This window comes from Oculina patagonica, chromosome 2 (genome assembly GCF_052425735.1).
Source record: "Oculina patagonica isolate OP01 chromosome 2, crgOcupat, whole genome shotgun sequence".
NCBI lineage: Eukaryota > Metazoa > Cnidaria > Anthozoa > Scleractinia > Oculinidae > Oculina > Oculina patagonica.
The window spans coordinates 34,181,911-34,323,194 of record NC_135759.1 but is presented as its reverse complement, the minus strand read 5'-3'; the positions used below and the strand labels follow the sequence as shown (position 1 = coordinate 34,323,194).

Sequence of the window (141,284 nt, the reverse complement as noted above, 5' to 3'; positions counted from 1 at the left end):
TATAAAACTAAGATAACCATTAAGTCTGTATCACAGTTTCCATATCTTGAAGTGCCTTATCTTAACTTGTCTGAAGTGCCAGCTGTCTTCTTGTCCAACCCCCCCCCCCCTCCCCCCAGGGTTCGGACGAGAAGATGACTGACACTTCAGACTATATCTTATCTAGTTCCCTTTAGATATGGGATGCTTCAATCACAGGTTCCCCTCATCTCTGGATTTTGTTAGGCCACCCTAGCTAACCGGTTGTTGGTGTCCATTATTTTACTCCTGGGTGGAGGGTACTAGGGAGGCCTTCCAAGTGGTAAAAGCGACAAGCAGCATGATCCTTAATTCTGGCGACACGGGAACATTTTAACAGCGACATGCGACATCATTATTGCACTGAAATGCGACAGCAATACAATAGCAGGAAAATGACAGCGACATTTACAGCTGTTGGCTAGGCGACATCAGTTCCCAAAAACATGCTTCATTGCGACATCACTGGCCAGTGCTTAATCTCACTCATAATCAAGACTGCTTTATTGATCCAGAGTGCAACTTGTGCTGACCATTGGGTCACATCACTTCCCACTGTGCATTTTCAAGAGGAAAAATTTTTTTTAAAACCTGACACTTTTATCATCTTTCTTTTCCTCAGTTGCCATTTCTTCCGAGAAACAAGACAATGTACCGGATCGACAGGAAAAGTTGAAACAGCAAATGTTCCTCCTGGAAGACAAAGAAAATGAGTGATCTACTTGGTTGATCGATTTACTTAAAGAAACGTCAGGAGTGGATAACTTATTTGTAAAAATCTGGAAATTAGTTTTTTTCTTTATGTGATTAGTGTAAAGATAAAAGTCCAAATGTGTAAAATTTTGTATATTTTTGATTTGAGAAGTCCAGCAAGTACTGTAATTATTTTCTAGATTTACTTGATATACCATGTATCCGAATGGCAGATTTAAATCACTTTGAGAACCATGCCAAGCTTATTCTTTATGTTATGCGACCAGAATTCCATTTAATTCTGTAGAATTTTTTCTGACAATTTGTTTCATTTTTGCACATGAATTAAATGTTCACCATCTCTAAAGCATCTGCTGTTTTACAATATATTGTCAAGGAAGAAATTAATCCAGCAAATTAATCATCCAGTGCAGTTCCAGAAAATATTCATACCCACCCCACCACAGAAAATATCCATACCCACCCCATGGTCGTTGGAAATTCCAATGGGGTGGGAAGTCTCAAAAGCCAGATTTTTTTTTTTTGCTTTCAAATAGCATTTACTGCTGGCGACTATATGTTGGCTAATGATGAAGTACTACCCACAAAAATGTGGATGAAAAGTTATGAGGAAATACGCACTCACAAATCCAGTAAAATCCTGTTCTATTTGCCCAGGGGGGGTACTCAAAGTATACATGACGTATACATGACAAACCCCCAAAAATACACAAGCCTGAAATTTTAGATCCAAAAATATACCTGGCATTTTAAATTTCTAATGCACATCGCTGAAAAAAGGTTCGAATTAATATTTTTCTGATCCACTGATCGCAACGAAAACCGACGGCTACTGAAAGGGGCGGGAGAAAAAAATACGGAAAGCAGAAAGTCTTCATCTATGCATCAAAATAAAATCTGAGTCTCTTATTGATGCAAGTTGCACTGAAGCTATATCAACGTCGAATATACTAGTGTTTTTTTTCTTTAATTCCCTCACAATAACTGAACATTCACTGAAGATTTGTTATTGTCTAGCAGTGTCTGTTATTGTTCCTTTGTCAATAAATAAACATTAAAATTTTGTTTTGCACATTTGGTTATTTCGCGAAAAAGGAATAGGTGCCCTGTCCCAAAATAAGCGCCCTGTCTTGAATGAGCACCCTCCCTTGAGGTACCAAGAGTAACTTCGACACTTTCTCTAAACTCAAATGCGCATGTCCAAATCTAATAACTTTTCAGTTTTTTCTGACACCCTTAATCTTGAAGATTCATTAGCCATTTTGCAGTCAAACCTTCTGTAAGCAACCATCCCTGGGACCAGAAAGTGTCTGTTAAGGGATGGACCATTGGGAGAGGGGTCCATCCCTCTTTAACCTTAGAGACAAGGCAAATAAGTTAGCTCTAATCCCCGTACTGATTTTTTAAAACGAAGTTTCTGTTACAGTCGGGCAAAGTTGTGGAATAGCCTTCCCCACGATGCCAGGGCTGCTAGTTTCTTTAGCCAATTTAAAAGACTTATCAATTGCCTGATGTCTCCCTCGTGCTCCCACACGGCAAACATAAATCAGTTTGTGTGTGTGTGTGTGTTTTAATCCTTGTTTACAAGTGATGTTTTTATGGTGTATAAATAAAGTATATGTATGTATGTATGTCCCTAAACAGGAAAAGGTGTCCACTTATGGGAGGTTGAGAAATTAATGTAATGTGACTGAGGCCATGATGTTGTGTCTACTTACAAGTGGTGTCTGCCTTATATGCCAGGATCCCAATGGCTTTTAATTCGAATTTGGCATTTATTCAGGGCCCAGTGTTTACATGTAATCAAGAAATTATGGAAGTATCGAGAGGGAGAATGCTTGTATTTGAATGCACCCACATCATTGAGCACTACTGTAAGATTTGTTTTGGGTTTTGCATAAATTTCAGGCAAGTTGCAGAGGGTTGCGGGTGATGATCCACCTTTCTTTGCCCTCAACCCTTTTGAAGATTTGGTTGCTGCACGCTAGATTTGCATGAGATGTACAAAGGTGTGATGCCCACAATGAGGAACTGTTTACACAGACACAGTTTCGTGTGAAACAGAATTGCTTTCAATGTAGTTACACCTGTTACACCGCATCTTTTGTTACTGCAGTGCTTTCGATGTGGTTTACATGACACTGATCAAGATTGATATTGAAACCGCATCATTTTGAAAACGCTGTCAAAAGTGGAGCGTTTCTAGAATGAAATGGTTTCCTTGGACAACTAAATGTGTTACGGTGAAACCACATCCATTTGAAAACAGCTACGTGCGCAAAATTGGCTGAAAAAATGGTGAACCTTGCACTGAGTGCAGAGCTTGCTTATACAATCACATTCAAAAACGTTTGGAAAACAGTTAGATAGGTTCCATGTTAACACTTCAAAACCGTGTCATTTTCATTTGCAGTTTCAAGGTCGTGAAACTGTGTCAATTGGAAACTACATCGATGTAAACGATACCCGAGACTGCTTGTAGGCTTACTTCATGAGGACAAACATCAAACTTACTTCCGACTTCTTTTACATCACTTTTGTAAAAGATATTTTTTTATTTACAAACTTCAGTTTTATTTAATTATCTACTTACAGAGTTTACTAAGGCAACCTTTTTTAGACTGACCTTTTTCTCTTTTTTGACAAGTATACAACAGTGGTGAGCGAAAAAAAATTCGAAGAACACTTTTAAATGAATTGTATGAGATAGCGGTATATAAATACCAATGCTACCTTGAAAATAATTTTATTTATCTGTTTGTAAAGTACGTCTTGAGTCGTCGGGAAAAAACTTGTGACTTGCTCCTAATTATCCTAACAAAACTATTAACCATAACAGTAATACCACCTAAAATCTAACATGCATATCTGTGAAACAATGATGCATAAAATTAGCCTATTCTGAACAAAACTCGTGGTCAATGACTGAGGCAGACTTCAAACTACCTTTATTGGCTAGTTTGTGTCATAGGTGTAAATTATAATAAAATGTCCTGATTGATTTAATCCTGTGATTTTTGACAGTTGTATTTTAGCAATAGTTATATTTCCTTTTGCTTTCTATATTACATAAATTTGACTATTTCAAATATCTACAGTATTTACATTTTATTTCCAGTCCTGAAATTTTTTTAATATTATATACAACAAATAATCTTCATTCCTTTAGTCCACTGGCCGGTCTTGATAGGAATGGTATTACTTGACTGTGCGATAATTCTCTGGATCTATAAAAGAAATATAAATAAAAACTTTATTACAACTGTAAAATATATTAACATAAATCAGAGATTCCATAGTTTTTAAAATGCATTATAATAAAGTCGTTATTCAGTATATTAGTTGAAATAGTTATTCCATCAAATCTCAAAAGTGCCAAAGCCTATTTTTTCTGGAGCAATACAAAGCAAATTCTTCTTAACATTTAAGTTAAGAAAGTACGGGACGTGAAACATGTTTTCAGGGGGGCTTAACTGAAAAGGTCATCAAATGTTTCGGCTTTTAAACTCAACAGGAGTTCGCTGCAGTTCCCTTGAAATTTTCACCCAAGCCGATGTAACGAGTAAAAGAAATCTTTTCACTTTACACGTACGAGTTCAATATAATTTGCAACTATTATTACAACTGCTGGCACGCGCCTTTCATTAACTAAGTTGAAATCGTTAGGTAAACAGTCATTTTGCAACGAGGTCGGTGATCACTAATCCGCTGGTTTTGTTTGACATAAGACAAACAAATGAGCTCAGAGACAAATCGTTCATTATGAAAGACGTCCTTGGGGAATAATCGAGTCGTAAGGGTCATGAAAACAGCGCTATTTACCTTAATTTTACTAAGGAGCTAGGCCAGTTTTAACCGGTTTCTCACGAAAAGTGTTCTACGAACTTCCACGCTTAGCAAACTTCTATCTACACATGACCTTGTAATAAGCTTTCAAGACACTGACCTTTTGAAAAGTTGAAGCTAATGTTTGCGGACGAACAAGTCCATACTTGTTTGTTTCGGTTGCGTTTTTCTTCTGCTTCGTCGTGATCTTTTCCCGCAAGTTCTTTGTTTCGTCGATCGTAGAAAATCTGAGTGGAGAGATTATAAAGGATTAGTGGGAACCAATGCAAACCAATGACAGGGCTGTCGCTCTCGATCGTTCATTGTATTTGACCCGGTTGACAAAAAGCTATTATCGTTACTACATCTGAAAACCTCGCCTACGCAAATTAATCTCTCGCGAGCGACATTTCAGAGTGCAAATTCTCGGCTGAATCAAGAAAAAGTAAATTGAAGCAAATGCTACGCTCTGTTGAAACTTGATCTTTCTCGTGAGTAAAACGACACGCTTTTTACATCAAGCCTGCGAAATGAGCAAAACAACTCAATCGGGCTGCAGAATTTCGAACGTATAATCAGGAATGAGGCATGTAAATTATGAAAACAAAAACAATATCTCGACCTACCTGTGATTTTTCCACTAGATTTTGCCTTCCTGAGGTGTTTGAGGGGCCTTTCTGTTTCGACGGACTCGTTTTCCGCCTGATTAGAACATGAGTCATTCGATACTGGACGCTTGGCTGTGCCTGAACTTGTCGTAGTAGAAGTCGTAGTAAGTTCACTTGAAGGAACACTGAGGCAAGCCAAGCGTTCACTTGTTCCCGTTTCAGTGACACAGTCAGGAAAACTTGAACTTGGTTTTTCCCTTGTTAAATTGCAGCAAAGTCTTTCCCAGACGTATCTTCCAACCAAAGGAACGCCGTTCTCGAAATCGAAGTTCCACGTTTGAGTGTTTTCGTCATTCATCTTCCTTCTCTCGCGAAGCAAATCTGCCCTCAGTTGCTCGTGGTTTACCGGCCCAAAGAGCTGCCTGCAAACCGAACGGCTAGGATTTATGTTCGGCCTCACTCGCCGAGGACAAGACGGAGGATAACTTATCTGAGTCGCAGTCATTTCTGGTTGTAAAAGGTTCGACCTTCCGAAGATCAGTAGTTCGATATCTCACGTCGTAACAAGTACGTACGTAACTGGAATAAATAGCCGTGAGTGAAGTTACTACCGTCACCTCATTGGTCGAAAGTTCATTTCCATGGCAACAAGACAACGTCCCACCGTTTTGGCGCGAGAAATTCTTTCACAAGTAAATCAAGGAAACAATAGATATTTAAATGATCTCGCGAACAACTTCCTTTGTTTTCGTTGTCCTTCTCGAAAATGAAAAAAAAAACTACGAAAAGTCTTTTTACGTTATATCAAATCTTAGCCGAATTTTTCGTAAATGATTGTATTGTTTTGGTTTCGCAGCGAAGCATCTTTACAAAGATTTTTGATAAAGTTCGGTCGATAAAGCGAGTTCGGCCTTGTTTTTTTGAGCGCTCAATTTAACACCTCTATGCTTTGAGTCATTTCCTCAGCCACAATAGACGTGCAAAGATGTAAATTTATAGTTAAAGAGCGCAGATGTTATCAATCATAACGACACGTGTATATTAACATTTGAATAGTCTTTACAGGGTCTTGCCACGCTTCGCAATGGTATCACAACTTGCTCCCAGACTTGCCTAACCACGAAAACTACAGGAAATTCGCCAGAACTATGCTTGGAAAAAGACATCTTTTTTGCCTAAAAGTATTCATTTCCTATGGTTCTTAGGCCCATAATGGCTCGCTCTGGCGTAGATTAAAACGGTTTGTTTGTTTTCTCAAATAAATTGCTTTATTTCATTGTAAACTTTCTATCATTAAATCCCTTTGTTTCAAACTAGGCGCACGTGGCGTGGGGGTTTAAAGAAAACAATTACACGGGTCTCACAGTATCTCTGGACTAACTTCAGTATCAAGAACGATCAATCAAACGCCGTACAATTAATAATGAGAAAACGAGCCTATTGAACCTATAAGGCTTGATTACAATGTCTGCATGAGTGAATGACAGTTGGCAATTTAAATTTCACTAATGATATGTTTTGTGTACGTTGGATGGAATTGAAATGTCTCTTTAGGACTGTCTAAGTAAGCTCGCATTTTATTTACAGAGCTTAACCACCTTTCCGCCGGAAACACGGGTTGTCTTTTATCAAAACACTTTTTTATAGGCTGTTTGTTCAGAGAAAGGGCACAAAACACCACCTTATTTCATTGAAACGTCGTTTGAATGCAACAAAAAAAAAACCTGTCTATAATTCCTCAAGAATGAGAGACCTGAAAAAATGTCCCAGGAGGAAAGAGCGTTTTAAACCCCTTTGACATGTTTAGTTCTTGTTTCAAGTGGTTCCCAGGTGCGCCTAGCTTTCTCTGCACAATTAAAACAGTAACTTTTTGAATAATTGCACCTTGGAGAGGGATAACTTTTAGCTTTGTTATTCAAATGAGCTTAGCGTGTTTCCTGGTGTCGGCCTTATACACTTGCATAGCTACCAGCCTTTCACCTCTTGAAAAAAAAATCGCACAAATTTCAGTGCGCGCGCGATTGAGTCAAGCGCGCGGAGAAAAACTTTCATGAGCTTGAGATGATCAGAGATCAGTTTAAGAAATTAAAACTTTAATGAGCTTGAAAAATCAATTAAGAAAATAAAATAAAGGGCTAACAATAAAGACACGTGCAGACTTAATTATGTGGTCCGAGTGGTCAATTGTTTGCTTTGCACTGTTTACCGACCACACTGTTGTCGCGCGCTAACCATGCGTTGTATTATGTCATTTAATGAAAGAGAAGATGCCTTAACTGTAAAATATACCACAGCAAACGCACTATTGACAGAATTTTATTGCACATTTTATTGACAGTTTTACACGCAGTCGCCGTAAAGTAAATGGGAAGCCGGAAAAATAAATATGAGAAAAGTGAGTCAGTGTACCTGCGAGTAAGCGCGCATACGTGAGTATGAGTTGGCGAATACTTTTTGCCACGTGCCATCATTTTAAAGAAAAAACTTTCAGATTTTAGCCAGATCTTGTCTTAAAGAATCGGTTCAGTTAAACTGCAAACCACTTTTTCCTTTTCCTTACAAAGCTACGTTATTTTTCCACAGTGTGATGAAACTGGCCCAAAGGAGCAGCTGACACGAGCGCGCTTATTGTTTCTGTTACAACTGAGCGAAATGCCAATACAGAACAATAAATAAAGTGATTTTTTCTAAAGAAGCATTCTAAATTTCTCTACTAACAATAGTTTTACTGGTCTCCACATAGAATTATATATTAAAAAGCTCCTTGCAGGTTGCTAGGTGGTGAAAGAAGAGTTTTATTTTTAATACAATATCTTAATAACAGTTTTGAACATAGCTACTGGTTTCAGAAAATCAAAGTTTAGCTCTGCACATGAAGGAAAGTTAGGTTGTCTTTCTCATAGATTAGATACTATTGTTCAAAAAGACCGCATTCACAAACATTAGGGCGCTCAAAAACATCCATTACAATGCTTTTGCGGTCAGGCCAAAGTATCTAGCAGACAAAGCATGTTTTCTCCAAGTTATTCATTCAACGTGCTCCGCCACACTAGTATTACACCAACCACAACAACCCACATGTTATTTGTTTGGCCAGGCTAGTCAGCTGCACACAGTTGCGTAACTTTCCCGCGCTGACCACCGGTTCGTGTGCAGTAGAACCCCGGTAACTCGAACTGTTTTTCGTTTCCCTTCGGATTTCGAGTTACCCGGGGGCTCTACTGTGTTTTAATCGATTTCGAATCCCAATGAACTAACCACAAATGCCTGTTAGCGAGAGTCTCTTACGAGTATTTAAGTCCTTATAGCTTAAGCTACACACAAGAGAATACAGTGCGAGATGCTGTTTCTTATGAAAAAGTAGTTTAATACATACTATAAATGATTTTGTTTAAACCACCAAGTGAGTCTCTCTGAAGAAATACTTGTATTGCACGATACATTGTTATTTTTATTTATTTAATTTTTCGTTTTTCTTTCTCTCTCTCGGAAAATTACTTTCTCGTGTAGCAGGGGAGTCAATAAAGGTAATAAATCATCTTAATGCATTCAGATGGTTTAATTTAAATAAAGGTGATGTATGTATTTATAGAAGACATAGCCTAGCCTGCTCGAAGGCTGTAAAAGACATGAATGTCGTTAACCTTTTCACAGATTTCTGCCTTTCCGAGTTGCGCCACGTTTTTGTGTTACAATGGCGGAGAAAAACCGCTGAACATTCGGCTTTAGTACGGCACTACAGTGCTCTGGCTTTCAGTTGCCAAACTGGTTTCTGTTTAATACAAGCCGAATGAAGGAAAAAGTAGATCAAAAGTAGACTCGAGAATGGGGCTACCGGACCGGATTTCCCGGACATCCGGGCCACGTGGAGATGTCCTAGCTTGAACGGCTGGCCCTGTTTAGGGCGCTCTTTCAGGTACCTCCACGACTAACGTTGCTAAATCGCCATTTTGTATACATGGTATAACTTGACTCAGTTGTTCTCTTTCCATTAGGCTTCGAACAATTGTATCACAAGCCTTTTAAGGCTGCTTAAAATAGAGACTCAGTATAATGACAGAAACTACTGGAATTTGAGAAGAATAAAAGAGAAGTCAGTTGCTAGTTAAACCAAATAACAATAAAAAAGTGATTTTGATAGAAAAAGACAAACAGCAACTGAAAAATGATATATTGACAATGACCAAAAAGACACCTCAAAAAGTCCACCATTGGCAAAGAACTCGAGGTTACCTTCTTTATTCCACAGAATTTCTGTAGACCCAACTGTTCAACTGTACTCGTTAAATGATCAGAATTTCAAATGAGTAAAAAAAAATCTTTCAAGCAGAATACTAGCCTGCGAGCGCAGACGTATTTCCTGTGTTACGCGCGCAAAATTTATGCAACCCTATTTCCCCACTCCCATTAAACTTTCGCTCATTTGGAAGGGCAAAGATCCAAAGATATTTGGCATACATTTCCTTAAGTACTGGATTTGATTTAACTGTGCTGCGTTTCCGTGAGAATATTAATAATAATTTTTTTTTATTCACCAGGCTTTTTTTAAAAGTCATTCGGTTATTCATCCGATGTCGTTTAACAAATCCATGTATTCACCATGTCGTGTCTCTGAAAGTTAAATAATTGTTTAGCTCTTTAGCTATCTTTTTCTCGTTTCAATTAAGACCTGTTAATAGGAACTTGTTTAAAAGCATACCCGCTATTGTTACAATAAGACACAACTCACACACGCGCGCAGGTTTCAGACAAAGAGACAAAATTAAAAGAAAGAAAAAATTAAACACGTGTGGTCCCTTATTTTGCCTCGTTACCTAAGCAATGAAGCGTGATGCCTCCCAATCTTAAAACATCACCATACAAACGGCTTATTTAGTTACATTTTTGGTGAATAGTTCTATGCCGTTTTTTTTGTGATGGACTTTCTTGACTGATTCAAGACAATAGAAAACTAGTTCCTCTATGTTTTGCCTTATGTTGAGATAGCCTGGCCTCGAAGACTGCCAGAACAGTTTATCAATAGCCTGCGTAGCAGGCGCCGTTAGTTTCTAGCGCGAGTATGGATTTTTCCTCGCGCGGCCTTCTCGCGATCGCGCACTCTTTTAAACGCGCTAAAAACTACACAACGCTCTAAAAACTACACAGACGCCTGCTACGTAGGCTAGTTTATCAATTGCTAAACAAGCAAAAGACGACTGATTTTTTAAAATGTACCACATGGACCACAATTTTGCGAAATACCGTTACAGTTCTAAATCTGGCCTGTACCGTATTCCGGGGACCGTGTTCAGTTAACACCATAGTGACGAGCTATTCTTTCAACGGAAGTTTGCCCCCGTCAAAACTGAAACGACACCTGTCGCCCAGCTTCATCAGTTCTATAAATACGCAAATGATGGAGCCATAATTCAAATATAATCAAGGAACAAGTTTCATTTTGACGAGATTTGACTAAAAATTTAATGAGATTTCACGAGGATAAATTGTGAGAATGGAGAGAGAACCACACCAGTCAGCCGAAAAGATCCAGATAATGACGGAAAGGATTTTTAAAATTTTGCATTGTAAGTGAGGAGGTAAAAACATTTCTCCAACATCGGCTTTCTAATCATTCATTGTGCTTTTCACTATTCGGTTATATTAAAAAAAAAGTCTTTTGTAAAGTGTATCGAAGTTTTGATTAAGGAGATTGACTTGAAAAGCTAAAATCAGTTATTTCGTGGGAGACCGATGGATTTATAGCAGCATGCATCAAGCCCACCCCTAACAAACCTTTAATTTTCTTTATTGACTAGCTGCCAGCAGTTTCTTTTGCTCGCTTGCTTGCTCGCTATTTTCGCGTTCGTCTTCACGGACTTTAAAAGCTTCAGTGCTCTGGTCCAGCCGCAAGAAAATAACCTGCTTTGATTCGTCTCGAACTGAGCAGGTCTGAAGGAGATATTTTTTCCGGTTCTGCTTTTCGGTAGACCAGAGGACCCAGAGGATTGGCATCCCTGCACCGGTTCACATGGGAAAGTGCGGATGCGTAGACTAAGAAATCATATAATAAGCTATTATACTTGTTTGTACGAGGTTGGACATAATTTCTTTCCAAGACGTTTTAGTACAACGCAGTCAGAAGGTCTCTTCAAATTTAGCTTTGAATTTAACTTTGGAAGCTTAAGACTGTAACCTTTCCAGTTATTAACTCCAAGGAAGTTGTCAAATACACAATGGAAATTCCTTGGCCATAGAGTGAACTGAACACTGAAGTTTTAAGACTAAACTAAGATTTCACAAGAAATAAAACTAGAAACGAGGGCAATGAAAATTATGCCGCCTGTTTCATTGTTAGCCCGGCGCCATATTGGCTCGTAAACTGACTACCAAATGAACACCTGACCTATTAATAGTAAGTGTAAATTTTTGCCATATTGAAAATGACTGGTGCCACTTTCTCGAAAAGCAATTAGATGCGAACTCTTTTCTTTTAATTTTGTTTCTTTTAGTTGTGCAAATGAACAAAGGCAACGTTATTATTTTGTTTTTCTTTTAAAACTCAGGCCCAGCCAGTCCAGCCTAAATACTCCCATACTCCTTTAGTACTGTTCACTTAGTAGACTCCCTGCAAGTCGTCCATGTTAGGGAACCGTTACTACGGTTCTTTTTATTATCTAACTATTTGCTGACCGTTTTCTGAGTATTAAATGACTGGACAAGCGAAAAGCTTAAATTCAACTCAACAAAGGAATCACGCAGTCAGTGCCATTGCAGTGCGGCAAAAAGTCGAGAAAATCAAATCACGATTTCATTTGGTCTAGATACTGAATGGTGGAGGGCAACATAGGTATTTTTGCTAGCGGGTCAGATTTCACGGGTTTATATTTTTAACGCTAAATATTATGAAATCTGTTAAGGACAAAAGGCTCTTGGATTACTTGGAGAACCCACACGAAGCCCCTTCTCACAATCTCTCCGTGCCTCGATCGGCTTGTCATTTGTTTGACAGCCTGGTCATTTGATGGCTTCAGATTATAGGGGCAAAGTCAGGACTGACCTGCGGTCTTATTGATATTTTAAAGGGACTATGTCACGGGGATTTCGCAGATTTTCGGTCTAAACTGTTCTGAAATAAGTAGTAGGCAACTTTACCCATAACAAACATTATCTTTGAACATTGAATTGAAGGTATAGTACCTTTATCTGGGGATAGAAATCAAACGTCGCCTATAAACATAGATTTTTTGGAAAACATTAGTCATCGGCTATCGTTTTTAAATTGCAATCCATTTCCATTCGAGCCATCCGCAGCCAAACGCGCTTTTAAACAGTTTTAGTGCTCTAAAATAGCAATTTTCAATCAAAATGGATCATAAGTTTTAAGTTTCCTACTGACAGAAATATAAATGTTGGCTGTTCAAAAATCTGTTAAAATTCGTGACATAGTCCCTGTAACCAGACTGAACAACTTAGTTCGTTTCGGCGGTAAACAGAAGGAGAGAAGCAAAAAGAGAAGCGATCTTCTGTCTCAAAGGGCAGAAATGATGCGGGCTTTTATAATTAGCTTTTACTGTGAGAACCACATGGTGGTCTGGTTAGAGGCTTACGCCCAGATTTCGGACTGCCCTCATAAAACAGCAGTTACTTTATTTAATTATCTTTCATGGGACATGCAGGCTTTAACATTCAATTGCAAAAAAACGTGATGCAATTTTTAAGGTATTTCGTCAAAGGGATTAATAATACTCCCATGGAACAATTACAAACTACAGACTGATTATTGAGGCACACGCAATTAGTTTGTCTGGTATAAAGAGACAAAAAAAGAGATTTATTTTGAGAAAGCAATCCGTGAGGGATAAACGGTTGAATGAACAAACCCCTATGCTGACCATATGTAGAGAACATGTGATAGAGTAAAGAGAACATGCGATTAAAAAACCCTAAATGACTTACAACATGAACACCAGGCGAGATTAACAGCTAAACAAGGTCAAATGTCTTGAATTGTGCACTATCGTGTAAAAATAACCCATATTACGTGCACTAGCTCATGTACAGCGAGTAACGGATTAAAACTGTCAAAGTACAAGAAAGAATTAATCATTCTTAAAAGTCCTCCAATATAAGTCAGCGTCCAGGGGGCAGGCCATTCATGAAAAAGTCACTAATCCTTCGCTAGTTGTTTTCTAACTGACACGCAAATTGTTTGTGCTGCCCATAAAGTACATCTGCATGGGGTATGGCGTTGTTTTATTCAAAAAAGTTGGGCGATGTACGTTTAGTATTCCAGCAAGATCAGTACTGACATTACCTCAAGTGCTAACTCGCTTGCGTGGATTTATAGGACTGGGCCTTATAAAATCAACAAATCAGCTGGGGCACATAAAAACAAATGTGACAAACTGTTAATATCCATTTCTGTTTTTAAGACATCGCCTAGCACCTCCACAAAGAGGTAATTGTAATGTAGTCGAACCTCTTTAATAAGGGTGGCAAAGGGTTTTATATGCGTGGCACGCGTGATAAGGGGAAAAATTAGACCGTGACGCGTGAAAATGGCTAAAAAAGACACGTGATTCGTGAATTTTGGTGTTTCAAGTACACGTGACACGTGAATTTGGTTAGAATTTGTGTGTGAAACGGGATTACAGTACCCCCTTTGCTACCCTCTTTAATACGGAAACCAAAGGGGCAGGAAAGAGTGTCCGTATTATGGTGGTGTCTGCATTACAGAGGTAGAGTTTAAATGATTTTTCATCTCTTTCGGAACAGTCCGTATTATATAGGTGTCCGTAAGGGGAAGTTTGATTGTAGTAGAAAGGAAACGTTGTTGGTAAATTATACTCTAAAAACATACATGCAGCCTAAAAGGTAACACCCCAACACAACGTGCACTCATAGAAAATTTTCTTTAATTTTTAACGACATCGCCAGGCCTGATCACTGCTAACTGGTTAGCCTGCTGGCTAACTCCGAGAAACTGTACCTGGAACAGTTTTCTTCGTATGAAGTACCAAATTATCTTGCTGTCCTTGCTGGGTGACTGGGACAGATTGTATAAACTGATCACAAAGCTACAGAGGTACTAACCGCGCCGCCTCATCTCGCAAAGCTACACGAGCCGCTCCTGGTAAGAATTACGTGAGAGGTCTGGTATCAAGTGTTTGCTGCCGCCATATTGGAAATACAGGAAGAGTTTGGCGGATTTGATCAGGTTTAGTTCTGCTTCAGAGTTCTGGTTCTGCTTAGTCACTGCTTGAGAAGATAAGGTACGTATCATAAACTTTTTACCTTTTATTAGCAGGATATCGGGTCGAAAAATTCCCATATTTCGTGAAAATATTCAAGCTTTAAACTGACCGTCGTTTGATGAACTGAAATATAAGCTTATTTCAGACCCTATCTGTGCGGAAAACTATCAGCCTCTAAACCAATCAGACCTAGCGGTAAAGCCTTGCAACTATTGAGAGTTGTGGCAAAAGTCACTTACCCAATGGTTTGGTTTTTACAAGTGATTGCAAGAGAAAACAAAATGTTCTTAACTTTATGCATGTTCAATACTAAAGGTCGGCACAAATGAGGTTACTAGTCTCCATGACTAGTCCCTTGACTAGTCCCAGAGACCATATCCCTTTGTGTAAACTACCCATTTTCCCACGAATTCAAAGTGGTTTGAAATTCTGGGACTAGTTGCATGAAAGTTTGCTTGTTCTCTGATGTGCACTGTTTGTGGGACTAGTCCCTCTGACCAAAATAAAAAATCAACTAATCAAAAACCAAAGCGGTTGGTCCCTGCGACTAGTCCCTTTGTGTACACACTACAGGGGACTTGACCCTGCGACAAGTCGCACTCTGATAGACTTCACAGGTCCCTTTAGTGTGTACTGTGTGTGTTTAGGGATACATTACTTGCAAAAAATTTTGGATGTTAAAATTTCAGATGTTTTAATTTGGATGTTTAACTTTTGGATACTTTTTATCTCATTTCAGACAAATTTCAGACAAAAATTTCGAACACTTTGCTGAAACATAACTAAAGTAAATTTACACCTTCTAAACAAAAATTTGACTGAAACAACATCTGTGAAAATGATAATTTTACTGCACCCTCAATGTTTAACAGATGCACCGACAAGAAAATAATGAAAATTCTATCAAGCCGTTATGATCTCAAGCTGGGCCTCAACTAGAGTTCCTTCGATTAAGAAAACTAAAAGCTTTGAAGTGCAAGGTGGCTGAATTATCTGCGACAAGATCTTCAAAAGAATCTTCTTGGGTTTAATTTCTTAGTGACAGCCTCCACTGTCTATTCCTTCCACCTCAAAACCATTGAGTCTTCCTTGCCACATCTGGTTTGTTTTGGAGGCGGTTGTACATGTACAAACCAGCAAGCCAGTGGGCATGAATTGGCATTTATCTGCATTTTGTTTTTTATTAAAACAGCAAAAAATTTCCTTTCCAGCGATAAAAAGAAGGAATAAAGCCTAATCCGAGTTCTAGCTGTATCATGTACATCGTCCTTGAATACATGTGTTCCTGTCGCCCAAGAAAGTATGTACTTAAAAGGTTTATACTACATGTACTGTAAAATATTCGGATGGTTAAAATTTTGGACGCTTAAAAATTTTGAAGGGTTTTATTTTCGGACACTTTTGATGTTCAAAATTAATATTGTCCGAAATTTTCTTGCAAGTACCGTATTTACCCGTGTATTAGTCGACCCCGTGTATAAGTCGACCCCCTATTTTTGAGGCCAGAAACTAAGTTTTTTACATTTCTGGGTAAGAATTTTCTTGGCAAATTAACCTTGTGTTTCTTAGAATTTCCTTTCAGGTAGAGATACTTGATGAAAAAATCACAGCAAGTTTCGATGTTAAGCTTATGTTTATTATCGTACTGACTCGAGCGTTTTACATTTTGTAACAACACGTGCAGGCATTTTGTCCATAATTTTTGAAACAGGCTTATAAAATCAAACACACTTATTTCAAACGAACCTTTCTAATTGTTGAGAGATAGCAGCGGCTTTAGAAGACAAGCAAAACACCAAGAAACATCAAAAATCTTTCGAATCGACTTGATAAACACCCGGCATAGCAAATCGAACCCAATCGAACTCAATCGAACTCAATCGAACTCAATTCATGGATTGAGTTCGATTGAGTTGGCAATCGAACCAAATCGAACTCACCGAAAAGAAAAAATATTCAATCGAACTCGATCGAACGTTCGATTTTCGAACTCTTGATTTTTGTAAAACCGGCGTTGAAAATCTATAACCAGATCTTGGAAGCTCGAGTTACTTCAGCCCGGAGTTTAGCACGTGGTCGCAGAAATGGCTTCAGATGCTCTGTGGGTTGTAAGCTTCAAATGCGTAGTAGAAGGCTACCAGGAATACCGCTTTGACGTCAAGGATGGCGAAGTTTTCGATGTGTTAAAGAAAATCGGAGAGAAAGGCCGTGCATTCCGAATTGCAAACGAGCGCGGATAATTAGGTCACCTTCAACCCGATTCAACGTGAACTAGTTTCTTCCCTGTGGCCTGTAAATGCTTCGATAACTCGACAGAAGATGTTTATGTGAGATTCAAGAGAACCGGGAACAGATGCCAACGAAATAAACCGAGGTACCAGGGAATTCAATCCGCTCCCTTTTTTGCCACAAAAGACAAGCAGTACAATCATAAGAGCGCGTAGCCTGCGTGGCCGGCGTTCAAAGGGGAAGGAGAAGGGGAGTTCACGCTCTCTCCTCGCACCTCGCGCTTCGCGCTCAAACTCCTGTTCTCCTTCCCCTTTGAACGCCGGCCACGCAGGCTAAAGAGCGCCGCGGGACAAGATAACCCTTGACACCCAAGAAATCAATCTACACAAACATCTGATCATTTACTTTAATTTTTACCTGAGGAAAAAAATAATTTTACTGTTGCATTTACTATTTATCCTTTCTATCACAACAGTAAGATGTAATTTTTACCTGAGGAAAAAAATAATTTTACTGTTGCATTTACTATTTATTCTTTCTATCACGACAGTAAGATGTGAATAAACCTTAAAAAAACGCAAGAAAAACCTGCTTTCGACGGGCTTGCTTTGTATGTATAGGTTTACCAGAGCCAATCGAGCGCAATCCATTTAATTGTGTTCGAATTAGTTCGGTTACCGAACTCAATCGAACCCAATCTGATTGATTGGGTTCGATTGGGTTCGATTTGTTCGAGTGAGTTCGATTTGTTCGGAAATCGAACTCACTGAAAGTCTGGTGTTCGATTTCGTTCGATTGCCGAACTCAATCGAACTCAATCCATGGATTGAGTTTGATTGAGTTCGATTTTCGAACGTTCGATTAGCTATGCCGGGTAAACAAAGTGCTTGCTTGGGGAGCTTGGTAACCAAGCTTCCTCGGTGAGGTACTGGTAACTGATAACTACACGTGCTTGCATCATGCCAGGTTACTAAGTAGCGAAGTTCGCAGCAAGAAAGATTATGCATGAAGATGTTTTTCTCGAGTGGATTTAGCAGCTTTATTGGTGAAATATGACAGCTCTTTATTCAAATCCATTGCCAATGAGTCTCTACAACATTCAGGTTTATATTAAGCGATAAATCGTAGGGAATTTCAACTTGAACTGCCAATTTAATAACACAGATAGCAAAGCGAAAGGACATCGTAACCTGTACTGTTGTTTATTAGAAGTTTGTGAACATATTAAAACAATTGTTATGTTAATTATGCAGAATTTATTAAACTGGTGCTTGGGTCAAAAATTTTGACCCGTGTATAAGTCGAGGGCGATTTTTTGGGCCGATTTTTAGGTAAAAAAAAGGTCGACTTATACACGGGTAAATACGGTAGTGTAGTCCCTGAGACTCGTACCCTTTTGTGTCCCGACCTTAAGTCAGTATATAATAATAATAATAATAATTTGCTAATTTATATAGCGCATATTTTCATGTTCTGATCAATAGCGCTTTACATCTTATGAAAATAAAAATAAAGTTATAGATTATAAAAATACTTCTTAAAAAGATAAGTTTTAAGTTGAGATTTGAAACAGTCAAGTGATGTCGCTTGACGAAGCTCCACAGGTAGAACATTCCAAAGTTTCGGAGCTGCCACTGAAAATGATCTAGCTCCCAATGTTGACAGCATCTTTCCCTTGGGATGGTCCAATAAGGGCATTTAAATCTAAAGAATGATGAAGAATGATTTTAAATCTAAAGAATGATGGCTAAAAAAATAATAATTTAATGCAACACCAAATGAACAGAAGTCATGTTGTGAGGGAGAAACAAGGACACAAACCCTCTAAATAGTCATAGATAGAGAAAGGGGTTTGGTTACCACTAGAAATGCAAGATTTTATTCACTTTACAAAAAATATATGATAATTTTTTTTCTCTTTTTCAAAGCAAATAGACTGCCAAACTGTCCAATGCATTTTAACATGAGTACACTAGGAAAAATATGGCAGTTTTTGTCTTTATTAAAAATTCTCACTTTTAATTAAGACATTTTTCTTCATCTAAATTCTAGCAATGGGTGCAATATCGCATTTGCCCAGACCAAGGAGAATCCATGTGATATTGTCCAAGTTTTTTGGTGGAACAATGGTGTTTTGGATGCTGTGGAGAGCAAAACATGACTGGCCTGACTTACTGGTAAGTGGTAATAAGTGAAGATTGTTGTAGATTAATACACAATTGTACATTAATAAACAATTTTGAGCTCATCAACTGTAACTGTAAAGATAACTATCAATGGTGCAAGTAACTGACTTTGCCTGCCTTGTTAAAGTGTTAATCAAAACTATAACAAAATTCTTGAAAAGATTAGTTATCAGCAGCCCGATTTGAGCACTACTGAGTAATAGGACAGTGTACGCATCATGCTTGTAATTGGACAGTTTACGTGTCATGCCTGTGTAATTGGACAGTACGTCATTTTGTGTGCACTGTTGTTGTGCATTTGTTGAGTAGACTGTTATGTTTTCAGTATTCAACCGAAGGTTAGTTTCTTCCTCAAATTTTGTAGTTATAGTTTTGATTAATTGGTAACAGGACTTCGTGATGTCCAATTCTGTCTGTAATCTCACTTGTGATTAAACAAATCGGACTCCCGCTTCGTGTTCATCCGATTTTGTTAATCACTCGTATGATTACAGACCGAATTGGACTCCACTCAGTCCTATTACCACCATAAATCTGTAACATTTCACTGTACCTGACAGTGATAAACTCAACAAAGTTTGAATACCCATAAGAAACAAATGTTTTCCTATAAAGTATTTGTTGTCTATTTAACAATTCAATGAGCGCATGTTGGATATGAGTCTATTGAGAGTAAAACTACCCACCAAATTCGTCAGGCTTCATGGATGAACCCAAATGGTAGTATTATTGTTAAGTTGAAATTAATGCCAGTGGAAGTATTAGACCTGTGATGACTCTTAATATTTGTCACACATCATTATGGAAGTGTAAACCAATTCAGCTAAATGTTAATTCAAATTGTATTATTTACAATCTGTTCACAGGGGCACAAGCTTCTTTTTGAGTTGGAAGATGCTGAAAAAGCAGAAGGGAAAGGAAAAGGCCATCACTGACAATTGTTCATCCTATGTTTCTATTTTGTGTGTTGTCTACAGTGACAAGGTACCCTACTTAAAATGGAGAAATGGAGGCTGATGCAACTGTAATTGGAAATGAACAGTGTTCTAATGTAATGATGGTTTGGATATGGTGAATTTGCTTTTGATGTATCAACAGATGGGATGTTTTTGTAAATATATCATTTTATACTGTGAAATTTGTCTTGATTTATTCCCTTGTATATTCTCTTCATGATGCCCTATTCATTCAAACTATTTCAGGAATTTATTCTTAACTTCGTCTTGTACAAAATACTTTGTTTGCCTCAAATTAAAACACAGCACCCTATTATTAATACTTCTGAGTGTCCTTAGGGTAGCGTTAAAGGTGGTCAAAATTGGAATTTAACTTTATAAGAGGTGTTAAAGTAATGTTATCCAGGGGGAGGGGGAGGGGTAAATGTGTTAAAACTTTATCTTTTTTTAGTCCCACCAAACATCTCTTAACAGCATTTATGTTTATCTCATACAACTGTCCAAAAGACATGTTTGAAGGCAACTCATCAAGCTCTTCTCCCTGGGACAATATTACAGTCAAAATAAACAGCGCGTGCCGCCTTTTATTCCAGAATAGTTTTGATTAACGGCGAACGGATTGCATTATTCAAATGCAAACATTCAAATTCGAATTCGATTTGAATATTGTGAATCATCCAACCGTAAACATGTTGAAACGCTCAAAAATTAATCACATTAAGCTATTTAACTTGTGTTCACCTCAAAATTATTTTTATTATATAAACTACATACTATTTTACAAAGATTTCCAACATTGGGAAAAAGCAAAGTTAAACACAAGTTTATTTCAGATAAATTACCAGTAAGTAGCCTTGTGTTTTACTTATAGGGGGTTTAGGTTTTCATACTTACAGTGAAACGAACTCAACCGGGGTCACCGCTGAATCCTTTCAGTCTTCAAAAATATTCGCGGTCGTAATTCGGTAAACGTATTTATGTTGATTCCGTCCAGTGTTCCAAATTACCACAGACTTTCGCCTTAACCGTAAACGAAATAAACAAAATTATATTTTTTGCTGTAAAAACAACACTTAAGCGTGCCTTCGCATCGTATTCAGTCAAGCGAAGAGTTAAAATTGCCCTTCACTGTGATTGGTCCCCTGACCAAGGAACTCCAATTCTTTTGTTTAAAACTTGTCTTGTGATTGGCTAAAAAACGTTGGGTGGCCCCGGTTGAGTTCGTTTCACTGTAACTATTCATGGTTCCCGAAAGATAAAATTTTCTTCATGTGCTACTCTTATAACTCCCTTGGTCAGTTGTGAGATATTTAGGTGAACACTCAAAGAGAAATTTGATATCTTGACAACCCCCTGTAGATTACATGTATCATTAATTTTTACACAGATTGAATTATTGAAATCAAATGTGGAGCTATAGTATTTAAAAGAAATTATTAAGTAGACATTTCCAGGCCATCCGTGAGAGGTGATTATTAAATACAGTTCATTAATGGGAGTTCCAATTAAATTTTTTAAAAGTCATTGATAATGTCATTCTTAAAATGTAATAAGATGCAAGAAATCAAAACCGTCCATTTTACAGTACAGAATAATGTGGCAAAAGATTAGAATAATGTAATAATGGTAAATGAATATTTTTTGAGCTTTCTCTTGCAAGAGAAGTACAATGCAGCTAAAACCACTGATGAAGAATGGTCCGCAAAAACTGATATATTTATATTATTGATTATATTATTAATGTTGCTAATATATGTGATTTTTTCTTAATAAAATACCACACCCCTCCCCACCTTACCCCTGCTCTAAACTGTAAGGCATTCTGCCTTTCCTTTTAGTTTATGGAATATCAAGTGAAAAAAAACATGTGAAAAACCAAGACTGTAACTTAACCATACAGCCTATCACACATGTACATGCTACCCCCCCCAATTTCTTTATAAACTCTAACTACTTCTGTCTATGGTTTAGCATGTAATTATATATTATTTTTTGCTTATTGCATATAAATGTTTCAGGGAAGGACAGGTAGCCTGTGGTCCCTTATGCTAGAAAAACTAAAAAAATAATAATTGTGCCTGAATTGTTGCTAACAAAATAATATATTATCCGAGTCCCTTAATATATTATTGTATTGGAAGTACCAAGTAACAATACTATACAGTTTGGTTTCTGTGCATACCCTAATTGGCAAAACAACACATTTTGTTTAGTATAAAAAAAGAAAACCTTGTTTTATACCTTTATAAATCTATATCATAAAACACATAAAGAAGACAAAGCTGCATTATTATTATTATACAAAGAATTCCTGATCTTTCAAACCTCCAAGGAAAATAAAAATTGGTTTGAGAAGTTGGCAGCTTGAAAGATCAACGGTCAGTTTGCAGTGTTTGACTAACTAAAGTGAATCAAAGGGAAACAACATTTGGTTTCAGCAGTGGGGAGGTTTGAGCAATGAAGGGTTTGAAAAATCGTGATTCTACTGAACTGTCATAAAATGATCAGTCATTTCTGAACTTAAAAGAAATTTAGAAAATACTCTGCTAATTTTTTTTTCCTTAAAGGTTTGTGTTTTTTACAGTATAATACATGGCTTAACCTTCTCAATTAATTATAACTGGATTTACTCTATTTTTTATAAAAAAAGCACTAGACCTAGTTGTGTAAAGTGTGCCATTGTGCGATGGCTCTCCGTGGCGATGCAAGCATGTCTGCCCAGTGTTGTTGATCAGGTCCTGATGATAGCTCACCCACAACACATTTACCAATCACCTCACTGCGACCAACACGATCATAGTCCAACACAGAAATTATCAAAGACGTTTGTTCTATGTTTTCAAAGGGAACTTGAAAAGTAAAGTTTTCATTGTAGTAAGGATTAAGAGTTCTTTTCTTTACTGTTGTTTTCTTCTTCTTAAGTTTTCTTCCTTCTTGGATTAGAGCTATTTTGACATAGGGATCTGTGATTGTAAAGACATTATACAGAGTCAGAATCTTTGCATTTAAAACCCTTTAACCCTAACTGTAATAATTAACAACTAGTTATAAAACAGTTATTAAGGAGGTCCGGGGGCTGAACGGGCTAAAAACCTATTTATAGGGTTGGAAATAACGGCCGGTGATTGGTAATTACCGATCAAATTTACCAACCAAAAATTAAATAAAATTTAATAAATTTAAAAATATATATTGGCAATAGGCCATTTCCGAGTTACCCTTCGCCTCTGTTTCAAAACGAGTCTAAGTGCGAAACCATTCATATGAAAATGAGTTTTACCTACAGGTCCATTTTCATGCAAATCAAAAATCAGAAATAATTTGAATGTTTTCGCACGTAGACTCGTTTTGAAACAAAGGCATAGGGTAACTCGAAATTTTTTATGTAAGTGGTCAATTCTTTATCATTTGCACATTCACAAAAAATCACCTATCAATCTGTTTTTCCTTATTTCCAACCCTGAAATTATTTAGTGCACCCCCCCCCCCAATGTCAGTATAATACTGCAAATAAAACCCCTACAAAACGACCACCTCTGTTTAGCAGCCGCAGCCCCCTTTTGCCCCTCCTGTTTTCGCCCAAATTTAGCAGCCAGCAAGAATGAATTTTTTTATAAAAAAAAAAAAGGGAAAAAATTTTTAAAAAAAATATTAAAGTTTATATAAAATTATTTCCAAAAACCGGGTCTTAACCACTTGTTCTTATACGCGGGTTTTTACTGTATATAAATTTGACTTTGTTTTCAACAAGCTCATGACAGACAACTACAAGAGTCTAGAAGGTGACAAAAATCATTCAAACACAAGTTTATTGTTGTCTTCATGTGATTTTCACGGTGATTCCTTTTCACAGTATTTTCGAGATGTTTCTTTAAAATTTGTGGCCAATTCTGAACCTACCAGTTCTTTTAGAAACATTCCTTTTTTACCTGAGTATCCTGAGAGATCCATGCTTTTAAGATCTTTTGCTTCTAATATGACCACTTGAAGTTTTCCAGCAGCAGGAACATAGCGTAATGAGAAGCAAAGCTGACCTAACTCAGTCTTGGAAGGCTGAAAAAAAATAATATAATAATATATAGAAAGATGGAGGGAAGATATGCCATGGTAGTGCTAAATTAAACAGGGTTTGAAAACACCTTACATGTACCTGAAAAGGTTATTTTGGTGCTTGAAAGTCCTCAAAATTAGTTGTTGTCATTCCAAACTGTCTCTCAATTGGTAAATAATATAAAATATAAATGTAACTACAGTCAACTCTCGGCTTGCAGACAACCCGCTATTGCAGACACTCACTATTTGGGACAAAATCCAGATCCCTGGTGAAAGAGGTATATTTACTGGAAATGACTCCAGCTATTACAGACCCTCACTATAAGGGAAACTAAAAGATGTCCAGAGCGTGTCCGCTATTATGAGAGTTGACTGTATGGCAATTATTAGAGAATTGACTGAACCTGCGGCTTTCATCCCCAAAGTTGATGTGTCTTCATTGCATCAACATTAAACTTGTGCTAGATTTTGATTGGACAATTAATTGTAAGCATTCTGAGAATTTCAACAAAGAAACAAACGTACTTGAATTCTATAAAAAGTAGGAATGCTGCCTCCCCAATTGCAAGGGACCCTGTTTTGAGCTCTTTGAGGGAACATCCAGGCTTTATCTTTTGCGCTGGGCAGAAAATCCCATTAAAAGCATGGGTACAAGAATGGGTTGCAGTTGTTACAGTGGTGTCACTCACCCCTGTTAATCCTCCTGATGACGAGGGTGGAATCAATGCACGCCACTCGTCAATGTTAGTAGCTAAATCTACATCAATAAGAGGAAGCTTGGCTTCTCCAATAATGTCGTGTCTGGAGAAGCGATCAAAGTCATACACCTCTATACAAAGAGTTCTATTTGTTATGTCACTGTAAGGAATGTTCTTGAATACAAATGTTTCCTTGAATACTGGATTTAGAGTCTTCCGATGAACCTAAAAAGGTGCAATATGAATCAGTGAGTATGACATGTAGTACTTTTCAAACTTTTACTGAAAAGTTACTTAAGCTGGTCCAAGGATTACCTTGTGAGTTTTCCCGAATAGTGTGGTATTTTTTCTTGCACGTGGTGGAGAGGAATGGAGATTCCATGCCAGTTAGAGTTTTGCTGCTCAAGCGAAGTTTAAATAAAGTGCTCAAAACAACTACTGGCGAACAAGATAGAGGTTTACAGCTCTTGAAAGCAATGGTCTTGTAGATAAGCCACACCCACAATTTTGAGCCCAAAATTTTAGCAAAAAGATGCGGCTTATACACATGTTCTTACGGTACTTGGAGTGGTAACTTGGGAAAATTTATGAGATAAGATAAATGTGCAAATATTCTAACATTAATTTGGAATTGTTTGACCTTCTGGCCTCAGCTCAGCCACTCAAAGATTTGAAGGGTTAGTCTCTTCGGGAAGTCAGAGGTGGGGAGAGGGTGGAAGGTAATAACTACATTTGTACCATAAGTGCATGTAAAACAATTCTGTACACAACGGAACACTCCATTATAACCAAAACAATTTCAATTGTGCTCACCTTTGTATCAAATTTCTTTTTTCTGTCTGGTAATAACATTACTCTAGCATATGGATCAGAAGTTCCACTGAAATCTTTAGCTGGGACATCTTGCGCTTCTACAACTCCTACTGTAAGACAGTTCTCATTGAAACTGTAGTCAAGGGTAAAGTGTAGCCGACCTGTACAAAGAATCCAATAAGAAATTCCCGTGTTAGTCTCCTTTGTTCTTGCATAATGAATTTTGTTAAAAGGAAAAAATGCATTTATGGGAGGCATGGTGGCCTGATGGTTAGTGCACTGGCCTCTAGATTGAGTGGACTGAGTTCGAGCTCTGGACAGGGTCGTTGTGATGTGTTCTTGAGCAAGACACTTTACTCTCATAGTGTCTCACTTCACTCGTTTATTTTTTTTTTACTGGCAAATTTACTGCTGGGGGTAACCCTACAGCATTGGACTAGCATCCCATCCAGGGGGGAGTATCAATACTCCTAGTCACTTTATGCTACGGAAACTGGGATAGGCTTTAAAAACCCATAAGGGTTCAACCCTTATGAGTTTCTGGCTCCACTAGGGCCACTAGGCGCATATGCAGACTTTACTACAATGTAATTTAAAAAAAAAATAGTTAACGTATACCTATTTTAACTCCAGAGCTACCATCAGACTGAAATTCATCACTGTTGTAATCTAATTCATCCACAGAAGGTTGAACTTTTTCCTGATAGCTTGCTGCGAGCATCTGTACAGCTTTAAGGTCAACTTTCTCTTTGACAGCTTTCTTCTCTTCCTTCTTCTTTCCTCTGCAACATCGGCGATAACACACACAGTAGCAGCAAATTGCAACAACAAGAAGACCAAACAGACCAACAGCAAATACTGCCCACCATGGTACTAAAAAGAAAAATGGTGAAAAGGCTGAGTGATTAATGGAAACATCAAGTGGCAATGGCATTAGGGAACTTAATTTATATGTACCTAAATGTTTCCACCAATGTTGATTTTAAAAAAAATTATCTTTACAAGCCCCATAATATTCTTAACAGTGCTATGTAATTAGGAGAGTTACACATGTCATAAGTGAAAACAAATTACCCCTTGGCAATAAAAAAACTGAATAGGCCATTTCCTTTGCCTCTGTTTTAAAAGGAGTCTATGTGCGAAACCATTCAAATAAAAATAAGTTTGATTTTCATTAAAATGGACCTGAAGGTAAAACTCATTTTCATATGAATGGTGTCGCACATAGACTCATTTTGAAACAGAGGCAAAGGGTAACTCGGAAATGGCCTATTGCCTTAAATACAATTATGATAAGTAAAAATTCTTGATGCACTGTAGTATACAAAATAAAAGGAGCTCGTGTAGTTTTAAAAGCAAAGTTTGATTAGTTTAAGGCAATACTAGTCAGGGATAATAATATTTTCCGATTTCATGGCCTGTGATATCTCTGTGCTAGTGTACCAGAGTTTTGCTCAGCTCCATCAACCTGAAATTATGCACCTATTCCCAGCTCAACTATTATTCAGATTTTTATTATAAAACCTAACTCTTACCCAAACCCTTACAGTTTTTCCATCCCGCATACATTTTCAGTTTTAAAGAAGAGAAGCAAATCAAATCCTACTGAATATGTCTAACACCCTAACTGTAAGTGCAAATTATTATTATTGTCACATACTTCCTTCAGGGTACACCTTGTGCGGCTGTGGAGTGGTAATTTTTTGAGGCTTAACCGTTGGCATGGTAGTCTTTGGTTTCCTAGTATCCTCTTCGTCACTTTTGTTGAGTTTTACAGTTCTGTTAGAGAGCGTTGAAATTCCCATAGGATTTCTGTGGTTGGTTCCAATATTCAGTACAGCTTGCTAAAATACCCTTTTGGGTTCTGAAGGTGGAAAAATGATTTGAGTTAATAAAATGTTATGGTGATCGAATGGAGACATACTGTTTTCAATTGCTGAAGAATTTGATAAAACTTTATGGAGTGAAATGGTATGTAAGGCCTGGTTCACACTAGTGACCACTAGTGACAGTACAGCATTATATAAGTGACATAAAGAAAAGTTCAGTACTTTCCTTAAGTTGTTATAGTTATGTCATTATTTTCCAACTATGTCGTTCTGTTATGTTGTTCACACTGGTGACATAAAGCATCAACATGAGGTGTTGTTTTGCATTTGTGTAACCTTGCTATTGTGTCGCTAGTGTGAACCAATCCTTAAGTAATTTGGTTATATATTGGTCCCTGATAAACTAATTTTATTAAGCGTAATTTGTTCACTGGAATAACAGTTAACTAGGAGTCACCACTCTGCCTGGCTAATTAGCATGCAACGAGACTTGAGACTGTTCATGAATACATGCCAAAATTCTACATTAAAACCTGGCCAAGCACTCGGCAACATATATGGAAGTTAGTATTAAAATGCACGGTAAAACTCATCATTTAACAATATTTTTTTCATCTTCATATGTAACTTTTTAAATCCTATCCAGGACATTTCACAAGTGCAAAAAAATTTAATAAGTAACAAATTTGTAGCCTCTTTTATTATTTGTTAATAATATTGTATTAAGCACATGGAGGCAGGGGGGGGGGGGGGCCAAGGTGGCCTGAACCTCCCACCTCCCTTACCACTCCGGCTTCCTGCCCCTTTTCTCCCTGGCTCCTGCCCCCCCCCTTTCCTACACGACTAGCCTAGCATTTTTTATATTTTTAAAATTTGATGTAGATTTTAAAATGCAGGGCCCCTATGGGTACCAGCCGTTGAGCTGAATGGGCCATCCTGGTCCCCCGGGGGGGGGGTACTCCCTATAATGGCCTATACGGGGAGGCTCCGCCCGAGGGGTACCTTTTTCAGGCTTCAGGTATATAAAAGGGTAGGGATTTCACAAGTTTAGGTATACGAAAGGGTATAGAAATCTGTCATTTAGGTTTTTGAAAGGGCTTTTAATTAAAATATTTCGAACAGATGCAATTTATGGCTGTATTATTTCAATTTATTAAGCGCTACTTGAAAATGACAAGAAAACGTCATGTTTTAAGTCTATACCATGACTTTCAGGTATATTAAAGGGGTACCTTTTTTCATTAATAAGTATATAAAAGGGGTACAATTTCTGGCAAAATGGTATATAAAGGGTAAGGGGTAAGAGCTCGGGGCGGAGCCTCCCCGTACAAAACTTTTTTGAGTACCCCCTCCCCCCCCCCCCCCCCCGGGCCTGGTCCATCCTGCTTTTAGTTTTACTAGAAGTATTATTAGGTTAAAATATTGTAGTGTTATCTCAATGCATAGATCTGTATAATTTCCACACTTATGTTTCTTGTTTTCATGGAGCAAAGCTCTATAATGTAAGAATGCAGTTATCAACAAAGCTCTATAATTTGAAAGAAATGAAGTTATCAACAAAGCTCTATCATTTGAATGAAATGATGTTTATGTCACCTATTGTTTGTCATTGTTCCAAAGTGTAACCGGCCGGTCACGATTGAAGAGTCGTCCGAGAAAAAAATATTGCCATCCTTTCGATATATTTTGATCACTGCATGGAAGCTCCTGTTGAGGTTCTTTAAAAACATATGCATCAAGCTTGCAGAGCTACGGGTCGTCCGAATGGAAAACAAGCAATTGAAACCGTTAGACGCGAAGCTTGAACAAATATCAACAAATCAGCGAAGGGTTCAATTGGTTTACATCAATTTACATATTGTCACGGATCGCTTCAGACAGATGACTTTACTTTAACATGCTCGACATATCATGACCGCGAATCGCTTCACGATCACTAAAACTTCGTGAATTTTTACTTACCATTGGCGTTTAATCTTGTTCAGTACTGTTGAACGCGAAAAACGAAACCTGAACTAAACTAATCGTTGATGACCGTTGGTGACTCCAAACGAGCTCCAAGGGAGAAAAACAATTTTTCCCGCGCCGATTGAAAATTCTGGCGGGAAGGACTGGAGCGAGAGCACGATCAAATCTCTTTGTTGATCTCAAGCAAGGTACAAATATAATTGATTTATTGAAGAGTCGTCCGCGAATATAATAATGCTAATTTTAACAGTGTTTTGGTTTACTTGTGTTGCTTTTAACTTGAAACAACCGGGACGACAATTTTTATCTCTTAGTGGCAGTAAATTGATAAACTGGAGGGCGCGTGACATCCTGTGACATCCTTGAGCGAATGTTATGCAAAAAGCGGAAAAATTGTCTAATGGGTAAAAAAAAAATAAAAAAAATAAGTCGATTTCCCATTTCTGTACGAATCTTCGATTTCTATTACAACTTGAACACAAAAATTCAAAGGAAGTCACCATAACAGGCTACTTGTCGGTCCGCTCAAACGATTTCAGAATAAACACGGTTAGTTCGCGCACCGCTAAGCAAATGCTAAACGCAGTGTATAAAAAACGCTAAAAGTCACAACCGCGAAACTCTAACAGCGTCTCCTTACACATCAAAAACTTAATAAATGTTCATTAGCGTGAAGCAGACGAACTCAATACCTTACCAGTCGATTGGACGATATAAATCTCGAGCTTGTGATCACTCCGACAGGTTTTCCCGAGGGCGAAATTAAAGTTCCATCATAAAGTTCCACAGTTCTGAAGTAGTCACGACTAGCCACGAGTTCTCCTTTTCAATCGAAACTATTTTATTCGTCGCAAGATCAATATTGTTATCAGAAGGCTGCCATATTGCTTTTACAACATGCGATCGAGGACATTTTAGTAGTCTGATCTAACGTGCTTGTAAATAAACCTTTAAATTTTTAATCGACTGCCTATAAAAGACTAACAGAAAGATTTGTGCTTCATTACTGCATATTACGGTAACCACGGAGAAAACAGATCCCGCAAATAAAACAGTGCACAATTAGAAAGTTTTTTAAAGAGATTTTCACGCACGATTGCTTTCATTTTTTCCGCATTTCACAATGGAAAATTAAAATCAAAGAAAAAACTGTAAAGATTGTTTACCGTAAAAAGCAGCTAGATTCCTTCTTGTCCATGTTTGCATAAAACAATTGTCATCGATGTTCAATATTAAAACATAACTTTACGAAAGATTTGCGATACATATGCTTCAATACCGACATAGTTATAAGCTACTAACTATGATAACCAAGACTGTTCACCAGCGTTTAAATTTCTCCGATAAGCGCCTGTAGAATTAAATCACACTTACCTTAGCAAAGCTTCCATGGTGTCGCTTGTCAGTGAAGTTTGATCTTACTGCAGAAATACTCTCTTCCTGTGAACAAAATTAGTGAAGCTTACAGGCCGCAGGGAAAGTTTTCGAGTGTTTACCGATCGTCAGAAAACGACGTATTCACGATTTGGTCAGTGAAAAAAATTACGTGGACTGAATTTTAATCTCAGGCATATTAATGCACCTCTAACTTATATCCCGTGCTTTAAATCTAGTGCAAATGTAATCTGACAGGTGTTGTGTTCAAAACTGGCAGGAATTTAGAATACAAATACGGTTTTTAATACGCCCACCCACCAACGTAATAACAAGGCGAACCCTTTCAAATGCAAATTAAAGAACAGTTTAAAGTGTTCGGTGAAAATTACCTTCCTTTAAATTTCGCATCAATGCAGTGAATATATAATACAATATTAAATGTTTCGATATCCAGCTGCCCTGCTTGACTCAGCATTATTAAGAGTTTTCCCATTCCTTTTTTGTCAGTCAGTTCACCTTGATTACCGGAGTGTGATTAGAATAAGGGCTACTCTGCTGTAATTAATTTTTTGGAACTAAATTGCTTTGTATGTAATGTTGACCATTCAAAATCCATCCGACTTAATTTGCATGATCCATTACTTGGTTTAAATATTTATGAAAAACCTGGGATGTCACTTCGATTGAACCTTATGCGGGTTTAACTTTCATACAGATATCTTTGGCTGATTAATATTGCCTTTTATCAAGACCTCTTCAAAATAGTTTTTCCAACTGCAAGCGAAGTCAGCTATTAAAGCCTGAAGCCTGCGACATTTTTTTTGCTGAAAGCGAACATTAGAAAACTTTCTGAGCTCAGCTTAGAAGTAAAAAAAGAGCATTTTAAGATCAGTTTTTCCATTACTCATTCCTTCTCATGTGCTTCTATTGTTTTTCACAAAAATGTACTAGCTCTATTGCATTTACTGTTGTTTTGACCATGTTTACTTCTTCGACATAAACTGCCAAGTTTTTTTGTGTATTATTGATCATGCGAGAAAAACTTTCCTCAGTCCAGTCTCTCGACCCCTCTACTCGGCCGCTTCCTGACTTCTGCAGAAAGCGCCGAGACTGATGACTGTGACTGTTGCAACGATTGTCGAAAGTACTAGATGTTTCAGCAGGTCTTGGGGCTCACTTAGGTCGAGTTGTAAAGTCACTACATGAAAGTTGAGTATTCAAAAAGCAAAGCAGAACTCACATTATTATGGGCCTTAGTATCTCCAGAGGATTACATAACCTTTCCCCTTTCCCTTTGGGGGGAAAAAAAAGGGGGGGGAAAACGGGGGGAGGGGGGGGGGGGGGGGGGGGGGGGCGAAAATTCGCCTGAACTCCCACTCTAAAATTTCATTTCCATTCCTTCTCTTTATATTAACGGCTCCGTTGCCAATGTTTGTTTCGTATGCTAATGCACTTTTTTCACAAGGGCGAAATTGTTTTGAACTCCGTCAGAGACTCGCTTTTTCAGGGTTGTGTCTTCGTCTCGTACTGATTTCCACTGCTCGTTGCACCCTAAAAGATCAAAAAGTGTTTTTCTGGGCTACCATTTTCCACATCCCATAACTGACTGATTATAATTAAGCATTTTGAAAAGGCTTAGTCAAATTTTTACCTGCAGATATTTTTGTATTTGCGAACAAATACATCAAAGCCACAAAGCAATCTCGGTGAAGGCTGCAGTTTTGAATTCCACTTTGCTTTATTCCTTTAATATATATCGCCAACAGGCAACTGAACCAAGCATATATTTGTTTTTAATTCGCCAAAACATGTAAAAAATATATTGGCTCAATATTTATAATTTTTTCACATTATATTATATGAGCGATAATAATAAGAAAAAAATAACCTGTTTTTTTGCAGTTAAAACGTTTGTAACGGAACTTTTCCGATATTAAGTTGTCTGGTTTGTAAATCGGTTCCATTAATGTCAGTCATTATTAGGCGACATCGGTCCCCTAGATTTTTCCTTTCAATCAATATAACCTAAGAATGCAGCCGCCTCTCAAAGTAGTGGCAACGGGATATAGGACCATACGGGTACCAGCGCTCCAAAAATAATCCAGTTGTCACTCGGAATCCACGCCCTCTACTGGCCGGTAATCTTTTTTGGTTACTCGGATCAGTGACTCAAATTTGAACGGGCGTATTCATTGACCTGGTTTCGTCGTTGTATGTAAGTTTAAATTTTGGAGAATGACAATTCGGTGTAGACGGAAAGATGCTTGGTGTCGCTTAGGAGAAACCGAACACAGATGGTTGGGTCGCCATAGCAGCTTGTGAAGGGAGTGTTCAACCACTGTGGGAATAGTCAGACGAAAGAATTCTTATTTGTAAGAGGGTTATGACTTGCATGGATGCATAGTAAACTATATTCAAATAACTTGGCCAGTATTTCACTATTAAACAGAATATCAATATAAGTTAAATTACCGTTTTACCAATATTCTGGTAGGTAAACTGAGCCTGCATTCGAGCCAAATGGCTCATCAGGCCAGAGCTTATCCCGGGTTCTGTAGCATGAAGGGGGGTTCTCCGCCCTGGATGGGATGCTAGTCCATTGCAGGATTACCCCCAGCAGTAAATTCGTTGACATCCATTTATACACCTGGGCGAGAGAGGCACTATGAGAGTAAAGTGTCTTGCCTAAGAACACCCGCAGTGCCCCAGTCAGGTCTCGAACCCGGACCGCTCGATCCGGAGTCCGGCGCACTAACCATTAGGCCACCGCGCCTCCCACAAATACCACACATTCTGATAAAAACCGGATTAAAAGTTTGAATTGCAACTGACCTTTGATCCCGATATTTCCCGGTATTCGCCATGATGGGATTAGGAACATTTTAAAATAAATTGATAAAGCCAGTTTATTCATTTCTCTATTAAGGTCAATTGATCTACCTTAATTAAATGTTTTACAATAAAAACTAGAATAATGTGTAAGAAAACTTAGCAAGCTCCTTTTATAAAGTCTATAAACGTCTGTTCTGCTTTAAATCTTTTTTAAAAAAACTGTTGTATAAATGAACATATGAATAAACGATAATCCCTTTTTTCCAGATCTGTTGTAGATGGAGCGCCACAACATATCTGGGAACGAGATTAGAATAAACGAATCTTCTCAGAAGTGAAAGACTTAAAAGGTTAAGTTGAAAACCAGGCAGTCTAAATATAGACTTTGGACGATTCACTTATGACACAGCGCAAGCTTCACTCCATGTTATCATCACTAGTTCCAGTCTCCCTCACAGTTTGAGCCGGTGCCAGGCCGCTACTGGTCTCCTTGGTGATATGAGCATCTGATGCCAGTGTTTGAGTGCTTCCCCAGTGGTTGTCGAACCTATTACTACTCGACCAATCACATCGCTTCTCGTGGAATCGGGTTTAGCGTCAGCAACTGATATGACAAACAGAATCCTGTGAAGAAGGTCCGGGGGGACATCAAACATCATACACTCGTTGTAAACTGGGTTGGGTTCCTGCTTTCTGGTGGACGTTTTCTTTTTCTTGACTTTTTTGCCATCGAATAAGAGTACAACTTTAATGAATGGATCTATAGGTACAGAGAAATAGACAATTGACAGGTAGAGTAGTTAGCTTTGAAAGTCTTAAAATCGTCTTCTATACTTACGCTAAGATTCTTTATCGTATCGAGACGCAAAATTAGTCACTGTTCGTTAAATTCAGTAAGATGAGAGATGCATAAAAGCCTTTCAGTTACTCCGAAAATCAATTTGCTCAAAATTGTGGCGCAGTAATCAAAATTTTTTTTTTTTTTTTTCTTTTCTTTTTTTTTTTTTCTTTTTTTTTTTTTTTTTTTTTTCCCCCCCCCCATTTCCCCTTTTTTTAACCCCCAATTTCGTTCCCTAAGCGAGACGGGGAACATTTTACACAAATTACATAATAAAAATTGTTTTGTAACAAATCGATCAGAGAACATGCAGAATATTAGAATATTTCAATTCTTACTTATATGACTTGATTCCGTGTTCCAGTCACTGAATGGCGGATTCAGGCCCCGGGCCTTCATTAACACTACAGACATCCTCTCAGCAGTTGGCATATAACTGAGGGAAAATAAAATCTCACCTAGGTTGGCCTTCGTCTGGAGAAAACAGAAAAAATATTGGTTATTGCCGGCAAGAGGCAGTAGGGGTTTATTCCTCAAGAAACAAAGATAAGTGAGGGCAGCCAAAGAGAGGAAGAACCAAAGTACATTTTAAAACTTGAAGTTACCCGTTTTGAAAAATTCCTCTTTGAACTGCCCAATCTAATAAAACAGTTAAGTCAACAATTCCCACCCGAACACCCCGCTATTACCCTGACTGCGTAGATAAAGTTGGTGAAGACCAGGAAAAATTCACAGATTTGTTTAGAAAAGCAGAATTCACCAGCCATCCAGAGGGTGTCCGTTGAAATGGGAGTTGGGTGTATAGATAAAGGACGACTACCCCTGGCTAAGCGTCTCGCTCACCATTATCTTACTAACTAACCTTTTGAAATGACCTCAGATCCTTATCAAACGCAACCGGTTCATCTGCCTTAATCACGTGACCAAGTTCAACTTGAACCTCTCCAATCATGTGATGGCGGGAATACTTGTCGATTTCCCAAACGGACAAATGAAGCGTGGAGCGTTGAACGTCCTGTAACTGCATGTTAAATTCGTAACTTTGTCCAAATTTTGGATTAGTCGATTTTCTGAACACGTCTGTTTGCCTTCTTAAAATACCTTCATCGTCTGGTTGGTGTCTCACTTTCACGTAGGAATCCACAGTATCCCAGAAGTCTTTTCCCACCAGCTGGCTTGCCTCAATAATGGTCAGTAATAAAGTTTGTAGATCACTTTGGTAAACCATTGTAAATTTAATTGTTCCTTTATTTCGTGGCGGACTGAGCCTTTGAGCAGTCTGTAGCTCTATGTCGTCGTTCATTTTGCTTCGTTTCTCTTGCTCACATTCACTGCACTCAGCTGCGAAGCTGGGGAATTGAGCCACCGGTACCTTACCAGCGGTACTTTTGTCAGAGCTCTTGAGGTACGAGGAGTCCTTATACACTGGCTGTTTGTGTAGACGGCTTAGCTTGCATACCATACAGATGACCATAAGAATAAGAATCGCTACTGCCCCGCTTACTATACCAAGCTTAGCCTCCTCTGATAAAAACAGCATTACCAGCTTCCTGGCTGTGGTAGAGAAACAGAAGGATTGATAGAAATAACTGCAAGATAGGGGAAAAAGACAATGGTAGATCCGTCTAGGGGAGGGTCCCTGCCCCCTTTTTGCAGGGAACAAAAGGGCTCGAAAGGTAAAAAATGTCCCCTCCCCCCCCCCCCCCCTCCTATTGGAGAAAGAAAGGGCCCACTTTTATTTAGGGCAGGACCAGTCGGGGCCACTATCAGTTCATTTTATTTGACCCTCCTTTTGAGCACCTCAGGGTCCACCACTGGAACCATCATCAGCAAACCGTCTCAGAATCAGTCGTTTACCTTCGCATAAGAATGTACACATAGTACATACAATTTAGAAATTTTAGTTCAGTGTCGCTGTATATTTTAATTTTACGAGCTGTGTTGTATTTCGGAGAGCGGGGGGGGGGGAGAAAAAAAAAAAAAAAAAAAAAAAAAAAAGGGGGGCAAAAAAAAAAGAAAAAAAAAAAAAAAAAAAAAAAAAAAAAAAAAAAAAAAAAAAATTAATTCTTAAAGAGATGGGGAGAAAGAGCTACTGCTCTTACACCGGAAAACGCAGCCATTCAGTTCTGTTTGCAGACTGTTGGAGACCCCTATTAAAGCGGGACTCAGTCTTGGGAGCCGTAATAGCAAGAGTACAGTGTTTTGTGAACACAGAAATTTCATATTTTGTACTGATGCAGCAGTGGCATTCAACATGAGCTATGAATTTGCTCCGTGTCGACTGCTGCAAAGCCAAATTCATATATTACCTTTGACAATGCTGGGACCAAGCCAAAAACCAACCATTGAATTATCGGCGCTTATCTTCTTAGGATGTCGAGATTCAGAATTCTTGACACAATACGTGAACCTTCCTTTAGCGGTAACTTTTCTTTACACGAAATTGGAAGGAATATATTTCGTCTTTTAAGTGATAAACTCAGTTTTAAAGGAAAGTAAATGTATTGTTCATCTTTACTTTACTATTTTATCAAAGCGGGTTAAGAGCTCGAAGTGGTCAAGAACCCGCTCCTTTAGATTTTTGAAAACATTCCATCGACCAAAAAAAAGCTCGTTAACGAAAGAATGATAACTAAACCATTCGCATCTTAAGCAACATTTTGACCACAAATAACACAACACACACAAGCAGCCGGTATAAACTAAACAAATCCAACTGAAACTTTAAACAAGACCACATTGCGATGCATCAGTTAATTACCTTTAGTGAAAGTCCTTTTCAAATTCCTTCAGGGACTGATAAACTGTGCTCCCCCATAAAAACCGCTCACCACTGCTGCGAAATTCGACGTAGCAAGACCTTGTAGAAGAACAAAAGAATAGACGAAGTTGGCCACTCCCAAACCACGGCTGAACGTTATTAATTTTAGATCATAATCTATGCATTTCACGTGCTTCAACAGTAACGCCAGCGACCAATTTGGACATTTTCTTGGCTGTAACTTTCTTGGCAATTCGCTTGTGATTCAAACCAAAACATAAACAGTTGACTTTCGGTCTCAGGTTTAAAATTCAAACCGGTTAAGTTTTTTTAAAAAAAAAACACCTTTTGTTCTTTCTGGTGGGACAGGAAAAGGCAGAGTTAAAACAAGAAAACCTGCTCTCTTCAAGGTGCCACACTGTTTGGTTAGTGAGTTTTGGACGATATGTTTACAGCTTTTGTCAGGTACCAGTTATTCGGGTCTTCAAAGTATCAACGCAATTTCTAGCTGATCCGATTCGAGTTGAAGACCTTGATTTCTTAATAAAAAAGAAAGGAGTTAAGGGTTGAATGCAGCTTTAGTTTTTGCTTTTAATTGAAAGTCTCGAGTATGGGGAAAAGTTCCCGCGATCCACAATGAGGAATCCATCTACGATAAAAGATAGAATTGAAAATACATTTCGTTCAATTTTCTCGTTCTATACCATTTCTTTGTTACAAATTTCTCGAGGGTCAAATGCAGATAAACGTAACAAATCGGACATGGTGTTAAGTTTGCCTAGTTAAGCTCACGGGTAATACGTATACAATTATACATCATAAATAAAAGACCATAAAGCGAGTCCGCCATATTGTTCAATTTTAATTTCCCGCACTTGTCGTCATAGCTACGAGAACGTTTCTCTAAGAACGCGGACTCAAGATCACGCAGTAGTCAATGTGATCATAGGATCAAATCAGGATCAAATGCATCACGCATCGACCGTTATATCGTTAACTGTAGTGGCTAAATCAGCGATCGTGTAAACATGGACCTTCAAATGTTTTTCTTTTGTTGCGGATTACGGGAATCTCTTTCACAGGGATCAGCATGTAAAGCTGAGATACAACTTTTTGCAAAAGTTTAAAAATATTCTCCGAAGAGGTTCAAGGCTACTATACTTGAACTTTTGGAAAAATCATCTAAGGTGGCTCTTACTTCCTTCTGGAGAATGTTTTAAACTTTAAAAAAGTTGTTTCTTTACATGGTGATCAGAGGTTTTTATTTAACTATGATAGGTCATTAAAATAATAAAGGCTATAAAAATAACAAAATGTGGGTTGCGATCAGTGTTAAGGTAAATTTATGAATGTTTCTAACAGGTTATACTGTTACTATGGTGACCTGTCATGAAAAGGAGAAGATCAGAACTTGTTTACAAATGATTGATCATATGTATGATAGCATTAATTTAGGATCAACTGATATAGGTTAAGTATATCGATCCATTTAAACCATTACTAGCCACCTTAAAACGAAGGTTCAATTAAAACTTGTAACGAGAAGAAAGAGGATTGGCTCCTTCTTCTTTCCACACCATTTAATTTGCCCTATGACTTGCCGTGATTTCAGTTTTGCACGTGGTGGAAACTTAAAATTGGGTTACAATCTTTAGAAAATTTAGTTCCACTATCAAATGTTGTTTTTCGCGGATTTTTCGGGTTTCTTCTCGTATCATGAATTTCCCTCGAATTACAAAATGTCGGAACAAATAGCTGGCTTTTCCTACTTGGTTTAGAGCCATTTGGGTGGGAAGAGATCAAAGTTTCATTCAACACAATATTTGAAATATTGCGGTATTGTGTGGTTCGCTCATGATCTGAGACAAATGATACCTTTTGGTAACCGTTCTTTTAATGTGCGTAAAAAAATTCGAGTATAAAAATTTATTTAATAGGTTAGATATCTTCTAAAATCCGAAAGCTGGATTTACAGAGAGGGAGAGAGAAACAACGATTTGAGATTCGAAGTAAACAAAACGGTGCGGAGAAGTGTAAATTAGGGTTTGAATACAAACCAAACTATTGTAAACGGAAGAAAAGTTGTGAACAAGAAGAACGGTGATCAATTAATCAATGTTACAGACAAAAAAGCCTTCTTGATAAAACAATAAGAGGAACTATTAACACAAATAATAACTCACCTATGATCAGCTGGATCTTTTCGCGCCGGTTCCTCAGGTTCCTGTTTACTCTTTGTCTTAACGTGTCGCATGTTTTTACAAAGCGCACAGCTTTGTTTAACTGCTGGCGTGGATCTTTTGTTCAGTTAGACCATTTTCACAATAGCCGCCATAATGGTTTTGATATTTTAAGGCAAATTAGCCACTGCGGTCTGCCGGCGGCAAACATTGGAATGAAGACAGTTCTTGGAGAATCGGCTTGTCCAAGCACCTGTGCCAAAATCATATTTGACAGCTGAATTATGGAATATTTTCATTATTTGGTTAGGCTGGAATAGCTAGTATAATTAGTTACTCGATATCTTGACTTTTAAATTACGTTTGTTCTTCTTTCTAAAAAGTACCGAAATAGCCGATTTTATTAACTTGTCTGCTTAGAACCAAATTTTCAAGGAGGCTATCGTCAATAGAACCTTCTGGCTGACAAATTGCAAATAAATGTTTCTGGAGGAATTGTGTTAGGCCCATTTTTCACGCACCGCTGTAAAGGGAATACGCAAAAAAGTGACCTAGTTGCAGGATAGTTATGGCTTGATAGACCTAATGACTGATAATAAACAAAATATTGTATGTAAAATGGTCAGGGAATTAAGGTGTAGCGATTAAGATGTAACTATAACGCCGGCAATTAAGGAAGATCTTTGGCTTCTAAAACGAAACTATAGAAAAACTAGAAAAGAATTTTTTAACACAGTAAAAAGTAATAGCCATCATAAGGATAAATACAAGAGCTCATCTTCTCTTGCTGAATAATATCATTGGCCAGTATTGGATCTAGCTTCGCTTGCATGCGCACATAACATCTCTAGAGAAAGAAACGCTCCGGTCTCAGCAGTCTCTGTGAAAGGCAAAGGAATTGACCGATAATAAGAGGTTCGATCCCTGGCGCAGACCAGAAGGATCGCGGCCATTGGGGACGAGAATGAAAAATTTTAGCTAGGATGTCAGATTTTTGGAAACGCGAGGAAACTGTACGTTTAACAAGTTTATTGCTCAGCCTGCAGGCCAATTCATTCTACATTTATTTAACAGTTTGAGTGATATTACTGGCAGGGTTTCTCAAACTTTTCTTAGAAATCCTCTTTTTACATTAGTACTTTCAATAACGCATATCTAAAATTGTCAATAACAGGGTCTTTGGTTTCCCTTTTCATGCGTTATATAATCGTTCTTTGCTGTCAATGGGGTGGCTCAGCATGTTTTTACAAAAAGATAGATTAACATATGTTTCCAGGGTAGTCTTCGAGTGCCTTGATCATGTCCCTTCGACTAAGGGGCATTATAATCCCGCGTGATGTCTCACTGGGCCATGATGGTAATGAATACAAGATCCTAAAATGGCCAGTTTCTGGGTCGACGAAGTAAAATGGTAACCTTAAATTTTTCAGCAAAAATGAACCAAAATCAAAGATAATAATAGAACCATTACAGCATGTTACCGAGGGCTTATTAAGGTAATTATGGTCATAGAGTGCCTCATCCTGTGGAATGCAAACTTTGAGCTCAAGAGGGTCTGGTTCTGTTGTAATACTACTTCCACTGGAGCCTTCATTAGAGAATATTTGAAGACGGAAGGTTCCAGTGTCTCTGCATGTTTTAACAGTATAAACTTCTAGTATCTGAAAACAACCCATCTGCCACACATCCGTAATTGGGTCATAAACTTCACATTTGGGTGCACACGCACATTCTGCACTTTTTCCTCCAATCACAAAGATCTTGTCAGCAAACACACATGCCAAGCCATTACGTCGAGGTTGCTGCATAGGTGCTACAAATGACCAGGAATCTTCTTCTGGGTCATACCTCTCAACTGTTGACGTGTAATTGGAGTTAACACATGCCCGACCCTCAAGGCCCCCAAAGACGTAAATGTATCTATCCCTATAGTTGATAGCAGAGTGATAAATACGCGGTTCTTGCATGCTTGAGACAGGCTCCCAAGATTGTTTTTCCATATTAAATCGTTGAACAGTGCTGCTGGCTTTGTGTCTAACAGTTCCTCCTATCAAATAGATGCAGCTTCCCAATGCAACTGCAGTACAATCCTGAGGCGCATCAGATAAGTGCTCTATCAAAGTAGCGGAACACAAAGAAGAGTCATGTTTGAAATGTTTTGCACTCAAAGGGTTACTAAAGTAAGTTAAATGAGGGTGGAACCCATACCACTGTAGAAACAAAGCATCACCAGTGTAAATCACTGGGGTATTTCGTTGAAAACTGTATGGAGAAGTTATGTATGACCATGGACCAGCAAAGGGAAGCCAATAAAACAGTTGGTTTCCTGAGCAACATGGATCTGTAAATCCAAACACTACGAGATTGTAGAAGTGTGAAGTTCTTTTCAAGTCATCTAGTGAAACCTTTGCTCTAAGTTGGTGGCCAGTGTAAGAATATAAATTTTCAATACCTTCTCTTTCAGCAAGAAATTTCAGGTACAAATCTGGAATACTAGTCATGTGAATACAACAAAGAAGTCGCTTAAAGGATTCTTCTCTTTGAGGCTTTGAATACTTGTACCAACGGATCAGAGATTCTAACATCTGAGTCTCACTGGACACAATATCATCATTTGACAGAAACCATTTCAGGTCTTCTTCAGTGATTTCTAAAAACTCATCTGATTGTGTGATTTCCCAATAATGGCTACAAGTTAAGTGTAAAACGTCTGAGTTAATCTCATTCAGGCAACTAAACGATTTTACTAAATCAAATATGTGCCAAAAACTTTTCAGTGACGTGGAACCTTTTGAGAATGCAACAATAGTTGTTCTCAAGTGCTCTATCAGCAAATAATCACTAGCTTGCAGCAAGCTCCGTACATTGTCAAAAGTAATGGTAATCTTTCCACTGTAGATAAAATTCAGTAGCTCATTGACAACCGTTTCACTGACCATTCCAAAGTCAACATTGTTTTCATGAACCTCTTTCATGCCAGATCTAAATAGACCTTGAAAATAACAGCTGACAGCTGCTAAAATATTTTTGTGAACTGGAACAATTCTTCCACAGTGAGTCGTCAATGTGAGGTCACAAAACAATCCTTCAGCCCAAAATTCCATTATCCCTTTCAGAACTGACCCCTCACGACATGCAATGAATTCTTTATGGATGCCAGTATCTTCAGACGTTTCCTTTGCCGAGGCAAGGTATCTTTGTAAAGCTTCTTGTAAATCTCGTATACCCAAGATATCTGCAACCCTGAGTGCTGATTCAGCATTCTGATGACCCTGTAGTCTGCATTTACCAGTGTAAAAAAAAATGAGAACATCCTCCACAGCACTTGGCTCCACATTAGCTAGTTCATAACGAACTGCAGCTTCTGATACTTTGAACAAGTCTCTAAAGAACTTACAGCTGGCAGCCAACACATTCTTGTGTACACGAAAATCCTTTCCACTTGCTGTAATTTTAAAATCAACAAAAAGTTCCTGATGTCTAAAGCTGTTTAGAGTTTCAGCAAGCGATATGCTGTAAATATTAGGTTCTTCTAGCTTCTCACTTTCCAACTTTTGTGATACCATGAGCAACTCAAGTTCTGTCACTTTTGTTGTATCTCCTTGTTCTGTTTCAGCAGGGTCCGCATCAGTGGTGTGTGAAAGCCGACTGCATTTACATCTCGATAACAGGGCACCCATTTTATCGAGGTGTCTTTTTGAAGCTTATAAAACTAATGTGCAATTCCAACATATTCCTGCGTTATCTTAAAGCTAGCATCTCCTATGCAGAGAAGTCACATCACATGGCATCCTCAACTGCTTCAATGGTACACTGTGGGAACGTCTGTACATGAAACAAAAACATTCATTTCTGTTTAATACAATAAAAGCATTTAGTGCAAAAAACCTTAAGGGGCAGAGACATCAGTTTAAAAAAAAAATTGCCTGATTTTCCCCCAACAAAAATTCACTTTCCCTTACCAAATAAATACAAACTGTCAGATACAGTAGCAGCCTCCACCCTTTGCTTCCAAAAAAAACATCGCTGAGTTCACATTAGCCTGTGTGCAGCTATCTCCTATTGCCTTTTGCACCACCTAGGAGACTGCTGCACGAAGGCTAAAATCACATTGACCTGCATGGTTTCTTTCAGTATCAATAAAAAAAAAAAAAAAAAAAAAAAAAAAAAAAAAATCAATAATATTAAATCAGTGGTGTTACAATTTCAATTTTTCATGACTTAATTATCTTCAAAATATCAACTTTCCTTGACTCAAATTAAAATTTTCCGATCTTTCCCTGCCTTTCAAGAATTTTTCTGAAATGTGGCAACCTTGAACTACTGTAATAAACCATTTTAGCAGCTATGAGAACCACACCCATACACTGTGTGGCCCATCAGGCCAAGACTTATCCCAGTTTTCATAGCATTATGCAATTAGGAACATTTCTACTCCTCCCTGGATGGGATGCTAGCCCATTGCAGGGTAACTCTCAGCATTAAATTTGCTGGTACCCATGTATACTCCAGGGTGCACAGAGACACCATGAGAGTTATGTATCTTTCCCAAGAACACAATGCATTGACCCCAGCTGTGGTTTGAACCCAGACTGCTTAACCTGGAGTCCACCATGGCCACCAACGTGACTTTATTTTTATTTTCTGTTTTTAGTGAAATGGCCTTGCATTTGAACACACTTTGTGTAGTAAAATGCAAGACACTTCAATTTGTGGATATTGTGTGGATTAAATTTCTTTGAATCTTGTATATTACATAGGATGTGATAATATTTTATTGTTCAGAATACATGCTAGAAGATTTTGATACTAAAATGAAGTTCATGATGGTGGTGATGATGATACACAAAGCGTTCAAGGAAATCACTTATAAGACATGACCAAAATGCAGGATTTGCTCTAATTTGAACAATTTTTGGGGGCCCAGGGTAAGGATTTTCATAAAAATTTCCTCTGGAAAGTCAGATACCCAACATTACCCCCTCCCCCCAGGGCCCAGGCCTAACACTGATAAGTGCATTTTCATGTAGTAGCAGGATAAATTTTTATCCAGATTATATTCACTGCTTCCCAGCAAAGATTAAACCCTCAGGAAAACAGGAAACGCAGGGGGATTCACATGGGGATGTTTTCCTGGAAATTATACAGAGTAATGAAGGGATGTGATTGATGCGTGATTTGAGCAAAAAATAGTGTACCAGCTCAAATCCGGCCATGATCAAATTGCCAGACCAGTCTGATGCGTGATCTGCTAATTTTTAGGACCAGTACGATTTGTGACTCATACTGAAAATGTTCGTGAAAAATCAAAACAAATTATGTACCTTAATCTTACTAATTAAAATTGTCAAAATTTAGAGAGGTCTTTTTATATTAATTATATTTTATTTTTTAATCCATTTAAGATGCGATTTGTGAAATGGTCCGAAAAATATATGCGTTTGGTGATTTAATAAAAAAAGCTTGTGATTCGTGATGTGGACCTCCCTCCCTTACCACCCTAATTACAAAGACCGCTGAGGATATAACCGTAAAATATCCCAGGTCTGGGAAATTGGGAGGATTTTCTGTTCTCAAGGTACTTTGAGCTGTCTATTTCCATGGAATTTTACTAGTATACTAATGCAAATGCCACAATCTGATTGGCTAAGCTACTTACAAGTATACTATCAGCTGTTAGTATACAAGTATGCGTGAGCTCGGAATGTTTGACAATTTAAATTATAATTTAAAATGCTTAAAACTAATTGAAAATCGTTAAAATTAATAGTAGCAGTACTTTAGTAAGAATTCTACTAAAATAATTAGATTATTCGCTCTCAATTTCTATAACATTAAGGTGATAGTTGATTTGGCTTCAGCCTCACCAACTATCAGAGGGGGCTGAATAGGTTCACGACTTGATGGATTTGGCCTCTAAAAAAGGGAATGAATTGTGAATTCTTGTGATAATTGAACGGATTCGTGGCAGATTTTAAAAATACAGCGTATTGCGGATAAGCTGAGAATTTTGGCCTGGAATTCAGACTCTTCATGTTAGGAAAATCGGATCATGGATACTAAAATGAAGATTGGATCTCTTTGGTCCATCTTCGTCAGTATGTTAATGGATTGTTGCAAAAATAAGCAATGAAAGAAAATTCTTAAAAAAATGGCTTTAAAAAAATATCTACTGTTCATTGCAGTGAAACTACATGACACAAAGTTTTCAAGAAATGCGGAATTCAAACTAAAATAGTGACGGATTGACAGATTTAGACAAAAAATAGCACAGATTGATGGATTTACGTACCCCTATTCACACCCCTCCTATCACCTTAGAAATTTTGAGCTCATAATCTATTTAACCCCCTTTTATCAAATAAAAAACAAAGACTTGGGACACTATGGAACTAGTGGGTGATCCCAGTGAAATATTCTACATATAATGCACATATCAATGTTAGGCTGCTGGGAGGGGGGGAGGGAGGCCGGGCATAGGCTGGGCATTTGAATGTAGCTGAGACTTTCTGATCAAATGCCCAACCCCAGAGCATTTGTGGATATTCAAAAGAGTCACTAAACTTCAATAAAATGTTGTAAGAAAGTCCATTCAAATGTTCAAAAGTCCCCACTACCGGCAAACAATTGCTGTCAAATCCCCTGACTATGCCCGGCCTCCCCCTCCCCAGCCGCTTAACATTGTTAGGTGTATAAATCCCGGGGGGGGGGTACTCCCACATATAAAGGGCTATACGGGTATGTGCCGCTCAACAGGGTATGCTTTTTGCCTCTCTGACTCTGGAACAGGGTATAAAAATCACCCTTTTGACTCTGGAACAGGGTCGTTTTTTTCCCCAGAATCCAGACTAAACACGATCAAGTTTGGCTATTAAACTCCGCTCCTCTGATCGCTTTATCTCTGAGCCACAGAAGAAGTCAAGTGAGCCAGAGTGAGTGCTTTGTGATGTATATGCTAATGTTTTTATATCTATCTACATATATTTCCATTGTGGATATTGTCTGGAACAGGGTACCTATTTTGCAATGTTTGTCTGGAACAGGGTCGCAAATTCAGCTTTTTTTCTCTGGAACAGGTCCAGAGTCTCAGAGACTCAGCGGCACACCCCTGTGGTAAATTTTAGGGAGTACCCCCCCGGGCATAAATCATACTCTGAAAAGAAATACACTTTTGTTCTTTTGCTCATTTTTCCCATTTATGTCCTGGGGTAGTATAAGAGCATCTCAATACCAAATTTGACCATTAGGTGGGGGGTGTTAACATCATTTTTGGCCCAGGAATGGGAATTTTAACAAACAACTACAACAGTTAAAATGCCCGCGGTTGGGTGAGTGGGGGTGGGGGATGTTGAAGTTTCGATTTGGTCGTTACGTACACGTAAAGCTCAGTATTGTATTTCATATGTTTGAACGCGAATGAAAGATCATCGCAGTCATGTACGTAACTTAAGCAGTCGCAAAAATAAGCTCTGTATTCTGTCTATAAATTATGTACTACGTTTCATGTACGTTCGACAAAAATACTGCCAAAGTATCAAGCTCAAAACGTACTAAATATAAGCTTGTCATGACCAATACTTTAATTTTTGGAATACAATACCTATTTTACCTTTTCCGACCTGGACTGTGCACCTGGAAAGTTCCGTGTTGGCATTATATACGAGCTGCTTACATGTCAACTTCGATCCGCCATATTTCGTTGCTGTAGTCGACAACCCAAAACTTCCGGTCTTTCCCCCCCCCCCCCCCCCCCCTTGTTTCTTTACAAACATTATCGGATCCCGCGGACCGTTTTGACGCGTCTGGACCAATTTTTGCTGCACTGTATACAGGCTATCAGAGCTGGGTCGATTTATACTTAATCTTTATCCAAAATTAAAATTTTGGATCGCCGCTAGTTTACAAAAAGCGCGACAAAAAAGTTGCATCGGGAAGCGCGACAAAAATCGCATAAAAAATCGCCTGGGTTGATAGGCCTTTACATCCAATAACATCATGGCAAAAATGACCAGTCAGTTTTAAGAGACCAGACTTAAAACATCATAGACTGACAAGATTCTAATAAATAACTTTTCACTTGACTCTGAAGAAATTATTTGAATAAAAGCCGAGGGCGGCGTTTATATATTTCTGCCCTAAGGCGGCGTTAATCGAATAAATACGGTATGTTATTGTTGTCGTGTTCCCTGGTTTATTTTCCTTTTGTTCCCATGTTCTCAAAAAGTATTGGCCATGTTCCCCGATAATAGACTTCCGTCAGTCAAACGTATCTTAAACATGATCTAACTGCCGTGCAATAAAATTATGCCGATCATAGTAAACGATTTAAACCCAGTAGTATCAGCAATTCATATCGCGTGATCGTTCAGGCGAGAGTAGTTCTGTAAGGAACTGTTGTTGGCGACTGACGTTTGGACAACCCGTGCGTAAGTCAGACCGGCAAAAAGCAAATGCAGTAATAATCAAGTTTGAGCAAGCCTCAAACATGTTTTCCTTGATCGTAACAATGTTTGAGATATTGAAAATTACTTTTCAGATAAGCACTAAAACATTTGTTTTTTAATTTTTTAAAATTCAGTTACTATACTGTTGTTAGCAAGAAATATATTAAATTTTAAATAAACGCTGCTCTCAAATAAACGCCGCACTCGAATCAGGAAAATTTAATAATAACCGCGGCGTTAAATCGAATAAATACGGTATTTTAGGGAACACAAAAGTCGAAGAAATACTTTAAGGGAACACAAGAAAACTTTGTTGGCCAAACCTGAAAAAAAAACTCGAAGTTCCCTTTGCTCACAAATATTTTTGGGGAGAGGAAAGTTGGGTTTTTCAGTACTGAAGCAGAAACTGTTTTAAATTTTGAAAAAGTAATGGCTAAGATAGTTCCCTTTATACTTTTTAGATTTAGACATTGCCGGGATGTGAATCTGATTGCTAAATTCTGTAAAGTAAAAAGCATCATAAATGAGGACACACAATTAGACTACAAGCAGTCACTATTTTTTTGCAGAGTCTGTCGAGCTTGAAGCAAATTGTTTTTCGAAGATTCCGCTGAGCGTGAAGCGAAAAAAAAATTACCGCTTGGGGGAGGTGGCGAGCGAAGCGAGAAACTTCTCGCCTCGCCAGCCACCACCTCCCACGCGGTAATTTATTTTTTCACTTCACTTCAAAAATAGGGACTGCTCATAGTCTAACACACAATCTCGTCTCAGGAAAAACCACATGCACTTGCTGTAAATAAAATGACTCAGTTTAATCTTACAAAGGTTGGCTTAACATATGTTTCCAGGGTAGTCTTCGAGTGCCTTCATCATGTCCCTTCGACTAAGGGGCATTATAATCCCGTGTGATGTCTCACTGGGCCATGATGGTAATGAATACAAGATCCTAAAATGGCCAGTTTCTGGGTCGACGAAGTAAAATGGTAACCTTAAATTTTTCAGCAAAAATGAACCAAAATCAAAGATAATAATAGAACCATTACAGCATGTTACCGAGGGCCTATGAAGGCAATTATGGTCATAGAGTGCCTCGTCCTGTGGAATGCAAACTTTGAGCTCAAGAGGGTCTGGTTCTGTTGTAATACTACTTCCACTGGAGCCTTCATTAGAGAACATTTGAAGACGGAAGGTTCCAGTGTCTCTGCATGCTTTTACAGTATAAGCTTCTATTATCTGAAAACAACCCATCTGCCACACATCCGTAATTGGGTCATAAACTTCACATTTGGGTGCACACGCACATTCTGCGCTTTCTCCTCCAATCACAAAGATCTTGTCAACTAACACACATGCCAAGCCATTACGTCGAGGTTGCTGCATAGGTGCTACAAATGACCAGGAATCTTCTTCTGGGTCATACCTCTCAACTGTTGACTTGTAATTGGAGTTAACACATGCCCGACCCTCAAGGCCCCCAAAGACGTAAATGTATCTATCCCTATAGTTGATAGCAGAGTGATAAATACGCGGTTCTTGCATGCTTGAGACAGGCTCCCAAGATTGTTTTTCCATATTAAATCGTTGAACAGTGCTGCTGACTTTGTGTCTAACAGTTCCTCCTATCAAATAGATGCAGCTTCCCAATGCAACTGCAGTACATTCCTGAGGCGCATCAGATAAGTGCTCTATCAAAGTAGCGGAACACAAAGAAGAATCATGTTTGAAATGTTTTGCACTCAAAGGGTTACTAAAGTAAGTTAAATGAGGGTGGAACCCATACCACTGTAGAAACAAAGCATCACCAGTGTAAATCACTGGGGAATTTCGTTGAAAACTGTATGGAGGAGTAATGTATGACCATGGACCAGCAAAGGGAAGCCAGTAAAACAGTCGGTTTCCCAAGCAATCAGGATCCCGCGAAAATCCAAACACTACGAGATTATAGAAGTGTGCAGTTCTTTTCAATTCATCTAATGGAACCTTTTCTCTAAGTTGGTGACCAGTGTAAGAATATAATAAATCTTCAATACCTTCTCTTTCAGCAAGAAATTTCAAGTACAAATCTGGAATACTAGTCATGTGAACAAGACAAAGAAGTCTCTGGAAGGATTCTTCTCTTTGAGGCTTTGAATACTTGTACCAACGGATCAGAGATTCTAACATCTGAGTCTCACTGCACACAATATCATCATTTGATAGAAACCATTTCAGGTCTTCTTCAGTGATATCCAAAAACTCATCTGATTGAGTGATTTCCCAATAATGGCTACGAGTCCACTGTAAAACATCTGCGTTAATCTCATACGGGCAACTAAACGATTTTAATAAATCAAATATGTGCCAAAAATTGGAACCTTTAAAGGATGCAACAATAGTTGTTCTCAAGTGGTCTATCAGCAAATAGTCACTAGCTTGCAGCAAGCTCCGTACATTGTCAGAAGTGATGGAAATCTTTCCACTGTAGATAAAATTCAGTAGCTCATTGACAACCGTTTCACTGATCATTCCAAAGTCAACATTGTTTTCATGAACCTCTTTCATGTCAGATCTAAATAGACCTTGAAAATAACAGCTGACAGCTGCTAAAACATTCTTGTGAACTGGAACAATTCTTCCACAATTAGTCGTCAATGTGAGGTCACAGAACAATCCTTCAGCCCAAAATTCCATTATCCCTTGCAGAACTGACCCCTCACGACATGCAATGAATTCTTCATGGATACCAGTATCTTCAGACGTTTCATTTGCTGAGGAAAGGTATCTTTGTAAAGCTTCTTGTAAATCTCGTATACCCAAGATATCTGCAACCCGGAGTGCTGATTCAGCATTCTGTTGACCCTGTAGTCTGCATTTACCAGTGTACAAAAAATTGAGAACATCCTCCACAGCACTTGGCTTCACATTAGCCAGTTCATAACGAACTGCAGCTTCTGATACTTTGAACAAGTCTCTAAAGAACTTACAGCTGGCAGCCAACACATTCTTGTGTACAAGAAAATCCTTTCCACTTGCTGTAATCTTAAAATCAACAAAAAGTTCCTGATGTCTAAAGCTGTTTAGAGTTTCAGCAAGCGATATGCTGTAAATATTAGGTTCTTCTAGCTTCTCACTTTCCAACTTTTGTGATATCATGAGCAACTCAAGTTCTGTCACTTTTGTTGTATCTCCTTGTTCTGTTTCAGCAGGGTCTGCATCAGTGGTGTGTGGAAGCTGACTGCATTTACATCTCGATAACAGGGCACCCATTTTATCGAGGTGTCTTTTTGAAGCTTATAAAACTAATGTGCAATTCCAACATATTCCTGCGTTATCTTAAAGCTAGCATCTCCTATGCAGAGAAGTCACATCACACAACATCCTCAACTGCTTCAATGGTACACTGTGGGAACGTCTGTATATGAAACAAAAACATTCATTTCTGTTTAATACAATAAAAGCATTTAGTGCAAAAAACCTTAAGAGGCAGAGACATCAGTTTTAAAAATTGCCTGATTTTCCCCCGACAAAAATTCACTTTCCCTTACCAAATAAATACCAAATGTCAGATACAGTTGGCCTCCACCCTCTGCTTCCAAAACAAAACATTGCTGAGATCACATTAGCATGTGCGCAGCTATCTCCTATTGCCTTCTGCCCTAGGAGACCGCTGCACGCAGGCTAAGATCACATTGACCTGCCATGTTTCTTCCAGTATCAATAATATTAAATCAGTGATGTAATAATTTCAATTTTCCATGATTTATCTTCAAAATATCAATTTTCCCTGACTTATTCCAGTTTCCATAGCATTATGCAATTAGGAACATTTCTGGATGGGATGCTAGCCCATTGCAGGGTAACTCTCAGCATTAAATTTGCTGGTACCCATCTATACCCCAGGGTGCAGAGAGACACCATGAGAGTTATGTATCTTTCCCAAGAACACAATGCATTGACCCCAGCTGGGGATTAAACCCAGACCGCTTAACCTGGAGTCCACCATGGCCACCAACGTGACTTTATTTTTATTTTCTGTTTTTAGGGACTGGTCAATAAGTATCAGGGGGGGTGGGCCGGAGCAATTGGAAAAGTGGTGGCTCAAAAATTTGTGACCCACCCCTTCCGTCTGGCTCAAAACCGACTAACCCACCCCTGACAGGGGGTTGAAAATTACATGACCCACCCCCTTTGCTAAAAAAAAATCAAGGGACCTATCATTTCTTTATCATCTGTTAGGGGTTGGAGATTTTTTATTTGACTTCAGCTTTTTAAGTGAAATTCCCTACATAGACATTTTCCCTGATGAACACTGCTGTTCCATGTACGTCTTTTTTCCATTTCTTGACACACCAAAGAAGGATGAATTTATCACTTCTCATACTAGCCTTTTGTAAGTTTTCCACATATTTGTGTGTAAAGTCCATGGGGAAATTTAGACACAAACATATGCAAAAAACTGAATCAGTATATGATATTAATTCATAATCAATTATATATTAAAGAGTTCATATTTTTATACAGAAATTAATAACATAAATAAAATACAACCACTGTCCATCATTCATATTTGCAAATTGTTTGAGAAATATATCTTATTAACCACGCGCGAGGGCTGTACTGGGTGAATATTAGCCCGAGGTCTTGACAGTACGGTCTCGAGCAAGCTTGGTTAATAAGAGATTTATTACAAGACTAGAAACTTTGTGTAGTGGGAATTGCTACCCGGTAGATGTCGTGGAAAACAATGTGCGGCAGAACTTTTACGCTCGCTATTATTTCTGTGTTTAAGGTCATTTCATTTTCAAAGCAATAAAAACTCCGAAAAAATCTTGCAAAAAAATCTAGCAAAAATCTTGCGCTAAATCGCGAGGGAATTAGCGCAGGATCATCCGGGACAAAACCCGGTCCGATACTTGGAAAATATCGGCCCTCGCGGGACTGGAAATTAAGTCATCTGATTGACTGATTTAGTTATTAGCCCTCGGACCACCTTAGTTGTGTAATAAAAGAGTTTACTGGTATTTAAAGGCCTAAAGCCCAGCGTGAATCTATGCAGGTTGAAGAGAGTCAGGTAAAACTAATGATATGATTACAAGCCATCTAGGGGGGTCAGGGGGTATGCTCCCCCGGGAAAATTTTATATTTGGGCCTTTTGAAATCGCTAGAAATTCATTTAAAACTGCTTACATGGAGAAATTTATCAATTTTATATACTGATGAATACAACTTTTCTTGGAACTATAACAGTTAAAAGTAAGTGAATAAATAAGATGACCCACCCCCTACGTGTAGATCAAAATTACATAACCCACCCCTTTTCGAGGGCTCAAAAACTGATGACCCACCCCCTTTCTGCTCCGGCCCACCCCCCCTGTACTTATTGACCAGTCCCTTAGTGAAATGGCCTTGCATTTGAACACACTTTGTGTAGTAAAATGCAAGACACTTCAATTTGTGGATATTGTGTGGATTAAATTTCTTTGAATCTTGTATATTACATAGGATGTGATAATATTTTATTGTTCAGAATACATGCTAGAAGATTTTGATACTAAAATGAAGTTCATGATGGTGGTGATGATGATACACAAAGCGTTCAAGGAAATCACTTATAAGACATGACCAAAATGCAGGATTTGCTCTAATTTGAACAATTTTTGGGGGCCCAGGGTAAGGATTTTCATAAAAATTTCCTCTGGAAAGTCAGATACCCAACATTACCCCCTCCCCCCAGGGCCCAGGCCTAGCACTGATAAGTGCATTTTCATGTAGTAGCAGGATAAATTTTTATCCAGATTATATTCACTGCTTCCCAGCAAAGATTAAACCCTCAGGAAAACAGGAAACGCAGGGGGATTCACATGGGGATGTTTTCCTGGAAATTATACAGAGTAATGAAGGGATGTGATTGATGCGTGATTTGAGCAAAAAATAGTGTACCAGCTCAAATCCGGCCATGATCAAATTGCCAGACCAGTCTGATGCGTGATCTGCTAATTTTTAGGACCACAATTTGTGACTCATTCTGAAAATGTTCGTGAAAAATCAAAACAAATTATGTACCTTAATCTTACTAATTAAAATTGTCAAAATTTAGAGAGGTCTTTTTATATTAATTATATTTTATTTTTTAATCCATTTAAGATGCGATTTGTGAAATGGTCCGAAAAATATATGCGTTTGGTGATTTAATAAAAAAAGCTTGTGATTCGTGATGTGGACCTCCCTCCCTTACCACCCTAATTACAAAGACCGCTGAGGATATAACCGTAAAATATCCCAGGTCTGGGAAATTGGGAGGATTTTCTGTTCTCAGGGTACTTTGAGCTGTCTATTTCCATGGAATTTTACTAGTATACTAATGCAAATGCCACAATCTGATTGGCTAAGCTACTTACAAGTATACTATCAGCTGTTAGTATACAAGTATGCGTGAGCTCGGAATGTTTGACAATTTAAATTATAATTTAAAATGCTTAAAACTAATTTAAAATCGTTAAAATTAATAGTAGCAGTACTTTACTAAGAATTCTACTAAAATAATTAGATTATTCGCTCTTAATTTCTATAACATTAAGGTGATGGTTGATTTGCCTGCAGCCTCACCAACTATCAGAGGGGGCTGAATAGGTTCACGACTTGATGGATTTGGCCTCTTAAAAAGGGAACGAATTGTGAATTCTTGTGATAATTGAACGGATTCGTGGCAGATTTTAAATATACAGCGTATTGCGGATAAGCTGAGAATTTTGGCCTGGAATCCAGACTCTTCATGTTAGGAAAATCGGATCATGGATACTAAAATGAAGATTGGATCTCTTTGGTCCATCTTCGTCAGTATGTTAATGAATTGTTGCAAAAATAAGCAATGAAAGAAAATTCTTAAAAAAATGGCTTTAAAAAAATATCTACTGTTCATTGCAGTGAAACTACATGACACAAAGTTTTCAAGAAATGCGGAATTCAAACCAAAATAGTGACGGATTGACAGATTTAGACAAAAAATAGCACAGATTGATGGATTTACGTACCCCTATTCACACCCCTCCTATCACCTTAGAAATTTTGAGCTCATAATCTATTTAACCCCCTTTTATCAAATAAAAAACAAAGACTTGGGACACTATGGAACTAGTGGGTGATCCCAGTGAAATATTCTACATATAATGCACATATCAATGTTAGGCTGCTGGGAGGGGGAGGGGGAGGGAGACCGGGCATAGGCTGGGCATTTGAACGTAGCTGAGACTTTCTGATCAAATGCCCAACCCCAGAGCATTTGTGGATATTCAAAAGAGTCACTAAACTTCAATAAAATGTTGTAAGAAAATCCATTTAAATGTTCAAAAGTCCCCACTACCGGCAAACAATTGCTGTCAAATCCCCTGACTATGCCCGGCCTTCCCCCCCCCCCCCAGCCGCTTAACATTGTTAGGTGTATAAATCCCGGGGGGGGGTACTCCCATATATAAAGGGCTATACGGGTATGTGCCGCTCAACAGGGTATGCTTTTTGCCTCTCTGACTCTGGAACAGGGTATAAAAATCACCCTTTTGACTCTGGAACAGGGTCGTTTTTTCCCCCAGAATCCGGACTAAACACGATCAAAGTTAGCTATTAAACTCCACTCCCCTAATCGCTTTATCTCCAAGCCACAGAAGAAGTCAAGTGAGCCAGAGTGAGTGCTTTGTGATGTATATGCTAGTGTTTTTATATCTATCTACATATATTTCAATTGTGGAAGGGTACCTATTTTGCAATGTTTGCCTGGTACAGGGTCGCAAATTCAGCTTTTTTTCTCTGGAACAGGTCCAGAGTCTTAGAGACTCAGCGGCACACCCCCGTGGTAAGTTTTAGGGAGTACCCCCCTGGGGTTTTGCTAAAAGCAGGCCCGCGGCCCGCGGCCAGTGGTCCACTTCACGGCCCGCGGCCCGGCGGCCCGGCGGCCCACCTCACGGCCCGCAGCCCACCAATATATGCATATACCCCTAAAAGCTGTTTGAAGTGCCGACAATGGCCCATACTTTCTACACGAGCGAGAAAATACCACAAGTATTCGCGTGGGCGCGTAGTAGACGAGGATCATGACTTACTGTTTCTTCCCCTTTTTGCACTTTGATGGCAAATTCGCCAAACTGATTACGAAACTCTTGAACAGATGACTCCCAAATCTCTTTTTATCGATAGGATAGCAACGAAACCCGAACACCTCCATCTTGTTTTGTTTCTTCGTTCTCGCCTCAGTGTCATATTGACGTCAGATCGAATGCCTGGTTACTAAGCTACGAACGTTCTGCAAACGCACGTCCTTGTTGTCACACAAAAATGCATGGTAAAACCGTGTTTAATGAAGAAATATCTGTCAACAAATACCAAAAAAAGACCAGCCATACGTCAAAGTTGGTGTTCATTATATGAATGAGCTGAAATTGTGGGTAAGACTGAAGTATTTTCCTTTTCAATGTTAAGTGAGTTCACGTTTGATTTTCGATGAAGATTTGAAGATTCGACTTTGGATTTTTTTTTTTATTTAAGCTTATAGGTGGGCCGCGGGCCGTGGGCCGTGGGGTTGGCCGCCGGCCTGCTTTTAGCAATCCCCCCCGGGCATAAATCATACTCTGAAAAGAAATACACTTTTGTTCTTTTGCTCATTTTCCCATTTATGTCCTGGGGTAGTATAAGAGCATCTCAATACCAAATTTGACCATTAGGTGGGGGGTGTAAACATCATTTTTGGCCCAGGAATGGGAATTTTAACAAACAACTACAACAGTTAAAATGCCCGCGGTTGGGTGAGTGGGGGATGTTGAAGTTTCGATTTGGTCGTTACGTACACGTAAAGCTCAGTATTGTATTTCATATTTTTGAACGAGAATGAAAGATCATCGCAGTCATGTACGTAACTTAAGCAGTCGCAAAAATAAGCTCTGTATTCTGTCTATAATGCACTACGTTTCATGTACGTTAGACAAAAATACTGCCAAAGTAAATTCAAGCTCAAAACGTACTAAATATAAGCTTGTCGTGACCAATACTTTAATTTTTGGAATAAAATACCTATTTTACCTTTTCCGACCAGGACTGTCCACCTGCAAAGTTCCGTGTTGGCATTATATCCGAGCTGCTTACATGTCAATTTCGATCCGCCATGATTTTTCGTTGCTGTAGTCGACCCCAAAACTTCCGGTCTTTCACACCCGTTTCCAGTCTCCACGGTCTAGACCAGTCCCCACTCCTGTCCCCATCCAATAATGGCCCCGCGAAAAACTTGACTGTTTCTTTACAAAAATTATCGGATCCCGCGGACCGTTTTGACGCGTCTGGACCAATTTTTGCTGCACTGTATGCAGGCTATCAGAGCTGGTTCGATTTATACTTAGTCTTTATCCAAAATTTTGGATCGCCGCAAGTTTACACCTGCGATTTTCATCGCGAGCTCGAGCGCGACAAAAAAGTTGCATCGGGAAGCGCGACAAAAATCGCATAAAAAATCGCCTGGGTTGATAGGCCTTTACATCCAATAAAATCATGGCAAAAATGACCAGTCAGTTTCAAGAGACCAGGCTTAAAACATCATAGACTGACAAGATAGACTTGACTCTGAAGATATTATTTGAATAAACGCCGAGGGCGGCGTTTATATATTTCTGCCCTAAGGCGGCGTTTAATCGAATAAATACGGTATGTTATTGTTCTCGTGTTCCCTGGTTTATTTTCCTTTTGTTCCCATGTTCTCAAAAAGTTATTGTCCATGTTCCCTTGTCCCCTGAAACCCCTGGGGGAGTCCCAGAAGTTGGTAATAGACTTCCGTCAGTCAAACATATCTTAAATCTAACTGCCGTGCAATAAAATTATGCCGATCAAAGTAAACGATTTAAACCCAGTAGTATCAGCAATTCATATCGCGTGATCGTTCAGGTGAGAGTAGTTCTGTAAGGAACTGTTGTTGGCGACTGACGTTTAAACAACCCGTGCGTAAGTCAGACCGGCAAAAAGCAAATGCAGTAATAACAGGGTCGTAACCAGGTATATTTTTTCATCGTTGATCCCAAATTTTAGCTCTAAATTTTGATTCCTGATCCCCAAAATGTGGCAACATTTGATCCCTGATTCCATTCTGATCCCGTAAGTCAGACCGGCAAAAAGCAAATGCAGTAATAATCAAGTTTGAGCAAGCCTCAAAAATGTTTTCCTTGATCGTAACAATGTTTGAGATATTGAAAATTACTTTTTAGATAAGCACTAAAACATTTGTTTTTTAATTTTTTTAAAATTCAGTTACTATACTGTTGTTAGCAAGAAATATATTAAATTTTAAATAAATGCTGCCCTCAAATAAACGCCGCGCTCGAACCAGGAAAATTTAATAATAACCGCGGCGTTAAATCGAATAAATACGGTATTTTAGGGAACACAAATGTCGAAGAAATACTTTTAGGGAACACAAGAAAATTTTGTTGGAAACAGGGGAACATGGACCCCCCTGGGAGGCCCTCACTTCTCAATTGGGTGGGTTGACTTTAAAGGCCACTTAGCAATGAAACCCATGGTAAATGCAATGGTTCATTGCCGTTTGGCTTTGTCATGTCATTGTCAAACTTTAATGGTGTAAGGAGCAGAAGAAGTTTCATAAATAACCAGAGAGATGTGAACTTTTTCCATAATCACTTTCTCCTAACTTTAGACAGGCATGCGAGCATGTAACTTCGGCAAGATTAAGCAAGCAAGTCCATGTACTGATAACTTTGGTTTCGGAAACATTCACCTCCACCAGTCCATTCTAGTAACTTTTAACGGCCAAACCTGAAAAAAAACCTCGAAGTTCCCTTTGCTCACAAATATTTTTGGGGAGAGGAAAGTTGGGTTTTTCAGTAGTGAAGCAGAAACTGTTTTAAATTTTGAAAAAAGTAATGGCTAAGCTAGTTCCCTTTATTCTTTTCAGATTTAGACATTGCCGGGATGTGAATCTGATTGCTAAATTCTGTAAAGTAAAAAGCATCATAAATGTGGACACACAATAAGACTACAAGCAGTCCCTATTTTGTCGAGCTTGAAGCAAATTGTTTTTCGAAGATTCCGTTGAGCGTGAAGCGAAAAAAATAAATTACCGCTTGGGGGAGGTGGCGAGCGAGGCGAGAAACTTCTCTCCTCGCCAGCCACCTCCTCCCACGCGGTAATTTATTTTTTCACTTCACTTCAAAAATAGGGACTGCTTATAGTCTAACACACAATCTCCTCTCAGGAAAAGCCACACGCACTTGCTGTAAATAAAATGATTCAATTTAATCTTACAAAGGTTAGCTTAACACATGTTTCCAGGGTAGCCTTCGAGTGCCTTGATCATGTCCCTTCGACTAAGGGGCATAATGATCCCACGTGATATCTCACTGGGCCATGATGGTAATGAATACAAGATCCTAAAATGGCCAGTTTCTGGGTCGACGAAGTAAAATGGTAACCTTAAATTTTTAAGCAAAAATGAACCAAAATCAAAGACAATAATAGAACCATTACAGCATGTTACCGAGGGCCTATTAAGGTGATTATGGTCATAAAGTGCCTCGTCCTGTGGAATGCAAACTTTGAGCTCAAGAGGGTCTGGTTCCGTTGTAATACTACTTCCACTGGAGCCTTTATTAGAGAACATTTGAAGACGGAAGGTTCCAGTGTCTCTGCATGCTTTTACAGTATAGGCTTCTAGTATCTGAAAACAACCCATCTGCCACACATCCGTAATTGGGTCATAAACTTCACATTTGGGTGCACACGCACATTCTGCGCTTTCTCCTCCAATCACAAAGATCTTGTCAGCAAACACACATGCTAAGCCATTACGTCGAGGTTGTTGCATAGATGCTACAAATGACCAGGAGTCTTCTTGTGGATCATACCTCTCAACTGTTGACTTGTAAATGCGGTTAACACATGCCTGACCCTCAATGCCACCAAAGACGTAAATGAACCTATCCCTATAGTTGATAGCAGAGTGATAGTAACGCCGTTCTTGCATACTTGAGACAGGCTCCCAAGATTGTTTCTCAATGTTGAATCGTTGAACAGTGCTGCTGGTTTTATGTCTAACGTTTCCTCCTATCAAATAGATGCAGTTTCCCAATGCCACCGCAGTACATTCCTGAGGCGCATCAGATATGTGTTCTGTCGAAGTAGCGAAACACAAAGAAGAGTCATGTTTGGAATGTTTTGCACTCAAAGGGTTGCTAAAGTAAGTTAGTTGAGGTTCGAACCCAGATCTCTGTAGATACAAAGCATCACCAGTGAAAACCACAGGGGTAGTTGATGCAAAATTGTATGGATAAGTTATGTATGACCATGGACCAGCAAAGGGAAGCCAGTAAAACAGTTGGTTTCCCGAGCAATCAGGATCCCGCGAAAATCCAAACACTACGAGATTGTAGAAGTGTGCGGTTCGTTTCGAGTCATCTAATGAAACCTTTGCTCTAAGTTGGTGGCCAGTGTAAGAATATAAATTTTCAATACCTTCTTTTTCAGCAAGAAATTTCAGGTACAAATCTGGAATACTAGTCATGTGAATAGAACAAAGAAGTCTCTTAAAGGATTCTTCTCTTTGAGGCTTTGAATACTTGTACCAACGGATCAGAGATTCTAACATCTGAGCCTCACTGGACACAATATCATCATTTGATAGAAACCATTTCAGGTCTTCTTCAGTGATTTCCAAAAACTCATCTAATTGTGCGACTTCCCAGTAATGGCTACAAGTCAACTGTAAAACGTCTGAGGTAATCTCATTCAGGCAACTAAACGATTTTACTAAGTTAAATATGTGCCAAAAGTTTTTCAGTGATGTGGAACCTTTTAAGAATGCAACAATAGTTGTTCTCAAGTGCTCTATCAGCAAATAATCACTAGCTTGCAGCAAGCTCCGTACACTGTTAAAAGTGATGGTAATCTTTCCACTGTAGATAAAATTCAGTAGCTCATTGACAACCGTTTCATTAACCATTCCAAAGTCAACATTGTTTTCATGAACTTCTCTCATCTCAGACCTAAATAGACCTTGAAAATAACAACTGACAGCTGCTAAAACATTCTTGTGAACTGGAAGAATTCTTCCACAGTTAGTCGTTAATGTGAGGTCACAGAACAATCCTTCAACCCAAAATTCCATTATCCCTTTCAGAACTGACCCCTCACGACATGCAATGAATTCTTCATGGATGCCAGTATCTTCAGACATATCTTTTGTTGAGGTAAGGTATCTTTGTAGAGCTTCTCGTAAATCTCGTATACCCAAGATATCTGCAACCCTGAGTACTGATTCAGCATTCTGATGACCCTGTAGTCTGCATTTACCAGTGTAAAAAAAATTGAGAACATCCTCCACAGCACTTGGCTCCACATTAGCTAGTTCATAACGAACTGCAGCTTCTGATACTTTGAACAAGTCTCTAAAGAACTTACAGCTGGCAGCCAACACATTCTTGTGTACATGAAAATCCTTTCCACTTGCTGTAATCTTAAAATCAACAAAACGTTCCTGATGCCTAAAGCTGTTAAGAGTTTTAGCAAGGGAGGTGCTGTATCTATCTATTTCTGCCTTCTTGGTTTCGAACTTTTGTGATATGGGTAAGTCTGGATCTTTCCCTATTGGTGTGTCTGAATCAGTGGTGTGTGGAAGCTGACTGCATTTACATTTAGATAACAGGGCACCCATTCCATCAAGGTGTCCTTTTGACGCTTTTAAATGAGCAATACATCAGCATTTACAACATATTCCATCCTTTTTCATCACAGAGCTAGCATCTCTTAAGCAAAGAATCACATCACATGACATCCTCAAGTCAGTGGTACACTGTGGAAACTTCTGCATATGAAGGAAAAACATTCATTTCTGGTTCAGTACACTAAATTACCGTACATTTAGTACAAAAAAATTATTAAGGGGCAGATAAGTTGTTAAAAATACTTAATTGACCACTCCCCGAATGGGGCTTTGCAGGGCCAATGTGAAACAAATATTATAAATAAACATAACATTGTTAAAATCCCAACTGGCAGGAGGCAGACCAGTTGACTATTTACAAGCGTAGCCGAGAAGTTGAACTCCGGTGGGTGACCGAGGACAAATTCAGCTAGTGGTCAGAACAGGACTTGAACTCGCAACCTCAGGATTTCAAGTCCAGCGCTCTAACCACTTGGCCACGCTGGATGCATGGATGCATGGATGACTGCTCCAATGTCGCAATGTATTGTACATGCAACAAAATCAAATATTGACACTTCATGTACCTCATGAGAACCATGCCCACACACATTTTAACCAAAAGTCATTTCAGTGTGACACACACACATAATCCTCTTCGCGCCTAAGAGGCACATAAGGCTTCAGTGTGAAGCTCATAAATAAAATAATTCAAGAATAAAAACAAAGTATAGTTTAATGGAGTTCATACTGACTACTTGCTACAAATGTTCTCGGTCAGTTAAGTCAAATGACTAAACTGAAAAAAACCCAGTATGTGTTTGGGCCTAGAGGCCCATCAGGTGGGCGCTTATTAAATTCATCAGTACCCATTTATACACCAAGGTGGAGAGAGGCACTCTGAGAGTACTAACAATGGGAATTTTGCAGTGGCTTCCCAACAGAATGGCTCCTCATCCACTATTCCCTAAACAAATTGAAAGTTAGAAGTGTTGGTTTTTGTGGAAGGAGAAAAAACACAGACCCAGAGGAAACCCTTGGAGCAAGGACGAGAACCAACAACAAACTCAACCTGAACCCACATATGATGCCAGTCCAGGAATTTGCTTCAGAAATATACACAAGGTATTCAAGGAAATCACAAGAATTGGTCATAATTTAATGACTTAGTTGATCTTATTTGACCCATTTTTGTCTAGGGTGAGGATTTTTTTATAATGCCTCAAATATACATCCCCCTTCTTCCCTCAGGCTTAAAACTGATAGTTGTACTCTTTGTAGTAGGATAATATATTCTTTTCCAGATGTTATGCACTGCCACTCTCACTGAGATTAAAACTTTCAGGAAAACAGGGAACACAGTGGGATTCAATAAAACTACCAGGGTACACCTGCCAACTTTTCCAATAGACCTTATTCGTATTCTCGGTATTGGACTGGAACTAGCTTGCAATGGAGGCTAATGCGGGTAATCTTTTCAAATGCTAATGACATGAAGCTGTTTTTAAACATATTCCCCACATGAGCCTCCATTGCAAGCTAGTTCCAGTCCAATACCGAGAATACGAATATGGTCTAGATTCAAAGGCCTGAGGTTTTTGTCCCGGGAGTGCCAGGATATTCACAGACCTTTTGACCATATCTAAAGAAGTCCAAAGATTTCTGCCCTGGGCTGGGGTGGGGGGGGGGGGGGGGTCTCCCCTATAAAAATGACAGTGGTGTTTGACAGTAATCTCAAAAATATTATTTAGCAGGCATGGCCAAATTTATTTTTACCCCTAAGGGGTACCAATGCTAAAATAAAAAAATAACTGGAACTGGTATTTTGTCATTTTGATGACTGGATGGATGTTTTCCAGTAATTAATTCAGAAATAAAAGTTATGTGCATAACAAATGTGTTACCTTTTCCATCATTTTTTAGATCGATAATCTTAAAGGCCCCTAAAAAGGTACCACGACAACTCTAGCAGCTGTCATTTATGGTTTTAGCACCCTAAGGTGTTCCAATCCAAAAATTTTACCCCCTAAAAGGTACGACAAGCACCCCTGTCATTTCCTAGGGGAGTCCCCTCAGGGATTTTTGATGATGTACCAAAGATTTCCAAACCCCAACCACGGAATGACCAGAATCGTTTTTGTACTTATATTATATTTTAATTTAAACAGTGTCCCCGATTAGTAAGCTTAAGGCTAGCTAGAAGACCAGACACTTAAATAAAGTTCTTATTATTATTATTTATTATTATAATGTGTTTAACAAAAGACAACCTTGTCACCAGAACTTTTTCCTTTTAAATTCAGAGATTTTTGGAAAAGTATTGTCGATTGCATGGACGTTTCATATTTTTTGGTAGACTGACAGTTCAGGCTGAGTAAGCTTCAATTTTTAGCTAGGCGTGAGAAATTGGTCCATAGGCGTGAGATCAAAGTTTTGATCCCACAGGCGTAAGACTCGTGCCTAAAAGCGTGCAGGCATACAAAACTGTTTTCCTGGAAATAGTTTAAAGTCATAATTTTTGCTTATGGGCTATTGGCTTACTTTGCTCACACTTAAAGAACAAGAAATATTCACTGTTCTCAATTCCAAGTGTAGAATCTTGTATACTTTATTGCAATATACTGCAGTTAATATATTAAACTTCATCAATAAGAGATGTCAGTGAGTGGCCGTTGGCAAAACTACATGTTGGTGAATCGATGGGTAACCCCTGGAAATTATACAGGTAAAAAATAAACGGGCCAGACTTGGTTTAAAATTAATGGAAAGAGGATGAGGATAAACGAAAAATATCTCAGGAATATGATGGGAAATAATGGGGATTTTCTGTTCTCAGGGAACCTTGAGTCGTCCACTTCCCTGGGTTAAATCGTCAGATTGTACAATCTTTCTTGTCACCCTACTCCGTTGATATAATAAGCGTATGTGGTCCGCCCTGCGAGCAGAGCCTCTTTTAACTTCCCTGTGGTTATGTCAAGTATATCAGCGGAAATGAAAGGGCTCTGCTCGCAGGGTGTATGTGGTCGTATGTGCGTTTTGGTCTGTTTTGAACCACAAGGTGTCCTCTGTACTTTCAGAAAATATTGCAAGAGTATCATGCTAAAAACGTACCAAATATAAGCTTTTCATGATCAATTACTCTTGCTTAACCTAGTTTTACCTTTTCTGGCTTGGACTGACCGCTTGGAAAGTTCCGTTTTGGCAGTATGAGCCACTTCGATCCGCCATCTTTTGCTGCTGCGGCTGCAGAGTTGACAAGCCGAGAACTTCCGGTCCATACCCGAAGGATCCGAAGTCGGCCCGAAGTCAAGCGTGGGCGATAGCGTGGGCTCGGTTCCTCCTTTTTCTCGTTCCAGTCTTTTAACCGAGTGATTTCAATATGGCATGCCGTAAAAACGGAAATTCTAAAATTAAACTCGTTTTGACAGAAATTTTCCCGTTATAAGATAGCCCAGCGTTGATTTTTATAAATAGTCGATACTTTATTATATGAAGTGAAGTGATGCTTTCTAGCACTGTTATCTAATGGATAGAAAACTACAAACAAGGTATGATAACATAAAGAGTTACGAACAATTTTATATATGATTCGATTCACAACACTAACTGAAATTTCGTATAGCTTACATGATCTTATATTACATGTAAGAGTTAGAGCGATTATTTAGTCTACTGTACAAGATACAGTTAAGTAATCTTTATGTCGCTTTGAATTTTTAAGTGGATCAATACGGAAGGAAGGGAGTAAAAAATAGTACAGAGTATTTAATAAAGTTAAGCTTACATAAGCTTTAACTTATAACTGAAATTACTCAGACTAGTGGGTACATGATCATTCGTTAAAAAGTCTACAACCGTTGGAGCGATTTTACAATACCGGGCCACTTATTTACATATCTCTGAACGCTTTAAGAACGAAGCATAGTAGAAACAAAAGAAACCATTCAAATTCAATGAGATGCAAATTAGTGGCCCGGTATTCTACAGTTTAGCCCATCCGTTAATTATATAAATTGGTAGTACTAAGGCGCTTGTATTATTCTCGCGTTTGTGATCAACGTAGGATTACATGCTGATATGTACAATGAACGTGTAGAGGTACAATAGTGTAATAAAATTTAAGCATGATAACATTTGTCAAGGGGTAAAAGAACTTTCATTTTTTAAAAAAGAGAACTTATTAAGTTAATATTTATGAAGGTAAAACAGAAGAAATGTGAACTGGATAGCTAATTTTTCCTTATTTGCATTACCTTTTGGTTCAATTTTCTTGGCTAAAACAAGGGGCTAATTACATGGTGAAGTGATTTCAGCCCAGGTTGAAATTCACCATCATCCATTTACTGACTACAGATTTGACTGGGCCTCTGCTGAATACTTAACCTGTATACAGTACAAATACCTTTCAATGACTGACTCTAGAAAGCTGGTACACAAACTGAGAACAAATGCCTCTCAACAGATGTCAACAACTACTATGCCATCTTACAAATGACTTATTCACGACGTAAACAAAACCGATGAACAGATCTAAAAAAGAATGACTTAATTTGACTCCCAATAGACAGATCAAAACCTAATATAACTGACAAATCATTATTGACGAGCTTTACTCAAGTGTAACAGTCAATAACACCATGGTAGAGGGGGACAGGAAGGCGGGGACCTGGGAGAAAAGGGGCAGGAGAAGGGAGGACAGGAAGAAGGATTCCCAAGGTAGCAGGAAATGGGAGAAATTGAAATTTTTTTTGCAACATTTCATTTTGCAAAAGAAATGGGACAAAGAGGAGGGAACCACAATGCAAAGACGCTTGCATTATGAAATTATGACATTATAAAGAATCTAATAGTCCCCCCACCCCCCCCCCCGACACCATGGCAAAACTAACCAATTGGTTTTGACAGACCAGATTTATAACATCACTGACTGACAAACAACTTTTGACTCTGAAAATGACTTCTGCTAAGGTTGTTGAAGTGTCAGTGTCCAACAACAGTTCTCTTTAGAATGGACGATCACACTATAAGGCTGGTGTATGGTCTCTAAAAAATAAGGGTCTCGCAAAATTTAACTCAAATTTCACAGTTCTCACAGTCTTGTTTTTGTCTTGCCGTCTTGATGTTTTTTTTTTTTTTGCAAAGCCGTTTTGGGTTTTCAATCCACTCCCGCAATTTAAAATCTCAAAAAGTCTTGGAAATATCTAATATAATAATATATAATAATATAAAAAGTCTCGGAAAAACACTAGTCTTGTCATCGCACAAAGTCTCAAATTTACCACCCCTACAAACTACTGATACTCCAGGGTTTAAACCATTTACTACGATGCATTAAAGGTCTGCACTAAACAATGAAAACCATCATGTTGGTAAATGGTTCATTGCTGATTGGTTTGCCATGTCCTATTCAAGCTTTCAATTCAATTCAATAAAAATTTATTTACCCTCAGAGCTGACGGGGGCTGACTAGCCCCTAGCAAAACATATGCTTATATGCTGAGAAAATAAATCATAAATATATATAGAAAGAAAAATGAAATAAATAAATATTAAATTGATTGAAAGAGGCTATCTAGCTGCGCACAGCATTGTGAAAGGCCGGTAGTGTTGCAACCATGGTGTAAGGAGCAGACCATGCATCATAAATAACTAGAGTGATGTAAAATGTTTCTGTACTCTCTTTTTTCTAACCTTTAAAAGCCATGCACAATTTTTTTAGGCATGTGAGCTCTGCAAAATTTGGCAAGCAAGTGCATGCATAATTTTGGTTTTGGAAACATCCCCCCATACACGGCTCTCTGGTAACTTGTAAATATTATGGCAAAACTTGAAAATACTTGAACTTTTGTTTGGATCACAAAATACGTTTGTTTTGTTTTGTTTATGATTGGCTTTTACAGTAGTTGTGCAAGAACTGTTCTAAATTATGGTTTAGATGGTTCCCTTTATTCTTTTCAGATTGAGACATTGACATGGGATCTGTTTGCTTAAATTCTATAAAGTAAAAAGCATCATAAATGTGGACACACTACTAGCTATCAGCAAAAAGCCCAGTACTGAGAAGCAGAGACGATGTGGTGTGACATGACATGACATGACAAGTATTGTGCGACAAGTAAGCCAGTTGTTGTATAAGTCCTTAGTATATTGGTGTTGATTGAGATGGGTGGCTTACTGTCGAAATGCAGGTGTACATCTGCTGAAGAACAGGCTATTCCTTTAGAAGCAATAGAACCGTGCAATGTGGAAATATCTGTGGTTAGTGAAGACGAGTATGATATAAGAGAATCAGAATCAAGAAAGACAGAGGAAAACAACGAGGGTGTTGTAGATTCTGAAAAGGCTTCATACCAACTTTTCTTGCTTGAAACACTAAACAGTTTTAGACAGGAAAGTCTTTTTACTGATTTTACCATTAAAGTGGATCGCAAGGATTTTCCAGTTCACAAAAATGTGCTGGCTGCCAGTTGTGGTTTTTTTAAGGACCTTTTATCTACAAATGATTCCTCTCAAGCAATCTGCCATGAACTGGCCAAAGTTGAGCCAGGTACTATGGAGAGTGTACTGAACTTCCTGTACACTGGAAAGTATAAACTGGATCAACAAACTGCAGCATCAGTGCTTCATGCCGCAGAGATTTTGGGTATACAAGATTTAATGGACCCATTAGGAAAACATATGGCCTTGGCATCAAACAATACAGCCAGCGACGAAGTACCTTCTAAAGTAAAAACATTTAATTCACACAGTCAAGGAGCCCTTTTGTCTAAACTGTTGACATTCCAGGGTGAGGGCCTGTTCTGTGACCTCACTCTAACAACAGGGAGTGGCATGGTGATTCCGGTGCACAAGAATATTCTGGCGGCTGTAAGCTGTTATTTTAAAGGACTTGTTCGGTCTGAAATGAAAGAGGTTTATGAAAGTAACGTTGACTTTGCTGTTATAGACGAGGCAATTATTGAAGAGTTGCTAAATTTTATTTACAGTGGAGAGATTTCCATCACTTTTGACAATGTAAGGAGCTTACTACAAGCTAGTGATTATCTGTTGATAGAACACTTGAAAAGAAGGATAATTGAGTTTATTAGAGATTCGTCAGTCTTGTCCAACTTTTGGCACATATATTCTCTTGTGAGAAATTTTGATTGTCTACACGAGATTTACCAAGAGATGGTGAACTTGGTGTGTAACCATTTCTGGAGTATAGCACTCACAAACGAGTTCCTTGAGATCACAGATCAAGATGTGAGATGGTTTTTATCAAATGATGATATTGTGGCCAGCGAAGCACAAATGCTCGAATCCTTAATTCGCTGGTACAAACATTCTCCGCAGGATAGAAAAGAGTCCTTTAAGAGGCTTCTTAACCTTATCCACATGGGAAGCATTCCAGATCTGTACCTAAAGAAACTTACAGCAGATGAGAATGTCAACGAGTTGCTCTCTTTCTCTGGCTACAAGCTGAAAGAAGACGTTTCAGAGGAAGATGTTTACAAGTCAGCGTATTTCCACAACATTGTTCTATTTGGATTAACTCACAGACTGCATTACACGCATTCCTACAATCTTTGCTTCTGGCTTCCCTTTGCTGGGCCCTGGTCTCTCATTGCTCGCATTCCTCATAATAAATCGATGTTGGCTTATGGGACTCCACTGATTTACACCAACTCTGGACTGTATGTTCAAGTGCCCTGGAACAATCCCAAGCTTGCTTTCCACAGAAACCCTCTGACTGCGCGGCATTTCTTCCCAAACCCGGGTGTGGCACCTACCAGTGACATAGAGCCTTCTGTACCCATGACCTTTGATTGCGCCGCTGTGACCATGGGCCGGTATATCTATTTGATTGGTGGAATGTCTATGCAAGAGGTAGCTGAGGTGAAAACAGTTCAACGTTATGATGTCGAGAAGCAGTCATGGGCGTCAGTCGCTGATATGTGCGAGCCTCGGTACGAGCTCACAGCGGTAAACTACAAGGATAAGTGTATCTTTGTGTTTGGAGGCACCGATGGCTCGGCTCACAGGGAATGCTTGAAGAGTGTGGAAAGGTACGATCCACAAACAGACCGCTGGTCATATGTGAAGTCCATGCACCAGCCTCGTTCCAGTTCGTTTGCGTTTGTCCACGATGAGAAGATCTTTGTGATTGGTGGAGAGAGAGGTGAAGACGTCACTCCAACTGACTGTGAAGTCTACGATCCGTTGACAGATGATTGGCAGGTGATTGAAATCCAGGTTAGTAAGCTGTACACCCTCAAAGGACACCCAGACCAAGGATCTTTTATATATCTCACATCCGGCGGAAGCAGGGAGGAAGGAAAGCCTCGTGGCGTGGAGACTTCAGATGTGAGTAGGCGCGCGGGGCAACACGATCCTGGCATGTACGAAGAAGCGAAGATCACGCGGCCTTACGTGACGTGTATAAATGGAGCAATTGCTGTTCTTGACTTTAGCACGTGTGCAGATGGACAGCGAAAAGCAGACTTTTACTTTGTGGATCCCAAATCTGGTGATTTTAGGACCTTACGTTCGCTGTTTGCCTGGCCCACCGACATATCGTATGGGGCCATCATGCCTCTGAGCAGGAGAGATATGATCAAGGCACTCAAAGACTATTCTGCTAATGTGGAGAGTTTTTAAAGACACTCCCTGGCTCGTTCTTGCTTCTTCGCCGCACGCGCGTGTGATCCCAAACGTGAGCCTGCTGGCAGGCTATTTGACATTTTAAAGGCGGCCCAGGCTCTCTCGGTAAAATTGTGATAATAAGCCTTTGCAACGGTCTTTGTCGGTAAAAACTGTTTTTTTACCAGCGATGCAAGCACAGGGCGCAAGCACAAGCGCAAACATAAGTAGTTTGTGCCTAGCTGAAAACGAACGTCAACATAAACACGATAAATATATTAAGTTTACTGCGAGTTACATGGCTCAAATGATCTCAGACGCGGGGAATCTAGGAACATATTTTTCGAGTGCTTTAATTGGGCAGACACGGACATACGTCGTAAATAATTAACAAATAATTACCGAGAGAGCCTGGGCCGCCTTGTGCTTATGCTTTTTTTCGTTTTTACACGGCATAACGCGAACGCAAACACAAGAAAAGGAAAAAAAATTGATCCTTATACTTGTGCTTGGGCTTGTGCTCATGCTTGCGTCGAGGCCCTTTCTACGGTGAAATAAGAGCTGTTATGCTTGCGCTTGTGTTTGCGTCGCCAGTGGAAACCAGGCTTTAAGGCTTTTCTTGGGCGGTTATCGCCTCCGACCGATCCCGAAGTATTCCGCCGCATGTGAGAAAAAACTAACTGTAGCCAAGGTACACTTAGTTGATAATCAACTGGAAGTTGATAACGGTAATTAAGCCGCCGTAGCGAACTTTGAAAAGCTGATGTTTCGAGAGAAAGCCCTTTGCTGGAGTCACCTGGAGCAAAGACTTTGACTTTGCTCCGACGAAAGGCCAACGCTCGAAACCGGCATCAGCTTTTAAAAATCCGTTACGGTGGTTTACTTACCTTTATCAACTTCCAGTCGATAATCAACTAATTGTTACGCTTGCCCGCCGGCGCAGCACAACAGTCTCTTACGAAAATAAGAACTTTGTACTAAAGAAAAAAAAAAAAAAAAAAAAAAAAAAAAAAAAAAAAAAAAAAAAAAAAAAAACCCAACCAACCCTTATGGTTTCTACTAAATTAATCTTTAATTTACTTTTGTTCAAATGCGTTTATGGAGGGTTCAGTCAGTACTGGAAAGGAGGCTTCATATAACAAGGAATTTTCTATTTACAAAATGATTGGGCCTATGTTTTTGAAGGGACTTTGAACTTGTATGTTAGGATAGTGCATGGTTAAACTATAAATATGGTGATAGGAAGTATATAACAAGCTCTAAAACCGTACAATGAACATCACAATATCTGAACATTTTGTATTATAATACAAAATATGCTCAAGAGGAGGGGTGGGTAATCAAAAAGTTTCCGTCTGCATCATTTTTAAAGACAGCTTAATTCAAATACATGCACATGGGTGCATATATTTCTTTTTGAGGGTTTTTGTGGACTTTTTTTTTCAGAAAGGGGAGTTTATTTCGGGGGATTTGATATCTGAGTTTTACGGTAACTGCTAAAACTATCGAATCTCCCTTCTCCCTCCCCTTCGAACGCCGGCCACGCAGGCTAGCACTCTTAAATGAATTCCGAGAAGTCGCCTTCTTTTTCCTAGGTCCTACTTGCGGGCGGAAATTTAGCAATTAAGCAAATGAAAGGGGAGAAATTCTCGCTGCTTGCGCTTTCAGGCCTTTCACGGTTTTTCGTCTCTACGTTTTCTCGCTCCAAAGAAAATAAGGTAAAAAAATGACTGCAGTGCGGTCTTAACTGAACGATAAAAAAAAAAAAAACAGAAAAGAAATGCAAGCAAACTGAGGCTACCAGTTGGCTACCGAGTAAAAAAAGAGATTTGTTTGTTGTGCATAGATATGGATGTTTACCGCTGGCGTTTTATAGTTTGTTAGTGTCTTTCATTTCTCAGTGTAAACTGGATTTACTCTGACAAAGTCAAAATAAAAATTTTAGAGGTTATTTTTAGTTCAGTAGCTACCAAGACCTAGTGTAACCATATGGTGTAACTATTAAACGTGAATATTTTTTCACATATCTGTTTTTTTAGTTCGTTAAGTTACCCTAAACGATCTACTAATAATAATAAACTAAAGCGTAACTGATTACGGTCATTTTCTCAGAAGATTGGGAGGAGGGCAATCCGAAGAGCCCAACTTAGTTGTAGGTCATATACACCATTGTTCCGCAAATATTCTTATTCAAACAAGTTGCAACACAACGGGTGCGTCCACTGAATGTTGATCGAGATAACACACACATCTGTGAACGCATGTTACAGTGATCAGTATGGAGATAAGTACCTTAGACTTAAAAAAATGATTGCCTTGGAGTCAAAGCTTGTTTTATCGGTCAAATGCCCGGCACCCAGCTAACACAGACTGACAAAAAAAGCTAAAGGAAATTAAGAATATTATTTAACGTCGCCGGAATAACTAAAAACAATGAAATGCGCCATTGCAGATGAAGAAGCTTTTATTGCTTTTCACAGACTCTGCATTGTGTTTCTGCAATGGGCTTGATACAAGGCCTTTCAATAATTCTTACTCTGTCTTACAGAATTTATAATCTGATCATAGCAGTGACAAGTCCAGTATCTGAACAATGCCTTCCCTACTCCACCCCTAACAGGTGGACCCTTCTAGGGTGGGAATGTGTGAGGTCAGGTATATATTGGATTAGCCACTGAGCTGTTTTTGTATAAATCCCTATTTGCAGCCATGGCCTTGATAAGTACAAGACCCTTCAATTCGTTCATAAAATATCTACACCCAAACTCACTCCTTTCAGTTACAATTGCGAGCTGGTTTAATTTAAAGCATTATATTTTTGTTTCACCAATACCATTATCCCCATTTTACCAGCTTTTCTCAGTCCCGAATTATTAAAAAAATATGACCACATCCTAACTTTGGTAGTTGTGACACAATACTTCCCTTATTATACCTTCTCAACCATTTTCTCGCCACCGGTCTGTTTAAACACGACCCAAACAGTGGCTTTACCGCAAATTTTTGCAGCTGGGATCGACCTTGTGACAAACAAATTTGGCCATACTTTTTTCGCCTCTTTTTTCCTGGACTTTTCCATGCAGGCCACCAGGGCCTTTCTGAATTTTGCCCGAAATCCCGCGATTATGGGCCTCATATAATATTAATTTAATGGTTGGTACAATGCGTTTTTATGCGAGAATAAGTTAATTTTCTGAATGAGGTCGCTCACCAGTTTACTGTTCAACTGCGGCTAGGGCTTTCCACAAGTTGCTCGGCCTTTTTGGCCTTTTCGTTTCGGCCTCCCCTTCGGCCTTTTTCCTCTCGGCCTTGTTGCTTTGGCCCGCCGTCTCCGGTTCCGGTGTGTTCAGGCCTCGCGTCCGGTTCGGGCGGCCGCGCGGCGCCTCCCCCTCCTCCTCGCCATGACGTCATCATTCGCCCCGTGTGGCTCTCGTCTCCTTTTGTGTTCCCTCCTTTTTTCTGGGCAGCGCTTGGGCACTTCGGCACCCCCTTGTGGCCTGCAACTGGCGGCACTTCTCCAACTGTGCTCTCTGCGGCGGTTTCCGAAGCATAAAGCCGCTGCAAATACTGCTGTTTAATAAGCTCGGCCCAAACGAGGATGAAAGTGATGAGAGTTCACCCTCCTTTCGTTGACATGAACTCTCGTGCACTCTCATCGACTCTCATGCATCCTCATCGACTTTGAACGTGCTTAAATTTTTCACGAGAGTCGTAAGGGTTTGACTGACTCTCGTTATCGTTTGGCCCGAGTTGATGACAGTCGATCGACTGTCGATCAATGAGAAATCAACATAAGAAAAAAAAACTCCCATGGGAGTCAACTCTCATCAACTCTCATCAACTCTCATCCTCGTTTGACCCAAGCTTCAGTAGTCCATTTCAGTACCCCATTCTGTAAGGTTGTCCCATTATACAGTACACTGTATGTCAATACAGTTGCAGCCCTCTGTGTCTCACAGACGAGCTGAGGAGACATTTAGGTAAATCGAGAAAAGGTTTCTGCCCTTTAAAAAATAAACCATTGATAATTTCGTAGAAAGTAGGTACGTAAAATTGAACGGAACTTCGTGGCTCTTGAACGAGTTTTAGTTACATTTTAAAGTAAAAAAAATAGGTTTTTGTTTTAAATATGGTACGTTCAGAAGCTTCTGCATAAAAACACTCTCTTAACAAACTGAAATGAACTCGAAGTGTAAGTTTAAATATTTTTAACTATGTTTATTAGTGAACTGGACTCACTACGCTCAGGTATGTGCACTTTCCTCATCTCCAGACTGAGGTAACACACCAGCCTAGCAGCAGTGGACAGCTGTTTCGTCCTCTTTGGAACTCGTCAACACTGCGTAAGGCATGGTGGTAATGGGAGAAAAGTTCTTATTTCTCCCACCTCAGTGATCCAACACTTGTGGTACACAAGGTGGATCTCTGGAGACGAGCGCACCAGTAGTCTTAGACTACCGTTGAGGATAGGTTAGTTTAACTAACCAAAAAACACCTCAAAAATACGCCGTATTTTTGCTGCAACATAACAATGCCTGCACTGTCAGAAACCCACATTTTAAAAAGAAATCTTACTCTAATGATTTAACTCTAATATTTACAATTAAAATTATTTTTCATTCAATTTATATTCTATCTTACTTAACTCACTGAAACAATTTAAATAAATAACGAGCGTTCCTTATGAGAATGCTCGGGAGTCACGTGCCCAGCACAGCTTTACGCGCCAGGAACTATGGGATGCCACATGGCAATAGGCTTCCTTAACGAGGCTAACATGTGATTCCAATGTGAAAAACCACTTCCGGTCACCTGTTGACCAAGTAGCACTTGACCGATAGTTTGATCGGCCCCATGTGAGTGTTTATTGACGACAAGAATCTTGAAAGTAACTTTCTGTAGTGTGTCCGAGGTGACTTTAAATGTGAAAGCTTCGTTGTAAACTGGATTTAAAGTCTTTTTCTGCATGGCAGTCCGCTTTTTGCCCAACCTCGTTCTGCTCAACATGAGGAACACTTTGACTGCGGGACCTGTGGACAAAATACAATCATACAATGTTCCGGGTTAAAATATCAATATTGTAAACGGTTTGAGCAACATGGCAATATAACTTCTCTATAAACTTCATTTCTTGCTTAAAGCGCCTCCCCCGAACCCCTTCCCCCTCCCACAAAAAAGAAAACAATACCAAAGAAACATACTGGTAATAAAAATAACAATAATGACGTTTCGTGACGTCATATAATGCGCGATACTCACCCCATAGCCCGGATGTAGATTCTATTTTTAGGTTTCGCGCCTTGAGGATCACAATCGTTAGACGCTGAGTGGTGGGGAAGTAGTTCAACGAGACAAGCAGCTCACCAACGTACTCGTGTGGCGGCTTCTGTGGAGAAAAAGTGAAAGGCAGCTAAAAATGATTGCAACGTAAAAGAAGCTCATTGCTTGGATTGCAATTATTTACTGAAACAAAGGCATGGCATTTTGTTAGCTGTAGATTTCAAATGATGAAATGATGATATCGAATACGTAGTTATGGGGCGTTCATATAAGTGCACTGCTGAACGATTTCGACGATTTTCAGGTTGACGAGTACAGTGTGTTAATGGCAGACAGACAAATGGAATACGAATAATCAGAATTTTCCTCTTTTCCTTAATTATTCTATCTAGAACTGATTAACATATGGAATCAGTTTTCCTCAACTAAAATTATGCTTGAAACTGAAATGTTGCAGATCAAAATGTTTTCAAAGTGGCTTTTGTTACCTTTGGTTCGCCCACAACATCGTACCAATTGGGATGCGGTTTGCTAAAGTCTGCCTCGTCCAATGATAGCTCCACTTGACCAATCAAATGCGAGTTTGAAAACGAGTCCTGTTCAATTAACCGAATGCAAAACGATAGTGTTTCAACTGGGTTCCCATCCAACGAAAACAGCACTTCTTCATTCCATTGTGGCTCAAACGTCATTTTCTGTTTTTCAATTTCCCTCTCGTCCAATCTTTTTTCGCCCTTATAGAGCTGTATGACAGGATAAACGAACGCCGTTTGAACGTTCGTCCTGCAAATGATTCCCTTGGCCTGCACCAATCCTATGATCAAGACATCTTCTTCCCTATTGAAGTCAAGCCAGAACTGAAGTTTACCAAAGTCGCCGGGCGTTTCAACAATGTAGGGTTCCTCTCCGCTGGAGATGCTATCATAATCAGCTACAGAACCGTTCTCATAAGTTTGATAAGTGAACCCTCCTCCTGGCCATTGGCTCTTTTGGTTTATGACGTAAGTCTCTTGAGATGGGCTGCGCTTGCGGCGTGTTCTGCGGTAACGCCACCATACCCAGCAGCACTTGCACAACACGGCCAATAACGCGGCGGCTAGGGCCGAGGCTACCCCGACCACTACCGCTAAGACCAGAGTAAGTTTTACCGCCACTGCAAAAACAATGGCAACTGCATTATTAAAATTGTTCTACGTCGAATCACGGAATAATGACATTTCTTTTGGAATCATGGCGTTTGACGATCGGTCTTAGGGGATATCGGATAATGACAAGATGATTGCGCCAAACGAAGTGATAAATAACAAATTTCAGAGAATGAATAAAAAATATTTCGTCCTTCCAAGGGTATTTCTGGCATGCAGACGTAGTCTGCGCTCCTAATCCCGCTGCGATCGCTACAACGATTATGTTTTTTTTTATCACCTTGAGCTGCTTTAAGACAAAAATAGAATTTGAATACTTGAATGAGGAAAAAGGTGCAATTAAGTCGCATTCAAAATGTATGACAGGCAAACAATTGCAATCATCATTGAAAACTAAATGAACGTAGTCTTAAGTAAGTTCAGTTTAGTATCGGTTTCAATTAGTGTTTTATTATATTTGAACTCGTGTAGAAAGAGTCCACATAGTTTTTACACTAAAATAAGTTGAAAAAAAAAGTGGGAAACGAGAAACTAAGGGAATCGAATTTCCCTTGCAAGGATTTTTAATGAACGACGATTTGTTAGTCTTGACATATATTAAAAGGAAATCCTTTTTGAGCCTTTTTGTTTCTTAGCAACTACTTCCAAGTGCTCAGATAAGTGTTTAAAAATATTAAACGAAAATGATAAATGAATACCATCGATGTATAAAATATATATCCAACATATATCTTCAACATGATGCTTTTCAGTGTTAACGGGTGTTAAAAAAATAAAAATTTGCTACAAAAGTCGCTGATTTGTTCCTTCCCGTTTGGAACGCTCCAGCCAGGAGGCATGACCCTCATCCTTTCTCACGCGTCCCCAAAACGAAATGCAAGGCGCATTTTCTTTCTCAGTGGTCATAATTCTTTCCTCTTAACTTTCTTCGGTCTGCCAGCATCAAAACGACCCGAAACGCTCGTAAATGACGACAAGAACTTTAGTCTGACATGCCCTATGTACATTAATAACCTCAATCTTGCCTTCGGCTTTCTTTTGGGTACAAAAGGTCGAAGTGTGTTTATACATTATGTAGACACGGCAATGCAAACTGTCGACAAAACCGCCCTTTGTATTATTTTGGGGGACCTTCGTAAACATTGACGCAAAATGCTTTCTAGAAATATGCCTCGCACGACCTTTGCTTAATATTAATACAAATAGCACTGAGTATTACAGTAAAAACCCAATGAGAAAGTGGCCTACAAGCCGCCAAAACCATTTTCTCTACGCCTTTTTCTCTTCTTAGAAACAACATCCTTATAAACCTCACTGAGGTAGAAACTGTCATGTTTTCTTTTCAATGACTTGAACATCTAAGTAAATTAATTTCTGAATTTTCTCGATTTTGACAATTGTTCTCGTTATGTTGTCACCAGATTCATCAGAATTGCGACTTTGATTTTTCCTTCACCTTATGACACACAGGGTCGAACAGGGTGAAGATTTTGTACTATAAGAGTCTCTGCTTTTTTGGCAACGCGCTTGTTTCGGCAAGAAAACTATCTTTACATGTAATTAAGTATCTTACATGTAGTGTTTTTCACCAGAGCGCGCGCATTCAGCTGCCTTGCGCTTGTATCTGTTAACCTTTCAGTCTTTCATTCATTTCAGCTCTATTTATCAATACCAAAAATGAATTGCTTCAATGGATAAACAGGTTTTTCTCGTTAATTAGAAGACCATAATATCTCCTTAAAAGTTCAATTTGAAAAATCTTCATTCCAAATAAAACACTGAAAGAAAAGAAACATCAATACGCAGATGGTTTCCAAATGCTAACCTTTAAAAATATTTTGTTTTTACCCAAGGCAGTTGATACCCTATTTTTATCTTTATTTTCATCCAGAGACGTGTTAATGTGCATTTGCTCTTGATCTTCACCTGTTTTCACTTATTTATTCCCAGAACAAAGTCAAGTGTTTGTGCGAACAATAACAATTTGCTATGCATGAAAGAAAAGAAAGTTCGATTCAAAAAACGAGCTGGCAGACCATGTAAACAACAAAAGGGATGTCGAAAAGAAAAAAAAAGATACACAGGGCTAGTTGTTATAATTATTCGAGAATAGGTTTTAATCTCGAAAAAAAAAAAACATATCAGTTGAGACAGAAGCTCTCTTCTAATTAAAACTTTTTTTCCTAAGGCGATCAAGAGAGAATATCAAAGCACAAATTTCAATATTTTTTTTCGGTACTGCATTCTATCTTTGGCCTTTGGCCATTTGGATATTTTTCTTTTGTATTTTTCTTTAAATTTATTGTGGGCGATAATTTCAGTTTCCAAGGACAACCAATTTATCAAAATTTCAAATAAACTCAAAATATTGACCTAAATTTGCAATTCAGATTTGAAGGCATAAGCTCTCCTCATGAAGTAAATACGGCAAATGGCATATATTTCTGTAGTTACTCAATTCTCCGGGAAACGGCACGATTTTTCTAGAGAGCCGACCACTTCGGCTTACAACTAAATTTATCCCATGGCATAAATAGCACAAAAATAATAAAACAAACTAACGAAATTTTCAGCAATTTTTGTACCGTGCTCAAAGATTTTTAAAAGAAAAAATCGAAAACCATTGCTCCTTTCGCAGCAGTATATGACCAACCTCGTGCTTTTGTCAACAAACGTATGCCCCGGAAGATTTCAAAGTTTAAGTGCGTAGCATTGTGCTGATCGCTCAAAACGTTCGAAAAATTGGCATCGACTTCCTTTAAGAAACTAATAAATTAACAAACGCATTTGAGGAAGTTGGCCTTCAAGGTTATAATTTTCATTTTCCAATACTGAGCTCTCGATAGCACCGTTGGTTATTTGTTTGAGCTATAGGTTTTGTTTACCGACTTGCACATAAATCCTGCTCTAGTAAAATGAATTAAAACTATGTTTTCACTGCCGCTGCAGTGTCTACAAGAAAGCTATCTCAAGACAAGGCATTTATGGTTAAGTCTGATAAAACTGCGGCTTTAAATTTGAAGCTGGATCGGGTGAATTTTTCGGGACTGCAGGAGGTCGAAGATTTAGAGGGAGTGTTTCTCATCTTGGGCTGTATCGTTTGAGTAAACATCTTGAAACTGCTTTTAAAACCCCGAGCCTTTAAACAATATTATTAGGGTGCCATCCCTAACAGATCGTCGTAAATTAAAGGCGGATAAGCTATTTTAATTTCAAAAGCAACAGACCAACCTTCCAATTTAGAACAAAATCGTCTCATGCAAACTACCGCACCTTTCAGCTAAGCACATAGCTCACAATAGATTTTGCAACTCGTAAAGAACTTTCTGGTTAGTTTCAGCTAGTAAACACAGGTGAAACGATCATCTACTTACTGTGCGATCAGATCCAGGAGACTTGTCCATTTCAAAAGCTTTTCTTGTAGTGTAGATTTCGTTCGCCGTTTCGACAGCGCGCAATTATCTCGATTTCCACTCGAAATCGCAAAATGCTGCGCTGTTAACTTCGTGTTAAGGTTAAACTTCCAATCGAAACGGCTCAAACCTGCGAGTAAAGGTGCGACACTTAAACCGGCCTGATCGCAACATTTCAAGCCATCGTTGCAAAGGAGGTCTCTGGAGGTCTCGAATACCTCATTTGCAAGTTAAAGACAGAACGGGCTCTGATTGGTGGGCGAAGAAAATTAAGCATTTAAAGTTCGATCGACAACTAAGGATTTATTTGATTGCACCTTCTGTACATGTAGCGGCAATACGCAATTTAAAAGCCTGCGTTCGCAGTAAAGTTAATGAAAAAGATACATAGATTTTGTTATCATTTTTCAAGGTTTTACAGGAACTTATAGCATAAAGAAATAAAGAATATTTAAATGCCTATTCTCAGCCAATTGGATTGGGCGGTGATTCAACCTGTCATTTATACTAAATTATAATCCTTTGGCACTTAAATCACAGTTCAAAATATTTACCAAACAGGGCAATGTTTAGCCGAACCGGAAATTCATTACCCCAGAATACTAGTTCACACTTCAAATAATCCTTTCAAGAAAACATATTTCTTTAAAAGACAAATCTTGCATGATAATTTGTAAACAACTTTTGGGGAAATGTGTGCAAATGGTTTTGAAAATTATTTAAGATATTGCATTTGTTGTAAGTTAAAAACATTAGGGTGTGCTTATGTTTTCCATAGAATGTATTCCTATGAATAAATATAGCCAACTTATGTCGTGTGGAGAATGGGGGGTTTTCTTTTTGCTAATTTTTGACTAACCTTTCGTTTCGCGTTTTTTAAAAATTTCTTGGCCACTCAAAATGCACACCATCAGTGTGCCACCTCTCTCAGAATTAGCCGTCTGTCTACAAAACGTACTGCATTGTGGTCACTGATTGTTCAGGGTTGGTAAGATCCGGGCAAAAAAAAAGTATGCATCACAATAATAGATTCACCTTATTGCCTCCAAGCTGTATTTATATTGCAGCAAGCTCCAACACCTTTCCTTTTCATACTAATTATGATTTACGACTGCAATTGCTTCCGCAGTTAGACTTAGCGACTTCCTTTGTTAATTTAAATACAGAACTTGAAAACTTTAAACGCCATATATATATTTTATACCTTTTTCAAATAACCGGCCGGTCAGTAAAGTGGAAACGTTACCTGTATTTTAATCGAATCCGGGCATATGTTTTTATAGAGTGTATTAAAGATACTGAAAATCTTAAAACAAATCTAGACGCCAGCTTAAAAAGCAAGACATTATGATTAGGTGGGAAAAGCTTGTAAACACCTTTTTTTGTTGTGACTTTTTTGCTTACACAGGGGGTAGTTCTATTATTGTTTTCATTGGTGAGTAGCCAATTGGTCAACGATCTTATAAAAGTCGGTCAAATAGGATGGATTCCTCACTCCTAAGAGTTCAAATCGAATGCTTATCGACGACTTTCGCAAACAAAGCTAAAACACGAACTTTGGGAAATATCTCACCCTCTCACTATGTCACGGTTTGGTTATGTAAATAACGAGTTGTGTTATATTATTTGCCGGAACATTTCTACTGGAATTTTTATTGTTCGGTAAAAAAAAAATAAATAATAAACATCCTGTTCCGTTATGTATATCTTTTTTACCATTTCCACGCCTCGGGCAATTTTGAGCTTACGGGATACGTGGCTTGTCAGCTTTATAGATCCTGGTTCTTTGGTTATAATTGCAAATGGTATCCATGAAGTGTTTTCTTTGCAGGAATGTTTCTACGGGAACACATTGACAATCCAACATTGTCCCCGTCCGAAGGTTTCCCGCCTTTTTGTTCCATTAAATAGACATAAATTAACATGTTTTAGAGAAGCGGGATAAGCTTAGCTGAGAGTCCGAAAAGGAGAAATACTGAAAACACCTATGCACCCATCAAATCAAAATACTAAAAACACATGCTTGTTTTAACATTACGCTCGAGCCCAGGTGTTTTAGCACCTTGTTGTTAAAACAACTTCCGGCTTAGCTTTCAATTACTTCCTGTGTTAAGTTGCAAATTATTCGTTAGGCGTCTATTCACCATGAAATAGATACAGTAACATCATTACAGCGCTCCCAGATATTTAGAGCAGTACTAGTGGGTGTAACAAGATACTAAGAGTTAATTGGGAAGCAGAAATCGGTAAATTGAGAAAATGTTCTGTTCTCTATCACCAAACTGGCGGATCGAAACGCGCGTGTTTGCCTGAGCCCCTCCTCTCTATGTCCTCTATATACCCGCCACTGATCATACCTTGCGGTCGGTGTCCCGTTCATATTCTTTGCAAAAAATGATATGCTTAGAGACTACCCTACTCACTGTGCTTTCTCAACGATTTTTTTTTCTTTTCAGGGAAATAGAGAGCCTGCTAGTATTTATGCTACGACTAAATGAAGACGGAGTTAATAATTCGTACTTTTTTAAAACTCAAACACGAGTGTTTTAGGGCTAATCCTTTTAATTTAAGCCGTTTTACCATAATTGGTGAAATTTTAAGGTTTACAACACGACCAAAAAGAACAGGAAACCGAGAATACCAGCTTCAATATATCGCTCGTGAATACGTGTACCTTATAAGCTTTCCACGATCAAAATATCTCACATTCGGACACGTTTTGCTCACTGGTCGTTGTGGGACAACAAAAACAAAAAAATCGAATCGAATTTGTTGACTGGGATTCCCCCATAGGGTGTTCGTCGAGAAGTTTGAAACCACTAAAAGTTAACAGAATTTTCGTTTGGGGTATTCATTCTAGAGCGAGGTAGTTAGTTCCTGTCATATTTCAGTCGGTTCAAACCCTATCCCACCGTCACCTTCATATCGAAGACTCCCCCCCCCCCCCGTATTTGCTGTTTCAGTGAAGATTAAACTATTAAAACTTGAAGCCCTGTTTTTTGCAAAACAACAACAACAACAGCAACAACAATCTTTATTTCTTGCCCAGAAATTTAAAATTTTGATACTAATACATGCAACGTGAAAAAAAAAATACAGTGAAAAAACAGAGCACAGCCACTTAGAAATAGCTAAGGCTAATCGAGCCAAGTGGCTGGGCCAAGCGGAAAAAAAACTTGCAATATATTCCATTCACGCAGACACAAACAAACAAAAATTCACGTCAGTAGCCATGATGTGATGGATACAGAAGTCTAGATAAAGGCTTCCCTGCGGATGCTCGAGGTAACAGTGGAGCACTCTGTTCTGTGTAGGCAGCCGGTCTGGACACGCTCCTTGCCAAGTCCGCCATATTGTTTTTGACTCGTTTGTGTGGCCTCTTTAAGGACGCCATGAACGTTGATCTCTTGCGCATTGGTGAATCAACAAGCGTAGCTGGAAATACGCATGCGTTCCACGCAAGAATTCTTTTGCTCGTGCGTGGGCCCTTCGCATCTTCGTGGCCTAATAAAAAGGTTTTATCAAAATCAATCGATAAACGTGAAGATGGCGGCGCGGACCAAACTTTGTCATTTAATCTTGGCAAAAAGTGCTGCTTTTCCGTTTCTTGTAAGCGACGTTTTGAAATAACTTCTGGGAGCGTGTTTTTCTCGCGTGCTAATTTAATGGTTTTCTCGCCTTTGGTTTCCGTACCTTCTCGTTGTAAAAAACGTTTTTCTATTCCCGTCCTTTGTCTTTCGACGCGAATTTTCTCTAAATGTCTCACGACTCGATTTGTTTCCTGAGGGTTGATTTCTTCAAGGCTAGGAAATAAACTCGAGTTATCGGTTACCATAGAAACGGGAGGGTGCAGCGATAACGGTGTGCGATTGTTAAATTTCGAATTAAAGTGTCCCCGCACTTCTTCAATATGAGGATTAAGTAGCTCCTCGCTATTTTCTTGTTTTCCTTCGTCCAAAGAACTCCGTGTCCCTGAGCAATAACTATCTGTAGAATTACAAGATGTAGCATCGTTCTTAGCTTCACTCCAAACCTGCGATTTCGTACATCGATGCTTATAAGAAAGCTTCGCAAGTCCTGTTTTTCCCGGCAATCGCTTTTCTTCTTTCATTTCAGTTTCCTTGGAGCTGGTTTCTTGTCTTCCACCTCTTGAATCAGAAGTCATTTGTGTGTTTAACATGTTGCCCTGCTTATTTCGTTTTGTTTACTTTAAAAATAAATATTGTTATTGGCGCTGTAATATATCTTCCTTTGAAATAAAAATAACATAACATAGTGTATCACAGTATCACTTGAGGCACTCTTTTTCTCGTTTGTTTTACAAGTCTTTGTTTTTTGAAGTCGAATAAATTTCCACTGATTGAAACTTGAGACGATTTCCTCCGATACTGATTACACGGTACTTGACAGGCTTGTTTGCTTAAAACTCTAACAATCCCTTCGTTTTTACCTTGTGGACAAGATACTTGAGAAAACTTTGCCAAAACACGAGGCGGGTCAGTACAATTGAGAATACCTTGATCCTGTTTAAGAACCGTCTGAAAAGCTTTAAAATCAGCGCAGCTTTGCTGTCGAGTGTGAAGTTTAAGCTATCATTTGTAGCTTTTTGAAATTCAAAACGAACTGAGACCTGAACAGGTGTTTTGTCGAGTTAACGGAATGACAGGTGTTGTCTGCCCGACATGTTAACGGCGGGAAACATAAAACCAGGCAACCTCGTCCCAGGGAATCTCCGCTTTCAAGATGGCGGTTGTCCTTCGCGCCCCCAACCGCCATCTTTTTAAAAGCGAAGATGCCCTGGGGTCGAGGTTGAAAACCGGGTACAGTATTGACAACCATGAATCAATGGGCTGAACGAGTTTCGTTTGTAAATCCTCGTTAGAGGGTCTGAATTGGGGTACTCGGTAACACTAAACACTTAATTTTTTTGGCTCTGTTACATGAAACAGTTAAATTGTAGGCATTTTAATTTCCAATTATTGGGAAGATTTTCGAGAACTACCGAAGATGTACGGAGACTACCGAAGATGTCTGAAGACTACCGAATATTTCCGAAGAGAAATCCGAAGATTGTTTCTAAGTTCATGAGTGATTTTGTAACTGATTTTCAAGAGCGGGTAAGAATTTACAATGCTAAAATACTGGGTTTTCCACGAAAAACTCACCAAATACTAACTTCTCTGGAAACAGTAACAACAAACGCTAAAAAATATGGGCAAATAACACTATAAACACTGAAACCCATTCAGACCCTCCCCCCCCCTCGTTTTGATACAATTACCTGTATAACTCACGGCATATATACTACCTGCTATATATATATTACCTACCTACCTACTATATATATTACCTGTATAACTCACACAAAGATCATAGATTTATTACTTTCCAGGAAATATTTATAAATAAAAAGCTCTTAACTTTGCATGTTAAAATGATGTATCTACAAAATGTCTTTTTTACAAGTTCAGTCTTTATACACGGTGAATACCATCTCTTATATACATTATTAAAATTCAAACTGAGTCCTATTATTTTGTCGTAACCAGTGGTTACGCAGTACTTATAATGTGGCACCGCGTGCCAAAATGATTGCCTTATATTAGGAAATAAACGCTCCACGAAATTAACACGATTTCTCCAAATTCGCGTTTATTAAAGTCGCCTTAATCTTTGTGATCGTTAGTTTCAGCGAAAATATTTAAGTGGAGCGTTAGTTTTCGAGACCTTAATTTCTCCCCAAAATCAAGATACTGTCCGAACGCATATAGCAACTACAAAACAACAACCTTTTCTTTTCTGCACACTATTTTTCAATCTTTTACAATTCAAAGTTTGAAAATTTGTCCCCTTTCTTGCCTTAATTCGAACCAAAATATTTCCCTCCAATTCGCGATAATTTAAGTCACGTTATTTTAAAGACCTTAATTTACATTAGCGTTAATTTCCTATAATAAGGTATTTGATGGTTCCAGACCACAGCAATTTTGTACTGGTCGTATTTTCCACACAGCATGTTATCAAAGCACTGTCGTTTGGCGACTCCGCAGTGTTTCGTTATCCGTGAAGTAGTTTATTTTCAGAATTCGCTGTCATCTCCTAACTCTAGAAACACGTCGTACGCCTCTCGGTTACAGTTTCCGTCAGGAGTGAACACGTACTTATGGAATGTGCCGTCCACACACACAGCTATAAAGAGCACACAAGCAATTATCACAAAACAGAAACATTTCCAAGCTCATATCTGCTTCATTCAGTGCTTAAAGGGTCTTTATCCCGGATTATACCAGATTTTTGAACAGCCAAATTTTATATTTGTGTCGTAGAAAAATTAAGGCTTAATAACTTTTCAAGTTGTTTTCCGCGCGTCTTCAAAAACTCGATATATATAGCCGTAGCTTGATTTCTACCCGCAAATTAAGGTTATATATTCCTTTAGTTGTTCAAAGATGTTTTTCATGGGTTAAGTTGTCTACCCCTAATTTCAGAACAGGTTGGACCAAAAATCTGCGAAATTCCAGTGACGTAGCCCCTTTTGATTGGTTAAGAAAGTTAACCAATCAGAAATGAGACGAAGTTTCCTCGACCAATCCGATGGCCTTTTTTAATAGTTTGTCCGTTACTTCTATTTTGGACAAGACACGTTTTGGATTGTTAAGCTTGCCTGTACTTACCAACAACAGACTGACTACCAGATCCAAAGGCGCATATACAGGGCTGCTCAGCTGGTACAGTGAAGTTAGCTAGACCCCACTGAGATTCAACGTACTGTCCTAGGAAACCCATCTTTGCAAGGCTGACGAACAACAACAATTAAAATAATTGAGACGACGGTGTTATTAAACAGAACACGATTCTATTATGCCCCTAAGCATTGAACACGGATGTTCTCCGTATACGAAAGAAAAGATCGGGAAACTAGTTACCCGGCTTTACAGTTAATTTCACATTACTTTACCGTGCCGCGTGAAGAAGTTCGTTGGGAAATTGGGAACTACATTACGAAGTAGCCAATTACGTTGCGAGTTAGACAATCAAATTGCGAACTTCGGAACAAACTTCCCAACTTTGGCGCGACTGAACTTCCCAAGTTTGTAAGTTGGTTGCAAGTTAAAGTAATGTGAAATTAACTGCAATGGTCAAAGTACAATGTTATCGCTGTTTTTAATTCTTTTCATGTCAAGGTATTTAAGCGTGAGTTTGTTTGGCGAAAGTGAGACAACATTAAAAAGAGGCAGTTCGCTTTTGTTACGTTTTCTGATTCATTGCTTTTTTGCAAAGAGCTATTAGATAGCACTGAATAGAAATAGCGCTGTAATAATAAAGCATTAATTACTATTAATAATTATTATTTGTAGTCTGACTATTAATATATTTCGAGGTTACAATTTGTAATTACACTATACACAATGCTAGTAATGACAGGAAATCAAATTCAGACTCTGATTGCCTAACGCAGAATAAAAAATACTTCAGTTTGGATCAAATTCATTACCTTGATCTCTTGTTTAAGGAAGTGTTCTTCAAAGCAAATATATGAACTGTTCCCTTGTCACTGGATACGCACAGAAATGCAGAATCGTGACTGAAGTTAATGCTGCAAAGAGAACAGATGGATACATTTGTTATCTATACTGCACCATCCTGTTTTTATTTCTGATTGTCCCCAAAGTTTACAGATGAACAGGTAAAGGCTTTATGGGGGATTGGCCCCATACCCAACCCCCAACCTGGAGGACCAGGATTTTCTATCAGGGCGACCTTCCCTTGGCCACTAAATCCCGTCATTTATAAAGACGCCCTATACTTTAATTTCCGGCCCATTCCCCCCCCCCCCCCCTCGGGGTAAAGGCTTTAAGGCAAGTTAGTTAAGGGTAAAGGCTCACAGACCCAGTACTGCAAATGTATTTGGGCTCCAAACAGACAGAACTAGGCCCGAAACTTCGGGCTCCTTGCAAAACGAACTCATGAGTTAATGTAAGCAGAGATCATGCTGGGAGAAACATTCTAAACTTGGTCTCAAGTGATAAAATGAGCTTTGACACACAATTACCTTTGCTTCAGACAACAACAACAAACTCTTGAGTGTTACCACAAAGATTAGGATAAAACGGCCTTTGTTAAGCTTCAAGACTGTTTAAAGTAAGGAGGCTTTCAGTTCCCACAGGATAAGACTATTTTCCCTCTCCACTGTCTATGTTTTGTGGGCTTAGTGTTCTGCTGGAGTTTGTGGCTGAAAAACACCCATGAATGACCTCATAGCAATGAGTCACTTACCAATATAACGTAGCAGGGTCCGCTCCTCGTCTCAATTCCACAAGCAAGTTCTTGGTTTGGGTGTCAAATACACGAATAAGTGTACCCTGTTTGAAGTACAGTAAAACACGAGTCAGTGCCATTAAGGACTGTTTTTAATCATCAGCAATAAAAATTGCTCTACTACTGCGAGTTAACAAACTATGACGTTTGTGTCATGGCCATGAAACATCATCGCCACATTGCAGCCAATGTGTCCACCAGTAGCCTCCTGCACAGACACTCTTTGTGTTTGTTGTTTAGAAGGAACGTGTGACAAGCCCAAAGAGAATCTGCGCAGGAGCTTGGTTGGTTGGTAAGGGGTGTCACTACAAAGTGTTACTTGTGTACAGTACATGCTGTAATACACAGTAAGGAAGGCCTGTTGGTCATGTGTTACCTTGTAATACCAGAAAAAAAAAAAAAAAACATACTCACTGACTTGTTTTGTAAACAGAAGACAAAAAATAATAAAACAAACAAAACTAGAATTAACTGTTCAGACTTGATGTAACACAATTTAGGATTCCAAGTCATAAAACTGCCAGAAACACCGCACCTTAACAGAAGCTGTGGCCACCTGGGTACCCTGTTGGTTGATGGCCAGACATGCCAGTTCACCTTGATGAGCATTGATTGTAAATGGTGCAGTTGAGGTGTCAGGCTGTCTGTTTGTCAGGTCCTGCAGAGTAAGTAGAGGGAAAAAGGAGTCAACTACTGAAAGACAATATACATAGTGGAGTGGACTTTTGGGTTTTATTGATTCATGCACACAGAAATGCTGATATCATGGAGTATATACCGAAATGTTACATGGACTAAGTGTCTGCAGTTGTAGAGTGGACAGAATTTACAGGTTTATATCTTCGTCTGAAGTAGTATAACTTAAAGTGATTTTTTAAGGGGGGTGGGGGGGGGAATTTATTGCAGCCAAATTCCTCTAAGTTACTCTTATAAGTTAAGTGATGGGGGGTGGTTTATTACAGCCAAATTTATTCCTCTAAGTTGCCCCACTTTTAACAAAGAAATATTTTTGAGTTCCATGCATGAAATGTAAATCAGACAGAATGACGTACGTACCACAAGCTGTATACTGCCACATTTGTGTGAAGGAAAAACCATTAATGGCCTGTCACTACTTGGACATACTTCACAGAGACCTGCACATTAAACAAGTCTGTAAGCAACACACTCAACTACGAGTTTTCCTATTTGAAATATTATAATATGCATACTGAAAATCTCTATTAAGTCGCCAGGCTGCTTACTTTTTTAAAGACTTTATGAAGAGGGTGTGTTTGGGGGTTTAATAGACAGGGGGGCTTATTTAAAGACAGGGGGCTTATTTCAAATCATATATTAAAAAAACAAAGTGGACATTGCAATGTTTAGTGCTGTTTGTAAACACATTTTCCTAAAATAGCAAAAATAAAAAATAAATGTGGTGGATGAATACCTTTAAAGTATAACTTGTTTCACTGTTCATTAATTCTTGTCATGATTAACCATGTTGAGAGAGAGGGGGTGGGGCTTATTAATAAAACCTTCCAGACATGGGCTTAAAAGAGAGGGGGGATAACATTTTCAAAAGCAGTGATTCAGTTACTGGATAACATTGTTTGAAATTAAACTTAAACTGTTACAATATATGCTTATAATGCATCTAGTATATTGAATATATTGTCCCATATCAACACACCTTTGGGATTTTCTTTTGTGTCAAAGTAAAACAACAATTTTGGATCCTTTGGAAATGAAAAAACTTGGATTCTTGTTTTCAGCACCACAAAAAGTCTATAAGATAAAAACAACAGCATGCAATGCACAGATTGTTTTAAAAACCCTTTTTAACACCACGTTATGGTGCTTGTCACCTAAACATGAAGTAATTTTTACTAAATATTTAATTACATGATTCTCCTATTGATATGGGGTATATGGGTTGCTTCTAACATATAGTGGATTTTACAAGTAATTAATATATTCTTTCTCTTTTTCTTTTATAATTTCAATCCAGATTTTTGGAGGCTATGCATGACATGGTTGTTAATTCTGTGACCCAGATCATGATCATTATCTTGCATTTCTGAGATTAAATGCAGCAATCAGGGTGTTCTTGATCTTAATTTCCTTTGTCTCCCTCAAGTTGATGAATTTCAGAAAATACTGCCTGAATATGTGTACTGTTCACATAACAATATAAACTTACTTGTCTCTTCTTAGCCTGACACTCATAACAGGACAACCAAATGAGAGTTCAATCACAAGCTTTTTTAGTACATCATCCCAGATATAAACTGTAAAGAGGAAAATAACAGCAATTTAGCAATTTTTTCTGGTTAATGAGGTTAGCAATGGGAATATATAGTATAGGTAGGTAACCCTGTGGCCCTAATAATCAGACCTAAAGATATTTAATACATCATCATGGGGTACACCTGTAATTTTAAACTCTCAACCCAAATGTTCCAAGGTGGTTGAGTGAGGAGCACTGTTCATAAGCCCCTAATAGGCCTTTCAAATTAGGCAAATCGTTGTTTTCAATGATTGCCTCATTTACAAATGTAGCATATAGACAGTGCTCCAGTCTCTGATCAAGCTATGGAAAAATCAACTCTTAATATTGAAATGACATTTTCCACTATTAACTGTACAGTCTAAAAATTCGACCCTGACGTATTAAATACATTTTTGTGTGGTGTAGGTTAAAAAACGCAAAATTACAGAAAGAATGTATATAGGCTCATTAGCACTTTTGCCATTACCCTGCCAGCAATTTTGCAATCTAAGAAAGGTGATATCTATTTCAATCGACACAAAATGGCCAAAATTTTGCTGATAACTAAGTTTAACTAACTCTTTAGACTTTTTGGAGTTGACGCTTTCTCTTCCGTAAGTTGCATGCAAATAAATAAAGGCAAAATGTAGACAATAACATCAGCAAAGATTTGCGGCCTATACTGCATCATCTTAGCAGACTTCTCAGGAAGCAGACGTACACTTCAACAGGTCCAAAAGGTCATGTCTGTGCCGGAACCTTGTGATTGGTAGATTTCAATCCATAATTTTTGTTAATTTCTTATAATTTTTCAAGTTTTGTTGATTCTTGTTGTAATTGAAGGGCTCGGTGCAAAAAGGGCGGTAGTGATTTTCTCTTGAAATGAACATTATCGAAACAGCTCCAAATTTCGCATGCAGATTTGTTTACGTGTGCTTAACACTGTCCTGTGTTTCATTTCGTTGTTCTTTCCTTCGTTTTTGAAAAATAACGTATGCAAAAAGAAAAAGATTTTGTAACTTACATTGTCCACAGTAATCCAGCACTAGACATTTTTCCACGCCTCGCGTGTGAAAATCTTGCCCCGAGGCACTTTATTACAGTCGTCCGGGATGTAAAAACAGCTTTTCAGAAACCAACTTTGCTGACCGCCATGTTTTCTCATATTTAATTTGCTCCCAGGCGGTGGCAGCGAGGGACTGGGACTCGCTATTCTATTGTGACGTCTTAAGTCACATGTTAGTGGCTCAAGAACAGAGAACAAAAATGGCACCTTTCTTGGGGAAATAAACTACTGGTTCGTTCGAGCGAGTGCGTCCGCTTGGCGGTTGAATGACATCATTAAGTCTGAAAACCCGTAAGTCCCACAGCATTTCTCGAAGAAATGAGAGATGTTCGGCCTTTGTTTTGTACAATAGCGCTCTTTAGCGCTCGAGAGAGAAAGTTGTTTGACAAAGGCCGGCGGAGCCAAGCGGTAATAAAGTCTAAAACACAGATCTCTTGTCGGGAACTATGTCAGCGTGAGTTTTGCAGTGTCCCCTTGGGTGCTGCCGCGACAAAGTTGCCGAGAAGTGACCTGGTTTTAGACTTTAAAAAATTCTTTATATGTTCCCCAGGGGACGTTCCCTCGCAAAATTATTTTCTGTGTCTCATTAAATATTCATCAATCAATAAATCAATCAATCGATTCGTGCCTTAGTTTATCTTGTTTTCGCGGGATTTTGTAGATGTGCGATGATGTAAGGAGTGGAGATAGAAGTGAGAGCAAGCCGGCGGCACTCAACTGAAAGCAAAACTAGTATAATGTGACAACACGAGCAAGTGTATTCAATCAACAATCAGTCTTTATTTCACTTTCACCTCGGCAAATTACAGCTAACGGTAACAGTCTTTATTTCACTTTCACCTCGGCAAATTACAGCTAACGGTAACAGAGTAAAATAGTCTTGCCCGAAACAACAAAAACTAGATAAGTGCAAACGGACTGCAGAAAAAGCTAGCTGCAAGCAAACTGGCGTGAAAGCTTACTGCATTAAAAGCGCGATCTATAAAAGGTTGAGGCTGACTCTGATCCTAAACTTAACTTGAAACGGCTTAACTCCCTAATCTCTTGGGGTTAGTGTTAAACTTGTTTTTTTTGTGTGTGTGTGTGTGTGTGTGTGTGTGTGTTAGGGCTAGGCTTTTGCGTTAGGGCTAAGTCTGTAACCCTAATCTGAAACTCTAATCCCGACCCTACGGCCTTGGGGTTACCTTTTGCGTTAGGGTTAGGACTGTAACCCCAAAAATTTAGCTGACTTCATCGTCTTGAGAAACAAAAGGTTTGTAAAAGAAAAGTCAAAAGACGCCGCGCAAGCAAACACCTTGTCTTTTTGCATGTGTTATTTTTCGAAAACGAAGGAAAGACCAGCGAAATGAAATGCAGGACAATGTTTAGCACACGTAAACAAACTCACATGCGAAATTTGGAGTCGTTTTGTCCATGTTCGTTTTCGGCCAAAATCACTACCGCCCTTTTTGCAGCAAGCCCTTCAATTATGACTTACAACAATAAAAAAAAACCCAATCAGAAGTTTTGAAATCAAGAGTTTGATCATTTGCAGGGTGTTCATTAGGCATTGGAGATCGGAGAATTCTCCTTCTACTACGTAGAATTCTCTGGCTAAATTTCAAAGGCCTGCCGATTTTTTTTATAAAGATGCGAAACCTTTAAAAATCATTCTCCGGTTACTTTACACTATTCTCCTGCTATTACAATTCTTAATGAAAACCCTGACTTGTATACTGAAAAGAGCAGTCAATAATGACCTCTTGTACAGCACTGTAAATATTTTACCTTTGTCATTGAAAAACTTTGCACCTGGCCCTGTTCCTACAATGGCTATCAAGTTACATCTGTGCAACATGTGAGTCTGAGATATCTGACATGGCTCACTCAAATCTGCAATTATCGTCATACTTCATTAATCAAAAATAATATTACTCTGTGGATAGATAGAATCTGTAAGAACAATAATACTAATAAGGCTGGAAATAGCTTTTCCCAATCAGCAGGACATGTGTTTATTTAAGTTTCCTGTATTTATCACTAGTTACAGGGTTGAATTAATTCAGTATCTTAATTCATTAAAGAATAGATTTCAGTTGTTCAGATTCAGATTTCTACTAGAGCATCTAACGGTAGTAGAATTGAAATAACATACTACTTTACATTGATGCTTACTCAGTCATGGAATCAAGTACTGTGATCGTTTTACTAACTGCTGTAGAATGTGTTCCACTATAGCTTGTTTTGAATAACTAAAACTGGTGCCTGTTGTAATTTGTCCAGTTGATTTCTCTTGCTGATGATGTGTTTACATAGCATGCACATGCGGTGAGATATTTTGCTCACAATAAACATCGCTACGTAAACTTTTCATGTAGATCATCAGTGCATGGGAAAACAAAAATGAGCAGAAATTCTTTCTAGGCCATTACAGTTAGCCCATAATTAGCTGGGATGGATGCATTAATGATTATTATGTGGCATGGCAGGCTTTGTGTTACGATATGTATTGTTGAGATTTAAAATTGCAAGGGCTTCTGGATATCAGTATTTGCCAGCTGTAGGCCAGCAGGCAGTGGTGATAGGCTTATAATTTCACGTAAAGGTTTTCAGCAGTCAACAGATGCCATAAATTATATTTATTTTTTATTTTTATAATTAAACTTTGGTCTGACATTTGTAAAATTTGGTTGGACATAATTTATGTCTGACGTCCGACTGTTGTTAATACTACCAAGTCTGTTATTGATGCTGGTTAAGCCTGATACTGATAAATAATTCTCTGCATGAACATGAAGCCTATAAACATAATATAAGTACAACAAATTACAAAAATCAAACACTGCACAATTAATGTCTCTTAATTAACATAAACTTTAAGGTAAATGGAAACTTACCTACACGAGCCTTTTCTGATAAAGGTTCCACATTATAAATTCTAAACCCTCCCTCCATGGTGCAGCCAAAACAACCTATTAGTCAAGACAAAAACAACAGCAATAATTGAATTCGTTTGAACGTGTTTAGCTCATTTTATGCCAGTGTCTTCCTTTTAAACAAGTAATGAGATAGTAGGCTTCAGTTTATTCGATTTATTCGATTATTCGAGATAAATATTTTAGACATAAGCTTAAGCTTAGAACATTTTCAAGAAAACAAGTCTTGTTATTAGCCTACTACGTTTATATTTGAGCTTATCAAGACAATTCACAGTTAACCAAACAGGATCTCAAATAAGGGAACTTACGAATATATAAACTGTTTAACGTTACCTTGGTCTTGGTTGAAATCTAGATGAAATACCTCATTTCGTCGAGTCACATTGTTAAAATAAAAATTCCCTCTACAAAAGTATGTTGTTGTTGACCAGAAGCATATCACCTGCTTCTGTGTTGACTTTTTGCGGAGGAAAGATGCTTAGTAGCCTGGCACTTTTTTGTTTTGACGGAGTAACCACTATGGTCCTCTGGGGATATTCAAATTTCAAGCAAAAATAACAATTGAAAATGATTTAAGCGTAAAATGAAAACAGTGCTGAACTAAATTTCAATAGTTGTGGCTATCGTGAGCCGAATGCGTTGAGTTAGTTATCAAAATTTTTTTTTACGTAGGCTGTAAATATTTTTTATCCTTTCCCTACTATAGACGGGTTCAGTTGTCCCGCTGAAGTGTGCCAGTGCGCGGCAAGATTCATATGGTGAGCTGTTTTGTGGGGTTTGGCGAAAGATTTCGTCTTCTGTGATTGATATTATGCCTTATAAAGACGACATTCCCTAGGTAAGTACTTATATTCTACTAAAGACCTTTATAAAGTAGTTTTTATCGAAAACTTAACCCTTTTAGATGATGCACGGATCTGCGCGCGTGGGAACGTGTGAGAACATGAATATTACTTGACCCGTTCTGGCTCCTGGACAACGTCACATTTCTGCTGTTTGACGTTAAATGTACGATGCTCTTGAAAGAAATGACCGTTGTATGTTATGTTTTATGTGTACAAAAGACAGATGATCAGAAGTCAAGTGTCTATGGCAAGCAAATTATGTAAACGGCGGGTCTTGGTCGCCCCTTGTGTAAGCTTAACTTATAGCAAATGAAAAGTGAAAACGTACGCAAAACACGTTTTTCGAAATTAGGTGACTAGGCAATTTATTTTATTATCCTCGATAAGTTATCTGGCCATCACTGAATTACATTTATGTGTGTACATATTACGTAGTTGGCCTTCCAAATCTTTACATGTACATGTAGAGGCTTGTATATGTTTTGTATATAAATGATCACTAAAAAGCATAATAGCTAGAATTAACTGAATTGTGTATGCTAATAGAAAATTAGCATATAGGGTGAAACCATTTTGGATCTATATCACTGTTTCATGTGAACTGCTTTTGAAGGATGTTATTAGTAATTTGTATTTTTATTATACCCAAGTCCAGCTATTAAATCCACTGACAAATTATACCTGACTGTACATAGTGTTTAAATATATTATGTGCTGGGCATAAATACCGACTGACTGATAAATACACCAGGTTTGTGAGATCTTGTGTTGGACAGAATGCGCAGAATTTTTACTGATACAATCCAGGGCAGACATCTGTTGAGAGAGGTTAAAACTTGGCAATTACTTCACGCATTCATTGCTTGCATTCTGTAGCTTCAAGGCTACTACATGTAATAACATAGATACTATTTTTGGCAACAAAAACTATATATAACATGATCAGTATTTTTCAAACTGTGAAATGAAACTAATGTGGCATTGAAATTCTTGATCTGCATGTAGTAGTATTTTGGTTAACACTCGACCAACATCTTGACTAATTAGTTCACTGAAACTTGGGGTGGATTTATTTGCAACATACGCATATAGCTGTCGCATTTGCCCGGTGGATTTTTTTATTGTTTTTTTAAGCTTGAAAACAATAAAAAATTTCAACAGGCAAATGTGACAACTATGTATGTGTACCATATTTTCTCGATTTAACGCTGGGCCCTGAATAAACGCCGGGTCTCCAAGCTGTATTTGAAAATAAACCCCTTTAACAATTATTAAAGGTTTAACATGCTTAGAAAATAATGTCTAAATATAAATATTGCTGTCAAAAATAATGAATAAAAATCATTTCTGAGAAACATAGGGCTTGAACAAACTCCAGCTGGAATCAAATATACGCCAGCTCTATCAGGCCAATTAAAATACGGTATGTTGCAAGTGAATACGCCCTTGGTTGAGATATGATGGTCTAAATACATGTACATGTCATGATCAACCGTCAACCTGTGGTAAAGTTTGCTTTGAAGCAACTGACTAGGGGTGGTGAATGGTCCTTCAAAAACTGCATGTCTCGCAAAATTTTAGGCAAATTTCAGAGGTCTCGTCGTCTCGAATTTTTCTTTGACGCCTTCTCGCAGACACAATTTCTTTTGCAAGGCTAAAAAGGTCTCGGGCTCGCAGAAAAGATATCAGTCTCGCCGTCTCGCAAAGTCTTGCATTTACCATTCGACACCCCTACTGATTATTATAATCTGTTGCTTGATCCATAGGTACGCTCTAGGTGAAAAAACTATTGATCATGTCAAATGGAAACAACTCTTTAAAAATCTCCTTGGCTTATACTGGATGTTTCAAGACATTCAACACTGCTTCATGTGTGAGGTAAGCTGACTGTCAATAAAAATCTCAGACTGCTTGGATCATGTTTACTATAAGTAGTCTTGTCTGATATGTGTCGGCCAATATATCAGCTGATTGTCAGGCGACACTCCGCCAATTATCAACCAATATATCAACTGACTATCAACTCAGTGTCGACTGACTATCAGCAGATGATCAAGAGTCAGCAAATAGTCGACGGATAGTCGATCGACACTCAGCAGACAGTCGGTTGACATTCTCGCTGATAGTCTACCAACACTCAATTTACCACTACTTGTACTATTCTTACTTATACTTGCTTGTGCTTGTTCTATCAAGTTGCACACTTTTGTAAGGCTTTGATGACTCTCCTTCATGCTCCTTTGTCCTAGTTAAGTTACTATTGTTTCATCTGTACCTTACGTAAAACCAGGAATCTGCTATTCCCTGTACCCTACAGATTGCTGGTTTTGTACAAATTATTCAAATGTATGTTGTGGTTCAATTTTATATTTGGTTTAAAATTTTTCAAACCAGTTTGATTTTTATTTTTCATTGTCTTATGTTCATTATCATAATCTGAAACAAAGGGAAATGAAAATCAAACTGGTTTGAAAAAATTTAAACCATAGATAAAATTAAACCACAACAATGTACTTAAAGTTACTAATGATGAATACATGTTTCATTTACAACTTCAGGGATAGCTGTTTAGCAATACTGGCAGTCATCACCTGCATAATCTGTGTAGTAAAGGTAATGTTGTGTTTAAATAAAGGATGTTGTTTTTGTTATATTAAATAAACATTAATCCAAAGTTTGCAGCTGGATTAATAATCCAAATTTAGTGGCAAGTTACAAGATTGCCTATTTTCAGACAACTAATGGTGTCTAAGCCCTCCTTGACAATCAGCCGTCACATTTTGCAACTAACCAGCACACCGTTTGGGTGGGTAATAAGGGGTTGAATGACTTGCTACACATGTGTTATCTCTTGAACATACTTGGTTAGTTATTATTACTATTATTTTAATAGTAAGATGTTGTTTGGGAAACCTTGAGCCAAGTGACCCATATTGCCAGAGCTTATCCCAGTTTTGATAGCATTATCAAAGTGGCTAAGAATATTTCTACTCCCCTCTGGATGGAAATGGTAGTCCATCACAGGGTACCCCCTTGCCAGCATTATTTTGCTGGTACCCGTTTATACACCTGGGTGGCCATGGAGAGAGCCACTATGAGAGTTAAGTGTCTTGCCAAGGAACACAACACAGTGACCCCCCCCCCCCTCAGGGTTTGAACCCAGACCGTCTTATCCAGAGTCCACCCCCCTAACCATCAAGATGCCTTTAAATGTAGCTTTATTATCTGTTGTCCCATTTCAGATTATGATTGTGCTATTACTATGGATATAAATTTTGAAACTACATTTAGCATTTGATTGTTAGCCTTCTTCAATTGTGCAGTTCTAGAAAACATCCTCACACCCCATGGGAGTTCATTGGAAATTCCAAGGGGTGGGGACTTAAAAGCCAAATTTTTTAAAGGAAAGTACAGAAATTATTTCCAAAAAGGGTGGGGGATTTAACCCAATAAGTCTTCTGTTGGAGGGGTATAGATATTTTCTGGAACAACACATTATGCAATTGTTTGCTAGTTAGAGTTTTAAACAAAAATTTGTAATAAATAAAGTTAACTATACCTGACATTAATTTTGTCTGTTTATTTTTTCGGTCCCTCTTACAGCTTTACAAACTCCATTCTCATCGGCATTCCCTCCTGAATCAGTACATCATATTCTACTGTGGAATTGTGGAATGCATTCTCTGGTGAGACTGTTATAGATATCATAAAAAATTCCACCAAGGGTGGAACATTTTTCTTTGTTGACGCCTGTTTCCTTGCGTTGTTGGTGTTTTTTCTTTTGAGTTGTAAGACCCTGAGATTTTAGTATGTTTTTGGCATAACTACTGTTTTCATTCACCATCCAACAAACATCACTACATGTATGTAGATACATAAGTAAATGTACGCAATGTTTCAATCAGCCTTTGAAGATCTGTCTGATAGGTGCATAAAAGGTCACTGGCTTGGATTCTGCATGAAAGATCTTTGACTTGTGTTGGAAAGAATGTTCCAAATGACAAGTGCCTCAACTGCTTGTTTATATTATAATCAGTCATTTATTAAGTTTAGTCTCATAATTGCATGCGATAAGACTGCATGTTTAAATCTGACATTCATAGTGACACATTGATTTGTCAATTGAAAATAAATCTTTCTATTAAATAACTGCAGCTGTGTCTTTGTTTCAGTGGAATCAACTGGTTCTACCTGGCCATTACAGCTCTGCATTTGATATCACAGTTTTTTAAAGTTGCTTGCCAGGTGAAGGTTCATTCAGTTTGCATTTGGTGAAATGTAATATTATATATTTTTGTTTACCTGTAAGTGACTCATGCATTAAATTGCAGAAAAACTTTTTAAATTAATAATAATTTACAAAAACGCGGCTCTACGTTGCTTTTTTTTCATCAGTTTCTTGTTGTCGCCAACTTTCATTGCTGTCTAGCAGCTAGGATGATGGGAGTAGAGGACAGATTAAAAAGGTATGTGACTTGAAGAGATTACTACTGGTAGTTGCAGACTTAATCCGGTTTAATCAATTTTATGTCAGGATAACAATTGTAAACTTTTCATTTTTAAATGAACTGTGTTCTTTATTTTTTAAAAAACTTCTACTCAACAGTAATCACAAAACCAAACTAGTAACTACAATATGTACATATGTTACATTTTTGTGGCATAAATGGATTAAATCAATTAAACAAACAGAAAATTAAAGTACAAACATGATTATAGTTACAGTCAACTCTCGCCTTGCGGACACCCCAATATTGCAGACACTCGCTATTACGGACAAAATCCAGATCCCCGGCAAAAGAGTTTTGACTGGAAATGACTCCCGCTATTACAGACTCTCGCTATAACGGACACTAAACGACACTCCAAGCATGTCCGCTATAACAAGAGTTGACTGTACAGGGTGGCGCTAAGGGTCAGGTGTTGGCTAACTTCACCGGCTGAAAGAAAACTCAATCCGGCTAAAATATCACACAAAAACAAAGACTTGCCTGGGTAAACTTTTTGATCTGTCAAGGCCAGAAAGGCCAGAAAGGCCCTGGACTTGTTAATGAGCCAGCTTAGTGTTGCCTTAGCAACATCCCTCAGTTAAGGCCATAGAATTTTTTATTTTGATTAAAAGTACGCAGTTGAAACTACTTACATTTTACGTGTTGCTACAGTACTGTTGCTGCCTGCTGCACCTTTGTACATTGCTGTACAGTGAAAATCTTTTTACTTCCAGGTACTCTAACAAAATAATGGGAGCTGTGTTCCTCATGCTGATGACAATTGTGATTGTGGGATTAGCGACAATGAAGAATGAATACAAAGAGTGTGCAGGTATAATACAGGTGGAATCATGACACTTTTAATAAAATTATTTAATCAAAGTGTTAATAATGGCAAAATGGGGGGGGCCCCCCCCCAACGGGGGGGGGGGGGGGTAAAAACGAATTTTTTCGAGTTTTTAGTTAATGCACAATTTATCATGCTATAAAAGTAATGTAACGTAGTTAACAACTATGAGCAAGAGTTTCTTCAGTAGTTTCACAGGCACTTATTTGTTAGCATGTTGGTGATTCTTTAGCTTTTGTAGCATTTTTTATGGTTGTTTGAGGGTAGCCAGGCAGATTCTTGGCCTCAGTATCCTGTTTCAGCCATGCACATGCGATCACATGTGCTGGCATTGTGCTTGGTGTTCTTCAAGAGTGGTGTTATGTGTTTTGTAGCCTAGCATTTCAGCGGTCCCTCCCTCCCTCCCCATTAGTAGGGTCTCTTGCTCCCTCAGGTTTCAGTGTGTTGTGTGCTAAAGTCTTAGAACCCACACACTAATCACAAAGAGTAGGGCACAGAGTTCCCAGCCCAGGGGGGTACTCCGGGATCAAAGTGACGGGGATGATCGAATGGAGGCAAAACTCAGGACCCAAAATCCCTGAGTCTTCCGACATTGCCCAAAAATCTTGGACCAAAAACGCTCAAAATCCCTAGTCAATTACCCCTAAATTGCCAAGGCCGCGCTAAGTTTGATTTTAATACCCAAAAGTCCCCTATTTAATCAGTCACCCAAAAAACTGCATTCCTACCCAAAAAATCCCGAATCGAAATTTCACCCCCAAAAATCCTTCGCACTCCCCGTCACTTGGACCCCGGAGTACCCCCTGGGGTTCCCAGTGTGAAAGTCTGGCCTTGTTTCACGGGTTGGTGCTTCATATAGGGTTAACCTCATTGCACCTTTCACCGTGGACAGAATTGTCCTAGAAAAATTGCTATGACTATGACTATGACTTTGACTATGACTTAACGTAGGGGCACCTAACCTCCACTTGCTCTATGTACAACTCTATGTACTCAAATAATACAAGCAATGTTTTATACCGTTATTACGGTACTTTTATTAATTTAGTATTAATAAAAAAAATATGAGCAAAAATACTGAACGACATTTCGGTCATCCTGGTATTTTCGCCTATATTTATTATTTACTGTGTTTCCAAATTTAATCTTATAAGAATTTAGTGTTCATTTGAAAAGGAGGCAGGTTATGGTTATGTTGCAGTTAATTTTTTTTAACTAGTTAGTATTTTTTCTAACTGTTTTTTATATTCTAGGTTAATCAGTAGAAAAGGTAATACACCTCCCCTCCCTTGATGTCTCATTACCCTGCCCCCCATCTTTACTAACACCCCCCTTACTATCTGCTATTAATATTATCCCCCTCCTCTAAGTGCTATCATCTATTTTTTTTTTCTTTTTACTAACCTGTACTGAATTTGAACTCTTGACCTCTGGATTTGCTGTCCAACCCCTTACCACTTTGCCACGTAGGAAATGTTGGATGAACCACTATTTTTTAAAAATATATGACTCCAACCCATACCCTAACCCTATTATTTACCTAGTATAAAAAATTAACTAGTTAGAAAAAAATTAACTAGGTAAAATTTAAAATTAACTGAGATCAAAACTTAACTGCAACAGTTATATTTTTTATTGTTAAGAATGACCTTCTTGATTGTTTTCAAAGCATGGTTGAATTCTGAAAAAAAAAAAACTGATCTACAGTGATGTTTTTTTTTTCTAGAACCTGAATGGCTTCTTTTGTCAAGCACAGAAATTATAATTGTCCAAGTTTTCATGATCTCTGGAATTTTAATTACAAGGTAATATAATTACATAATTATGTTTGCTAAAATATGTCCCAGTTACAGTACACTGTATAATGTGGTGTGAAACACGAAATCAATATCTGTTGTTTATTCAAATTCTTTAAGTGATTACAAGCTTAGAGTGTTATTTTTAGGTCGAAACAGATCATTTACACTACAACATGGCCACCCAAGTCCCAATTTTCTATTCAACTGTTCACAAATCCAAGGCTAAGAATGATCTTTTTATTTACTAATACTAACAATTACTAGTCACAGACTATTCTCCTATGTACAGGAAGGATTATAGTATGATAGGCATGTAATACATGCAAAAGGTTATATAGAGGGTACCTTATATAATTAGACCCCTTTGCAAAGTTAAATTGTGGGAAATTTCAATGTGTCACAGATTATAACCAAAATTACCCCGCCCACTCGACAACCCCCCACAAAAATCATTTCCCTTTTTTTAACCCCCCTTTTCTTATTTTTCGCGGGGCGCCCCCAACCAACCCCGCAAACAAATTTTTCATTTCCCTTCAGAGTTCGAGTAACCGGGGTTCTACTTATTTCATATTCAGGCAAAAATCGTGGTGATCCCTGTTGAGACTGTTACACCCCAAAAGTACAAATCTGCAGAATTTTGATTTGTATATTGCACCATTGCATGTTGTGTCTGTTAAGATCATACATGTGATAAAACAGCTGACGAAAGTTGTCTTATCTGTTCAGTACCCAACCACAACTGAAAAGAGGTACATTTACTAGTAAGAGTGCTTACCAAAATAATCAGAACTGATAAAGTCACACAAACAAGATGATTTATGAATCACATATTTAACTATTCATTTACAGGTCACATTTAGTCAAAAATTGTATCCATACATTCAGTGAAAAGATCTTAAAAATAGAAATTGTTAATCACATTTCGCAGGAAAATAAAAAGCCCCAGTCAAGTTTCACACAAAAAGTATTATAGGGGTCTATAGAAAAAAAAAAAAAAAAAGTTAAAATGAGAAAAAAAACCCCAGTAATATAGGGGTCTATAACATGCATCTAGTTCTGTGGATCATGGAGGACTTTAAGTTTGCAATATTACTTACAAGTGAAACTTGGCTTAACTTTTCAGGGAACTCAACAATGTGAGGATGTTATCAGATAATAGAACTGCACAGAAAAGAGATTTGTGGGGGTAAGCATGTCTAAACAAGTTATTATTAGGGGACACCTATTGTAAGTATTTTGTGGAAATGGGTACTTCTTTAGTGCAATGACTCACAAAAATAATATTACACAGTTTTATTTGCTTAAATTTAAACAAGAATTGAACAGCAGCAGTATAGGTTTCCCTGAGCCTTAGCGAATCAATGCTGATTTTCAGCTGATTTACTTAAATATCAACAGCCATATTGCATTGATCAAGTGCAGAATTTACTGACTGTCCACACACTTCTTAATAGCATTTATAGTAAAATATTTTTTTGCATGAATGTGTAAATTATGCCCCAACTTAATTTGTTTATAATGTGTTTTTAATTTTTCCATGATAGGATAATCTTTATTTTTCAAGTGTCAGCCTTGATCAGCCTTGTACACGACATTGTCATGAGAGTCAGTAAGTACAGTGTCGTTGTTTTCAAGAATGTGATTGATTAATTCTTCTAGTGCTTGTGGGAGGTACAGTGGCTTAAGGTGTCTGAACACAGTTTTCCGATCTGTGGAGTATGTATCTTATATATTGCTCTCCCACCCAAATTGTCGAGCTCAAATTTGGCAGTTTACAAGATCAGCTACTGCATTTGTAATTTTTTTGTGTCACATAAGATGATATTGCATTACCATGGCAACCCAGCTAATTAAAAATCAACCCAAAAAGTTGAATTCTGAGATTTTAACACTGAAGTAGTGAAGTTTTAACAGAGAGAATTTTTATTTTCCGCAGCTTTATGTTTTATCGTAATGTCCTAGAATGTTTTAAAATTCCTTTGTTAAATTTTTAGATTTTTTGTTTTCAACAGTTTTATTGCATTCTATAGTAGTCAGACTTGCAAAATTTCTTAAAATTCTAATCATGGGTTTGCTAGAAATTGTGCCTTTCTGGAAAGACAATAGAATGCAGGGTCGCAGCTTTTTGATCAACTGCTAATGGTAATTAGTTTGTTTGGACCATTCAGGATTGAATGATCCAAGTAAATGGGTACTGTTGAATTGTTGGGGCATCCCAACAACCCCATCAATTTGGTGGGGGGTAGCTTTACTTTGACTACTTTCTGTTAAACAATAGTTTGCAGATAAAATAATATTGCCCTTATTCCTACTCTACGTAAAGCTCCAACGGTTTTCCCTTTTTATTTAAATTAAAAAAAAAATTTTAACAGAATATTTCTAAAAAAATATTTTCAAATTTCAACAAAGAAAAAAAAACGCAAAAAAAAAATTAAACTCAGGCACCGCAGCTCGAGCCCTGCCAACTCAGACTAATTAGCCCCCATCCACATCTTTGACTTAATTGTTTGTGGTAAAACTGCTACAATAACAGTTAAAATATCTTGTTTCCTTGCAGCTGGACCAAAGAATAATTGTCAAGGAGTGTTTGTAAGCAAGTTTCATTTATTTTTCTAAAAGAAAAAAATTATGTCTTCATTTTAAATGAACTGTATGGAAAAATAATTATTTAACTCATTGTCTCCTTGGATTTTCCCCAGAAAATCGCCATTTAACACTGCGCATGCTTATTTCTTGCTCCTTTTCTAGATATGGTAGGCAAAAATCTGATTATGTGTTTTTTTTTCTCCAGCTGTCAAACAAGGCAGGCTACACAGCAGTCTATATCACTGTTAATGTAAGTTTATAACATCCTGACAACATAGTGATTTTTACTTGAGTGTTGAAATTGGTTTGCATTTTACTTAATTTGGTTTTGCATAATTTTTTAATATGCTTAGTAATTTGTTATGGAACAACTCAGTGACCATGCCACTTTTTCAACCAAACAGAAGTTAAAGGGACCGTGTCACGGTTTTTAGCTAAACTTATGCATAGGAAATGACCATCAAATTTGTTTAAATGTATAAAATAACCTCTTAAAACAGTGAAGGAATATTTAAATAACCACACTAAATGCAAAAGAAGGTACGGATGGCCAAAAGATTGAAACGGATTGCGATGTGGGCTTTGAAATATGGTCCGGCGGAACAGTTTTCAAAGTTAATCTTGTCTGCTTGTAACTTTAATTTATGACGCCCGGGAGACACATTTAGCTGCAAGGAAGCTATGGTTTTGTCATTTAGTATCAAAGAATTAATTTCTTTGCAAACATTTAGTTTCATAGCGAATATTTGGCAAAATTTAATAACATAAGATTAACTTTTAGCCGTGACATAAGTCCCTTTAAAACAAAACAAGTTGTGACTTAAGCTTGCTCGCCCATGTTTTCTTACATTTCATGCTAGCTACATGTACATGTATTAACTTCAAGTTTTGATTGGTTTACTGGTCTGGATTGTGGATCTGTACTCTAAAACGTCAGCAGTCCTCTTGTCCCAACCCCTCAACGGAGGGGGGCAAAGGGGCGGGTTTTATGACACTCAATCAAAAATTGCTCAGACAAATGAAAATTAATCAACAAGAACATTGCAGGTCAAGGAGAAATGAAAGTGTAGGTCAAAAAGATTGATCAATAATTATATTAACACATTGTAATATTTGTAACTTCAGATCACCAGATGGTTGTTACCTCTGTGGGCAATGGCAGCAATATTTGACACAGAAAATAATGAATGCAGCCAAGATGACTATGTTGTTCCAGTGTTTGCAGTCAATGACAACTCAGGGGTTAGTTTATAACCGATCCACAGTGTTCTACATAATGGTTGAGACAGCAGCAAAATTGTAGAAATTTTCAAAAATAATACGACTTTTGTAATTTTCACAAACATGTTTCGACGGTACATCCGTCATCGTCAGTGTGACGGTTATGAAAGTTTACAGTGATTTAAAACGTGCCTGTTACAAATCATACGTTACATTGCGTTGAAAAGCAATACGCTAGATAAATTTCGATTGATGGGTTAACGGAATGGGGTAAAAAAAAGCGCATGCAGCTATAGGGAAAGCGTCAAATTGATGTGTTTGACCTGTTGATTAAGGTCCGGCTTTTCCCACTTGCTCATGTACATAGACTCCTTAAGCTTAACCTGGTACTTAGTAGGCGCAGAGTCTAAGATCTTGAAGCAGTCTAAGTTACAAGAGATACGGCATGACTCTGAAGCCTGCAAATGCTTATAAACGTGAGAGGTTCTGTCCGATGACAAGTGATCGTGCAGGCGCGTGGAGAAATGTCGGCTTGTGTCGCCAACGTAACAAGCATTACAGCTGCGCAAGAAAATTTGGACACGATGCGCATACGGAGCCTGTCAGGGAGAGGATCTTTCACGTTGAACAAGTTCTTAATTTTAAAAGTAGAATAAACAAATTTGATGTCGATGGGTTTACAGTAATCGATCGATTAGCTTGCGTACCCTTTGTTGTGCAACACCCGAAAAATGCCCAATGTAGGGGATCTTGAAATAGTGCTTGGGTAACTCCTGTTGAAAAAAGTTAAAAAAGTCGTATTATTTTTGAAAATGTTCTACATAAATTTGAGTATCATAATTATTTTGTTGCATTGGCTTGGGTTATACGTCCCAGGTGGGATTTCAATTGACGGGATGACCGAATGGGGTCAAAAACAGGGCTTCCAACAAAACCCAAGGTACTACGTGTAATCTTTAGATTGATTTAATGGCCCCAAAAATCCCTGCTTAAATAAAGCTACCCCCAAAAATACTTGGAATACCAAATTTTCCTACCCAAAAAATCCTGGACTGATTAAAAAATTTTTTAACCCATTTATGTGCACTTTTTTTCCACGATACCTTTAGAATAACAAGAACATTGTTGGGTATAAAAGGAATGGTGATTAGTGTATTACTTATAGACTGTGCAGATAGGATGGACCCAGTTTCTTAAAGGTCTTAAAGTTACAATATCCCTTATAAACAGTTTTTGTGGTATCTTGAGTATCCCCAATAACTTATATTAAAACTGTGCCTCCTAAGCCATGTAAACTTGTAACTGTGACTTCCAAGCCTCTGTAGTCAGGCATTCTCAAATTAATGCAAATGTTGCATAAATGTTGTTTGTTTTTCAATACCAGAACTTCACTTCAGAATTCCGTCCAAGGGGACAAAGTTTTCACTATAAACATTTACAAGATGAAGTTGATGCTGCTGGGCGACCCTTGATTCCATCTCTTGGCTCTCGGTCTAAGTCCCTGTCAAGCATGGGCTCATCTTATGGATCAACAACACAGAGTTCAAACTCTCAGAGGCCATGGGGTAAAGGCACATCGGATAGGTATCCTCCCATATCATAAAAAAATAATACACAATGTTTCAAAACGACAGAGAGTACCTGATTGTTAGGGCACTATCTGACAAATGATGCTCTTATTATAATGTATCATGTAGACTAGTTGTAAGAGGGTACCACTGTTCACCCCAAAGAAACCCCTTACTCATAACACTTTGGACACTTTGGAAAGGCAGTCTAACCGCCTTGGACTAGCCTAAGTACAAAAGTTACATTGTATGTAACAGGGCTTCAACAAAACTCATATTAACTGCAGTTTGCCCTTTGGACAACACGTGTTAAATTTTAATTGCATGGGACAGTTGTGGCATGCTTGCTCTTAGCTACCGTAATGATTCGATTTAGCGCCCTCCTTCCAATAAGCACCCCCTTCGAATGTGTTTTTGTTAATAAGTGCCCCTATTCCACCCCCTCGAATGTGTTGTTGTAAATAAGTGCCCCTATTCCAATAGGCGCCCCCATTCTAATAAGCGCCCTCATTCCTATACGCGCCCTATTCTAAAAAGCGTTACTATTGTGGCTAACTGCCCCTACTGAAGTTACCGACGTTGAAAAGATTACTGTACATGTATGTGTATATTTACTGCTAAAATGAACAATTCTTGTAAAAGTAACTGAACTTTCAACAATTTGTTACTGTTACAGTTTATGTTATTGTTAGTTATTTTAATATATATTAAGTTTTGTTTTGAACATTTGGTTGTTTTGCAAAAAATTAAATAAGCGCCCTGTCCAGAATAAGCGCCCTCCCTTAAGGAGCCAAAAGTAAATAAGCGCCCCGGGCACTAAATCGAATCATTAACGGTGGTTTACTTTTTTATGACTTAGTCTGCACATGACTTTGTCTGGACCCTTGTCCATCTGGCAAGTGAGCATGAAAAGTTGCATGTCCAGTTAAGGAAAATCTACTTGACCTTTTTTTGAGCCCTGATGTACATGTATTAAGAACAAGTCAGTTAATACATCCATACAGTTGAGATAAGGCTTTCCTGGGTTCACATGTTACCTTGAAATGTTGTATAAATTTAAATAAATAAGGTGGAAGCATGTTCAAGCTATTTGAAACAACTCTCCAATATTTTTAAAATAGGCCGGTGATCATCATTCACTGGTGACTGAAATACTGTTTGTATGTGACAATACCAGTATTTTCAGCGGTGTTTAAGTGTTTTTATTACTCATTGTCATGAAGTTTATTTTACTCAAAGTTATGTAATTTACTATAAGTAATATCATCATTGTACAGTACTGTATTGTAGGTTATATTATAATGTTTGTGAGAAAAGGAAAAGTGTTTTATTTTGAGAGAACATGCCTAAGAATTAAATTGCAAGGAATTGTGCAGGTTATTTTATATTAACCAAAAATAATCAAGGTTCAATTTCAATTTTGGAGTGGTATTCTACACAGGGAGCAGAGGAATTGTAGTAGAAATATCAATAAAAACGTCTTACCTCTTAAAATTGCATTCTTGTGTTTATTTCTGTTGTTAAAACCTCATTTGAAAACCAAATATAAGCATTCATTTGGGATCGATCGAACCGAACCGCCATTACTTGAATAGTGTCAACTGCTGCTTACTGGGTCCAACGGACTGTGGGCGCCAAAGGTACCACAGCAGTAAGAATAGTAAATAGTCATTTTTTCTTCTCGGCACTTCGTGCCTCGTTCGGAAAGCTTTGCTTTCCGATTCGTTGGACTTCGTCCAATGGAATACACGGTCCCACTAAGCAGCAAGTAATGGCGGTTCGGTTCGATCGATCGCAAATGAATGCTTATATTTGGTTTGCAAATGAGGTTTTAACAACGGAAATAAACACAAGAATGCAATTTTAAGAGGTAAGACGTTTTTTTGGTTTGCAAATGAGATTTTAACAACGGAAATAAACACAAGAATGCAATTTTAAGAGGTAAGACGTTTTTATTGATATTTCTACTACAATTCCTCTGCTCTCTGTGTATTCTATGGTCAATATTAATTTTTGCAGTCAGAACCCAAATTACATTAACGACCATTTGATAATAAATTAAATCAATCATTTTTACAATGGTTGCCATAACTGCCAGATAATGTATTTTTTGTAAATAGATTATTTTAATATAAATTATATTATTATATGCCACCAGCTGCATGTGGCTGGGTTTACTCAGATCATGAATTGAAATATTTTGTAGATAATGTGCATGGTGTAACAAGTAAACAACATATTAAGTTATTGTTTAAACAGTCAACTCCTCTAAACATGCTCAGGACTAGATTGGACAGTGCTGAGCTGATTGGACTGGACTGAGCAGTGAAGAGTGATGTTTGACAGGGGCTTTCTGTTAAGAGGTAGTTGACTGTACGCTTATCACTTTGTTAATTCAGTGTTCCTTCTTCTGAAACTGTTAACAGATGCCGGCTTTTAAAAAACTGTCAACTGTTATAAATGATTTAAAAAAAAAGATGAGAATAGTGCACATGCACAATGACTACAACCCAGGAAATTTGGAAAAAATGTAACTTAATAAGGTTTATATACAACAGAGCTGGAGATACGTGTATCTGTTGTCAACATCAATCAAAATGTAGTTACCGGTAGACATCTTATGTATGAGAAACTAAATTTTGTCATACTTTGCAAATATGTTGGACATGAGGTGCAGAGGTGGAGTAGCTCTTGTAGCCTTGTAATTCTACCGAGTCCTTTAGTGTAGCAGTTGCAATTGTTTTAAGGGCTTAGAGCATTTTTCCTTGTTTGTTCTGTACTGTTCTGTCAAAGGGTAGTGAGCCAAGACCATGTGAGAGCTGCTACCCAAGTTACCCACTGACCCCCCCCCCCCCCCCCCCCCGGGCCCAAGTTACCCACATTGAGGAAAATTTAGTTGAATGACAAAGGTCAATGACCTGTATGCATGAACTATAATATTTTTTAATATGTTATTTTCAAAATTTAGGGTGGTATTAATAAATATGAGGAGCTTACTCCCAAGCAGTACAATAACCCTCTTTTTACAGCAAGGCGCCCAAAAGTGTGACCACTTTTAATTCATTCCATCTTTCACAGATTTAATCCATCAAGTCAACTCCTTCCACGGCTTTTGATTGGATTAAATCTCACAAATGTGAATAATAAGGGTCACACTGTGGTAAAAGCTAAATTTATAATTGTGATACTCAATTTATTGTTGTTCACAAATGAGTGGGCTTTTATGATACTTCATGTATCACTGTGTTCTTGATAATAACATAGAACTCTGGCATGACCTGGCAAACTGGGTACCAGGTATAAAGTAGACTTCAGTTGTTTTTCCTTTGGTTCTGTTGTATTTAGTCAAATCCTTACGGGTGTAGTGATACTGTCGATTCCTTTAAAATTTAATCTGTGAATGCGGTTTTTGTTACTGCCAGGAGTCAGCAGATGCAAGTAAACTAATAATTTCTTTCTATATCATGCTACGCCGGTATCTGTTCCAGCGCTAAAACTGTTTTAATGATCAGCTGTAAATTTCTTCTTTATGTGACAGTGCAACATTAGAGAGCAGGTCAGGTGAATTTTAATGAAACTCAAATCCTGTTAATTGCTTTATTCATGTATGGTTAAATTGTAGCAAGTACTATGATAATAATTAATAAATGCGCAGTTCCTGAAAATGTCCATACCCACCCCAAGGAAGGTCATTAGAAATTTTGATTGGGCGGGGGGGTTTCAAATCCCAAATTTTTAAAGGAAAGTATTGGGCTTAACTGAAATTTCGAGAGGGGTGGGGGGATTCAAACCAAAAAACCTTCCGTGGGAGGGGGATGGACATTTTCTGGAACAACACAATGCAGTTATCAGGATGAAGAATTTGTATGTTAGCATCAGGTCTAAGTGGTATTTATAAGTTAACTGCATAACATGTTACAGGTAGTATTTATTAACATGCTGATGTGAAATAAAAGGCCTTTGGTAATAATCATTATTGAACTATTGTTGTCTTGCAAATCTTTTTTCTTTGCGATCATTACCATCCTGTTCTACTTTCAAGAAGTGCCACTAAATTCACAACCTTGTCTGTCCAAAGCAAGAGAAATTGGCCCAGCAGGATTGGTGTAGATTTGAACTTTATCTTATTTTATTATCCAACTCCGCATACTAGAATATAAGGAGATTCAGTAAACAGACATACCTAAACAATGCCTGTGTAAACAATTACAATACAGCGTTTGACCTTGTATGCTTGCTTGCAAGAAGAGTATTGTGTATCGGATGTTACGCTACAAGAAAACGTGACTTTTGTTGAACAATCATTCAACAGGGAAGTTGTCAGCTACTTTTATTTACGTTAATTTTTTGACAAATTTCCTTTTTTTAAGACCCCCTTGGGAAACGTCATTGCTTCTGCATGCATACCATGCTGTTTATTAAAAAAGTGAATGTGCTTAAGTGTCAAAGATCATACTAGCCGTTCCGATGCATATGCTTTTTGAGCTTGTCAGAGAGTTGAAAATGGAAAGGTTGTGTGATGAAGCAAAAGAGCAAAAAGTAAAACAGTAAAATACCCAGACGCTCTTCTGGATAAATAGCCCAGGTCAGGGTCCTCAACCCAGGGGGGTACTCCGGCTGTAAATGACGGGGATGATCGAATGGAGGCAAAACTCAGGACCCAAAAAAATCCCTAAGTCTTCCGACAATACCCCCAAAAAATCCCTGACCAAAAAAACCCCCCAAAAATCCCTTGTCAAATTACCCCTAAATTGCCAGGAGGGGCAATAACATAACACAGAGAACGCTCGTTTTGTTTATTCATCATACCATAAATACGCCAAGGCCGCGCCAAGGCACTTTAGTTCGTTTTTAATACCCAAGAAAATTCCCTATCTAAATCAAGTCACCCAAAAAAATACTTGCCAAATTTTCCAACCCCAAAAAATCCCGGAATCAAAAATTTCAAACCCCAAAAAATCCTTCAATATCCCCGTCATTGACAAGTCGGAGTACCCCCCTGGGTCCTCAGACATAAGTAAATATCACAACATAATGAAGAACCATGAATATAATTTATTTCACCTCTGAGCACTTGACTCATTTAATTTAGTTTCTAATTAAAAATACCACATTTTAAATTTATATACATCTTGTGATTTGTTTATGGTGTAGTAATATCTCTACCTACAAGTACAGTGGGGGAAATAATAGTTACATCCAGTCTCCTGAAGGGAGGGCCTCCCTTTTGATTTGTCATTTACAACTGGTGTTTTCTTGGATGACTTTTAAATAATTTAAAGAAGAACAATAAACAGCTCTGTAAAGAATATGCCTAAGGCCACAAAGTTCACATCTTTTTGGTCAGTAACCTGGGGGACTTCACAGAAAATTTGCGTTATCAACACAGGGAGCAGAGGAGTTAAATTTGACCTTTGTAAATATTAAAATGTTCAAGCTATTCGTAGCACTTGTCATACTTTATCCGATCTTTTTGCTTACATTGGTTAAGCCAGCAGGAAACTCTTTCCATAGTCTGTTGCATAATCAGAGCAGGTTTCCGTTCATGAAATAGATGGAACATTTAATATTACAAAAATCAAATTTGGCTTGTCTGCTCCCTGTGTTATCAAGGGTTAATTAGTGAATGATCTGAAACATCACATAGATGAAACTATTGACTGACACAACTCCAATCATGAAAACAGCAAAATACAAGGCGTTTTTGACAGAAAGCCACAAAAAAAAAATACTTTTGACAAAAATAATTCCAAGGCTTTTAAATTTTGCAGGTCAAATTGAAGGGCTTTCATGGAATGTATGAAATGAATTTATTCTGTCTGTCACAGGCTTGCATTTTTAAGTGTTGTGGGGAATATCTGAGTATCATAGAGCACTTTAAATTCCATTACAGGTACTTAAGTGTTGATTTTAAAACTTTTCAGTACCAGGTACCCTGAATAGAATTAAAATATTACTCATTCTTAGATGGGGTGTGGTGTGAATGAAAATTAACCAAACATGTAGAAGATGAAATTACACATGCTTAATGTACAATTGCTATTATTTTTTACACCATCGAATTAATACTGTGTTCCCATTTGTTAGTAAAGTTGAAGTCTATGCCATTGAGCTACAGGCTTCCTAGGGTTGCCCATCATTTCAGTCCAGTGCCGCAGTGAACTCCCTGTGGTACGGTATCCTAAGATCACCTGACCGATCATTTCATTTGTTGTTATACGGTCGAAGTCCATTACAGTGAAGACAAATGTAATGTCTCTTAGTTTGTCAACTGGGACGTAAAATATAAAGGATTCATTCCAGACAGGGTCCTTTGATCTTCTTTTAATTGTTGTTTTCTTCTTGTCTAATCTCTTTCCCCCATGCATGGAGTATATCTTGACATACGGATCTAATAAAAGAAAAAAATTAACAGTTAATCATGATAACAAGAAAAAAGAATCAATGCAAAAACCATATGAAATTTCTTCAATGAATACAGTTGTTGAAAAATTGTGGGTAGATGCCACTCTTTCCCTCACCCATTCCACGCCTAAAATGCCAATGATTATTTATTAATGAAGTGTAAACTGAATGTCTTAGGATTTATTTATATACTATAAACTTCATAAATCATTATTTTGGGTATTCTTTCCTGTTATGATGTGGCCCATCAAGCCGGAGCTTATCCTGATTTCAGTAGCATGGAGTGACTAGGAGTATTTCTACGCCCCTCTGGATGTGATGCTAGTCCATTGCAGCGTTACCCCTCAGTATTAAATTCGCCAGTACCCATTTATACACCTGGGTGGAGAGAGGCACTGAGGGTTAAGTGTCTTTCCCAAGAACACAACACAATGTCCCTGGCAAGAGTTGAACCTGGACCACTTGATCTGGAGTCTCGTGCACTAACCGTTAGGCCACCATGTCTCCCTTGATGTCTCCCCGCATTACTTGAAAGGAAAATAAAATAATTCCAGCTGAAGAAGATGGCGGCCACCTTAACATGTCTACTTCTGAGAGCTGTATAACTTAAAGCTTAAGGCCAGGACTGCATTGGGCCAAAGTGTCCCATGCTGCAGGAGCTTATCCTGGGCAGACGGCCGACTGGAAATATACAGTCAAATTTTAGAGAATCATTTCATTTTCTTACCACAAGATCCAATGAGGTCCATCTTCTTTAGTTTTGTTGCTTTCATGACTACCACTACAATTCTGTTGTTTGTTGGCTGGTACATCATGGAGATTAGGAGGTCACCCAGGTGTTCCTATCATGAAATTGGACAAAGGATAAATTATTCAAATATAGAATTAAATTCTCCAAGCAACAGTTGCAGCCTGATTTCTTAAACCTCCAGGGGAAAGGAAATCCCCGGGGAGGCTCCGACCCGAGGTCCAACCCCTTATATTACCCTTTTATATACACACGTACCATTTTGACAGAAAAGGCACCCCCTTCGAATACCTTTTACTGAAGAAAGGTACCCTTTCATATACCATTAAAGACCTGCATATGCTATGATACAGCCATAAGGTAGGTCTGTTCAAAATATCTTAATTGAAGGCCCTTTTGAAATATTATTATACCTAAATGACTGATATCCCAACCCTTTCACATACCTAAACTTGTAAAATCCCTTCCCTTTTAGATACAATCTGAAGCATTGAAAAGGTACCCCTCTAGGGCGGGGCCTCCCCATATAGGCCCTACTATAGGGAGCACCCCCTCCCCTCGGGAAGGAATCAAAGGAAAACTTGCAGCGTTTGCTGAAGAAAAGGAAAACTACTTTTAGTTCAAGTTATCAGGAAATTCGAGAAATGGGAATTCTACTTTAGTATATTGTGTTAAAATTATGTAACCTCATGTTAAGGAGAATTTGCATGTTAATATCAGGCCTGACAAAAAAATCAAATTAAGCATCTTTAGTATGTGATGAGTGGGCATACTTTTTTTGTATTTTTAGGCGGTGACGCCTATATGCCAGGGCACGATGGAGGGTTCGTTCGTGTGAGAACTAAGGATGGGCCGATACTCGATACCAAATATTCGATACATCGATATTTTGACAAATTTGAAAAGTATCGATACTTTCGAAAAATATCGCACTTTCGATACTGAACACGTGACCTGAGCCTGCGGTCTTCTGGTCAGCACCTGAGGTTTAAAAATGCACTTTTGCGCAAACAAATATTGATTTTCTTGTCAATATTTGCATTTTTCTATTGCCTTGACTTGATCTAGTCCACAGTGAAACAAAAAGACCAAAAATCAAATTCCTGGCTAATATTTATAATGCCAGGACTGTCCTTTGTATGGTCAAACAAATCACGTGACATACCAATGACGTCAGTACGAAAGGGACGTCATAATATCGATATCGATATCGATATCGAGAAAAAGGCAAATATCGTATCGATATCGTAGAGAACAGAGAGAGGAGAGAGGATTGGTAACAAAGCACATGCGACAGGTCACGTGAGGTATTTGTATTTGCCTGTCCGCCATCTTGGTCGCGCGATTGTGAACTTGTGAGTATTTTCTTGTAGCGAGAAGCCTTGACTTCAAGATTTGTAGCTGTTATATTTTTGCGCTCACCTACAAACACATAAAGAACTCGTAGTGCACACATACAGCTAAATCGACATACTCGCACACGAGATAGGTCGAGGGTCTACATAAATTGTGGTTTACGCATCGAGCTCTACGCTACGTGTCGGTGAGCTGTTTTGGTCAGACCCTGTCCTGTCATAACTGAAGTTGAACTGAATATAACCATTGAAAGCAATATAAACACTGTCAGAATTGAAATATTTGTCATCTTAACTACTGGCGACATTGTGATTTGAGCTTAACTGAAGACGTGATCAGTACAGAAGAAGTTTACTATCAAAACTGCTGAGATTGCAAAAGATAGAAAGGTGAGCTATCTAAGTTTTATTTGCTTGAACGTGTATTAACTACCGTAGGTTATGGTGTCTTTAATGCAATATAGAGCAGCAGTGGGGTTACATGACGTTCATTTGAAGGCCAAAGAATACTCGGATCGTATGAAAGGGAAATTCTGGTCTATGCTGTTGTTTATGTTTTACCTGGAAGCGATATATCTGCCAACATTAAAAAGAGTAATCCGTTCATGGCAAATGGCTTATTACGCTAGGCTTTGGTTTACACAAATTTGTCTTTATCGTTTCTATATTCCCTTGTTGATTCGACTTGCCAATGATGTTGAGATGAATCCTGGCCCTTTTTACGTTGTGAATTCGTCAAAAACTGTCACGGCTGACTATAATCAAGGTGATGTTGCACTGTTTGGAAGAAATGCTGGCAACCAATGCGTAGCGATGTGCCTAACTGCAGTTGTTTACAATTGTAAAAATAATGATCGTGGTCAAGAGATCAGCTAAATGAAGTTTTGATTCAAGGCAATGTGCTTTATTCTCATATTAGCAAGTCAGTAGGGAAAGACAGATTGTTGCTATCTGAAATTCCATCTGCATTGTCCATAAATGACGAAAACTTTTCCATTAATTTTAGCAGCAGTTTTGCTGGCGATTTACACATGTCTGATGTAAGAGACTGTTTTTTCCCATTGCAACATGTACTAAATATGTTAATAAAAGACTATGATGCCTTTCTGTTGACTGTTGAAATCAATACGGTTGCTATTATTATTGACAACAAAGGTAATTATAGAATTTTTGATTCTCATTCACGAGATATCCATGGTAACATTGCTGCAAATGGAACAGCAGTACTGTTGGAATTTACTAGTGTACAGGAAATGGTGCAGTATCTGCAAAACTTCTACAGAGAAAAGAATGTAGTGCCATTTGAAGTGTTGGGTATGAAAGTTGAAAATTTATCAGTTAATCAAAACTGAGGTACACAATTCTATGCTCTAAGTGACCTTTTCTACAACAGATAACACTGTAGGGTGCCAGGGATCATGCAGTCAAAGTCAATGTCACAATTTTGAATCAGACATAAGAAAAGAAAATGTAGTTAAAATAGCAGAAAGAGAAAACAAGCACAATAGAAGAACACAAAGAAAGCTTGCTGATGTTTAGAGAAAAGAAAACTGCAAGGAAAGAAGCTGAAACATGTGGTGAAAGGAACAATATGTCACAAATGTATAGAGAACAGTATGATAGAAAAAAAGCAATTGAAACCAAAGAGCAGAGAGAAAATAGGTTAAGAAAGCCCAAGGAAAAAGAATTAAAAAAAAGAAAATTGAGAGCAAAGAACAAAGAGAGGATAAATTAAAGAAGCATCGAGAACTAATGAGAAAAAGACGAGAAACTGAAACCGAACAGCAGAGAGAAAATAGGTTGAAAGAGAGAAGAGAACGATATAGGAAAAGCAAGGAAACTGAAACAAACAGCAGAGAGAAAATAGGTTGCAAGAGAGAAGAGAACGATATAGGAAAAGAAGGAAACTGAAACCAAAGAGCAACGAGAAAAAAGATTAAAGACAAAAAGGGAATTAAAACAAAGAGTAAAGGAAACTGAAACTAAAAACAAAAAGAGGAGAGGTCGATTAAAAGAAGAGAAGCTTACAAGGCCAAAAAGGGTTGTGATAATGACAAAACACAAAAATCTTGTGATGAATTGGTTGTTATTTTTCGTGAACTGGTTGCTTCAGGGCCAACGTTTGTTTGCACATGTTGTGAGCAGTTATGGTACAAACATAGTCTTGTCAGAACTGATACTGTACTAAAACTTAATAACAAAGCTGTATTAAGATGCATAAGAAAAGATGAACAGTGTTGTACAGCTCAATGGGTTGTCATAATGTTATAATCACCTGAAGCAGAATAAAGTGCCTCCATGTGCAGTCCAGAATAAAATGAGTTTTCCACATAAACCTGACCATTTAGACTTAAAGAACTAAGTGGAGGCTTGTATCACACGATTGATCTTTCAAAAATAACGAAGCAGCTAGGGGAAAGCAATATAAAATGCAATATGATGTCCTGCTTGTTGTACTGTGTATCTTCACTATCAACTAGAACTTCAAGTGCAGTTAGAATAAAAAAGAACTATGTCCTTCTCAAATATTTGCGCTGTGTTGACTGAATGGTGCACTTTAAAGAGAAAGTATCAACTGCAGTTATGGCGGGTCATGATTATGTGCTTGAGAGTTCAACAACTTACAAAAAAAAACTATCTTATTTTACCTTGAATCTTTTTCAAAGCGGCTTTTATTTGCCTTACTGTGAAAGTTTTTTTTATCTTTGTATGATCATGAGTAGAATATACTGAGTGTTGTGAGGAGGAATAATTATTTTTTATATACTGTATATGAAGTGGTTTCTTTTGTTCTTTGTGTAGTGCCTGGAAAAAGAGAATCACTTTTTATGAAATGGCCATTAATATCTACCACATAGTGTGATCCTCTCATTCATAGCAAAGCTATATACTGTTGTGGTCATATTTTTTTCTTAATGTTTGGGGGGTCCGCTTCTCGCCATCGACTTTGGCTGGCGACATTTCATCGCCCACTGGCGACTAAGGTTTGTAGAGACAAGATTGATAAAAAATTCGGGCCGTTTTTAACAATTATTATCATTTTTATCTTAGTGATGTCCTTGAGAAAACTGGTTTTATTTATTCCCAAACTAGAAACTGCGACCGCCATCGCCTTTCGGCGCGCCCTTCGCTGTCTTCTCGTTCTTCCGCGGACGCTGATTTCCTCATTTACTTAAACTGGTAAGGCTACATGAAAAACTTTGTGGAAGATTTAGAATTTCAATCCAGGCTACTAAGCTACGATTCCAAAGAAACTTCTTTTGTCACTGTGTTGATGAAAAATATGTCGATATTAAATTTGGATGATGTTTTTTATATTATTAAAGAGCGGATGTTTGGGTAAGACTGTAAAGTATTTTCCGTTTAAATGTTAGAGAGTTAACATTCGATAAAGAAGACTTTTTAAACTCTACTTATAGGCGGGTACAGCATTTCTTTGAGTGATTGTCATCGTTGTTTTGTGGTATAAGTAAGCTGTTTTTGAGCATTGAATGGCCAAAAATACACAAGAAGAACAATGTTTCGTCTTTTAAGTGTAAAAGGAAAGTCAATCGAAAAAATTGGCGACCTGAAGTTGCCATCTGGCGACTAAAACTTTCGGTCCGGTCGCCAGGTGGCGCCGATGTAAAAAATTTAATTTCGGACCCTGAAAGGGTATGGATTAGCAAACACTATTTCTCTTAAAGCGTTAGTAGGTATACCAGTAACTTTGAATGTATCAAGATGCTCATCTAGTGCAACAGATGTGCATTTATCTAGTGGATCTTTGTAGGATTCCTGTCCAACTGAAATGGAGGTAAATGACCCTTGGAATGAAGTGGATGAATCTGAATGTGTGCTGGTACTTTGGACACAATGTTAACATCCCCGGACTTTGTAGAAGATTGTGAACGTGAAAAGGTTTTGAACTTTGCACCAGGTGAAAGCAATCATCCAATTAGATTTTCAAAGACAATATTGCGAAGAGCTAGCATATCCTGGTATATTCTGTGGTCACGCAAGAGCAGATAATAAGGAAAGAAATGTACCTGTGTATTATAGTGACATTTGCAAATCAGAGTTAAGGCGTTCTGATCGTAGAGTTGCTCAGTGTATGGAAAATATTTTCTTTAAACTGAAAAAGCTGCAAATGAAAATAATTTTAGGCAAGTGCCAGATTGTATTGCGAAAGCATAAAAAAATGGAAAGAGACTAACAGCAGGCGAGTTAAAAAAAGAAGGTGCTTTAGACAAATTAGTTCATTTGAATGAAGGTTACCGATTTCTAAGAGCTCTTCGTGGTTCCCCACCATACTTTGAGAAGTCTAAGAGAGATCTATTTGCCATGATAAGGCAACTTGGATCTGCGACACTTTTTTGTAGCTTTTCTGCAGCTGAAACAAAGTGGAATCATCTGTTAAGAATGTTAGGTGAATTAATTGATCACCAAGTATACAGAGATGATGAATTAAATGCCTTGTCATGGGAGGAAAAGTCAAGGTTAATTCAAAGTGATCCCGTCACATGTGCAAGGCATTTTGATTTCCAAGTTCAGCAACTAATTGTAAAATTTTTGCAAAGTGATTGTGCACCACTGGGGAAAATAGCAGATTGGTTTTATCGAGTTGAATTTCAACAACGTGGCTCGCCACACATTCATATGCTTTTATGGATTGAAGGTGCACCAAAGTTTGGTGAAGATTCAGACGAAAAAGTTTGTGAATTTGTTGATAAAATCATTTCTTGTTCAAAACCTGCAAGTGGCTGTGAACTAGATGAATTAGTTTCTCGTCAAGAAATAAACATTCATTTACCTGTAAAAAGAAGTTTCAAAAAAGTGCAGATTTAATTTTCCTCAGCCTCCAATGAAAAGCACTAAATATTTATCCTTTAAGTGACATTGAGAATACAAGTCTTTTGAATCAACACAAGGCTACTTGGAAAGAAATCAATGAAAAACTTAATACTATGAGGGAAGGAGAGAATATTTCATTTGAAAAACTTCTTAATGAACTTGCGGTCGCTGAAGAAGAAATATTCTGGCTATTCGATCTTCCCTAAGTAGGGCAAAATTTTTTTGAAACGAAAGCCAAACGAACTTCGAATCAATAATTATAACAAGCACTGCTTGCTTGCATGGAGAGCAAACATGGATGTCAATTTATCCTAGTATTACTCTTGTGCAACATATGTTGTTTCTTACGTATCAAAGGCACAGAGAGGTATGAGTGAACTTTTGAGAAAAGCATGTGAGGAAGCTCGAGAAGGAAATTTGAGTATTAAACAGCAAGTGCGTGACATCGGTAACAAATTCTTAAACAATGTTGAAATAAGTGCACAAGAGGCGGTATATATCGTACTTCAGTTACCAATGCGACGCTCCTCTCGTGAAGTGGTGTTTATCAATACAGCTTTACCAGATGAAAGAGTGTGTCTTTTGAAATCGATGGATGACATACAGCAGCTAGAAGATGAGTCTGAAGATATTGAATCAGGTGGCTTGATAAAAAGGTATACTAAAAGGCCATCTTGTCTAGAGAATGTGACATTAGCTGATTGGGCCGCTTGGTATGACAATAGGAATTCAAACCTTAAAAATCTAAAAAATCCAAAAATACTGATGTTGATGGTTTGCCATTAGAAATATTTGATGATGATAACCATGAAGATGATGTTGGTAAAGACATTACTGATACATGTAGCAATGAGCTGACATCAAAGAAGGGCAAAAAAGAACCTCAGAAGCGGTCAAAAGCTAGGGTAATAAGAAGTGTATGGTTTAATAGAGAAAGTCATCCTGAAAAGCACTATCGTGAGCTGCTAATGTTATTTACTGCTTGGAGAGATGAAAATACTGATTTGCTAGGAGACTGTGAGAATTACATGGAGAGGTGTCAGATATTGAAAAAACAGATAAATGACCAAATGGCTCAGTATGCACCATGTAGTGAACAACTAGAGCAAGCATTAGATGATGTACAAACTATAGAAAGCACTGATGATATGTGGGATTGTGTAGCTCCAAACACACAACATGTAGAACTGAGTCACCTTGCAGAAAATGAATGTCAACATGTATGCAACAAGACGAAGTAGGGAACTATGATCTTTCTGGAGATCTGGGAATTCCTGCTAGTACTACTAGTAATTATGAAATAATATCTATTTGATGAATTGCAGATGAAGAGTATAGGGAAGCTGTTCGTTCTCTAAATGTCGAGCAGTTAAATTTTTTCTACCATGTTTTACACCTTGTGAAGACAACCAGTGAACCCTTCTATTTGTTTCTTTCTGGTGGCGCTGGAGTTGGAAAATCTCACTTGACTAAAGTACTGTTTCAAGCAGTTTACAAATATTTAAACACAAGAGCTGGTGTTGATTTTCATCAAATTACAGCTATTCTAGTTGCTCCGACTGGTAAAGCTGCCTATAATATTCAAGGAAGTACAATCCATACAGCATTAGCAGTGCCAGCAAACCAGTCCTTAAAGATTTATAAAAGCTTGATGCCAGTCGTTTGAATTCCTTGAGATGTAATGCTGGTTTGAAGTAATTTATTGATGAAGTATCAATGGTAGGAAATTCCATGTTTAATATTCAAAAAATCCAAGCTAGTAAGATAATATTTTGGAGGAGTGAGTATTATAGAGTTGGAGATTTGTTTAACTTCAACAGTTTTGTGGCTATTTTTTGAAGATTGGTGTTATCTCCTTACAGCTAATCTGTGGAGAAAATTTTAGATTTATGTAGCGTCAAAGGTCGCGAGTTGCAGATCTAACCGGCTGCGTGAGGGTATTCACACTGAGAATGACTTGAATATACTGAGAGCAAGAATCGTTGAAGATCCTGATCAGAACTATCTCAGACATGCTCCCCACCTATTCATTCAAAATGACAGAGTTGATGAGTTTAACAAGTCAGTTTATAATTCTGCAGCTGGCAGAAAATTTATTGTCAAGGCAGTTGATAGTGTCATTGGTGCTCAGTCTGAGGAATTAAAGGCACGGCTATTGAAACAGGTTCCAGATGATCCACGAAAAACTATGCAATTAGCAGCCTGTCTTGCAATTGCAGAAAATGAAAGGATTGAGGTCTGTCAAAACATCAGATTGGATGATGGTCTTACGAATGGTAGTGCAGGTTTAGTGAGATTTATTAGTCTGCTAAATTCTGATTGTCCTGATGGAATTGTTTGGGTTGAATTTGATCATGCTAAAGTTGGAGAGAAAACTCGGAATGAAAATAGAAGCCTTTACAGTGATAATATCCAGCAGAGTTGGACACCAATAAAACCTGTTTGTGTAACATTTTTTGTAGGAAGAGGTAAAGCTGCTCAGATCGTTCGAAAAAATTTCCTTTACGGCAATCTGCAGGAAAAACTATTCACCGTTCTCAGGGTGACACTGAAACCAAGGTTGTAGTTGATCTTACTTCAAGAAGAGCTATTCCTCACATTCATTATGTTGCATTAAGCAGAGTTACTACCATTGATGGATTGCATATAAAGAATCTCAATGAAAAAAAGATAACTGTGAGTAACAAAGTTAAGAATGAAATGCAGAGATTGCGAACAGCAGCTTATCTTCAGCCGTCTATAATATCCCTTGCAGACATTGGTGAGAATTTTGTCAAGATAGTCTTTCTTAATGCACGTTCTCTTCACAAGCACATATCAGATGTGAAAAATGATTTCAATGTTAAGGCAGCAGATATAAATATCTTTGTTGAAACTAGATTGTGGGTGTTTGACCAAAATGACGAATTTGAAATTAATGACTTCTCCTTGTTTAGAAACGATGCATTGTTTGATAGGCAGTTGCATACACAAAGACCATTCTATGGAACTGAGTATACCAGAGCTCAGTGTTATGATGAATATCCTAAATGTCAAAATTCATGAGTTGAAATCAATTATAAGTGAATGTCTGCAGTGTTGTTAGCTGGCATTTAGCAAAGCCAATAGAATTCTTCGATTGAGAGACTTCCCATTATTCGTTTTCAAAATACTTGGTGATTTTAACATTGATTTTAATGATGGTGACAGAATATTGTAATCAACTATAAAATAATTAAAAAATCGAAACTGGTGTTCTCGAAACTTTAGTGACCATAGCTGTGTGGAGAACAAGAGAAAATTAATTTTTGTAGGCTAAATAAGAAGAACTTTATCCCCATACCAATAAATTATACTCATAATTTTCGTTCATTGTTTGGAGTTTTATTGTATTAATCCCTCTCTAATTTATTTAATTGTGAGAGTTTGTAATGAACTATTAGGTCTTGGGTAAAATGAAAGTATGTTTAAATAAATATTTAGTACTACTTGTGTACATTTAGGTGTTGGTTCCCCTTGGGTCTTGGCCTTTGTCCCTATTTGTATCCCTGGTCACAAATGATACTTAGTAATTTTGTCTGGTCCATGAAATTTGTTATATCGATGTAATCTAAGGGTGGCTCCTGGGCTAGGCTTCCTGCACTAATTTACTAGTCTTGTTTCTGTTGGCTGGCGGGCCGTAGGACTCCCTCTCTAATTAACATCGTTGAGGATATTCATATTTTTTAAAATATTTATTTTTTTTTCTTTTATATTAAGAATGAAACAAAAAGCTCAACTGATTGCATTTTCCAACTTCATCTAATTATTTCTAAGATATTAAAAAAAAGCAACAACCATGTAGCGGTAACATTCAAGTTGAAAAGAAACTGTGTAAATTCCGTTCACCAATAAAGACCTTCAATCGAGGTCTTCACTGGCTCACCACTGTATCAACTTTACTTTCTGAGTCCACTTGTACTGTATGTGTGTATCACCTCCAAATATAAATATCTTATTGGACTGTATATCTTGCATCACAATTGTAAGTCAGTGTAAAACTTTCAGCAGCATTTAAACAAGAGTACATAAAACTGTATCAACCTTACTTGCTGGACTTCACTTTAGTGTCGTATTACTCTAAAATGTAGTAAATTTTTGGACTTATTGGTCTTATCCTCATCACAATTGTATAGTCAGTGAAGAAAATATCAGCTGATTTAAAAAGAGTTAATCAAGATGATTATTTCAAAAGTATTTTCTCCAAAGTTGTAAGCTTCCTGGCTTTCTAGTACAGTTGCATACTATTTGCATTCCATGTAAAAAGTGAAATGAAAGAATTTAGTTAGATGGTTCAAGTTTAAATGTCAATTTTGTGATCAAAGTAGCTAATATTTGCGTTTTTTTTAAATTGGTTAGAAATACCTTACCTTGGGATGCACAACTTAATAAAAAATACCATCAAAAAATTATTGTAAAATTTTATTTACTTAAAACTCCTTTCCCCCTTTTATAGCAAATGAGTCAGTCTCTAATATCAACTTTAATCAACGATGTCTATCAAACTTGGATATCTTTTCTTTTTGGCTCAATCACTCAAAAATAGACCTTTTTAGCTTTGTGTGTCAATGCCCATCACAAAAACGTGCTCCCTAGAAATTTCTTTTAACTCTCTGAATATCGTGAAGTAATTCTCAAGGGTAACATCACATAGTCAGAAATGGGACAACAAAAAAAAAGCCCAAAAGGTCTATTCCCAGTCTGTCTGGGCTTCAAAATACTGACTTGCTATACTGAAACGTCACCGCCTTTGCATGCATTGCGTGCCGGTTATTGTAAGTGATGTGCTTTTGTGTGTTTGCAATTAAAAAAAAAAAAAAAAAAAAATGTGATATTGCATATGTTGTATTGCATCCTGCAAACTTAAAATACTATAGTGACAAAAGTTTGATTTCAACCTATATTGAGTCAGCTGCTTGATACAATCTGTGATTTTGTATATACTTTTTTTATTGAGAACATGTGTTAGAAGGCTCATATTAAGCCTTTTTATTAGCTTTTCTTCCAATATCAGTGGTTGTAACTTAAAATTTGAAGAGTAGCTTATCTCCAGAGGGATCGAACATTACAGTCTGGGACTGCTAAAATTGCTAGGAAACCGACTCAAGCTTAAAACATTTTCATTAAATCTTTAATCACTTTCAATTATCTTTTCTGTTTACTCAGCTCCTTCCATCAGTAAAACAAATAAAGATGTTGGAAGGAAACAGTCAGAATTGGCACTTTAGAAGATGTTAATCACAAAAACAAAACACTTTTCCTACATTGGATTTTTTGTATAAATAAAATTCTTTGTTTTGTAATAAATTCATCTGTCGCCTAGTTAATGTGCTTTCTCGTACCATATGTCTCCCTATATCAACATTTTGATTTTGCTTTGTCAATTCATAATACACCTACGCATTGGTGATTTACATTTTAAATGCCAGTATCTCTTATTGTTTTGTAACAAATTGGAACTGTGTTTTGAAGAGGAGAAGCTTTGCATTGTTCCATAACATCTAAAGAAAATAATTTATTATGCTCAACATGTCTCATCATTTTTATTGAAGTTTCATGTTTTTCAGACAAATACTTTGACTAAGTGAATTCTTAAAAAAATTAAAAGTAACAAAAACTGTTACCTTTAAATGTCTCCAATATAAATTTGCAAGTTAAAGAAGCAATGCTGCTATCGTAAAAATATAGTGAAAAAAATATATACCTGTAGTGAGTATGTGCACGTGGGAGTGTTGTGTCGTATGTTTTATCAACACCAGTTTAAAAAAAGAGAAGTTTAGGGTGTTAATGGCATAATTTGCTTTAAATGTGGGATTTGGATTAGCTTAACATCTGTAAAATCTAGTAATTTATTTTATTTATTTATGAGCCTTATTTCAATCCAAAACTGATTACAATTTCCCCATATTTTATGCATTTCCCCCAGTGTTCCACCAAAACATCGAATGTCATTATGCAATTTTCAATTACCGTTTTTTTTTAATTCTTTATAATGAAAAAGGAATGATAACCTCTTTTAATTGAATATCCAAAATAAATTCAGATCACTGCAACTACTGTCAGTTTTATTATTGGAAATTAGTGTTTTAATTATTAAGCTTTCAACTAAAATTCGTTTCCAGATGCAACAATGAATTGCATTTCTATCTATTAAAATTCTGAAACACATTTATTACAACTGCATTGTGTAGTACCCAATTTTTTGAAAAAATAAAATGGAAAATAATGAGTTGAGTACATTTTCCAAATTTAAACAACCTCAAATTTAAGTGAGCTGTTTCTATGAAGAGAAAAAGAGAGTCAAATTTCATTTGAATTATATGCTTTTAGCTTATGTTCATAAGGTATCAACTTAAAACGGCCAGGAAATGTCCTCTATGTACATTGTACATTGTGGAAAAATAAAAAAAAAGATATATTGTAATATTTTTAAAGAATTAATTATAAAGCTGTTCGTGTATTAAACACAGGGGGGCAGTTGTTTCTAAATTATTAATTCCTCCTTTTTTTCAGAAAACGTTTTGTCTTAAAAAAATTCATTAAGGGACATTAAATTTGTTTAATTTTTTTGACGTATAAATTATTTCCTTATAGCAGTGCGTTCTCTGTATGCAGTCTACTGTTCCTTATATGACAACATTTCTTATTCATAAAAATCTATTAATGTAAGTATGGTGTTTTTTAGATAAGACATACATCTGCCACAATAATAACATTGTTTCTTTTGGACCTTGCTTGTAAAAACCTCGTATTGTCAAGGTTAAAGAAATTAACACATGAAAAAATCGGAAAACAATTCTGAAATTAATGAGCCGTGCACGCGAGGCGCCACAAATCTGTTTAATATATTTTTTGAGATTTTTAAGTCTTTAAGGAGACCCGCTAAAATTTTGTGGCCTAAAAACCAATTTATTGGGATAATGAAAGGCACTTCTTAAGAGTTACAAGATAAGGCAATATTTTGGTTGCACGAAACAACAATTTTTTAAAAATAAAATAAAATAAATAATTAAAAAAAAGTTAACAAATCTGTCTCATACCTGGCGTTTACAAGGCTGCAGGTCCTTGCAAAATGTGAGAGTCATGGGTCCCAAATCTATATCACTGAGAGGGATTTCTATTTCTCCAATCGGATCGTTTCGGGAAAAACGATCGTAGTCCAGCACTTGTAGATACAACGTTCGACTTAGTAACTTGTTATGTGGAAATCCTTCAAATCGAAAAACTTCGTTCCAAGTTGGGTTGAGATTTTTTCTTTTGATTCGTGTTTCCATTTTGTGTTTCTTGTCTGGAAGTAGCAGAATTTTCACAAAAGGGTCGCTGGTTCCGCTAAAATCTTTGGCGGGGAGTCCAGAAGCTTTAATAATTTTCAACGAAAGCACCATTTCTTGGGAATCGTAGCTAATTGAAAAGTAAAGCTTTCCCAGGTCTTCTTTAGAAGAAGATTCGATCAAGGGTGGTTCCGGTGGGATCACGATACTCGAAACATCGGGCTGGGGTGCTTGAACATCGTACTCTTGAGGAGGGGGCTGAGAAAACTTCAAAGATTTCTTCAGATGACCGGGTGATTCGAGCCTCTTTTCAGGCGGTGAAACGTCCGACAGCGATGAATATCTTGCAAATGCACGGTATTTGTGACCGGGAACGCCATAGAGCTGAGAGTCCGAAGACGAATCGTAGTCACTTTCAGTGCTCCCCTTGTCGTCGTCAGATCCTTTCCAACATTTATAACACCAGGTACACAACACTACTATGCTTGCGAGTGAAACAATACTGGCAACAACAGCTACAATGTTAGGGCCGTAAACAACTGTGGAATACAAAGTGAGAGAGAGCGTTATGTGGTCTGTTATTCGATATGGAAAAAACAAACTGACCCCCTTCCTTTTGCAATATTTTTGAATTTGATGTATATTTGGCCGTTAAAAATGCGTTTCGGAAAACGGTAATTTTCCTTAGGTGTAAGTGATTATTGTGTGTTAAAAACGGTTAAAATATTATTATTCTTTCCGTTTTTATCGCTCATTAGAAATTCGCTTTGAAAGGAGTACGAAATAGAAAGCCATTTAAACGCACAAAGCCATTTCAAGGTTGATTGCTTCCGGTGGAAATTGGAACAACGATTCTCCAAACCAACTTCATTTCACACTTTCGTATTTTTTGCAACATTAAGAGATTCACTTTTGTGGTTTTAAGCGCAACATGGCAGAAGTTAATCAAGTGTTCATCTCCGTGTTTTCCATTAAAGATAAGCTTACATAAACAGCTCATTTCATCAAACCGTTGGCTTATTCCGCCACTCCGTTCAAACCTTCGATCTTAAAAATATGCCAAGTCGATTTCACATTTAATTTAACAACCCTACAGTAAAGAGGCTTTACACATTAACCATCGAGGACGTAAATGATCGCTACAGTTGGCAGATGATGGAAAACAAAAAACTGTTTTGTTAAGTTCTCGGCCCTCGTGTTATTACGAAAAATTGAATACAAATTCTAACTAATATTACTTGCCTGTGTTAGCTTGAGAAGTGTGTTGTTGGACGCTGTATGCAATCATCTTTGGGCATTATTTTGATCCATTTCTCCTATTAATTTACAGCATCCAGCGCTTGTAGCCTTTAAATGTCCGATCCGTTGAGGGACCACTAAATTATCTGTTGCGATACCTTTGAACGAACTTTTAATGTTTTTTTCACTTTTTCACCCCGCATAATTATTAACTCATTGTTCCCCATGGCAACTTAAGCTTGATTGGCAGGAATGATAAAGAAAATTTGGCTCCAATGCGGAAAATTCGCGCCAAATTTGCATGTCCATATGTAGTGTTGCCAAGAGTAGCACGTCTGGAGTAAATGAATAGTCGTTGATTAGCCTTCTAGCGCCACGCAAGAAGTTCTTTTATACACTCACTCATCAGACTTTATTCACGAAGCTTTAAATGACGAATGTTTTGCCTTAAAATATACTGCATGGTTGTCAGGGAATAAATTATATACGGTATGCTTTGATGTATAATGCATGCAACAGGATCAAGAGGTTAAACCAAAATTCCGCCTTCCTCACGAGCAGTGATCCATAAAAACAACGCTAATATACAGACAATACGCGAATCAAGACACTTCTAAGAATAAATTACAAAACACAACCGTTAAAATTTAGTAAACTGGAGTTCTTTGGAAGAACGTGAAGACATTGCTCTATTGACACATGGATCTTTTGGGTATTCTCTTTAATACCCCGTGGGCGTAGTGTTAAAACACTTTACACGAATGTTTTTCAAAGCAAATAAAGAAAAACAATATCACTGGCCAAAGAATTTATTCCGTTTGGATTTGACGTATTTATGAGCTACTGACGTAGTATCGTTTCTGGGAGACTAGGGACAAATAAAGTGTCTTGCTCGTTAACTGTTTATAAAAGAATTTCAAATTTCAAATATTAAACAACACAACTCGAACTGAAGCAATATTTTCTTGTCTTCATTTGCATTTCTTGCCCCCTTGCAGACTCTTGTCGATTTATGTTGTGCGAAAAAGACGCTATCTATATCAAGGCGTGTGAAGTGAGTGCTGAGTATTTTTGCCAGATGTCGCTCACAGCAATCAGATTACACTACCCTGATATCAGCCCCCGGCATTTCTTTAATTTCTAACTGTCATCGTTTGAGGACTGCAAAGTCATGAACGAATGGTGGACCTAATTTTCTTTTACATTCGTGTTTTTTTTGGATGAGCGAGTTGTTCTTATCTTTTAACAGCCATTTGATCTGTAGGGTGGTTCAGTTAAAACCAGTTGATCGCCTTATCCCTTCTAACAAGCTTTAGATGCAGGGCTGATCAAACAGCAAAGGATTGATGTTAAATTTATGTTGGCCCAATTTAACATCAATCCCTAGCTGATTGATCAGCCCTACATCTATATATAAAGCTTGTTTATCAAGTTTACTGTTGATCCTGATCTACACCAAGATTCGGCTACAATTTGCTCCTGTTTGTCACAGTGGTCCTTTCATAGTTACAGAAGTCACTCCTATCCCATCTAAAACGGATTGCTAGTCCATAATAAGATTAAAAGAAACGGATTTTCAGCATACACCGGCTTTATACATCAGTTATGGATTACTTCGCTTTACTCTGCCTGCTGGGTGCGCCGCGGAGTATAAAATTGTTTTTGTCTTGTGTCAGTAACTATTCTTGTCAGTTATAACTATCGCCAGGGAACCGTGAAGATTGAAGTGCGAAAACGTGCAAGCCAGCGAGTATCATAGAAGCGAGGGTTCTGGGAAAAAGATAGGAGCTTGAGTATCCGCACAAGATTTCACAAGCAGTAGTGTAGTTGCTCTCGTAAACTTCTAATTCTACTGGTCCTTTGGTATAGCGGTTGCTTCTGTTTTGGGGGTTAAGGGAATTGTTCCTGTTGTTTGTTCCATTGTTCTCTAGAAGGGTAACGAGCCATTCAAGCGAGACCTCACATGGAAGAGCTGCCACCCGATTATTCAAAAGTGATACCGTTCTCGCACTGTTGCACCACAGGAAACCCAAGCGTATCAGAACGTCTGCCGTGTAGAAAAAAAAACTTTTGGTTTTCGCTATCTACCATCTTATATCAAGCGTGCGCTCGTGGAATAATTGTTAAATATACGTATACCTAGATACCACCTAGATATATTACACTTCTGCATTTCGCAAAAAACAATACCTACGGATATGCGTATACAAACCGCTCGGTAATGCATCTAGGAAACAGGCGGAAAAATATTAAAGGTGTAACATATTTTGAGTGGGACATAACTATTTGGGGCCTACTGTTTTAGCTATATAGCTATATGTCCCCGAAGAAGTGTGCGCTTGTCACACGAAACGCGTAGGAGAAAATTAAAAGTTTTACAACTCAAGTAGTTCGCAGACGTGCTGCTCACTGGCTTTACTTTAAAAAATTCTTTAAAATTAAGGTTAGTAAGTGAGACAAGTGATCATAGCCTGTGTTTCCTATGATTACAAGCCGACGAGAAAACTACGGAATACTTACGGTCAAATTAGCAATTTCATAAATTCACAACAGGTGCGTTATAACGCGATAACTGTTCAGTTACAATTCAGGACAGATGTCGAAAATTGACGACAACTGTTGGTATAATCTACAAAAGGTATTACAACTCACGACGTTATTATAAATCGACACGATAGTAATCTGAGGGATGTGTCGCAAAGAAGCTTTTCCTTTTCTTATAGATAATTATTTGTATGAAAATTTGAAACTGAGAATTCTCTTGGAACGAGAAATCGCTGAAAAAATTACAGCCTTTCGGTGTTGTTTCCTATGCATTATTCCTTTCCTTGGAATTATCAATATTTTTTTATTGCAATTGAGTGCCACCTTAAATTTATAAAATAATAACGCAGCTCCGAATCTTGCCTACAGATTTTTCTAAAAATATTTTTCGGTTAGATAAAAATATACCAAAAACAAAAACTTTTACCGAGTAGTTTTTGAGTTTTAGGCCTCAATAGTTCCAAAATAGGGTATCTTTGACCTGATATGACCGGTGTTGCCATGGCAATCAATTTTGACGTCACAGTCACCTCGATTTGATTTGGTTCATTTCATTATTGGTATAGCTGCGATAGAACACCCAAGACAGGCATGTCTAATTCTGACTAAGGCATTACGAGCCACCTTGACAGGAAAGTAATCCAGGGGGATTTGGTGTATCGGCAGTATTACCTACTAGTGACACTCAATCACATAAAAAATAATAATAATTGCTAGTTAAAATTACACGGGTGCCACGCGGGTTATACCAGCTTCGCATTTCTCGCTTGTTTTTTGCGAACAGCTAAAGCGCTTGTGTTTTTTATGCTACAAGACTAATATTCGTTTTCGCAAATTACATCTTTTTTACTTCCTCGCCAGTTTCAGGTTTCTCCTAGTAGGCGCATTATTATTTCAAAACGCGACAGTTATTATAATTTACGTAAGGCATTACAATTCACGATAAACGGTTGTTGTGCCTTTTCCAACAATTGGTCACGTGACCTACTTAACGTAAACATAAAAGAAAAAACTTTATAGGTAAACAAAATTACTGGTGTCCCAGCAGTTAACATTGTAGCCCTTGATTAAATAAACAAACAAATATTAAACCAACCCACTTTGGAGAAATATTTTTACCAGGAATCAGAAGCATATAACCTTATATGCTTCTGCCAGGAATAGAAAGAGGATATCGAAAAAAGCTAGGCTGCAAATGTTCAGGCCTGTAGTTCAAAAGGAGGTATGTTTGTGGTCGTCTGAAATTAGAAGGATTGTCTGGGAAGAACAAACCTTGCCAACTTTTAAAAACACTGCACAAACTGCCATAAAATCTCTTTCTTGCGGTTTATACTAGCCTGAAAATTGCTTTATTTTAAAATTTTCTCACACCCTTTCATTTTTTCACGATACAGTTATTTAGCACCAGTGTCTTTTCGAACGGAATAATAAGAAAATGTGTTTGGATGAAATTTTTTAGTTTAAAAAAAACTTTTAATTTTTCTAGGGTTCAAACCGAAAAAACACAACTTATAAAAAAAATAAAAACCAAAAAAAAAAAAAAAAAAAACAACCAAAGACGTATTGTGACTATGAAGATGTTTCAACCAAAGACTTTTAGTCTAGTTCAGGTAAACTGATATTGATAGTTGATGAAAGGACAGTAGCTTGGTAGACCGGTAAATTCAGATAAATTTTAGTTTAGAATTCGGCGAATGTTAATGTTCCCCCACATTGATAATATTCTCTTGCCTTAGCTGGGAACGATTGTCTTTTTTATTTAGTTACTAAATTCTGCTCTCTCTACGGATTCGTCCGTTAAAGGTAAAATTTTGGAGTTACTCGTGGTATTGACATGCCAATAAACACCGAATCCACGCTACGGATTTGCTATTATTATTGTTACGTAAACCACCCGTTTATCACACACGCGCTCCACATCGACTCTACACGGCGAAACCACATGTTATAGTGCACGGCGGCACAAGTACTAAAGCTAGTCAGCTACCTTTTCGCACCTGGGGGGAGGAGGGACTCTTAAAGCGATAGGGATGCTCGTCCGAAATTTTGAAAATAACCCCTAAAAGAGACCAATCTGGGCGTGGCTGAAGCTATTTAAGACCCCTAAAAGATAACAAAATTCTGAAAAGAAAATTTATATTTGTATATTTCTTCGTGTGTAACTCTAAACGAGACCCTGACGGCTAAAAATATTGCCATTTTGTCCCAGAACACCCTAAGCGAGACCCAAAGTCCGAAATGTGTACCCCTAAGCGGGACGACGAGCATCCTCGTCCCTTTCATATGGTAGTCCCCCCCGGGCCTTTCCGCAACCTTTCCGCCACGTATGGGTTCTTCACGTGTTGGGCGCATAATCATTATTACCAGCGAGAACATTCTTAATCGGTAGCTTTAGAAGCATGAAGCTAACCTGCACAGGCTTTCTAAACAATAATAGAAGCATAAATGGATACTGATTTAAAGTCAGGTGTTTGAGGCAGGAAAACAAACTAAGCCTTGAACGTTTGGTTTAAGATAGGCTCGGCTCGTAAAAACGAACTTGGGAGAATTTGAAGCCGCGATCAACCAGTTGTTCTTAAGGGGCATACTTGCGTTATGACGGTTAACTTGATCATTCGACTTTAGAAAAAAACTGCTACTGTCATTGTACACTCGAACCTTTTTTATAATACGGACACTAAGGTGCAGAGCTGACTGTTTTTATATGACTTCTGGTTTCTCTGGGACCAAGTGAACTGTGCGTAATGCACTTATCAGCGGCCATCCCGGAGAGCAGACCCCGGGGAACCCCAGGGCATTTGCACAACAAGGTTTACAAATCCCCCATACACAAAAGCAAGATTTTTTAACAAAAAGCTACAAATGTCCCTCCCCTGGGGGTAAAGTGGTGTGCTCTGCGAAGTCAAAAAGTGCATTATTTCAAAAACACTTTTCTATTTGCCATAAGTAATATTTTCTTTTTGCCGTAATTGTACCTATTAGAGTTAATAAAATGTAAGGAAAGGAAGCTATTCCACTCGTTTTTCACACATAATGAGGTTTTACCTTACCTTTTAAGTCATGCATGGAATGGGAAAGTGGAGATTTTCTTGTTTCCTGGTAAATGTAGAACTGGGATCCGTTGAATATGCTTTGAAATGTTTATTATGGCGACACTACAAATCCCGCGGTCTTTCCCCGGGGAACCTGCTGTGAAAGTGCAAAAGCTATCTAATCCCCCCATCCCGGGCTAGCCTGTGAGTAACCAAAGTAAATAAATCCCTCATCATGCCAGCGTATGTCCCCGGGGTCCGCCCCCCCCCCCCCCCGGGATGGCCACTGAAAGTGCATATAAATATAGAGGTGTCCGTAAGGGAGAGGTTCGACTGAATTAGTTTCTTTGTGCATCAAAAATAACTTGGCTCCAGCACTGGTATGATCATCTATCACTTGCCGGGCAACCTAGCTGTGAGCAGGAACTGATTGCGGAAATAAGGGCACACGGCAAATGTAAGGGTTCTACAGCTACATCTACACTAGGTCTGTCAAGCATATGACATCAAAAAAAATGATAGAAAAGAGAAATAAGGGGCAAGTTTGGATTCGTTTACTGAAATAAAAGTGGAAGTCCACTTGAACCACCTGCTCGCGCTTAATTATACAGTAATGTTTCAGGTTTACATCTTTTGCGTTTATGTCATCCTTAATTGTGTGTATTAAGATCAGACCGTGTCTTAGCTCGCTGATTCTGTCACTGTCTCGAACGCTGGCTCGGTCAGCAATTAGATCTGTGGAAAAAAATACAATAATTACTTTTTTCAATAAGTTTTTATTATTTTAAAGCTGTAAGAAAAGTCACTGTATGCAAATGTACAACATAATTACTCGTTATTATTTGCTTAACTGACGGATGAACCCGAATGCCAAAGGTCTCCTGTCATTCGTTTTCACATTCACAAATACAATCTTTTCGTCTTTTAACTTTGGCGCGTCGCTGAAACACTGTTTCTTCATTTCTCTTTGGGAATGAAAGGCATGACTGAAAGGCACGGATTATATTTACCTTTTTATGGGGTAAATAAATATTATATATCGGAATTAGCGCCCAGTTGTTAGAAAGCCGATTAACGAAACCAAAAGTTTGAACATTTTTTCACAACTATATACAGTTTAAAATTGGTCAAAGTAAAACATGTACAGGCAAAAACTTTTTTTACGATGATAAACAAAGACAACAGAAATAATATAATTTATACTGAAACTGACGGTACTCGAAGCTAATGTTAATCCTGAATTAACTTCATACTGCTTTGAACAACCGCGCCCACATCCAGATCAGAAGTCAGTTATATTATTATGATTCTCTCAATGCTTTTTCTTGTTTCGAGGGACTGGGTAAATGTCCTCGGATATATATATAAAAAGTATTAATCCAGCTGAACTCGGACCTCTCATTGCAAGCATTACACCGAACTATTATTATACTTTTCGTTTGAAACGATTAACGAGCTGGTTCCTTAGTTTATTTTGTTCGGCAGTTTTTGCGGATTGTTTATCACTTGGTTTCAGTTCTTCCTCAGTGTTTCCGCATCATAGTCTCTAAAACCTTTTCTTGCAGCAAGATATGATAGCGAAATCAGTCCCACTGCTAATCATTCATAATCTATTTCTAGTAGAACGTAAAAATTCATCGTTTATAATAGCAAATCAGGTTGGTTCTTTTCCGGCAAGTCACCAAATTCAAAGCCTAAAAATAGAAAGCAGATAATCCAAAAATAGATTTAGAATGATTGACGTGAGTCACAAGGGCTGGTTCCCTTGGCCATGCTCTCTTCGTCTCGTTCAGTATCTTGTCTACTGCAACTGCATTGTCCACCACATCAGGTTCTGTCCTGTCAGTCTTCGGTTTATTTCCTGCAGAGCACTTGGAAGTCTGGACACTAGTTCAGGTGGCACGGCAGTTTTGCTTGGTGACTGGTTTACTGGACGTGAAAACCTTTTGCCTTTTATTCTTCTGTGACACGTTTTCGGCTTAAAAGAGTGTGTCTTGGGTTTGAATGTTAAGGTGGTGACTCCGGATTCTACCGCGTTGGCCTATCGGAAAAAGGAAATGGAAAACAATAATAAATAACTATAACAATAAATCTTTAATTAATTAATGCAGTAATTATATCGCGCTACATGAAAATGGCGGTGGCCGAGAGTTCAAACTCTGGAGTTCGAACCTTGGCCACCAGCTCTCGTGCGCTCTCTCTCGGCGACTCGCGTCGAATTCAACCTGCTGGAATGTTTGTGAGAGTCCACCAGAGTTTCTGTTTGTGCACTGCGTGACTCTCGTGTCCGACCTCGTGGACCGTCATCCTCATTTGGCAGATTTGAATGAAGGAGGGAAGGAGGAAAAGGAGGAGAACGGGTACTCTCTACAGTGAACACTTAGTTGATTATCAAGCAACTGGAAGTTGATAAGTCCGCCGGATCAAATAATGAAAAGCGGACGTTTCTAGGTCGGAAGAACTGAAGGGCTAACGCTCGAAACGTCAGCTCTGCATAATTCGCTACGGCGGTTTATTTTACTTTATCGACTCCCAGTGGATAATTTTAGTTCACATACGGATGTTGCAGAGGAGCTATGGATTGAAGTGTGCCGATTACAATTTCGCCTCCTCTCTCTCTCTTTTGTTAAATTTTCGTAGCCCTGCCCCGTTTAATTTCCCATAAACAGCGAATGAATGAATGAATGAATGAATGATATAGGTGCTTATATAGCGCATTTACAAAGCTGAATGCGCTTTACAATTAGAATTTTGGGATGAGATCGGACATCAGCATATAAGGCGCCTATGGCAGCCGCTATCCGTCCATGTGTATGTTCTCACCTCACCACCCAACCCATGGAATAGAACAGACCACAACACCGGGAACTTCATGCCCTACTCTTTGCGATGAATGTGTGGGTTCTTTAACGACCCCTGCTGATTATAACACTGAAGATGCAGGAGACGGGGCCTACGGTTTATCGTCCTTATCCGAGAAAGACTAGAATGTCTAACCATTTGCAGATGTAATTACAAAGGCAGCACATTCTCCTCAGTTATTTTAAGACCCTGAGTGTTGGTCCGGTCTGGGAGTCGAACCCGAGACCTCCCGCACGACAGTCCGGCGCTCTACCACTGAGCTAACCGGTCGGCAGTCCAGGGGTCAAAACGAGAGACTGATAAGATTTGGGAGAAGAAATTCGCATTTCATTTAATTTCCTTAATTTTTAGTGGAAGTCCACTTGTGTATTTCATACATACCTTTTGTTCTTTAAGCGGTTGCCGCCCCGACTCCTTTTCATTTGCTTTTCTGTTTCTCCGTGCCAGTTGTTTTATTTTTCTGGTCTCCAGACGGGTATACAACTCAGCACGGTATTCTGTAATAACGACAGTGATAGAGCGGTTTTCATTTGAGCGTCGAAAGTAATTCGCATTTGCTTTAGTTCTGCACTACTACGCTTAGTGATTGGTTTAAAAATCTTGTGCTACTTTCTCAACGAATCAGAAGTTAAACTAAAACTACTCGTGACTCGCTCACGCACGTTGTCCACGCTTCGCGTCGGCTACATGTATTTGCTTCGATAGTGTTAAGATAGCTCAAGGATAAAACTGTTATAGTACGAATAACGTTTTTTAAATGCACGGTTGATTTATAAACCATGTATGAAATGATTCGCCCCTCACACCTGCACAAATCGGAAGGAAACTAGTTTTACTAGATTAACTAGAAAGATTACCTGAAAATCTTTTCCCACCAATCTCCTTGGCGTCTTCAAACACGTGACCACATACGGAGGACTTGCACGATTCTGATATCTGGGGGGATGGGGTGAGGATGATAATGTCAATATTCGTGCAAACGTTCACAACTTCCGCATTTCAAAAATGTGAAAGTTAACACGACATGAAATTACGAGCAAAATTTTTAAATCTTTTATTTGCATTTTTATTCAAGGAATGGTTTATTAAGCGAATTAAATAAATTTGAGGTGATTTCGGTTGTTTGTGATGTTTTGTGGATTATACTGTAGGTTCTAGATAGTTTCGAGGGTATTTGGCCATCCACGGGCATAATTTTCTCGCAATGGGCGTAAGGATCGATAGTATAAGTTCTGTTGTTGCTGAATAGTTGTATGTAACACGTTACGCTACGATCAACGATTCATGTTTGGAATTATTCGTACAGAAATAAAAACAGGGAAGCTTAACCTCAAAAATCTATCTAAATTAAAGAGGGAAATTTGTCACAATAAAAAAAAAAATGAAAAAATTCGAATGATGGTCGCGTACGCTTCCTGTCTTGCTCGCGCTCGGGCACGCAGCACCGAAAAGGGTCGAGTCGTCTCCAATATTCACACGCGGATGTAGTTCAATCGACAACTTTCTGAGAAAGATCGACAAATACATCTATAGAGCTACCTAGGTTTAAGAAGAAGGAAGTAAATGTGAACATTTTCGCTATTAGGTTATTTTTTTTCGTTGCGTACGACACAGCGAAAAGAATTTTCAATAAACTTTGATCAGTTTAGTCTCGTTCCGCCCACACCTGAACTCCTCAGACCGGAGAGAGCGACGAGGGGAAGTGTTTAATACCAGGCGAACAGAACTAGTGAAACGTACCGTCTCTTATAATGTAGGAACAGTTTTATTTAAGGAAATAAATTGCTCATGTAACTGTAGAGCCATTTACGGCTGGTGCGTGGTCATAGAAAGAGAATGCAGTGCTGAGTCACTGGTTCAGTTCAGTTCCTTGTCTTCGGCGAGGGCCGCCTCGCTGTGTCAGAGCTGTGACCGCCAACGCTCGCTGATACGCGCCTAAAACTCGCCGGGAATTTCTCAAAACGAGCCTAGAAATTGGTAAATTATAACTACTAATTAATCCAACTTTTTCTAGAGGGAAATTATCGATAAAATTGCAAAATTACGATCAGTTTAAGTGGCGCGCTGTGCGCTGTTGTGTGACGGAATAGGGCCGTTAAAAATATGAAAATTAACGAACGAAGGCAAATTTAAATATCAGCGAGTCGAACAAGTCTAGTAGAATTATTGATGTTATTTTATGAGAGAATCCATCTTATTTTCTTAAAAGCTTACCACGGTATTGCAAGCCAAGCACTGTTGAAGAACCATGTTGAATCTCTCGGTGTACTTGTGTAGATCTTGTTGCGGTAACTGACGAGCCTAAAATGGAGTGAACTTTGCGCAACCTGACATAATAAGCCACAAGCTGGTTTTGCGTCGGTGATGTGTGACGTCACGTCTCAGGGCCGCTCTGCGTTACAAAACCAAAACTGTTCAGTGATCATTTCATTTTCAAGATGAAAAAAACATATTCACTGGACGAGAAAAGGAACATCGCGAAATTACTTGTTACTAATAATATATAAGAAATCGAGGTAAATGAAAGCCTTAAAGACTCTACCTTTAAAAAATTATCGTCGGGCCGATTTACTTATCCCACGTAACGAACGTACATTGTAAACTCGTTTTACTTGTTTTGTCTCAACTGGTTTTTCATCCGATGATTTTCTCAGTGATCAGGCATTTTATCTTCATGGTCTTCAAGAACCGAAAGAGGTGATCAGTCAAATATCGTAAGACAAGTATGCGTTTGAAAAATGATCACTAAATAAAACAGGTTATTCCATTCGCCCTTGTTAGAACCTGGGATGATTCAGTTGGCATGTCGCTCAGTCGGTGCGGGGTACATTTCAGAAATTTATTTCGATTTTATCAAACTTTCTCCGAATACCCTTAGCAGAGCAACCTTTCCTGTTATAAATTAACTTGTAGTTTTGTATTTTCGTTAAGGTAATCAAGTTTTTATTGAGCGTTTGCCCCAAGCCATTAAAAGGAAATCGTGAATTGAAGTGTCGACGAAACCGACCTCACGAAAAGGAGAGCATTACGAAAGTTCATGTCAGTAATGACGTAAGGCTCTATCCATGTCGATTGTAGCTATCGCTTTCCTTTTAGGTTTTACCTCATCACCGTTCTAAATCAAAAAAGCACTGAGTGCGTTTTCTGACTAGTTATAAGTCATTCAGTTTACGTTTTCTCCCCCATGTCTCAGTTTGTATTTAGAAATGTTTCTAAGGAAACTGATGCTGCATGCAATCATGGCTAACTGTGGGCGAGAGTGCTCAGTATCAAAAGATTATTAGTTTTAATTTCAACCGAATCTATAGATTTGCTAAAACTACTAACAAGTTTCGACACATAATGAAATGCTTTTGTACTGAAGCGATATTTTGCTCAA

General features: G+C 38.1%; 14 protein-coding genes and 1 long non-coding RNA gene across 19 annotated transcripts in view; 4 read left to right on the top strand and 11 right to left on the bottom strand.

Moving 5' to 3' along the window:
• LOC144644350 (cryptochrome-1-like) overlaps positions 1-1,796 on the top strand; it is an 18,504-nt gene extending 16,708 nt beyond the window's left edge. The window contains exon 8 of the mRNA XM_078503818.1: positions 641-1,796. Coding sequence (XP_078359944.1) covers positions 641-735 — 95 coding nt within the window. The 3' untranslated portion in view covers positions 736-1,796. The remainder of the gene's footprint in view (positions 1-640) is intronic.
• A 1,450-nt stretch (positions 1,797-3,246) lies between these two features.
• On the bottom strand, positions 3,247-5,912 carry LOC144644348 (uncharacterized). The gene is made up of 3 exons (XM_078503817.1): positions 5,184-5,912; positions 4,679-4,805; positions 3,247-3,959 (listed from the first exon to the last, which is right to left on the bottom strand). The coding sequence occupies exons 1-2, from the start codon at positions 5,668-5,670 to the stop codon at positions 4,696-4,698; spliced, it is 597 nt and encodes a 198-aa protein (XP_078359943.1). The 5' UTR covers positions 5,671-5,912; the 3' UTR covers positions 3,247-3,959; positions 4,679-4,695.
• An 8,353-nt stretch (positions 5,913-14,265) lies between these two features.
• LOC144644347 (NADH dehydrogenase [ubiquinone] 1 beta subcomplex subunit 2, mitochondrial-like) lies at positions 14,266-19,951 on the top strand. The gene is made up of 3 exons (XM_078503816.1): positions 14,266-14,416; positions 18,680-18,804; positions 19,680-19,951. The coding sequence occupies exons 2-3, from the start codon at positions 18,682-18,684 to the stop codon at positions 19,746-19,748; spliced, it is 192 nt and encodes a 63-aa protein (XP_078359942.1). The 5' UTR covers positions 14,266-14,416; positions 18,680-18,681; the 3' UTR covers positions 19,749-19,951.
• A 1,769-nt stretch (positions 19,952-21,720) lies between these two features.
• LOC144642332 (uncharacterized) lies at positions 21,721-37,245 on the bottom strand. The gene is made up of 12 exons (XM_078501296.1): positions 36,939-37,245; positions 35,040-35,731; positions 34,516-34,651; positions 33,796-34,099; positions 30,826-30,847; positions 30,505-30,570; positions 26,994-27,177; positions 25,952-26,206; positions 25,334-25,494; positions 24,512-24,745; positions 23,699-23,822; positions 21,721-22,732 (listed from the first exon to the last, which is right to left on the bottom strand). The coding sequence occupies exons 2-12, from the start codon at positions 35,715-35,717 to the stop codon at positions 22,428-22,430; spliced, it is 2,469 nt and encodes an 822-aa protein (XP_078357422.1). The 5' UTR covers positions 35,718-35,731; positions 36,939-37,245; the 3' UTR covers positions 21,721-22,427.
• A 2,891-nt stretch (positions 37,246-40,136) lies between these two features.
• Positions 40,137-46,829, bottom strand: LOC144644312 (kelch-like protein 7). 2 transcript variants are annotated; one of them, XM_078503770.1, is made up of 2 exons: positions 46,719-46,829; positions 40,137-42,943 (listed from the first exon to the last, which is right to left on the bottom strand). In XM_078503770.1, the coding sequence occupies exon 2, from the start codon at positions 42,796-42,798 to the stop codon at positions 40,378-40,380; it is 2,421 nt and encodes an 806-aa protein (XP_078359896.1). In that variant the 5' UTR covers positions 42,799-42,943; positions 46,719-46,829; the 3' UTR covers positions 40,137-40,377. The 2 variants fall into 2 exon arrangements, with proteins under 2 accessions (XP_078359896.1, XP_078359895.1); XM_078503769.1 differs by having other exon boundaries at positions 46,728-46,818.
• A 1,524-nt stretch (positions 46,830-48,353) lies between these two features.
• LOC144644313 (kelch-like protein 23) lies at positions 48,354-56,716 on the bottom strand. Of its 3 annotated transcripts, XM_078503773.1 has the most exons (3): positions 56,599-56,612; positions 55,635-55,900; positions 48,354-50,953 (listed from the first exon to the last, which is right to left on the bottom strand). In XM_078503773.1, exon 3 carries the CDS (start codon positions 50,806-50,808, stop codon positions 48,394-48,396), a length of 2,415 nt encoding a protein of 804 aa, XP_078359899.1. In that variant the 5' UTR covers positions 50,809-50,953; positions 55,635-55,900; positions 56,599-56,612; the 3' UTR covers positions 48,354-48,393. The 3 variants fall into 3 exon arrangements, with proteins under 3 accessions (XP_078359899.1, XP_078359897.1, XP_078359898.1); XM_078503771.1 differs by lacking the exon at positions 55,635-55,900 and having other exon boundaries at positions 56,608-56,716; XM_078503772.1 differs by lacking the exon at positions 55,635-55,900 and having other exon boundaries at positions 56,599-56,705.
• A 2,083-nt stretch (positions 56,717-58,799) lies between these two features.
• LOC144644311 (kelch-like protein 23) lies at positions 58,800-64,473 on the bottom strand. Its single transcript, XM_078503768.1, has 2 exons — positions 64,386-64,473; positions 58,800-61,387 (listed from the first exon to the last, which is right to left on the bottom strand). Exon 2 carries the CDS (start codon positions 61,235-61,237, stop codon positions 58,844-58,846), a length of 2,394 nt encoding a protein of 797 aa, XP_078359894.1. The 5' UTR covers positions 61,238-61,387; positions 64,386-64,473; the 3' UTR covers positions 58,800-58,843.
• A 147-nt stretch (positions 64,474-64,620) lies between these two features.
• LOC144644310 (kelch-like protein 23) lies at positions 64,621-69,949 on the top strand. The gene is made up of 2 exons (XM_078503767.1): positions 64,621-64,773; positions 67,184-69,949. Exon 2 carries the CDS (start codon positions 67,388-67,390, stop codon positions 69,863-69,865), a length of 2,478 nt encoding a protein of 825 aa, XP_078359893.1. The 5' UTR covers positions 64,621-64,773; positions 67,184-67,387; the 3' UTR covers positions 69,866-69,949.
• Positions 69,950-72,293: 2,344 nt separating this feature from the next.
• On the bottom strand, positions 72,294-73,453 carry LOC144642022 (uncharacterized). Its single transcript, XR_013568678.1, has 2 exons — positions 73,370-73,453; positions 72,294-73,065 (listed from the first exon to the last, which is right to left on the bottom strand). It is a non-coding gene; the product is annotated as an uncharacterized LOC144642022 (long non-coding RNA).
• Positions 73,454-73,489: 36 nt separating this feature from the next.
• LOC144644322 (synaptotagmin-2-like) lies at positions 73,490-79,889 on the bottom strand. Its single transcript, XM_078503786.1, has 4 exons — positions 79,647-79,889; positions 75,616-76,280; positions 75,107-75,233; positions 73,490-74,877 (listed from the first exon to the last, which is right to left on the bottom strand). Coding segments are annotated over exons 1-4 (1,104 nt in total). The 5' UTR covers positions 79,648-79,889; the 3' UTR covers positions 73,490-74,566.
• A 2,819-nt stretch (positions 79,890-82,708) lies between these two features.
• LOC144644328 (uncharacterized) lies at positions 82,709-84,926 on the bottom strand. The gene has a single exon (XM_078503791.1). It carries the CDS (start codon positions 83,863-83,865, stop codon positions 82,909-82,911), a length of 957 nt encoding a protein of 318 aa, XP_078359917.1. The 5' UTR covers positions 83,866-84,926; the 3' UTR covers positions 82,709-82,908.
• Positions 84,927-85,049: 123 nt separating this feature from the next.
• LOC144642331 (WD repeat domain phosphoinositide-interacting protein 4-like) lies at positions 85,050-95,780 on the bottom strand. Its single transcript, XM_078501295.1, has 12 exons — positions 95,769-95,780; positions 94,576-94,699; positions 94,201-94,275; positions 93,092-93,196; positions 90,190-90,277; positions 89,680-89,774; positions 89,061-89,140; positions 88,540-88,662; positions 87,963-88,048; positions 87,181-87,282; positions 86,360-86,481; positions 85,050-85,874 (listed from the first exon to the last, which is right to left on the bottom strand). The coding sequence occupies exons 1-12, from the start codon at positions 95,778-95,780 to the stop codon at positions 85,765-85,767; spliced, it is 1,122 nt and encodes a 373-aa protein (XP_078357421.1). The 3' UTR covers positions 85,050-85,764.
• On the top strand, positions 94,934-110,488 carry LOC144644324 (uncharacterized). Of its 2 annotated transcripts, XR_013569091.1 has the most exons (15): positions 94,934-95,080; positions 96,854-96,965; positions 97,646-97,700; positions 98,691-98,773; positions 99,260-99,332; positions 99,483-99,553; positions 100,312-100,409; positions 102,151-102,229; positions 103,347-103,409; positions 103,768-103,832; positions 104,781-104,812; positions 105,015-105,059; positions 105,935-106,051; positions 107,415-109,468; positions 109,540-110,488. XR_013569091.1 is itself a non-coding variant. In XM_078503788.1 (14 exons), exons 2-14 carry the CDS (start codon positions 96,883-96,885, stop codon positions 107,631-107,633), a joined length of 1,083 nt encoding a protein of 360 aa, XP_078359914.1. In that variant the 5' UTR covers positions 94,934-95,080; positions 96,854-96,882; the 3' UTR covers positions 107,634-110,488. The 2 variants fall into 2 exon arrangements, 1 of the variants encoding a protein (XP_078359914.1); XM_078503788.1 differs by having other exon boundaries at positions 107,415-110,488.
• A 2,145-nt stretch (positions 110,489-112,633) lies between these two features.
• On the bottom strand, positions 112,634-129,664 carry LOC144644321 (synaptotagmin-7-like). Its single transcript, XM_078503785.1, has 4 exons — positions 129,471-129,664; positions 127,998-128,767; positions 114,731-114,845; positions 112,634-113,989 (listed from the first exon to the last, which is right to left on the bottom strand). Exons 1-4 carry the CDS (start codon positions 129,514-129,516, stop codon positions 113,682-113,684), a joined length of 1,239 nt encoding a protein of 412 aa, XP_078359911.1. The 5' UTR covers positions 129,517-129,664; the 3' UTR covers positions 112,634-113,681.
• A 6,082-nt stretch (positions 129,665-135,746) lies between these two features.
• On the bottom strand, positions 135,747-140,329 carry LOC144644340 (uncharacterized). The gene is made up of 4 exons (XM_078503808.1): positions 140,120-140,329; positions 138,763-138,841; positions 138,287-138,402; positions 135,747-137,084 (listed from the first exon to the last, which is right to left on the bottom strand). Exons 1-4 carry the CDS (start codon positions 140,153-140,155, stop codon positions 136,845-136,847), a joined length of 471 nt encoding a protein of 156 aa, XP_078359934.1. The 5' UTR covers positions 140,156-140,329; the 3' UTR covers positions 135,747-136,844.
• Between the last annotated feature and the right edge of the window lie 955 nt (positions 140,330-141,284).

Excerpts from the sequence above, each read along its gene's own strand:
- LOC144644328 (XM_078503791.1), bottom strand. The coding sequence starts at position 83,865 with ATGTTAAACACACAAATGACTTCTGATTCAAGAGGTGGAAGACAAGAA.
- LOC144644348 (XM_078503817.1), bottom strand. The coding sequence starts at position 5,670 with ATGACTGCGACTCAGATAAGTTATCCTCCGTCTTGTCCTCGGCGAGTG. Across the intron at positions 4,806-5,183 it reads ATCTAGTGGAAAAATCACAG|ATTTTCTACGATCGACGAAA; the intron begins GTAGGTCGAGAT and ends CTCTCCACTCAG.
- LOC144644311 (XM_078503768.1), bottom strand. The coding sequence starts at position 61,237 with ATGGGTGCCCTGTTATCTAAATGTAAATGCAGTCAGCTTCCACACACC.
- LOC144644347 (XM_078503816.1), top strand. The coding sequence starts at position 18,682 with ATGGGTGCAATATCGCATTTGCCCAGACCAAGGAGAATCCATGTGATA. Across the intron at positions 18,805-19,679 it reads ATGACTGGCCTGACTTACTG|GGGCACAAGCTTCTTTTTGA; the intron begins GTAAGTGGTAAT and ends ATCTGTTCACAG.
- LOC144644310 (XM_078503767.1), top strand. The coding sequence starts at position 67,388 with ATGGGTGGCTTACTGTCGAAATGCAGGTGTACATCTGCTGAAGAACAG.
- LOC144642331 (XM_078501295.1), bottom strand. Across the intron at positions 88,663-89,060 it reads GTGGCAGTATACAGCTTGTG|GACCTGACAAACAGACAGCC; the intron begins GTACGTACGTCA and ends CTTACTCTGCAG. Across the intron at positions 88,049-88,539 it reads TGGCCACAGCTTCTGTTAAG|GGTACACTTATTCGTGTATT; the intron begins GTGCGGTGTTTC and ends TACTTCAAACAG.
- LOC144642332 (XM_078501296.1), bottom strand. The coding sequence starts at position 35,717 with ATGCTGTTTTTATCAGAGGAGGCTAAGCTTGGTATAGTAAGCGGGGCA. Across the intron at positions 34,652-35,039 it reads ATCTGAGGTCATTTCAAAAG|ACGAAGGCCAACCTAGGTGA; the intron begins GTTAGTTAGTAA and ends TGTTTTCTCCAG. Across the intron at positions 27,178-30,504 it reads ACCATGGAAGCTTTGCTAAG|CAAGCTGTACTGAATATTGG; the intron begins GTAAGTGTGATT and ends AGGGTATTTTAG.
- LOC144644324 (XM_078503788.1), top strand. The coding sequence starts at position 96,883 with ATGTCAAATGGAAACAACTCTTTAAAAATCTCCTTGGCTTATACTGGA. Across the intron at positions 96,966-97,645 it reads AACACTGCTTCATGTGTGAG|GGATAGCTGTTTAGCAATAC; the intron begins GTAAGCTGACTG and ends TTACAACTTCAG. Across the intron at positions 106,052-107,414 it reads CAGTCAATGACAACTCAGGG|AACTTCACTTCAGAATTCCG; the intron begins GTTAGTTTATAA and ends TTTCAATACCAG.
- LOC144644340 (XM_078503808.1), bottom strand. The coding sequence starts at position 140,155 with ATGGTTCTTCAACAGTGCTTGGCTTGCAATACCGTG. Across the intron at positions 138,842-140,119 it reads GCTTGGCTTGCAATACCGTG|ATATCAGAATCGTGCAAGTC; the intron begins GTAAGCTTTTAA and ends CCATCCCCCCAG. Across the intron at positions 138,403-138,762 it reads TGGTGGGAAAAGATTTTCAG|AATACCGTGCTGAGTTGTAT; the intron begins GTAATCTTTCTA and ends TCGTTATTACAG.
- LOC144644313 (XM_078503771.1), bottom strand. The coding sequence starts at position 50,808 with ATGGGTGCCCTGTTATCGAGATGTAAATGCAGTCAGCTTCCACACACC.
- LOC144644322 (XM_078503786.1), bottom strand. Across the intron at positions 75,234-75,615 it reads ATGTTGTGGGCGAACCAAAG|AAGCCGCCACACGAGTACGT; the intron begins GTAACAAAAGCC and ends TTTTCTCCACAG. Across the intron at positions 74,878-75,106 it reads ATCTACATCCGGGCTATGGG|GTCCCGCAGTCAAAGTGTTC; the intron begins GTGAGTATCGCG and ends TTTTGTCCACAG.
- LOC144644312 (XM_078503770.1), bottom strand. The coding sequence starts at position 42,798 with ATGGGTGCCCTGTTATCGAGATGTAAATGCAGTCGGCTTTCACACACC.
- LOC144644321 (XM_078503785.1), bottom strand. The coding sequence starts at position 129,516 with ATGATTGCATACAGCGTCCAACAACACACTTCTCAAGCTAACACAG. Across the intron at positions 128,768-129,470 it reads CACTTCTCAAGCTAACACAG|TTGTTTACGGCCCTAACATT; the intron begins GCAAGTAATATT and ends TGTATTCCACAG. Across the intron at positions 114,846-127,997 it reads TGCAGCCTTGTAAACGCCAG|GAACACCTGGGTGACCTCCT; the intron begins GTATGAGACAGA and ends ATTTCATGATAG.